We start from the raw sequence: 144,179 nt of genomic DNA, 5'->3' as shown, positions 1-144,179 counted from the left end.
GTAGACTCATCGTTGTACTGGAAGGGGACAGTTGGGTAAAGTCAGAAGATTTTTATATAAGTGTCGGAAAAAAATGTTTTTCCTTCTCCAAAGGCTCAGCTGTATGTTTGCAGGCTTATGATGTTAAAAAATCGGGGTTGGATACCCGTAGAGGTATAACAATTAACCCACAAAACTTCTGATTAAAACATAAACCTGTTAAAGTTATGATTTTAGAATTAAGTCAGCGAAGCTAGTGTTACACTGAAGAAAAAGAAATATATATAATTAGGCGCTTAATATAAGACTTTGTTTTAAGTTATATACAACACGACGTTAGCTCGGTAGAAGAAATTCTGGTTTTATTAAGTGATTATAAGTCCTTCCGTCTCTGAATTACAAATTCGTTGATCAAAAGCAGTTTTTACAAGTAAAAACATGTATTTATTTTGTCTAGATATACTTTGTTCAACATCTTAAAAGTGCTCTAGATTTGAAACGTTTTGTTTTCCAAGTGCGTGGGAATTTTTCTGATAGTCTTACCTATAATTTCGATATCTGAAAGTATTGAAGTTGTCAGTTTTACCAAATATTTCATCGCAAAGCAAATATAATCAGTTGTTAGTTCACTGGCGGGATTATGTCCTTAATCTTCATAGTAATCAGTTGTTAGTTCACTGGCGGGATTATGTCCTTAATCTTCATAGTAGAAAACACTTTTTATTCACAAAGCGTCAACATTACACAAGCTCATTGTTCTAAAGTGACATCTGTTGTGAAAGGCGTTAAGACTTTGTAGTAAGAGTGAATAAGGAATGTTATACAATCTTGAAAAAGCACCCGGAGTCTCCGAGGTTGATCATGTTGTTAGTGACTGAGGCTTTAAACTATCCACTCCATATCCATTTTATATTATCACTGCTCTAATTCGTAGGCCTAACGAGGCAAGAAAAATGCAGCTATTTTGGTGGATGATGTTCCTGAATTACGTATGTGATGAGAGTTCTCCCAAGTGTTACAGTATCAAGTCTCCCAAGTGTTACAGTATCAAGTTGTCTTTTACATTCTGTGCCCGTTAAACTGTCGTCCCTCTTCCACGTCTTCCAATTCCTTCACATTTTGTGACGCAAACGCAATATTAAACAGAAAGAAACCTTCCTTACCTCCCATGCGTTGGATCAATTAATACGTGAAATAGATCCGCACAGACGGGAAACGAAGTGACGGCTGCCAGTTCTGATTGGCGTTGACTTGGATTTCAAGCCGACACACGGCCTTTCAAAGAAAAGCGTGGTTTATGACTCGTCGAAGATCAGATGACAGCAAGCAACATTTAGAAAGAAACTTTGTTTGTTATTTCTGGATGTGAATCTCTTAGCTTAATAGGCTCTTTCATTAAAGGTCAAATATATATATATATGTATTCGTATCAACGATGTACTGTACTAGTCCGTATAGAAAAGTCTCACTACGTCATATAGAATAACGTCGATGTCAATATATATCTATCATGATGTACATGTTTACCTACAAAGAATATATATATACACAAAATTAATAGTATACTTAGACGTCCTGTAATGTTAAGATAAATACATATTAACAAATGTCACTGAAAATAACCTAACCTTCTTTATTGGCAACTTATAAGTTAATGAATCTAATTATATAAAAGAAACTGACACAATTCGAGACACAAAAACCTAAAGCCTAAGAAAGTTGAAGAGCACAGAATAATCAACTAGGTACCCTCGATGTTGTCCAGCCTGGCCAGGTGGTTAGGGCGCTCGACTCGTAATATGTGGGTCGCAGATTCGAATTGCTGTAATAATAAACATGTTCGCCCTTTCAACCCTGAGAGCGTTACAAGATGTAGGTCAATCCCACCATTCTTTGGCAAAATAATAGCCCAAGAGTTGACGGTTGGTGTTGATGACTAGCTGCCTCCTCTCTTGTCTTACAGTGCTATATTAGGGACGGCTAGCACTCTGTAACAATATTAAGGGAACTTACACTACAGAACCATGGACTGTGTTGTTACTTACAAACTTAGTCCATGTTAATATGTTTTTACTATATCTAATTTGTCTGGATTGGATTTAATCTTACATGAGAAACACGTGGTCTGAAGAAACTCTAAACGTTTTCTTCATTTTGATAAAAGTAAAGAAAGAATAATTATTTAATATATTTTAACATAAGCTGAGTTTGAAGTTAGCGAAATGTAGACTAGTTGAAATAAACCAGAATTAAAGAAAGTTTACAATAAAAAACAGTAACATCAAAAGACACATGCGAAGAATACTGGAAGTTGAATGATTTTGTAAACAGACTAGGAAAGGAAAGACTCAAATAAATCAAAACCATGGCGTGTTATTGAACGAACTTATTACTTCAGAAGAAGAAATTATGATTGTTTGTTGTTGTTTTTTTAATTTCGCGCAAAGCTACACGAGAGTTATCTACGCTAGCCCTCCTTAATTTTGCAGTGTAAGACTAGAAAGAAGGCAGCTAATCATCGCCTCCCATCGCCAACTCTTGGGCTATTTTTTTGCCAGCGAATAGGGCAATTGATCGTGACATTATAATGCCCTCACTGCTGAAAGGGCCAGCATGTTTGGTGTCACGGCGATTTGAATCTGCGACCCTCAGAATACGAGTCGAGTGCCCTAACCACCTGGCCATGTCGGGCCCAGAAATTATGAAGAATCCATTTTTAAACTCAACTTCGCATGCCCTCTTCTCAAAGTGAAGGGCCTGGCATGGCCAGGTGGTTAGGGCACTCGACTCGTATTCTGAGGGTCGCGGATTCAAATCGCCGTGACACCAAACATGCTGGCCCTTTCAGCGGTCAATTCCCCTATTCGTTGGCAAAAGAATAGCCCAAGAGTTGGTGAGAATTAGTTGCCTTCCCTCTAGTCTTACACTGCTAAATTAGGGACAACTAGCACAAATTGCCCTCGAGTAGCTTTGTGAGAAATTCAAAAAAGAAACAAACAGGAACAAAGCTTCCTAAGCCTAGTCCACTACTAGGTTTTATACTGCTAAACTAAGGACGGCTAGCGTAGATAGCCCTCGTATAGCTTTGCGCAACATTCAAAACAAACAAACAAACAAATATTAAACTGTAAGATCTTTTAAATTTTACTTTTGTAGTCTGGAGGCCAGCGTGCCGGGCTGCGGATCGAAATGTCTAAGGTTCTGACATTGTCTTTGTGAAATGCGCACCTTGTCCTCATCTATGAGTGCCGTATAAAAGTGACAGTTACTCAGGTGCTCCTTATTACTTCTACAAGATCAAATAGTTGAATGTATATGGAAAAGTGTCTTAGTGTAACTGATAATTATCAATGAAATAAATTATCAAGAAGAAACAGGAATAACTCTCAGTAGTTACATAAACAATAATATATTATTCAATTAATCATTTATTACACACACCGCTAGCAATTGAATTTCGATACCCGAGATGGGCAGAGCACGTATAGCCCATTGTGTAGCTTTGCCAATAATACCAAAAACAAAAGAAAGCCAATGGTTTATTACAAAGTTACATAACTTTCACATCATTTGTTTTTCTTGCCTTCAGTGGTTCAGTAGAAAGTCTACAGGCTTAAAACACTAAAAGTTGGATTTCGATACCCATGGTAGGCACAGTACAGATAACCCATTGTGTAGTTTTGTTGAACTACAAAGTAACAAGCAACAAAAAAATCCTGTTTATCGTAGTTATAATATTAGGTCTGGCATGCATGTCTCCATCTGATGTGGTAAGGATTTCAAGCAATTTGCTTATTCGTGTGCGATATTTTTAAAAGAACCAGTTAGCAGCGCCATTCAAACACTGTTGCATGAAAGACGTTTCAATAAAAACACGCAAAAGAGAAAACATAATCAGTAAAAAGAATATTTGTATCTATCATGCAACTGGCTCATTCTATACCTAAACAAGTGAATATTGCATACAGTTTCTTGTTTTCACAAAGAGAAATCTTTTTGCAGGGTAAAGAAAAACAATATAGTTTTATAAACTAGACGTTCTTCTCTATTGAAATGAACACAAAATAAATGGTTGTTTAATTCTAAGCTACTTAGTTAACCATATTATATGGACTATCTAAATAACTGAGGTTGTATGAAGTTAATCAGTTGATTATCAAACACATTTGTTTTTCATTATTTTTAATGAGTTTTGGGAATTTTTCCATTCTCAAATTACAGGCGTATTATAGTTGTGTTGAATAAATACTGATTATTTCTTGATCAGAAGTTAAGTACGTGACAAATGTTAGGCAGAATATTGTTGTATAGAATAAAAACTGATTACTTCTTAATCAAAAGTTAAGTACATGACAAATGTTAGGCAGAATATTGTTGTATAGAATAAATACTGATTATTTCTTGATCAAAAGTTAAGCACGTGACAACCGTTAGGCAGAATCTTGTTGTATAGAATAAAAACTGATTAGTTCTTGACCAAAACTAAAGTATATGAAAAACGTTTATCCTTGTTGAAACTACCGTGAATAAATCATTAAGTTCATGGGTAAATACAGTAAGCCCTAGAAACCTAAGAAACAAGAAAAAGTTCTGACAGTTTTGACATCTTTTCAGTCAGAATAAAAACTTAAACTGTTATTTCTGAATATGACCTCATATGTTAAAGATAGAGAGTGTTAAAATATTCGCTGACTCTTTTTAAATAATTAACGTCCCTTTATACGTACTATGGTTGACCGACGGGAAGAGGAGAGTCCTCTTATCAGTTTGGGGATTCGGGGATTTTCATGAAAAAATTTGAAAAATTAAAGCCAAAATATTGTATGCCGAGTGATTTCTGAACAAGTTTAGGCAACTGTATTCCTGACTTATAAACAATATTCTAAATTTGTCAATGTCTTCCTTGGTAAAGTCTAAGGTAATATATTAATTTGTATTAAGAATTAGAAACCTGAATCACTTCAGAATTGTTTCACTGTTCTAATAAATATCACAGAGTTCATTATTTCAGCTTTGTACACTGTTAACTGTTGCGTGCAGTACATACGTAGAGATGTGTATTGTTGAAACATATTATTTGTTTGTACATTTCTGTGTTTCAGTGAGAAAGAGTACTTTCTCCGTATTTCAAACAATTGTTGAAATCACGTACTGGAAAGGGTGTACGTTAGGATATCTCACCCAGGAATTACAAACATATTATATGATATAAATCCAAAACTCCTATCATGCCTGAGCTGAAGACAAAGTGATCAAAACTGATGTTTTACATAAAAATCTTTCCGATTCTTTAATGATTTAGATTTGACTTTAGTTTGAAGAAGAAACGACGCAACCTCGTCGCAACGTTAGTAGGTCACGGAAAATAAGAGAACATATAGTAAATTATAGCAAACAATACACTGCTATACACTGCATGGCCCAGTGATTAGGGTCAAACATGTTCGCCCTTTCAGCAGTGAAGACATTATAATGTGATGGTCAATTTCACTATCAGTTGGCAAAAGAGTAGCTCAAGAGTTGGCCGTGGGTGGTGATGACTAGCTAGCTGCCTTCCCTCTAGTCTTACACTGCTAAATTAGGGATGGCTAGCACAAATAGCCGTCGTGTAGCTTTGCGCGAAATTCAAAAACAAACGTTGCAACTGTTAATTGTTACACACGAACGGAGGTGGAGGCTGTTCATGAGCAAATGAGATCCCTCCCCACGAAGTTGATATATTCTGCTCACATCGTAGAGTAAGTACTTTTTTACCAGCAATGTGGGTAGGTTTACACGGCCTGTAAAACGAAGGTTGAAAACCAGTAACACAACCGAAATTGATAACGTTTTCCTCGTAAAAAAATAAAGATAAAAAATCATGTGGACATGGAATGTGTGCGCAAATTCTTGACAATCAATTTTTAGGCACTTGCCTGCTAGAGCTTAGACAAACAGACAGAAGACGAAATGGCGGCGTGTGCTTCTGGCTCGTTGTTCTTCCTCTGGGTTGCAGGTCAGAATTAAGGGCACCCTTATATGAACTTTAGACGCCCTGATCTACATTCATGCCCACGTGTCGTTCAGGTTGTAAAATGATACATGAAATGTGTTTAGAATTACCAGTAAAATGAAACATACATGGGAAACGTCTCTGTGTGTGACTGCCGTATGTTCTAAGAGACAGGACAGAAAATGATTTGTGGCAATAGTAAAAAACAAACGTAATTATGGGATTCATAACAACGCACGAGACCATTCAGTAAATACTTGTATCAAAGAATAATGATTCAATAACACGACCCATGAAAGTTCTAACAAACACGAAAAATATACTATTTATGTTTAAAAAAAGCAAAGCAAAAAATAAGTTCCTATACAAAGATGTGGCATCTGCATTATTTTGTTCTATCTTTAATATCATGGACCTGTATGAGGTATAATGTGACATTCTAAGACATAAAACTGTTGAAGTTTTAAGATATTAGTGAGGAAGCACGTGACATCTGCATTATTTTGTTCTATCTTTAATATCATGGACCTGTATGAGGTATAATGTGACATTCTAAGACATAAAACTGTTGAAGTTTTAAGATATTAGTGAGGAAGCACGTGACATCTGCATTATTTTGTTCTATCTTTAATATCATGGACCTGTATGAGGTATAATGTGACATTCTAAGACATAAAATTGTTGAAGTTTTAAGATATTAGTAAGGAAGCACGTGACATCTGCATTATTTTGTTCTATCTTTAATATCATGGACCTGTATAAGGTATAATGTGACATTCTAAGACATAAAACTGTTGAAGTTTTAAGATATTAGTGAGGAAATTCGTTTTTACAATTTCAAAACTTCTTTGAAAATCGAACTAAAAAACCTGATTTTCGTTTTTATATATTCTAAGTAAGAGTCGAATTCAAACTAAGGGCACTTTTGATTACTCTAGAAACAGCACCGAATGGAAGCTTTGTGAAACTAACTGACCGGAAAGAAAATTTATGTCGAGTCTGTTTACTATCAAGTACTGAAAAAATATATATATCTTTTTCATTTTCGTACAACTTTATTGGTCAATACAGCATTACATCAGGGTTGTTTTTATTTCAAAAATTAATGCCAGCAGACAGAGTGAATAAAGAAAGATATGTAATGTAATAGAAATTTAACGTAATTTCATCACATTGAAAATGGTTACAGCTAACAACTGATGCAAGAGCATCAAAAATGTGAAATTAAAATAAGATAGAATTGTTTCAAGTGAAACAAAATGTAGTTAACGTTTCGAGTTTTACGACATATTTAAATATTATAAAGATTGCAAAGGATTATTTATTTTAATGTCGTCTGTCTCTTTATTCAAGCGTACCTGGCCCGGCATGGCCAGGTGGTTAAGGCACTCGGCTCGTAATCCGAGAGTCGTGTGTTCGAATCCCTGTCACACCAAACATGCTTGACCTTTCAATCGTGGGAGCGTTATAATGTGATAATCAATCCCAATATTCGTTGGTAAAGGAGAAGCCCAAGAGTTGGCGGTGGGTGGTGATGACTAGCTGCTTCCCTCTACTCTTATACTACTAAATTATGAACAGCTAACGCAGATAGCCCTCGTGTAGCTTTGCGCGAAATTCAAAAACAAACAAACAAGCGCGCTTAGCAACAGAAGACATTAGGTATTATTGAATTTATTGGAATGTTTATGTTTCCATTACTTGCTACTTTATACAAACATACTGTTATTGATGGAGGAACTTATGCATTGTTGAATTGTATTATCAAGTATTTTGTGAATAAAGAGACGAAATACAAAGAATAGGTGTTTAGAAAAATTCTACGTTAATTGTAATTGAAAAGTATTGTAGAACATTCTGAATTCTTTTCATTCTTGTACAAATGTACTGGGCACGGCTTGGCCTGGTGGTTAAGGCACTCGACTCGTAATCTGAGTGTCGCGGGTTCGACACCTCGTCACACCAAACATGCTCTCCCTTTCAGCCGTGGGGGCATTGTAATGTTATGGTCAATCCCACTATTCGTTGGTAAAAGAGTAGCCCAAGAGTTGGCGGTGGGTGGTGATGATCAGTTGCCTTCACTCTAGTCTTACACTGCAAAATTAGGGACGGCTAGCGCAGATAGCCCTCGTGTAAGTTTGCACGAAATTGAAAAACAAACAAATGAAGTGTTAGTATTGGTATTATAGCACTTGGAACTTACCTACCTCGCTATTCAAATATACTGTTATCTTAACTAGGAACATTCCAACGAAACATTTTGTGACACTTTGTTTGAAACACTTAAAAGGCTTGTGTTCTGGTGCCACACATGACACTTTTTTATATGTTTCTCTGCTATTAAATATAATTTTTTTCGTTAAATCTGAGGTATCATACATCCACTAAAGTATGTTTTTTCACATGTATGAATTTATGTTACAACGTCATCGTTTGGGTTTGTTTATTTCTCCATATAAACACAACGTAATTCTTTATGTTATAATACTGTCATATAATTCTATTTATTTGTGTTATGATACTGTTGTATCAGTTTATTTGGTTGGACACTTACGGAAGAGGTCATATTTCCACCATTCATATGGTAATTAACTTATATATAATCACGTATATATAATTGTTAATTAGCCGCTTTTCAGTAATGGTATATTAATTACTAATTAGCTTATGTATACTGACTAGCTAGTAACTAATATGTAATTAGACACAAGGGATTGAATAGGCTACTAACCATAATAATGAACTGATTTCCTTATTGATTTATATAGTAATATTGTAATTTATAACTCGTGGTTCTGAATGTTTTCGCCACTGTAATACATATAGATGCATGCGGGCATCATGTCAACACAAGAGAATACGTGTATGTGGAGTCACTTTCTAACTGCTGTGGAAAGCTGTTTAGTGGTGTATATAGTTTCCATCTATTAATCTATGCTTAGAGCATCTGGTTTGTCCTGTCATCCTAACACCACCGGATATAAAGGTGCAGTGCCTGTTCAGACATACGCTACATATTCAGAATAGCTCTTCAGATGAGACATAATAGTTTACCAAAGGCGCCAGGCACATGTTCTGTGGAGTGTTTGTAATATATGTCTACTGCAGCTGGGTGTTATAATAGGATGTCTTCTTGATATACTAGTAATGTTCATTCTGGAATAGGAGAGGTTGAATAAAAGGGAGTTAGTTAAAATCAACCTCTAAAGTGCTTGATGCGATGATTGTTATGTTTAGTGTATAGAATATGATTAAGTTTGATGCTAGTTATGAACATTGTTTCCATTCTTCTTTGCTAAAGCGAAAACAAACAAGTTATCTGAAATAATTCGTGATGGCGAGAAACCCGCTAGAAGTAAAAATGTATTCTCAAAATGGCTGGTTTTGGTATTAAAACTTTACTTAAAATAATGTTTTAATACCCACACCAGATGTTTTGAGAATATATTAATTATCTTTCTACTGTATTATCGAACAAATAAGTTATCTTAGCGCTGTATTATTCAACAAACAAATTATATTTCTACTGTATTATGGAATAAACAAATTATCTAGGCGTTACACTACCGAACAAAGAAGTTATCTTAGCGTTGTATTACCGAAAAAACACATTATCTTGGCGTTGTTTGTTTGTTTATTTTTAATTTCGCGCAAAGCTACACGAAGGATATCTGCGCTAGATATCAGTGCAAGATTTAATGGAAGGCAGCTAGTCATCACCACCCACCGCCAACTCTTGGGCTACTCTTTTATCAACGAATAGTGGGATTGACCGTCATTTTATAACGTCTCCACGCCTGAGAAGGTGAGCGTGTTTGGTGTGACGGGGGATTCGAACCTACTACCCTCAGATTACGAGTCGAGTACCTTAATCACCTGGCCGTGCCGGGCTCTCTTGGCGTTGTATTATCAAACAACCTGATATCCATTATTTAATCTTTATAGTGCATATTGATGTATAAAAGACAGTTTAATGGTGGATACAAACGATTAAAAGAAAAATAACGAACTTTGGTGTTTTTAAGGTTAATTATTTCTAATATTCAGATTAATGAAAAAGGTACCAATTAATACCACAGCCCAGCTAAATTAATTTTTCTTTATGCTCTTACTTAAAACATTAATCATTGTTCAGAATTTTGTTCGTTTATATTATTGCATAGTTAATCTATAATTTCTTTTGCTTGCTTATATTTTTAAGATGATAGTTAAGTCGCTTCTTTTTTAATTTCTAGTATCTATAAAGGCTGAGCTAAGTAAGCCAGGTGCTTCTTATCATTATAATTCGATATTGTCCGATATGGCCAGGTGGTTAGAGCGCTTTATTAGCAGCCTGAAAGTCGCAGATTCGAATCACCGTTCCACCAAACATGCTCGCTCTTTCAGCCGTGAGAGAGTCATAAAGTAACGACTAATCCCATTGTTCGTTGGTAAAAGACTAGACCAAGAGTTGGCGGTGAGTGGTGATAACTAGTTGCCTTCTCTCTAGTAATTTCGTGCTAAATTAGAGACGGCTAGTGCAGATTGCTCTCATGTAGCTTTGCGCGAAATTCAACACATATCAAAACATAATTGATTATGATATACAAACTATAATTATTAATGTTTGATTTTGTTCTTCAAATTTTGTTTATCAATTATTTTAACAACCAAAGAACCAAAAAGAAATGAATATGTTTAACAATCGATTGAAATACAAGAGAAAATTTGTGGTTTGTGGATCTCCAGTCGGCAGTAAATATAAAGGGTAGAAAAGCTGAGGGTCGTAAACAATTAAACAGTTCTTTAGGTAGTAAATATAAAGGGTAGAAAAGCTGAGGGTCGTAAACAATTAAACAGTTCTTTAGGTAGTAAATATGAAGGGTAGGAAAAGCTGAAGGTCGTAAACAATTAAACAATTCTTTAGGTAGTAAATATAAAGGCTAGAAAAGCTGAGGGTCGTAAACAATTAAACAGTTCTTTAGGTAGTAAATCTGAAGGGTAAAAGAAGCTGAGGGTCGTAAACAATTAAACAGTTCTTTAGGTAGTAAATATGAAGGGTAGGAAAAGCTGAGGGTCGTAAACAATTAAACAATTCTTTAGGTAGTAAATATAAAGGGTAGAAAAGCTGAGGGTCGTAAACAATTAAACAGTTCTTTAGGTAGTAAATATGAAGGGTAGGAAAAGCTGAAGGTCGTAAACAATTAAACAATTCTTTAGGTAGTAAATATAAAGGCTAGAAAAGCTGAGGGTCGTAAACAATTAAACAGTTCTTTAGGTAGTAAATCTGAAGGGTAGGAAAAGCTGAGGGTCGTAAACAATTAAACAGTTCTTTCGGCAGTAAATCTGAAGGGTAAGAAAAGCTGAGGGTCGTAAATAATTAAACAATTCTTTAGGTAGTAAATATGAAGGGTAGGAAAAGCTGAGGGTCGTAAACAATTAAACAGTTCTTTAGGTAGTAAATTTGAAGGGAAGGAGAAGCTGAGAGTCGTAACCAATTAAACAGTTCTTTATATAGTAAATCTGAAGAGTAGGAGAAGCTGAGGGTCGTAAACAATTAAACAGTTCTTTAGGTAGTAAATTTGAAGGGAAGGAGAAGCTGAGAGTCGTAACCAATTAAACAGTTCTTTATATAGTAAATCTGAAGAGTAGGAGAAGCTGAGGGTCGTAAACAATTAAGCAGTTCTTTAGGTAGTAAATTTGAAGGGAAGGAGAAGCTGAGAGTCGTAAACAATTAAACAGTTCTTTAGGTAGCAAATCTGAAGGGTAGGAAAAGTTGAGGGTCGTAAACAATTAAACAAATATTTAGAACATTAGTCTGACTTAATTATTTGTAGCATTATTTTTTTTTAGAATTAGCTCCCTCGTAGAATCTTAAATTAGTATTTAACGTGATAAAATAAACGCATCATTTAAAGTATTGTTTATTTTTGAATTTTGAACAAAGCTATACGAAAGCTATCTGCGCTAGCCGTTAGTAATTTAATAGCGTAAGACTAGATGGAAGTCAGCTAGTCATCAGCACCCAAGAACAACTCTTGGACTACTCTTTTACCGAACAATAGTGGGATTGATCATCACATTACAACGCTCTCACGGCTGAAAGGGAGAGCATGTTTGGTGTGACGAGGTATCGAACCCGCGGCCCCTGATGGTGGTACGAAGCTCAAATTTTTCCACAGATTTGTTGTTGTCTGAAATGTAATTATTTTTTATTTGAACTTGAATTACTTTTAAACTGTTCTTGAAAGGAAACCTTTCTAGCTAGAACTTCCAGTCCATTATTTAGTTTTGTAATTGGAAGCTATTTTAGAGATAAAACTTTTGTGTAAAAGTCGATAAGAGAAAGTTTTTAGTATTGAAATCTGATTTCTTACTGTTTTCTTCACCTGAAAATTTGAGGCATTGCGCTATTCCATGCACAGAGTACACAACTTGATAATGCAAGATAAACCTCGCAAACGTAGTAATTTTTGAACATATTCACTTGCTTGCTCTTGGACAAAAAATATTATCTAACTGAGAAGTTCGTTGTATAAATTATTTAAATCTTAACATTGTCTTGTTAAATTCAGTCATTAGAAAACAAACGTGGTACAAACACGGAACCAAAATATATGTTAGAAACTGCCAAAGGTTTGTTTGTTTGTTTTTTGGAATTTCGCACAAAGCTACTCGAGGGCTATCTGTGCTAGCCGTACCTAATTTAGCAGTGTAAGACTAGAGGGAAGGCAGCTAGTCATCACCACCCACCGCAAACTCTTGGGCTACTCTTTTACCAACGAATAGTGGGATTGACCGTAACATTATACACCCCCACGGCTGGGAGGCGAGCATGTTTAGCGCGACTCGGGCGCGAACCCGCGACCCTCGGAGTAGGAGTCGCACGCCTTACGCGCTTGGCCATGCCAGGCCAACTGCCAAAGGGAAAGACAAATTGTTTTTTTTGTGATACGTAACTAAAAAGTAATAAAAAATAATTAATAAGGGTTAAACAAATGTAAATATTTAAAGAGAATCCACAGTTATATTATACGTTCAATGAGAATGGATTAATGTAAAATATGCATAATTAAAAAAATGTGTGTAATTAAATACACTTCTCATGAAACCTTTCGTCACCTTCAGAAAATACACGTCTCTTCCTTCATTCGCCATTCGTACAGCTTTTACCGCCAAACATATCAGATTTATTTATATAAATAAGAATTTTCATGTTACTTCACATATGAAGTAACGGTGACATCAAAAAGAGAGGTAGAAGCTTTGTTACCGAGATCAGAATGTTTTGCTGATTTCTTTAAATAAATTGCAAACTCAAAACAGGATATTTACATAATGCGTTCTATCATTGCTTTCAATGAGGTTCTACGTTAAAAAAATCAAACAACATCCTTCGAAACCAAGATAAAATAAACAACAACGTAATCTCAACATGCATATTGCTTGCAACTAATTTCCATCGTAATGAATTCATTCACGTGACACGATATCATTTCTAAGACGCCATGAATTAAACCATATTATGTATGTGTGTGTGTGTGGATATATATATATATCATTAACTTTTATGAACAGCAACCGTGAACGTGTAAACCGGATTAAGTAAGGGAATTGTAATTGTTATAAGTTACAAGTCAGATTATAGGATTAGACAATATAACACAATATTATCTATTTCTAATTTTAATACCCTTTGTTCACTGTGTAGAATTATACACAGACTTTTCTTAACGTTAAAGTAGTTTTATCTGTAAACTTTTATCCTTCTTACCGAAGTACATTGTTGACCGATTCAGGTTCAAATAAGATGGTTGGAAGCTTAAAAATAAACTCATTTTTACGTCGAGAAAAGTCCCTGTATAATTCAATATATTAATTTACCTACGTCGTGGGACTTGAGTAACAACCAATTGTTCACTTACTTTTATTTTATTTTTCTAGAACTAGCAGTCAGGTTTACTTTACCCCACGAAAACAACTGTCAAGGTGCAAACATAATTAAAAATCTTCCCAGCCGTCAGTGTGATTTTTTTTTTCAGCTCAAAGCCACACAGTTATATGTCTGAGCCTTGCTCATCGGAGGGAAAGAAAACCATGATTTTACTGTTGAAGGTCTGTAAATTTAACGTTGATCCAGCTAATCGAGGGCTATCTGCGCTAACCGTCCCTAATTTAGCAGTGTAAGGCTAGAAGGAAAGCAGCCAGTCATCACCACACACCGCTAACTCTTGGGCTACTCTTTTACCAACGAATAGTGGATTGGCCGTTGCATTATAATGCCCCCACGTTTGTTGGGCGTAACGTAGATTCGAAACCGCGCCCCTCGGATTACGAGCCGAGTACCTTAACCACCTGGTCATGCCGGGCCTTAGTAAGGATTTAGTGACAATGAAAACAAATTCATTATCACAGTTTTATAAATCACGTAGAATCGAACTTCTCCTAATATGTTTAAAAATACTTTAAAATAGATTTATTAAAATTAGTATTTTTGTTATATATATGTTTTAGAGTTTCCTTTAGAGGACTATTTTTATTTATATAAATACCACTTCATAATTTACTGTGTGTGTACACATAAACAAAAAGAAGCTGAAAGAAAATATATGAAAAACGCTGCACCAGTCGAAAGGTTTGGTTTGTTTTAAATTTCGCGTTAAGCTGCACGAGGGCTATCTGCGCTAGCCGTCCCTAATTTAGCAGTGTAAGACTATAGGGAAGGCAGCTAGTCATCACGACCCACCGCCAACTGTTGGGCTACTCTTTTACCAATGAATAGTGGGATTGATAGCCACTTTATAACGCCCACACGCCTGAGAGGGCTAGCTTGTTTGGTGTGATGGGGTATTCGAACCTGTGACTTTCGGATTACGAGCCGAACGCCTTAATCCACCCAGCCATACCGGGCCACGTTGCAAGTATTGGAAATTTTATCATTTCAATAGTATAGTATGATATTTTCCACTTTGCCATTAATTAAATACTCAAGTATATGATAATTGATTCAAGAATTTACTATATTTATTACTAGATGGCGTCGTGCAGATATGAGGTAAAAATGTTTTTAGCCCATAGTCACGAATTGAACTATTTGAGCTCTACAACAAGTTGTAATCGAGCCCCGAATTTTAGAGTTGGAAGTCTATAAATTTATTGCTGACCCAACGGGTGATCAGTTGAAAATAATAGCCATTATTTGTTATTTTGTTTATTATTTATTTGGACAGGAGAAATAATTGTTTATTTTACTTTTCTCCCATTAACATAGAATATTTTCATGTTTTACTAAAACAACGAATCAATATACAAATGTTGATAGTATTTCCAATGAGAATTCGTTGATTTCCCGTTTTACAATTACTAGCTTGAGTGAAAACAATGTTTTGTGGCATTAGGCGCAAATCGAAGATTAGGTGTTACCATATTAGCTGATAAATTGATTCAGCTGAGTCTTTGGTCACACTGGTCATTCAAATGCCTTAAGGCCCGGCATGGCCAGGTGGGTTAAGGCGTGCGACTCGTAATCTGAGGGTCGCGGGTTTGAATCCCGGCCGCACCAAACATGCTCGCCTTTTCAGCCGTAGGGGCGTTATAATGTGAGGGTCAATCCAACTATTCGTTGGTAAAAGAGTAGCCAAAGAGTTGGCGGTGGGTGGTGATTACTAGCTGCCTTCCCTCTAGTCTTACGCTATTAAATTACTAACGACTAGCGCAGATAGTTTTCGTATAGCTTTGTTCAAAACGCAAAAATAAACAATACTTTATTTATTTTATCACGTTAAATACTAATTTAAGATTCTACGTAGGAGCTAATTCTAAAAATAATAATATTGCGCGAAATTCAAAAACAAAACAAATCAAATGCCTTAATTAAACAGCTACCAACCTAATCTAGAAAAATCTATAATGCAGGTTTCGAACTAACCATATATCTTTTGTTGTTCTGAGAAAGTTCACATTACGGTAGGAAACGTTATTACCAGTATAAAGTGCGTGTGTATATTGTTTTTATGTTTCTCACCTATATAAATGTAACGACATCAAACGCTGTAGTACAAACATCATATCTAAAACATTGTCATATAACATATGAGACTACACTTGTACTTCACACATATTCAGTAGTGTCGTCCTTAAACCTATGGTTCAGGCTTTTACAATAATTCCATTTAGGCCTCAAACACAGGCACGAACCTCTTACGTCTATTGTCCCGACTCAAGTATTTCTGCGTTTACACGAAAGAGGAAACCCGATCTCGGCCTGGCCTTTCCTTCAATTTCCGGAGTAATGGGCTTGGATAACAAAGGGAGCATCAGGTTTCAGATAGCAATGTGAACAGCGGCAAACGTGGCTAGTTGTCCATTTTACCAAGACGCGCGCGTGGCTGCTGGAGCTAATCTAATGGATGGGCTTTTCCATTTGTCTCGACAATCCATGTTTCTGTACCTGAGGCGAGCAAATTTGTTCGACAAGCTTGGCAACTTCGATTGTTGATTCAGAAGCCAGTGTGCAAAGTCAGCATAAATTCTCCAGAAACGACTGGGAAAAAAAAAACAACGGATTTCTTGAAAAAAAGACAAATAGTGCATATTGTAAATATGCTTGTACATATCTTACCAGTAATAAGAATGTCGAATAACTAAGTGTAATTTGTTGTTGTTTTCTTTTTGCATTCACGTGTTTATGAGAAAGACAGATAAACAGATGTTTTAATTAAATATTAGAAACAAATGTCAACATTTTTTATATGATGTGTTAAAAGTTATTCCTCGTAAGACTGATATAGTTTATGTATGAAACACGCCAAAAGTAAGTACGATTTCTAAAGACATATTGCAAATTCTAAGAATGTATAAGTGAAAGCAAATAAAGATATGTAATAATACGTCAACCACGCTATATCTGCTATAACTGGTGCCGAAGAGGTCTTTTGCCTATTCCTAAGATTCGTTCGGTCATCTGGCACATACCGTGTGTATATATGTATATATTAAATAAAGTTCGTGACAGGTGAAATAGCGAAACGTATATCCAAGGCTCAGAAATAATCTGTGCATTCTTTATTTTGTTTCTAATCTCCCTTATCTTTGCTGGCTGACATCTTAGAGTGTTAATTATTTCAAAATCAGTTACACAGCAATAGCCGCTTTTATTCTAGATTTTTTGTTCACTTATTTAGAAGGTACAACGAGACGTAATAATTTGTATTTGCGTATTCGATTAACATTCGTGTCTGCTTTACATATATTGTTGAATTATAGTCGATATGTAATGTTGATAACGTCTATATTGTTGAATTATAGTCGATATGTAATGTTGATAACGTCTATATTGTTGAATTATAGTCGATATGTAATGTTGATAACGTCTATATTGTTGAATTATAGTCGATATGTAATGTTGATAACGTCTATATTGTTGAATTATAGTCGATATGTAATCTTGATAACGTCTATATTGTTGAATTATAGTCGATATACCACTTTTATAACGTTTATATTGTTGAATTATAGTCTATATACAATTATGGTAACGTCTATATTGTTGGATTATAGTCGATATGTAATGTTGATAACGTCTATATTGTTGAATTATAGTCGATATGTAATCTTGATAACGTCTATATTGTTGAATTATAGTCGATATGTAATGTTGATAACGTCTATATTGTTGAATTATAGTCGATATGTAATCTTGATAACGTCTATATTGTTGAATTATAGTCGATATGTAATCTTGATAACGTCTATATTGTTGAATTATTGTCGATACAATTATTTTGATAACGTCTGTATTGTTGAATTATTGTCGATACACTTATCTTGGTATGTCTACATTGTTACATTAATGTCTACATTAATGTATGTCTACATTACCGACAAAGGAAAATAAATGATTTAGAATAATACAATAATTGTGCTCAATACACATGTAGATCCTAGAAACGACTCGGCTGTATGCACAAACAACGGCTCCAGAATATACATGTTGTCAAATATAAACGAACTTGATGAAAATATTTCTGTAATCCGTTAACATTTCACGTATTCTACGTCAGTTTGCAAACCATCTTTGTCAAAATACAATAATTTCTTCGCAATTAATCACAGTATCGATTATATTATCACCTAAGTATTGAACAGTGCTGTAAAAACATCTAAATCATTATTCAAATTTATGATTTTCTTGTATTGATTTTCATTCCTTTTACGGTCCGAGAGATTTGTCATTAAGAGATTGGATTTATTTCATTCGGTCGTGTCTACACAGCGGATGAAATGCAAAGGGAAAGCGTTGGGCGTAGCCGGCTCTTTCTATAATAATCATATTCTGTAATATCAATCACAATGTTATGACATGTGGAGCAGCATAAAGAACTTCAGATTAATAATAATTCTTAATAACCTTTGGCTCGCAGTTAATCATACTGACTGAACCGGCATATATGAAAACAAAACTACCTTTTATTCCCATAATAAATGAGAGGATTACAAGGAAATCATCTGAAATTGAATGCAAGGTTATCTAAAAATGTCTATTTCTGTTTAATTAAAGCGCCTTAAAATACCTATTATGAACATGCATCTAACACTTTAAATAATACTCGAAAACACTCAAATTGCTTGTAGCTATCTAAAATGAAAATGCTTAGATCTACTACAGATGAAGTAAGATTTTCTTTAGTTTTGCCACTTAAAATTCAATTTTTTTAAAATATATTAATAACCATTTACATTTATTGTAATATGCTGATGAAACCATCCAATGGATTAAGCAATTACCTTTCATTTTTTAAAAAAAATTCTGTTGTTTAAACTTTCACAACAGTATTTTCATCTTATAACAATAGATATATTTCAGAGGCTGAGCACTCTATATTAAAATTAGTTCCAAACCTCACCACACTGTTATAGCTCATGTCGCTACGTGTTATTTTATCTGATGATTGTGCATCTTGACAGTAACTCTACAATCTAATTTCTCTTGCAAAAGCCACCTTCGTACGATTGTCTTGTCCAAAGCAGACCCCTCCTTCCTGATGCTTTCCGAAGTCTGTTTAGTATAGGATGGAGGACAATAGTTTTCACATATCTATCGCGCAGAAATTCATAAATGCTTCGTCCAGCGACGTGATGAGTTTCCCTTTGTATAGAATTGCATAAATATCCAATTTATTTCTCCAGCTTTTGAGGTATGCAACAGTTAAACAAGAAACTTTTGTATATACAAGACTTATGTCGTTTCTATAGATGGAAATCCTTCTTGATTATGCTGTATGCTATTGCCTTGAATATGCGAACAGATTTTTATACTAATCTTTATTTTTGTATGTCTAGATACTGCACTTTGTTTGCTATAGTTGTGGTACGATTTATTGTAGGTCTCTTTCTTGATGGTCCTGACGTATCAAGGTGATCCATATTCCTTTTCTTTTTTTGCAAATTCTAATAAGTAAGAGCGATATCCCCGATTTGGGAATGCAATCTGAACACATTTTTATAATTTTAGTTTATGAATACTCTGCGTCGGAAAGGACTGTTACATATCCTTTCAAAAGTGTTGGATATTTTAATAGGATCACATTAACTACGTAACGCTAAACAATGTCAAAATGTAGTTCTAATACATGCCGTTCCACTGCGATTTTATATCGGCTGTGGCTGTTACATGACTTGTTGATTTTCGCATTGAAAATGAATTTTGTATAATGTACTCAACCTTCTATATTAATAGTATATGACTGATTTAATTCGTGTTGTATTAATAGACATATTGCATGCCAAATATTATTTTTCGGTACAAAGTGAAAAGAGAATAAACGGTACAGTCCTTGATAATATGTCATAAATGAAAGGGTTTTATTATATAACAAAAAGACTGACTTGTTGGTTCCCGGCACTTCTGATTTATGAGTAAAATCAATTCAAGTAGCGTATTGCGTTATTAATTTTTACCCTATAATTCTGATCTATAAATGACTCGTAAAAATGGCTAACAAAATTACACTATAACTTAATACAGTCCACACCATAACAGTTTTTGCTTATATAACTGGCACAAAAATACAAGAGGAATATCTTTACTAGCCGTCTCTAATTTAGCAGTGAAAGGCTTGAGAGAAGGTAGCTAGTCATAGCTACCCACCGCCAACTCCTGGGGCTTCACCAACGAACAGTCAAATTATGACGCCTCTACGGCTCAAAGGACGAGCATATTTGACAGGACTGTGTTTCAAACCCGCAATCCTGAGATTACAAGTAAAGCGCCCTAACCATCTGGCTAAAGCAGGCCATATGTAACTGACAATATAAATAATTCTCCAACTACTACTGTGTTCTTGGTATCTTGATGAGTCCAGGTACTTAGCGAAATGCTTCATGCACAGTGTGTATGGCATATATAATGTAATTGGCATGTTATACATTCTTGTTTACATTTATTTATAAGTTATTATAACCTTTCCAAAACAATATATATTGTTTTTAGATGTAATGCCTCGAAAGATTACATATCATAAAATGACACACAACGTTAAACTTCAAGTAATAACAACACTTTACAAAATGCCAAATTTTGTACAATCCTTGTTGTTTCAGCGGCTGAAGCATTTCTAAGTCTAAAACTTGAACTATGTTTACATTAAACCCAGCTATTATTGTGATGCGCTTTTCCATATTTAAAACATGTCTGTCGTGATGTCATCAGCAGGAAATTCGGTGTTTTTACTAACTTGTGATTGATTGTTACTATTACGCGTGGTTATTTTATGTGTGTACTAAAATAACATGATGATCTTATATGCATTGCTAAATAGCTTTATTGGTATAACATTTTAAGTATGTACCACGGTTATAACGAGTTATATCGACTGGCTGAAATCACTACTGTTCAAACGTGACAAGTACAGTGACTGACCGTTAAGTGACAACTACTTTAGAAACTGTTGTTTGAATTAAGCACAAAGCTATACAATGGGCTATCTGTGCTCTGCCCCCCACGGGTATCTAAACCCGTTTTTTAGCGTTGTAAGCTCTCAGACATACCGCTGAGCCACTGGAGGCCTTAAGAAACTGATAAATGGTAAATTATAAAATATTACGTTTAAAAATGTAATGATATACATTTCTAATATAATTTAATTTTACTCTGTTCAGAATCAGCTGGACTACATGTAACATGAATTACACGTAACCTAAATGGAAAATATGTAAATTCATGATTAATGAAAGGTTATCTCATGACGCAAAAAGTTGCTTCTTTTATACTTAATTGTAAAAAAAAAAAAAACAACAACGTGCAAATATGCCCATAAAAACTACAAAACATAAAATGTGAAGTCGCGAACTTACATATAACTTTTCACAGGACCCACAAACCTTTCTGCCAAATCAGGTAAGGATCCATCAATAGAGGCGAAATATTGGTTAAAAGAAAAAAAAGCATGAAAATACCCATTTGTATGGATCCTTCCCAATGAACCCTTATACCAAACTTGGTGAGGATTCATCGACACTCTGCGAAGTAGTTATATGGACATACAACAGACAGTACTATTATATGTATGTTTATATAGATGTGGTGAAGAAAAAACAAAAGAAATAAGCAACATGTAAGCAGATGCATACATACAAATCCTACTATGATGCGCACAATAACCTATTTATTTAATTATATAAGGCATTAACCCAGCACGTGATCGTTCAAAAATTATATACATACCCAAATACAAACACACACATATATAGACACATACATAGACGTATATTTACATACGAATATAAGAAATAACTATAATAATAGTAACGATAATTATTACTGGTGTAATGAATACAATTAATATGCAAATAATTTCTTAAAATGCTAGAGTAGAGGCACAGATAAATCAACAAATTGTTTACAAGACGCATCAGATCAGGACATCAGTTACGTATGAAGAGGTCAAGTCGCGAATTGCTTTATGTTTTAGTTTCTTCTTTTGTTTTTCTTTATAACTTTACCGTGTCTTTTGTCCGTTGGGGCTTTTGTGTTGAGAACAATATATGGACCATGTAGCATTCCTTCTGGACATGGTTGCTCTTTTGCTTATTCATATAAATGAGCTATACAATCAAACGCATATTCAGCTTGCATGTTTGTTCTTCCTTAATTAGTTTATTTTGAGAACGTTTCTGATCTAAACTGTAATTTTCACATTTCACGTGGAAAAAAAGAAAGATAGGTTATTATCAATATTTCCTTTAGGCTTTATAGTAGAAGAAACAGCGACCGGTAACTAATATAATAAACTATTAGCTTTATCTCTAAAGCTAGCGCATGCTTGGAAAACCCTACCTTCGTGAGAAACTGTAATAAATCTGTGTATGAGGTCCATTTCGCTACTTTTAATACATCAATCGGCTATTCTTGCTCTGATCACAAAAAGACTTAAATATATTTTGTGCACTGAAAATTTAATTTATAACTTTAGTCGTTCTAAACATGTTGAAAAATCGCATCCTACACAACAGGAGTGATTACTTTAAGTTACATTAGTGTATTTTTTTTACTTTTCACGACAAGTAAATACATGAAATTATTATCGTGAAAATTTTCAGCAGTAACTGCATAAATTATTTAATAATTATTTCAACATGAATTGTTTTAACAAGAGCTGTTTAATAATTATTTTAACGTAAATCATTCAATACTTTTTAACATAAACAGTTTAATAGTTGTTTTAACATGAATTGTTTAATAATTATTTTAACTTGAACTCTTTAATAATTATTTTAGCACGAATCTTTTAATAATTAAGACCGCGGATCGATAGGTCACTGTTTCAAATATTTCAGTGAAACCAGTTCCTGACATAAATAGACTGCAAGTTCAGGAAACGAACGCCCTCTTGGACACCGATCATTATATATATATAAACTCCATATTAACGAGTTTTATTTATAGTGGGTTAATTATTTGTGTTATAAGAAAAAACAGTACGACTACCACATATCATATCTAAGTAAATATGTCAGATATTTTCTGTAGCAACCAACGACATAGATTAAGAATTACTAGTTTAGTTTCGTTATAGTAAAAAAAATTCTTTTGATAGCTGCCATCGTACATTATGTGTATGTTCGGGTTTAGCTACATATCTACTCATGTAAAAAAAATATACATCATTAAAAAGCAATAACTGTGCGAAGAATTGCTTTTCGCGTGAAATAAAATCTGAGGGTCGCAGGTTCGAATCCCCGTCACACCAAACATGCTCGCCCTTTCAGCGGTGGGGGTGTTATAAAGTGATGGTCAATTTTACTATTCGTTGGTAAAATAGTAGTCCAAGAGTTGGCGGTGGGTGGTGATGACTAGCTGCCCTCCCTCTGGTCTTACGTAAATAAATTAGGGACGGCTAACGTAGACAGCCCACGTGTAGCTTTGCGCAAAATTAACACAAACAAACATTAATATGTTGAAACCGAACATTGAAGACGTTTTATACGCAACACAATACTCTGGCCTTCACGTAGCATCATCATTGTAATTCAACAGGCAACAGTACAAACGGGACGAAGACGTCCTAGAGAACTTGATCCTCTCTGGTTTATAAGACCAAATTCCCAACAATAAGAAGAATTAATGGGTCCACTTTTCTGCGTGTCTCTCTCCTGTTTTTCTCATTCTGAACAACATCTGATTGCCATCTTCTTCGGTCACTAGAAACTGTGAATAGAATATTCAAACCAAAGAAGAGTGGGGCGTTAAACCTCAGTATTTAAAATTTAAAAAAGAATGTTTTTGTGGTAGTTGAATAATGGGTAAATAAACTTCAAACTCTTTCTTTATGTGTGTGATCTATAAAGATAAAAGTGAAGGTTGCGTGATCTATGAACTCGCTGTTGTCAGTAGCTTATATAGATCTCAAGAACTGTATCACTTATTCCTAAAGAAGGCTAGAAATTATGATTCTGACACTCTTAACTCCTGAGTAGCTGTCTTGATGTCGTTCATTTGTAGGCTTAAAAGAATGAATTACTCCCCGTTGGGCTGGAGTCAAGTAGCCACGTCTGTTTAACGGCTGGTTCAGTTTCCTTTTCTGGGACTGAGGAAGTAGGTAGATTTGTGATTCTTTTGTAAAGGAACATCCATCTCTCTCGCGCCCTTGTTCCCTGAATAACTAGCCGCCATTTTTCACGATTTCTGTCACTCACGCCACCTATATCAACGGACACCATTTGAGAGAGTTGAATAGGCACGTTGTACCAGTAATTGATCGAATTCACGTAGTTTCGTTCCGTGCTGTGCATCAGGAGTCACTTTCTTGTCAAAGCAGACAATCGACTTCACTTGAAGCACAAAGAGGGAAAATCCACAAAAACTTGAGTCAAGCGGAGGTACTCAATGATTCGGAACGGGAACAACAAGGACAGCATCTGTTGAAGCTGGAGGCGTTCCTCTCAGCAATAGAGAAACCATTGGACAAAATTCGCGTCAGTCACCCTTCACCCATCAAAATAATGGGCTGTTAGAAAGAAATAGGTGTTTATATCTATATCAGCTTTTACTGAAATATTATGTTAAAGCAAGTCTCAACCGACTATGAGATTAAGCCTAGAACTGAAATCACTTTTCACATACCCTATATCTGTACTCCCTTCGTGAGATTAGATTCGTCACAAAACCCATGGTTATAATTATATGTCACTCTATATGCCTTTTACAATGAGCACTATAGTAGGCCTAGCTTTTTTACCTTTGCTTATCTTAATGGTAAGTTACAAGGGACACACTTTTACATGCAAAATGTAACACGCCATTTTGTACATCTCTCACCATCTCTTTTGTTGTTGTTATTTCAGTAATTAAATTAACACAGTTTTTTTTTTATATCATGACCGTAGAACGAAGCTTATACAACTAGATATTAGACTACTAAATTTAAAATGTTACTTTGTTATGTTTTTTTTTTTTTTTTTTTTTTTTGTTGCTAAACGAAATTGTTTCTCTTTTAGTCATTTTAAGTTTTGGAATAGAGACAATACGTTTTGACATTGTCTATATAGGACTACTCAATGTATCTCACTCATGTATCAAAGTATACTAATAAGCATAGATCGTTATAAAGATCAAACACCAGATTTATTCATACGCCTTTGAGATAGTATAGATGAAACCGTTTTTATGAGTGAGATGTAAAATATTTAACGAGGAATTTTCAGTCAGTGCTTTTCACAGTGCGGGACCTCGTTGTAAGTTGTTTCAAATAATTGTTTGAAGTATAACAAGACACGGGATGACGTATTGTTGTAACAAACACCTGTATATACAGGTTGTATTTCCGTATCGATGTATGTCGTAAAGTTTTGTCACGTTCTGTAGAGGAAATTCTTCATTAGTGAAAATTGATTACCCATCAAAACTGATGGTTTAATTTAAAGAGAAAACCAAGTAATTTAATCATATCACGTTAGCTAGCAATGCGTTTTAGGTAGTTCTAATAATAAAATAATCATTTCTTGTTTTTTGTCATTTCCAGGATTCAACCAGCAAAACTAATTTGCACGCGTTGTTGTAAGTTAACTATTTATATAAACTCATGAAAGCACAAAAATGTTTTTATATATATATGAAGGGCATATTTAGATCGTATGCACACAACCGATAGTATTATGATAGTTACATATTTTATAATTATAATACCTGAATTTTAACTTCCTATCGCATATATATTAAGTTAATTAAATAAATTGTTTTACTTATTTTTATGACATATTTTCATATGCATGAAGTATTACAACTAGTGCTTATATTTGGTTTGTATATTTTCTTAGTTCTTGTCCGCAAAATACGGATAGGGCTCTATTTGTTTTACTATTTAGTAACGTTTCAACAATCAATTTTCTAAACGTTTATTTTCAGCTACGACCCGTATGATCTCTGGACTTCTCTCTTTATGTGTTTGAGTTGTTGTTATTTCATAAATCAGTTAAAACCTGTATACTAAAAAAATGGACAACTAAAATCAATCAAACAGAACTAAACATTACGATTTTCACATAATTTCTTCCTCAGCGCATCACATATAGTGTTGCCCATATTCTAGAAGGACGAGCATTATCCCCTCTTTCACGTATGAATAATAAGTTTTTTCTGGTTGTTTTTTTCCAAATAAATCATCTTATGTATTGAAGTGAAGTTACATAAAAGAAAAGATACACAATTTTAAACGAAATAAACCATTCACTTGTCCATCTGTTCGTCTTCAGCTTATTGGATAGAAAGTACAGAAAATGTTTAATAATGGATGGACCAACGCTTTGAGAAATCAGCGGGTATTCCAAGGTTAATATTAAATTTTCTTCTTGTTTTTTACGCTTCCTGTTAAAATGAATCTTTGAATAGTGCGGTTATATCCAGTGATACAATAATATTATATAATATCTCAAGATATAAGAGTGAAATAAGTTATTTAAAAAAAAAACATGAATAGTTTTCATTACAAAAAGCATTAACTTTTTCTTTCAACAGGTGTCGTGATCGCAATGACACAGAGGCCGTTTCCATGTAGGACCGGGTATAGCCTAGTGAATAGCATTCCGAATTGTGGATTTACGAGCCCATCGCTCGAGTTCCGTTAGCTCATTAAAAAAAGATAACAACTGTTCTCCGCAATTTGAGGTCATGCTTGCGTTATAAGTGTGACGGTCAAATTTCACTATTCCATGAGACAAAAGTAGACTGTTCAAAATTAGAAACGGCTAGCGCAGATAGCTCAAAGCAGCTTTGCGATACTTGTTTGCTTGTAATTAAGCACAAATTGGCCTATCTGTGTTCAGGTATCAAAGCCCGGCTTCTAGCGTTGCAACTCCGCACACATTCCGTTTCACGAGGGGTAAGGGTGGTGGCGCCGAAAAACAAACAACCGTTTTACTTGGCTCAACATGGCCAGGTGGTTAAGGCTCTAGACTCGTAATCCGCGGGTCGCGGGTTTAAATCTCCGTCGCACCAAACATGCTCGCCCTTTTCGCCGTGGGGTCGTTATAAAGTGACGGACAATCCCACTATTCGTAAGTAAAAGAGTAGCCCAAGAGTTGGCGGTGGGTGGTGATGACTAGTTGCCTTCCCTCTAGTCTCACGCTGCCAAATTAGGGACGGCTAGTTCAAATAGCCTTCGAGTAGCTTTGCGCGAAATTCAAAACAAACCAAATCCAGCAAAATCCTTATCTGTAAATGTCATAGCTTAGATTATCAAACTCCTAAAGAAGGATTATTTTTTTTCAAAACGTCATATCTAACTGTCTTGGATATTCTTCATCTCTGACGCTTCATGCTTTCTGTCATCTGATAAATCTTTAAAAAAATAAATAGGTTGTTTTCTCTGTGGCGGCCACGTCCGCGCTCTCTCGCCCGCCATTTGTTTCACAAGAGACAGTCGTCCACGGTTTGTTCAGGCACTCCATTCCTCACATACCTGCTGCCGGTGACCCGATGCCTCTCCGATACTTTAAAAGCCTATCTGTCGGTCTCCAGTAGGTGCTCCGCTAACGCCTTGATACGTCATTGAGAATATGGCCTGACAGTGATCAAATGGTTCGCCCGCAGTGGCACACTTTGTCCTAGCGACGTCAGATCTTGGCTACCCATTGTAGGTGAAGCCGTCCCTCTGGTGAACCTGAAATACCAGAAAACCATCTTGAGAAAACTAATAATAATTTGAACACAATATTTCACGACATTTGGTGCGTTAAAATACAATCACTAATATACGGTACATTTAGGATCATATCTATGTTTGTATGCTTTTAACTGCATGTTACCTTCATCGTACAAGTTTACAAGTCAGATAATAAAATGTATTTACGTACATAAGTGAAAACATAAGTATAGATATCTATGTATTTATTCATTTATAACCTTGGTAGATTTACGTGTTTCAAAAATCGAATAATTAACCTTTTTTATATATGTTAGGTTTAAATAACTGTTGTAATGTAATGATAAAGCGCAGATAACATTAAAGAGTTAAGTCGTTATTTATATATTTATGTACAGAAACTTAAGCACTTTTAACTAGCCAGGTCAGGGCGGTATTAGGAACCACAGTTAGGTGAGTGATTAATTAATCTGTTTTATACCATAATAGCTGTTGTTCATGCAATTCATGGTACAGTTTATTTGGAATTTCGCGCAAAGCTACATGAGGACATCTGCGATAGCCATCCCTAACTTAGCCGTGGAAGACCCACCGCCTACGAATTATCAACAGGCGTTCTACTGCTTTATTTAATTGTCGGGTTAGACACATCTTGCAGTGATGATAACGTCCGTCTTCTAACATCTGAAGTTTTATCTTACACATTTTCCATTCTTGACACGAGGCATTTGGTCCGTTTGATAGGAAAAATACAATAGGAATAATCAGATATAGGAGCTTCCCGGTGGCTCAGCGGTATGTCTGCGGACTTAGAACGCTAAAAACCGGGTTTCGATACTCGTGGTGAGCAGAGCACAGATAGCCCATTGAGGAGCTTTGTGCTTAATTCAAAAACAAATTATAGGAGTCCCAACGTCAGATCAACTCGTGAGACCTGTCACAGGAGACAGCTGTAGGATGATGGTGATTTATTAATGGTTCCCTATAGGCAGGATCTATCAGCAGAAGGTAAATAGGACTAATTCCACACAGAATGTTTCTGTTCTTCGCGCCTCAACAAACAGATACTTGAATATAAGCAAGAAATACGGTTCGTCATCCTGGTAGAAAATGTAATGTAAGTTAGGGACAACACAGCTTGTTTCACATCCACGAATCAGGATACGATATCTATCTCAGACGTTGTTCATTCTATTCACTCACACCAACTCGACTTAGCACGATAAAATCGCGTTTCCTGCTACGCCTCCTTAAAGGTTCCGTGAAGATATGCGGTTATGTAAAACTTGGTCATTAGCCTGTTGTTACTTGACATATCACATTTCACTTCCTCCATAAATCAAACTCTTGAAAAACAAGTGAAGGAACATTTAGTTCAAAATGTTTATTAGTGCTTCATAATAGTGAATTTATCACAATGTCGTTGTTGTTTCATGTGTATTACAGAATAAGACAGTAAAAACACACGTTTTCTTATAAGTTCTGAGTACATTCCTAATGTTGTTGTTGATAATCGGCCTTGTGTATTACTACATGTTAAACTAAATTAGGTAAAAGACATCGTTTATTTACACACAGTTTGAACACTTTTGTTTAAATTTGTACGTGGTTTGACATGATTGTTACGTTATCTCAATGAGTTAGGAAAAAAATTTGATTTTTAAATAACAACGATCCAGCAATTACTAAGTTACTTAAAAAAAAATTAATATATTTGTAGAAAGATCGAGCAAATGATGAGAAGGGATTTGTTATCCCTGTAAAAGGTTAACTGAGAAATCTTATGTGGAAAGGCCATTTATAATAATCCTCTCAACAAGAGCAGCATTCTACGGTACGTGCTACTCTGTAAAAAACTGTGATGCAACGTAACACAAATATTGTGTTATTTCACAACATAAACTGCATTCCCGAAATACATACTTGTGTGAACTACAACACAACTGATTGTTGTACAGATAGAAAAGTATAATATTTGTGTTTTCTAACAATACAGGTAATATTTCCGAAATACACACTTGTATGAACTGCAGCAGAATTAACTGTTGTAGAGGTATAAATGTACAACTTATGTATGTTTTCTATAAACACCAATAATGGGTAGAGTTTATTCAGAATCGTGTTTATTTGAATGCATTGTTATATTGTGAAACTACATTTGTATTTTATTTATATAGACTGTATAAAATTCAACAGACAGATTGTACATTAACTCAGTTGCGTTGTGTTTTTAACTGTATGATAAATAAACTTAGTATTCCGAAATTTGATTGGTCTTGAACTCTACGTTCAAGGAAGGGGTTTCTCCTAGCAAAGCCACATCAGGCTTCTACTGAGTTCACCGAAGGGAATCGAACGCCTGATTTTAGCGTTGTAAATTCGTAGACTTACCGTTGTACTATCGGGGGACTTCAAAGAAGGTACAGATCAACTTACATATTGATCAACGTGTGTTATTGGGTTATACTAGTTTCGGAGATTCCACCCCTCATTAGTAACCCTGAACACAGGTTAATTAACCAAAGAGAGATAAGCTAGTCCTATATCATACTGAAAAACATCACACTTTTGGTGAGAACGTTCTTTGTAGACACTATGTGAGATCAAATTTTGAAATTCTAAGTTTATCTATAGCTTTTATGCAGCTATACTGTGTGAAGAACTGAATAGTGGACAATGACACACCCTTTATTCACTTCACCTGTCCAGTGTGTAGGTTTTTCTCGTAGTGACTATAAAGCACGTTCACACCAGAAATATGTTTAAAGTCTGTGATTATTTAACACAAGCGTGCGTTTATTTACAGTACAAATAAATAGATATTTGGTTTATATCTTAAGTTGTGTCAACGCGTCATGATGTATGATTACTGTTTCTTATTGGAATCAATGTAATATATCTGTTATTTGATGTACTCGCTTCAGTATATGCGACTACGATGTGTATTGTATTTGTTTTAGGTTACACTGTTACAGTTACTGTTCTAAGGATGCTAGTATGTATAATAACTGTAACTAGTTCGGTATGTGATTCGTGCTTGATGTTGCGACGGTTTCTTTAAACGTATTATTTGAAGCTACAGCAGTAGTTGATTGTTGTTGTCGGGTTTTATTTACAGTGTGTAGTCAAAATAGGGGTCCCTCAAGCTCTATGACGGCTCCAGAATTGATGAAGACACTACACTCCACCTCCAGTAGCTCCAGAATTGATGAAGATATTATACTCCACCTTTAGTAACTCCAGAATTGATGAAGACACTCCACTCCAATTTTGATAGCTCCAGAATTGATGAAGATATTACATTCTATCTCTAGTAGTTTCACAACTGATGAAGACCCTAAACTCCACCTCTAGTAGCTCCAGAATTGGACCTGACAAGGCCAAGCGCGTAAGGCGTGCGACTCGTAATCCGAGGGTCGCGGGTTCGCGCCCGCGTCGCGCTAAACATGCTCGCCCTTCCAGCCGTGGGGGTGTTATAATGTGACAGTCAATACCACTATTCGTTGGTACAAGAGTAGCCCAAGTGTTGGCGGTGGGTGGTGATGACTAGCTGCCTTCCCTCTAGTCTTACACTGCTAAATTAGGGACGGCTAGCCCTCGAGTAGCTTTGTGCGAAATTCCAAAAAAACAGAATTGACGAAGATACTATGCTACACTTTACCTCTAGTAGGTCCAGATCCGAGGCTGTTTCTGGTTATCACCCGATTTATTTTTCTAAATCACTCGATCAGATTAATTACGTTTGTTTTTAGTTAAAAGAGAGAAAAAATGTTAAATCTGATTTCAAAATTTTATTTGTCATTTTCCTTCAACTTCCAACAACTGTTCATAAATCTGACAGATTATTAATAAGTTGACGACCTAATGTGTAAAGTATTGTTTCTATATCATTATTATAGATATTAATATTGATTCCTTACTTATATTCGGTTCTTCATAAATGCTCACAGCATGTTCACGAATGAAAGTTTTTAAAGAAATATTCCCATTGTGTACACAAACATGTTACATTAATGCACAATAGCAATTTCAATTTTTTTATCGACCAGTGACAAATTCTTTTTTCTAAAAATAAAGAAGTTAAATTTGGCTAAGTCCACATATTTCTTACGGGTTTCCCTTAAGCAATGCTTTGGTTTAGTGATACACAAACGTCTTTGTTTTAGGCCGTTTCGGAGGGGCAGAAAATCTCAAGGACCACCTACCGGTTCTACCCACATTTCCCGATCCCTTGTGTGGCCTCGGCCGTAACGTCGTTCTGCGCGTTTTGGACTAGACTTTGTTGAGGTTTTGCTAAAGTGAAAAAAGAATATATCATATATAAAAACCATTCTCTCTTATACAAAAAACTCGGTTCCATCTGCACATTTTAGCAAATACATCGTAATGATAATCATCGTAATATTTAACTTTTAATTTTAATTTTTCATGTGTAGTTGTGACCAGTTTTTCTTAAAACTATATTTTTCAATACTTTAGTTGTTCTTAAGTGTGTACAATATTTTATTTATAAAAAAAAATATGTGTTTTATGATTAAAACAAAACTCTCAGTTGTTGTTGTTTTGAATTAAGCACAAAGCTACACAATGGGCTATTTGTGCTCTGCCCGCCACAGGTATCGAAACCCGGTTTTTGGCGTTGTAAGTCATGTCAGACATGTCACTGAGCCACTGGGGAAGGGGGTAAAACTCAGAGACATTAAAGAACGTATTAATAAGGGGGTTAACACGGTATATTGGTCTGGAATAAAGAAAATTAAAGTCAGTGTGCTATATATATATATAGCACACTGATTTTCAACCTCTATTATAAAATGCCGTATGCTGCTGTGTTGTGATTTATTACATATGTACAGTGCAATTATGAACGTTTTTCTAAGAAAGAGAAGTCAACTGTAAATACAATTTTCTGAAAGGATCTTCAAAAGATAAATAATACTGAATCTTATTTCGTGATGGTTTTTATGCTCTTAAGTAAATAATAAGTTTGCAGGCCATAAGCACATTGTTTTATAAGTAAAGTTGTATTTGAAAATTAATGTTAACAGTAATATGGACCTTCTACATAACTTAAGCTTTTATCTCTACCTATGGCTTGTTTGTGAGAAAGTAGAGCACGTGTCTGAGAAGATAAAAGAAGACAGTGTTTTATTGAAATGCATTTAAAGACCCAATTCTGATCTTAATAAAATTTAAGCGACTCCACAACACGAAATGGTCAAAGATCCATTGTCCTCCACTTAATTATGCTATCGTTAATATCTTATTGTTTCTCTGTTGGAACATAGGAACTCCCAGATAGTCTGGTGGGGCAGGGAAACTACAATACATAATGGTGGGGTTTGTGAACTGCCAGACAGTCTGGTGGGATTTGGGAACTTCCAACTGGTATGGTGAGATTTTGGAACTCTCAGATGGTATTCTAAATCTCACCATAGCGTTTGAGAGTTCCCAAATCCTATCATCTAATCATATCATAGTAGATGTTTGTTCAGTATTGCTCCTTCAATACTCTATTTTGCATTGTTATGTTCAGTATTGCTCCTTCAATACACTGTTTTGTATTGTTATGTGATGCCTTCCCAACTGCCTTTTATGGCTGAACACTCTATTACAATGCTTGGCATGGCACAATGTATGTCGCGCTTACACTGTTATACAAATTTCAAACAACATGGCAACATATTTGTAACACTTCTCAACTGTGTGACACTGAAGCTCAACTATGCTGATATCAAAACGTAACTGTTTTAAAATGATTTGGATAGGAAATCTTGACTGCACAACGACAGACTCCTGATGTTAAATTTGGGAGTGATCACTAAAAACAAGTTACATAGATTACCTTATGTAGACAATTAGGTTGACCACAAGATCTTGGAGTAAAAAAAAAAAAGATATACCACAAAATGAGCTTGCATTGATCATGTACCTCGAAAATGATGTATGTAATTCTAAATGGAAAAGATCATATCTGAAGGACCAAATCTTAAATCATGATCGGTATCAAATTTCCCTAATTTAGCAGTGTAATACTAGAGGGAAAGCAGCTAGTCACCACCACCCACCGCCAACTTTTGGGCTACTCTTTTACCAACAAATAGTCAGATTGACCGTCATATTATAACACCCCCACGTCTGAAAGGGCAAGCATGTTTGGTGCGACGGAGATTCGAACCCTTGACCCTCAGATTACGAGTCGAACGCCTTAACCCACCTGGCCATGCCGGGCCAGAGAAAAGAAATATCCCAGCATTCATTTTATATTTTTTTATTTAAACTTTTTCTTCTTCTTCTGGCTGTTCCAAAATACAAGTTTCTAATTGCGCTTGCTGAGAAGATACTATGTCTTGTTTAACGTAATTTAATTACTAAAGCACACGCTTCACTACCATCCCTTATGATGTCACAGCGCGTGGTCTGAAAAATTACTAATAAAGTTCAGCTTTGCAAATAACTAGAATAAATGGCTAAAACAGTTGGATATAAATGATTAGCCACGACAATATAGTGTAAATAGTGGTAATCTGTGGTTTGTTGACATATTAGCTACCCAGATCTCCCGTGGAGATGAACAGAAATACATATTTCTAAATATTTAAAATGAAAGACAGGAAGAAGTGGAGTTACACAGCACTCCAGTTCCGAATGTATATTCCAATATCTCCAGTCTTCTGCTAGGTAGCAAACCCAGGAAAAAATGGAACTCTTCCTAAACTTTAGCTCGGGAGCCGACTTTAGGTTCAAGAGCAAATAGCTCAAAACTCAGAATCAAAATTCAAAGTGAAGGTGATTTGTAATAATAAAATATCTATTATGTAATTACAGTCTTAATCAAAATGAGATTCATACCATAATAGTAACCACATACCTAACATAAGTACACAAATAACACTATGCAACACAAATTTTGTTCCTGGATAGTATGTGTTATTTCTTAATTGCTTATGTTGTAAAAGTACAGAAAATGGCCATTTTTCCCTTCAAACTTTGCTTTTGTGACCTGGATAATGAAATTTAGAAATTAACCTATTTTATATGTAAAAACGGGCAAATTTGCACATTTTCATTTACATAAGGTCTGAATAAAACAACATATGAATTAAGATTTACATGTATTTATACTAAATTTATACAAATATGTTTAGACCTGAGTAGTTTTTTTAGATTTGCGACTGTAATGTATATCACTTTCACATATCAGCCACCAAGTATAGTCTCCTATCATGTTTTCGTTATACGCTTTCAGGTTACAAAAGCAAAGTTTGAAGAGAAAAATAGGTCTTTTGCATTTACTTTAGGCATAAGTAATTGATAAATAACACATTCTGCCCAGGGACAAGATAAAGTTAAAATTGTGTTACACAGTGTTATAATTTTTTTTCTTGTAACTCATTCTCTTCGTCTTCATCATTTTTCCATATTTTTCTCCACACACTTTACTTTCCCTGTTTGTAGTTCCTTTTATCATCTTCCAAATCCATTCTTGATGTTTCTTTAACCTACTCATAACAGTTGTTATTTTACACATCTCTCGTGTGTTCCAAACTCTCTTGTTTATTATTTCATGTGTCTTCTAGTTTGTTTTTCCATTTCATTTGCGGTTACTGTCAATCACATCCTAATTTGTTCAGTACGTTTTCTTATTCTTCTATCTTTCTAATTATTGGTTTTAATTATATAAGTAAGTCGCGTGAACCACGTGCATTTAGAACATATATCTCTCATATACTTGAATTATAATCAGTAAGAAACCTATCTTTGTTTTAAAAATTATTTTACGTTAGAACCATTGTCAGAATTATATTCCAGTAAGTTACATAAATCTGACAAGAGCATACAGATTTGAGAAAACAATAAGCATAAACTTGTGGGTTCTAAGAATTATGTTTCACCCGCATTATTTATGTTTCCATTCTAATCAGTAATAAAATCTAACATCTTCATTAATCTATACCAATATAATTGTTTGTTTGTTTTTGAATTTCGCACAAAGCTAGCCGTCCATAATTTAGCAGTGTAAGACTAGAGGGAAGGCAGCTAGTCATCACCACCCACCGCCAACTCTTGGGCTACTCTTTTACCAACGAATAGTGGGATTGACCGTAACATTATAACGCCCTCACGGCTGAAAGGGCGAGCATGTTTGGTGCGACGGGGATGCGAATCCGCGACTCTCAGGTTACGAGTCGCACGCCTTAACACGCTTGGCCATGCCGGTCCCGCCAATATTTCAACACTGTGTGTTGAAAGTCCTTGTTACTACATCTATATAAATATATTTGTATTGTCTAATGTTACTCCTTGTAACTTGATTGCATAGTGTATACGGACCTTCACCAAATTTTGTATGGAGGTTCATTGGATCAATGAATGGGGGGGGGGAGTACATACAAACCTTCAGTTTTGCATTTTGCATTTTTTTACCGCTACTTCACCCGTGTTGATGAATCTTCACCAAATTTGGCATGAAGGCGTTGGGTACATGCGGAAATACATGTATATTTGTGATTTTACATTTTGTGTTTCGTAGTTTTTATGGGCGTATTTTTACACTTACACATAAGGGAAGCAAATTTTCGTGTCCTGAGATAACCTTTCATTAATTATGAGTTTATAACATTTCATTCCACGGGACGGGTACTTCAGCTAATTATACAGTAAATATCTTTAGCACACCAATTGTTCTGAATATGCAACCGGAAAACATTTTCCTTGAAATTCATTTAATTTTCGAATTTAAAAAAACATATATTCCGCTTAAGTAACACTGTGATCCCAGTTGTCTGAAAATAAAGTTCATTTGAAAATTGTAAGTATTGGATATTAAAATAACAGTATTGTTCATACTGCATTATCACCAAACACAGTTGTTTTATATTTTCAATTTAAACCACAAAATGCAGTTATGTATACTATAAATAATATTGGTCGAAGTATAAAAGTGTGTGGTGGACCACTATACTCCAGCTCGTATATTTGTGCAGATACTTGTATAGTAACATATAAGAACATTTATTAAAGCTGGAATAGCTCTTTATTTATACATATAAAGAAAGAGGGTTAATCGAGTTTAAACTAACGTTCTTATAAAAGCTGGAGATAATACATATGTTTTTAAGGTTAAACATAAAAAGTAATATTAGTTCCTATTATCAAAGGCCGGGCATGGCCAGGTGGGTTAAGGCATACGACTCGTAATCTGAGGGTCGCGAGATCGCATCCCGGTCGCACCAAACATGCTCACCTTTTCACCCGTGGGAGGTGGGTGTCGTTATAATGTTACGGTCAATCCCACTATTCGTTGGTATAAGATGATGATGACTAGCTGCCTTCCCTCTAGTCTTACACTGCTAAATTTGGGACGGCTAGCGCAGATAGCCCTCGAGTAGCTTTGGGCGAAATTCAAAAATACAAAAAAAAACAAACCTTATTATCAAATAATCCATTTTAATTTATATTTACAAAGAAAAGAACATAACAAAGAAAATTGTTAGCGCGCATACAAAAATAAATTGGTTTCCACAAAAATACACTAAACAAGTACTTAAACGCAAATAATTATGGTAGGCATGCACAACAAACGCCCTCTATGCACATTATCAATAGGGACACATCAAAAAGTGTCATTAAAAACATTAAAATAGAGTTAATATATCCCATAATAAAGTATCTGTTCGTCTGAGGTTTAGAATTCTCTTTGCTTGTAGTTCTTATCAGTTTTCTATTACGTCTGGAGTTGGAAGTGGATATGCGCCCCATTTATTACAACAACTTGCCATACAAAAAAATCACTTTGGATCAGTCATGTACTGTTAAATATTCTATTACAACTGTCCTTGTACAACAGTAAGTCCACGGATTTACAACACTCAAATCACAGATTCGATTCTCCTCGGTGGACTCAGCAGATAGCCCGATGTGGCTTTGCTGTAAGAAAACACATACAACTGTCCAAAGGTTGGCAGTGGGCACTGTTGTATATACTGCCGCTCTCTCTCTAATATATCAGTTCAAAATTAGGATGACAAGCTCATTTTGTGCAGCTTTGCGAGAATATTGGAAGCAAACAACCAAACCAATCTTTCTATTAAGGTTAACCAGCTATTCTTGTGTTGAGTGTGTGACACACTTGATGAATGACCTTAATTTGTAGAGTTTCAGGCTGAGTAAGAAACGACAGCATCTGACAACAGTGTATTACATGAAAGTTTTGATTTACAATATTCGGCTACTTAGAACACGCCCTAACTACTTAAAATGTGCACAGTGTTATCAAATTTCGTTAATGCGTTTCTCTCTCTAACGTTCATTTTACTGTACGCGTTAAACCTCGTCTAAAAAATTACATTATTCAAAAACACTCAACAGATCGATTGTAGGTAAAATGGTGGCATGTAATTTGAAATAATTATACATAACTGGACATTCATTTGTACGTTTACTTAAACGGGAAAGCACAGCATAGAGTTGTAACTGCGTGGAAAAATAAAAGGTAATGTGAACAATTACACAGAAATTAGTGTTCATACTTTATTTACTGTTTAAAACAAAGTTAATACAGTAAATAATTCGATTGAATTGAGGGTCGAATTAACCAGCAACCAGAGTAGGCAGTTACCTTTAAGTTCATGCTGTCAAGAGGTTTACAGTGGTTACGTTTCCTTCTTCTTTTTAATTGGTCCCGGCATGGTCAGGTAGTTAAGGCACTCGGCTCGTAATCCGAGGTTGCTGGTTCGAATCCCCGTCACTCAAAACATGCTCGCCCTTTCAGCCGTGAGGGCGTTATAAAGTGACGGTCAATCTTACTATTCGTTGGTAAAAGAATAGTCCAAGAGTTGGCGGTGAATGGTGATGAATAGCTGCCTTCCCTCTAGTCTTACACTGCTAAATTAAAGACAGTGAGCGCAGATAGCCCTAGTGTACCTTTGTGCGGAATTCAAACCTAACAATCTTTTCAATTGTCTTCAGATAATTTTTTTTTTAAGTGTGAAAAGTTAAGTGTTTTCAAGGTATTTTGTTGGTAACGGTTTATCCTCATGGGAAAATTTCGATACAAAAATGAAGAGAGAGAGAGAGAGCTGGCGAGATAAAATGGAAGAGTACATGGAGCCAAAACTGCCTATAGTCCTAATCCAACCCTTGGTATAGTGACCCTTGTAAGGTATTTCAGTAGGCTTTTAACAGTTTGAAATAAATCATTTTTAATTACAATAGGCGCGAGGCGCCCAGAGGATTGGCGTCTCTATAGGTTGTAACTACTGTTGACAAATATAAATATTACGGTGTGAAACAAAATCGAAATGCGCACGGAGCTGGGCGTGGTCTTGTGGTTAGTGTGCCTGAATCTTAGGATCTATATGTTACTACAACATTTCTCTCCCCGTTTTGGGGTCGTGGACTGTAAAATTCTCGCTTTGCTGTTAGAGTGGCCCAAAAGTTGGAGGTTAGTGCTTTAGACTAGCTGCCTTCCGTCTAGTTCATCATTTTAAAATCAGCGACGAATAGAACAGTTAGTGATAGTGTAGCTTTGTTAAACAAGTCGAAGAAAACATGTTAAGAATGTTTAACCTCTTTCCACATACTAATAAAACAACAATAATTTACATTGCGTATTATGGTAAGAAATGTGATTAGAACTACTTAACCCTTGAACTACTGAAACCTTGACGTTTGAAAACAAAATAGCTGTTAAAACAGCTGGTATGTATAACATATGGTTCTCTACAGCCAAGGAAATCCTATGAGAAACATTCCAGAGTGAGCTGATTAAGCTTAATCTAATTTATTTCTTGAGAAATTTGAACATTGAAGGTACCAGTTTCATTTGTAGTCCCACTGTTCTGGTACCATAAACAATAAGGACCGGTTTTATTGGTAATCCCATTCTTCTGTAGACTTTAAACAATATGGGTATCGGTTTCATTTGTAATCCCACTCTCTTGTAGAATTTAAACAATAAGTGTACCGGTTTTATTGGTAATCCAACCATTCTGCGAAATTTGTACAATAAAGGTAATGGTTGTTTTTGTAATCCCACTCTTCTAACAAATAAACGATAATATACTGATATTCACTCAACTCTTGAGATTTATTAGGATAAGTTGAGTGAGTTTCAACAAAACCAGCACCTTTATTGTTTACATTCAACAGTAAATAAATGAAGTGATGACTTAAGCTCACTTCAGAATGTTTTATACACGTATTTTCATTTATTTGTTCCTTGGTCAGATAAAGATATACTTTTGTTGTTTTTAGAGCAAAGATAGACAATTGGCTATCCTTATTCACTGCGATGAATCTTACCCTGGAGTTTTGTGCTCTTCGTCTATAGTCTTACCATTTACCCACCAGGAAGAATAAGGAAATGTTTGCATATAATGATTTTTTGAACTACACCAAGAAAAACAAAATAAAAATATTGTATTCGTACATAGACCTGGATAATTCATGCAAACAAACACTTTCGCTGATACATTTTTACATCATTATAAACTAGTTGTTTTACCAAAGTTGTAAGTACCATGATACACAGTGAGCAAAATATTAAATTTCTGACTCTTTATGAATACAATTGCGTTGATGGCACATAAGTAATTTGAATGAAATAAATGTACTGCGTATAGTAGTATATTATATTTTACTGAACTAAAATATGACAATAGTTTTTTTTTAATAAGACATGAAATTATCATTTGAGTAAATATAATCTAGTTATCTAATTTTGATTTAACTCTCATAAATTACGCCCAGTGATGTATTCAGATTTAAAATCCAGTAACAACTCGATATCCTTTATTCGGATTAACTAGAATAAATCATACCTAAATTATGTTATGTTTTGATTAACTGGAATAAATCATACCTAAGTCATATTATGTTTTGATTAACTAGAATAAATCATACCTAAGTCATATTATGTTTTGATTAACTAGAATAAATCATACCTAAGTCATGTTATGTTTTGATTAACTAGAATAAATCATACCTAAGTCATATTATGTTTTGATTAACTAGAATAAATCATACCTAAGTCACGTTATGTTTTAATTAACTAGAATAAATCATACCTAAGTCATATTATGTTTTGATTAACTGGAATAAATCATACCTAAGTCATGTTATGTTTTGATTAACTGGAATAAATCATACCTAAGTGATATTATGTTTTGATTAACTAGAATAAATCATACCTAAGTCATGTTATGTTTTGATTAACTGGAATAAATCATACCTAAGTCATGTTATGTTTTGATTAACTAGATTCAATGGTTTCTAAAAAAATCCATGACATCACCTAGTTGAACAGAAGCCACTGATTTCAGTTCACCTTCCCTACAATATGTCCACATTTACAGTAACATCATTTACGTGATGTTTCTGTATGTGGGTGATACACAATGTCCTTAATATAACCCCAGAAGTAGTGATGTCTGGCGATTGCAGAGGCTACGGAATTGGCCCACACTAACCAATCCATCGTATGGAGTCTTTTCTTGCACGGTTGCCATTTCAATGGGTAACATTATCCACTGGAGTGAAAAAAACAAGACATCACAATAAAAACCTTTTGAGTTTGGTTACAAGACATTGAAAACAGCATGGTTGTATTTCTTTAATTAAGTTTAAATCTGAGAAGATCATTTTTGGCCACTCTTTATTATCTACATGAGTATGAACCATTAATATATATTATCCGTTTAGTTGAAAGGAACCAGGAGCAGTAATATCTGTGCTATTATACCCTTCAGGTAAATAGCAATCAGGGATATCTACACCAAAATATCACTCAGATCAATAATATTCGATGATATCTAATCCTTAGCGCATTCAGGTTAATTAGATTCAGTGATATATGTATTCAATAATATTGTTGATAAAAGTCAGAAACAGTGGCATTTTATCTATTTTATGATTCAGACTCAAACTCAGTGATGTCTACTAACCTGTTTCTGTTATTTTTAATCCATAACATCCTACAATTAACTTGATTTAGTGACATCTATTCGACATCATTATTAAGTTAACATAACGAACAGTGATATCTAACCATCACGTTTATTTTGGTGAGACTAAATTAGAAATATCTAATTAATACAAACAGTTAGATGAGCCACAACCAGTGAAATAACTTTCTATTCAGACCAGTAAGACCCAGTAATATTTATACGACGCTATTATTGAGATAAGTAAAAGCCAGTAATATGCTGTCATTTAGTACAATAAGACCCAGTAATATGCGTACGATACTATAATTCATAGGAATCACAACCAGTAATATTTAATCTATCACCCCTACGCATGTGAACCAATAAAATCAAACACGGTGTAGGAAAATATTCTCAGAGGATATAGTCAATATTTCAAGATTTTTCAAACCTATAAGAAAAAAAAGTCTTATTTCATTTTGTGTTTTATTTGTGTTATTTCAACGAACACTACATCGTCACCCAAGAACTGTTGACGCGAAAACAGAATTATCGTACATGTTTATATTGACCATAAAATAATTGCTAAACATCTTATGGATTTGAAATTATCAGAAATACATTTCACAGTAAAAATGTTCATTTGTGAAGAGTTAGAAGTCGATATATTATCAACCGCTCAGAAACTGCAAATATAAATATTGCATAAAATTACTTTTACATTAAAACCTCATTTGAGAACAGAGGAGATATTTCTTGATTTAGTCTTATTATGATTTATGATCATTTTTATTAATAACTACTTTTGTTGTTTTGCTTTATATAATAAGGCTTAAACTAATTTCACTTCACTAGAGATTTCATCATTTTCACACTCATAACCAACAAATTTGCTACTTTAACAATTTATAGCATCAGGTCGTATTCACAAGTAAAAGCAACTGTATACAGATGTAAACACTCTTTTTCTACACACTGTTTACTTTGACAGAAAAGTTAGTTTACTAAAAATGTTGATTAAAATACACTGAATACCATTTCAAAACAGCCAACTACCTAAAATATTACAAGATGACTATGTGAACATTTGGATTAAATTCAATAGTGTTGTTTGTGACATTGGAAATTTATATTATGTGCTCAAACTCAATATTAACATTAGCTTTAGAGGACTCATTTTGTAACAAGAAGTACCGAGCTTTATACTGTGTTATATGTTATTGTAAACTATGTTTTATCATTATTAAAAGCTGTATTATTGGTCTAGAGATAATGTGTTTGTAAACGTGTAAATGCAAAGGTTATTAGGAAAATACATTATTAGTTTACTTTGTTCATCATTATTAAAAGATGTAAATACATTATTAGTTTACTTTGTTCATCATTATTAAAAGATGTAAATACATTATTAGTTTACTTTGTTCATCATTATTAAAAGATGTAAATACATTATTAGTTTACTTTGTTCATCATTATTAAAAGATGTAAATACATTATTAATTTACTTTGTTCATCATTATTAAAAGATGTAAATACATTATTAGTTTACTTTGTTCATCATTATTAAAAGATGTAAATACATTATTAGTTTACTTTGTTCATCATTATTAAAAGATGTAAATACATTATTAGTTTACTTTGTTCATCATTATTAAAAGATGTAAATACATTATTAGTTTACTTTGTTCATCATTATTAAAAGATGTAAATACATTATTAGTTTACTTTGTTCATCATTATTAAAAGATGTAAATACATTATTAGTTTACTTTGTTCATCATTATTAAAGATGTAAATACATTATTAGTTTACTTTGTTCATCATTATTAAAGATGTAAATACATTATTAGTTTACTTTGTTCAACATTATTAAAAGATGTAAAGACATTATTAGTTTACTTTGTTCATCATTATTAAAAGATGTAAATACATTATTAGCATCGTAGTTAACGTTCTGTAACATTATGCATACACTGAGTTTATCCTTTATAAAAATAATAATAAAGCAACCTTTCCTAAGCATTTTTTAAACTTTATGACAAAATATATACAGAATTATTAACATTTCCATGTAGAATAATTCTATCCCAAATTACGTGTAGTGTGTTTAATATTGGCTTTCGTTAATTAGCAGTTCGCTTCTTCCAAAAACTGTTTAGCCACATACATATATGGACTTTACAAACTGTAATATAGTTTATAAAGTTTCAAAGCACTTTGAATGTTTTTTTGTTTTTTATGTTACAACAGGGAATTTTGTTAGTTAGCTTATGATTGGACATTATTCATTAAAAGCACCTGTACACTGTTGTGAGACCCGTATGATTCAAGGAACCATATAACAAGAAAAACACAGTTTGTGCTTACAATATGCCATCATAATCAAATCATTCCTTTTCCTTAAAATACGTTCGATAAAGTCTGAAGGACTTCTTCAAAAACTGATGCATACTATCCCTCAAGTCATCCACAATCAGCAATAAATGCTTCGAATTCAGTGATATATGTATATATTGTATATTCTATACTATCGTTGACTGAGTCATAAACAATGACATAAAATACATTTTATTATTCAAGTTAGTGAAACCTATTGTTATCTAATCCTTCATATATAATTAGGTTTAATGAGATTTATAAAACACATCTAATTCATACCATGTTTAGATTAGCGTTATTTACTAATGACTCTCATTATTTTTTTCAGCTGAAGTAGTTACATCAGATTAACATTATTATTCATGTGAGAACTGATTAGTGATATTCCATAACACACTTTCACTGAACCGAATTAGAAATAGAATAGAACTAGCCCATTCTATCATTAAAGTGAAACTTTGTGATATTTAATTCTTATTATAAATCCTAGAAAGCTGTATCTAATCAACATATAATAAATAAATATATATATATAATTCAAAGGAGCCAGACATGTCGATAACTAAACCATAATATAAATGTAGAATAACCAGCTGCGGTGAAATATATAATCTCCAATGCATTGATATTAACGAGGGTTTTTTGTTTGTCTGTTCTTAAGCGACGAAGCAAAACAACTGGTTATCCATGTTCTTTTCGCGCAGGTATTAAAACCATATTTTTTAACGTTTTAAGTCCTCAAACTTAACGTTGAGTTACGGGGGATTAACTAAACCTCGTGATATGTGTTCTATCCTTTCATTAATATGAGTCAGAAGCAATTATATCCCATCTGTTTCATCGTTCAGATCGCATTCAGAATGAAAATATTCAGTGACATTAAATCTCTGACAGTACATGAACTTAACAGCTAGATTTCTGTGCTTCATAAGTAAGGTATAATTTGTCATTTCTTTAGTGTTACTTTCGTTAACAGTATTACTTATAATTCTTATTGCGTAATTTTATTATTATTACAGGGATTACATTGCGTTACTAACTAAATATAAAGATTTAGGATTAACCTAAAAATTCTAAGGTGGCTAAACCTATTGAGATATTATTATGTTTACGGACGAAAATACAATTAACAACTAGGGTACCTAATTGACGAAACAATGCATTCTAATCTTTATAAGTACGAACACAAGAAAAATATATTTAATTAGGTATGCTCACACCAAGTTGATATTTGAATTTGCTCTAAGTAGGTAGCTCGCGCTGACTGGAAGTTAATATCAAGTTACTTTACATTATCATTCATATGAAAGGTCCTTTAGTAAAGGAGGGACCAGTTGATGGCACATTGTTCAGAGCTGTTGAGAATAAAATCCAAAACACCATGAAATAACTTGTTCCCTTTAATGGCTAACTAACGTTCAAATAAGAAAACCAAATGATAGTAATAAGAGATAGAATGTCCAGAGCATAATCTCTGTACGACGTGACCATCGAAATAATTTTTTCAGGACATGATCATGTAAAGCCATCATTAAGAACCTCATCACTTTGGGAATGTATCACTGTATGGATATAAGTTAAATTCGCCTTCCCGTGTGTCAGTTTCTCCTCTCTTTAACACTCGCAAGTAAAGCCGGAACTAGTCTTACACATCGACAAGGAGATAAGAAATTTAAACTAGCAAATAACTTTTTAGAGAAAGCTATCTAATCCATTGACCAAAAGGGCAATACATGGCAGCGTGTGGGCGGGGCACTCGAGCCAACAGTGAATGAAATGGTGGATAGAGCAATTAGAGTTTCTTGCGTGCGAGAAGCTAATGGAAATTTCGAATTGGAGAGGCAGCGTCTGTACCTTGGGCAGGTGGGTTCGGAATCCAACTGCCCGTTTGCCTGCTAGCTTCAGAGGTAGCAAGAGGTCTCTGTTCAAGGCAAAAGAAACGAAAAACGAGAAACATGAGGCACGAAATGTTGCCGTGACCGATGATGACTGTCAGTATTGACTTTCAATGGTGGATGACGTATGTGAGAAAAGCCGTAAGGGCGGGAAATGGACAAACCCTCCATTTCCCAATCTTCTATAACGAACATGCTTCTACGACCTTGTACAAAAGAGTTCCAAGATAGGAAGGCGGTTCACTAGTCGTTATGTAATGTCTGAATGTTCCCTCTCTACAATAGTTGTTTGATGAGGTTGTAAACAATGCATTACAGTTTGTTCAGAAATTTCACAATTTTTCATATAATATTCTAGGAACTAAAACAAGGGAGGAGGGAATAGAACATTTTTATTTTTACCCGGAGATTGCACGTTTAAAAGTATGCGAGTTCGAAAAATTTATTATTATGACAGCTTAATAGTCATTCTAAACTTAAAAACATTAATACATACAAGTAAAATTGCCTAATCATAAGATAAATATTTTTCAATCAGTTGACATGGAAACCTAAGCGTATTACTGATACGTTAAAGTCATAAATATCCTCCGCCGGTACAGCGGTAAGTCTACGGATTTACAACGATAAACTCGGGGATTCGATCTCCCTCGATGGAGTCAACAGATAACCCGAAGTGGCTTTACTATAAGAAAACATACACACACACACGTACAAAGCTACAAAAGGACTATCTGCGCTAGCCGTCCCTAATTTAGCACTGTAAGACCATGGGAAAGGCAGCTAGTCATCACCACCTAACGCCAACCTTTGGGTTACTCTTTTACCAACGAATAGTGGGATTGACTATAACATTGTAACGCCCTCACGGCTGAAAGGGCGAGCATATTTGGTGTGACGGGGTTCGAACCCCGCAACCCTCAGATAGGAGTCGAGCAGGGCTCATTGTGAAGCAATAGTATTGTATCTTAGAAATATAATTTGATATCGATTTCTGGCTAGTGACTTCAAAATCTAAGAGGTTCGAATGCCTGTCTTTATTAAAATGCTTGTTAACCTCAAATCTGGTGGAATACGACTAGCAAAATAAACAGTCATAATCTACCAAAAAATCACTGCGATGTTAAATTTTGATGAATAGTTTTAAAGAAATGTTTAAAACAATCGTTTTGGAGAGTTTCAGTTTTTCTAATTAAAGATCACACAAACTTCGATGTGGACATATTTCTAAGAATATTTATGTGAACATTGGATGTTCGATGTGTTAATATTCCAAATTATACACTCTTCTTTCACTCTTTGTAACTCTAAAAAACCTAGTGGCATGTCTGTGGGCTTGCAATGAAAAAAAAAGGGTTTGATACCTTTAATGGCATCGTACAAATAGCCCATTGTATAGTTTTGTGTAACAACAAACAAATAATGTTTCGCTGTGTTAACGTAAAGCAAAAATGTTGAAATACAGCACACGGGCGGAAAAATATCTCTCAGCTGTATTGTGATGGGAAACGTGTAATGATTGTATCAGGTTCACATGATTGTATCAGGTTCCATTTTGCATGTAAAACACATAACATTCTAGATGTTTGGTAACAGCTCTTTTAATCTTTAATTTTAAGCCAGTGTTTAAATCATAAACATACAAAACTAATAATAATTCACTTTCGTAGTTTGATTCACACCTCAACAGCTGTTTTTCATGAAAACTGATGATATATATAGCGCTTAATTAAGCGAAACGTCTCGTCGGCACTGAATATGGCAGTTGTAGTGTGGTTGATATATTATAACATCTTCTCTTTCAACCGTGGATCTTAGTTCTTAGAATTACTAATGTTGTTTTCTTACATTGATGCTGTGGTTGTTTGACCCTCTTTCGGAACTGGTGCGCCAATTCTTATGAGTGATAATGAAGTTAAATCTAATAAAATAATAAGAAATAAGTAAGAAGTGTTCAAATAAAATATATAATATTGGTTACGAATTTTTACCTAAAAACATGACTGGCTTACAAATTACTAAACAAAATTTATAATAGTTAAAGTTCACTTACGTAATCTAATTCACTCGCTAACAGTTGTTGTTAATGAAAAGTGATGATAGATATAAGATACATACACTACTACCACATCTGTCATATCCATGTCCGTATGATGAATTGTGATGTCGGACGAAAGGCCTCATCAGCACTAGCTTTAGTAAGTGTAGTTTAGTTGATATATCATATTCGCCTTTGCTCTCACTCATGGGTTCTCAGAATAGAGCTTTGTTTTAAAGGGTGAGAAGGAGTCTAAGTTTAGATCAATCAGTTGTGACAACTTGTAAAACATCCTCTTTGATTTTAGGTGACTTAAAACGTCTTGAAGCAACAACTGTAGAGACTTCACAATAATAATAATTATATAATTGCTGTTTTGTAAAATTTACTGAAGACATAGTGAATATAGTGAATAACCAATATTCCCGATCAAAACAGAAATGAAGGGACATTGTGACTATCCTGATCAAAACAGAAATGAAGGAACATTGTGACTATACTAATCAAAACAGAAATGAAGGAACATTGTGACCGTACTGATCAAAACAGAAATGAAGGGGAATTGTGACTATCCTGATCAAAACAGCAATAAAGGGTCATTGTGACTATCCTGATCAAAACAGAAATGAAGGAACATTGTGACTATCCTGATCAAAACAGAAATGACGGAACATTGTGACTATCCTGATCAAACCAAAAATGAAGGAACATTGTGACCATCCTGATCAAAACAGAATTGAAGGAACATTGTGACTATCCTGATCAAAACAGAAATGAAGAAATATTGTGAGCATCCTGATCAAAATAAAAATGAAGAAACATTGTGACCATCCTGACCAAAACAGAAATTATCAGATATTGTAGGGGTCCTAATCAAAACAAAAATGAAGGAACACTGTGACCATTCTAGTCGAAACAGAAATAATAGGACATTATGACTACCCTGATCAAAACAGAAATGATGAAACACTGTAATCATTCTGATCAGAAGAGAAACGAAAGAACTTTGTGACCATCATGACCAACACAAAAAAAGTGTTAATAATTATTTGTTGTTCAAATCGCTTTGGTAAAAATATAATTATCAGTTGGTCCAATTAATCTAAAATTATTTTTTCCTTTTATTTCTTACTTTTATTGGTAGCTAACTCTACGAAAAAAAATGCACATTTCGGTTTGTTTTCTGTAGCTTTTTAAATGTAAGGAACGCTAACTCCTTATGTAAATATATCTGAATTGGTGTAAAAACTCGCACTACCTGATAAGAAACGCTGTTCCTAGATAACTACACGTGTGTTGTACCCCATGATATAGGTCTATACTTCGGAGCTGGCAAGTTGGGTTCTAATCTGCTTTATAAAAGTAACAGACAATTGTTTAGCTTGGACGGCAGGTAGTAGGGTTCTGCTGACTGTTTGCCTTCCCTCGGGTCAGTATTTCAGACCTAGGGACGGTAGCATATAGACTTGATAGGTTTGTCGTAAATGTAACGATACTAACAAACGACTTTTTTAGTAGTTTACTATTTTCTTGTCCACCCTGCAAACTACATATAATTTCTGCGACTATTTTGAGGCTAAAAAAAAAACAGAATGTACAGGTGTTCTTTTAATGCGTTTTCTGTATTAGTCATTCAAATACTTAATCAGTTATATTCTCTAGATTATTATTGACATGTAATAAATGTACGCATGCGCTAATTCTACTGTTTGAGGCGAATCTTGATATTAACTCACAAAATTAAGATAATTTTATCTTTTTACGTAAAAACATGTTACAGGGGCTCAGCGTAAGAAATTCATATTTCAATTTTAAACTTTTAAGTAACAAAAGTATAGTTCATTTCCCTTTGAAACAACAACAAAGAAGGTAACATTCTTTTCAATGAAGGTTAAGGACTATTTTCTACAAATTTTTTTGTCATTTGAAGGACTCCACAAAGTAATTGATGCATGGAACTTAAAAGTTGTGTCAAAAAATAATATAAAACAACAGAAATCCACAAAAAAGACACTTTCCAAAAGAGAGATAACACGATATTTGTTTAAAGTTTGGAAATATGATTTGACAGTGAGTTATTAAAACAACTAGTATTATCGAAAATTGTTTTACTGTGAATATTACTGGCAATTGATCAGCCTACGCTAATTTTGATGGACAATAACTGTTTATTACCAAAAAAAATTAAAAACTCTGTTCATATAAGTGGTATCGACTGTAAGTGGCAATCATCTTCTGGTAATGAAAACAAGAGAAAAAAAGGCATCTATCTTTTTCTCGGATCATTAATAAGATAGATGTTTCTCATATTTAAAATATTGTGTATCCTCTCATTACAGTGAAATAACAATCGGAGATAGAATGAAACGTTTTGATGTAAACAAAGTGACAGAGATGTATGACAATGAAAGCCTAGTAAGGTTATCCAGAAAGTTTAATCCAACAAAAAACCAAAATATATGATAAGTCACTCATAATTAATTTGTATACTCAAGTAAAGATAATATTATATTTTAATTTTTGTAAATATAAATAATTAAAAAGAATGTTTTATAAATATCGCCAAAAATAACCAAATGATGAAAGTACGCGAAAAGGTTGGCTTGAATTTCGCGCAAAGCTACACGAGCTAACGCTGGCCCTAATTTAGAGGTGTAAGACTAGAGGGAAAGCAGTTAGTCATCATAACCCGCCACCAACTCTTGGGCTACTGTTTTATTAACGAATAAGGAGATTGACAGTCACATTATAACGCCCTCACGACTGAAAGGGCGACTATGTTTGGTACGACATGGATTCGAAGCTACGACAGTTCGATTACGAGTCGATTGTCTTATCCATTTAGTCATGCCGGGCTGCGCATAAATAACGTAAGATGAATAAAAAATAAACTGATGCTTTTGTGATCATTAAAAAATAAAATTAATTGTTAAAAAAACCACTGGAAGTCACACGTTATTAAATAAAAAGTAACCATTAAAACTCATGTAAAGTTGTCTTGTACATTAGTAAACAAAAAAACTAAAGTAATGAAAATTCGTTTAACTTTGTTTTCAGCATTAGGCAAATAGAAATAATCTAATAAAAATGTCAATTAATATATATTAGCATGTCCAAGCAAACATTATCACTTCGTTAAAGTCGTCTCATGAACATAAGAGAGAAAAAAACATTTTTTAAAGAAAATTGAGTAAAACTAGATGGCAGAAAAAAGAACAAAGCAGTTTAAAATTATTGTTCTTAAGTTTTGAACGTTAGTAATCTATTATTTTAATTTAGTAAAAACAAATATTTATCATAAAATATACATAACAAGTGGTTGTTTAACCATCTTAAAAGCTACCGCACAGTCCCCACTGACGTTGCTGAAAACCAGGTTTCGATACCAGTGGTTGGCAGAGCACAGATAGCCCATTGTGTAGCTTGGTGCTAAATTCTGGAAATAAATAAACAAAACTGTCTTAAAGTAAATTAAAAATTAGCATTACAGAAGTACAACACTTTGAAATACTGAACATAAAGTGGCAAGTGTATTTTGGGAGCTTGCAACAAAACCCTACACTCTTTGAATTGTGGAAGCTTCAGCTGTGGCAGTAAGTTATATTATTCAGTTAAGAATAGCTGTTTAATCCTTTGTATCTGATTATCCACCACAACTAATGAGATGTGGTATTGACGAAAGGCCTGTTTGACAATACCTTGTGGGAGACAGGACAAGTGATAGGTTCTGAAGTGTTATTTTTACACGTCTCTCATTTTGAATCTGAAATGGACAGTTAAGAAGATTATAAAACTCCACTGTCTCTTACATTGATATTTGTCACAACCTTAAGATCTTTTGGTTACGTAAACAAAGTAGTTGTTCACAATGCAAATACACACAGCTCAAAAATACATAAAACGTGAATATTTATTTACTGTTTCATGTGTTTACAGCTGCATACCTAAAATAACTCAATAAAGGTGTTATGTAAAACAAAATAAGAGAACACCACAGAAAAGAGAAGTGAAAGGTCTTGCTAGTCAAGATTGTCAAATATTATAATTAACAGATGAAATTATAGATTCAGTTGCCAGATCAAGGTGTTGCCAGCCCTACTCAATTAGAACAATTTACTTAGAAACGTTTTCTCTTTAGCCTGACTACAAAAGTAATTGTTCAATGGTAGGACTAGCTGAACCAATCATCATCAGAGTAACTTGGATACCACTATATTTTTCCACGTGACTGTTAAATCAGAAACTTCACAAGGTTACGTACTACTTACCGCGATCGATTGACCATTCAAATAACATAGACAGTCTATATTGGCAACAGCTGTAGACATGGTTAAGGTCCTGTTTGCAGGTGGCCTGTGACATATTTTTTGTCTTTAACCAAACCTAGAAAAACATACAGATTTTAATCTACAGAAGGGCATTAATCAGTATAAGAGAAAACTACAATGCTTCAGTCATCCCCCTGTAGTTCATCCTTAATATTAATCAATATTAAACTTTACTAACCAATAATAGTTTAGCACAAACAACTGTAGCCAACTTACAATCTAGTCTCAGACAAATTAACAAGACTGAAATGAACATAATCAAACTTGAACACACAATTAAAACTGCAGAAATATTCAAAAGAATCACACAAAACATGTCCTTTAATTCAAATCCAGTTATATAAATAAATTATTCAGCTCTTACATTAATCTATTGAGCCATGTAAATGAAACAGAAATACGATTTGTAAATAATATTGAACTAATATAAATTTGAAAGCTAAACAAAGTTGACAATATTAAAAATATTAGCATTAATATCATTAAAAATTAGAAGAAAAAGTTTGTTGGTTTTGAATTTCGCACAAACTACACGAGGGCTATCTGAGATAGCCGTCCCCAATTTAGCAGTGTAAGAGTAGAAGGAAGACAGCTAGTCATCATCACCTACCGCCAACTCGTGGGCTACTCTTTTACCAACGAATAGTTGGATTTACCGTCACATTATAACGCCCTCACGGCTGAAAGAACAAGCATGTTTGGTGCGACGAGGATTCGAACCCGCGACCCTCAGATTACGAGTCAAACGCTTTAACCCACCTGGCCTAGCTTAAAAAAAAAACATGTTAAAGCAATACATAATTTAAATGGGCTATATAATTATTTAATCGCAAAAGCAGCTTTAGTATGCACAAGCCAATATTTAAGAATATACATAGGTCAAATGAAGAGAAGAGAAAACATGGCAATTCCATAAGATAAAGTGAAGAGCACTTCTGAATCAATGTTGAAACAATGATGTCGAACGTCATATCAAACAACAGTAAACATAACTTTTAATGAAATTAACGTATAAATACGCAATTTAACTAAACGCTCACCACAACATTGCATTTAAATACAAAAAGTGTATAAAATAAAAAAAAATCAGCTGAAAATTTTGATATACAAAATAAAACCTGATACATATAGAAACGAGCAAACACAGATAACTGTATGGAATGTTTATAGTTCGTAACCACTACCTTCCCAGACAGACAGTTTATATAGTGTTCATTGCCTTTGGTAGGTCTCAATGAACCTCCACTAGTTCCTCCCTTCTATGGCATAGTTTCTTACTGGTCTTGTCTTCTAGCATGACTTTGATAATAGTCATTCTCTTGTAGATCCAGTGCCTAGAACTCTGATAAATGGAGAAACTGGGCTCAAATGAGAAGCAACAATTGTTCCAACGATCCTAATCTATGTTTATAATAATGTTCTTCAGTGATGATATCAGGAGTTCTTGTAACGTTCTGAATTAAACAATAGGAAATGTTTAGTCATGGTTTCACTTATATTACTGGTGGATCTTCCTCATTTCTACTGGATTTCCTAAACACTTCGTATACCTTTAAGTATGATGACATTTTGGCATGTCTATGTCATGGAAATGCACTACATATGGGTACAATATGTATCCTTTAGCTAAGTATTTCACATTAATATTGTATAACTTCCTCCCAGCACATTCTTTAACTAGGTACTTCACACATTACTAGGTTTGACTCCATGACTTTGTCACTGGGCCCACATTAGTGTTGATAGTATTAGCGGTTCCATTAATGGTGGCACAATTCTCAAGAAGCTAGAACCTGTGGTCCGATAGTTCATTAGTCTCTCCATGCTATGTCAAAAATTGCTGACCTATACTTTCCTCCTGTGAGATCAGAACTTGAGGGTCTGTCACCATATTCTGAATTGTAGGTTTATCGGAAAGCATATAAACTTCCACAACTTCACACCGACCGTAGTGTTGATAACTCCCTCTATTTGTATTGCTGTTATTTTAGTTGAAGTGAATAAAAAACCGGATTCAAAGTAAGTGACCATATAATTGTGAAGTCTAAAGTCATACAGGAAAATGTAAATGGATTGTAAAGCTTAGTGACTGTGACTTTTCGTTGTCCAAAAATCCAGACTACAACTTATTATCATCTGGTGTTTAATAAACCACCCCGTTTTACTTGAAGAGTAAAATAGGTGTTTTACATTTACTTTGGGCATAAGTAATTGAGAAATAACACTTTCTGCCCAGGAACAAGAAAAAGTAAAAATTTTGATTGCATAGTGTTATTGGTCACAGTGAACGTACTAAAAGATAAATGCACTTTATTTTGTCTGTGACAGCGAACTACATCCATATGTAGTACAATATAAAGGTAAATGTAAAACAATAAATACAAGTCTGTTTACACATACGTGATTTACTTTTTGGAATCCAGTTTCGTAAGTTCAATTTTACAGGCTTATAGTGTGAGCTAAAAATTCTACTAGCAGGAATAAATTGTGATCAAGATGTTCACTTCTTTGATACGTGTTGATTTCAGTTTTAACGAAAGAAAAGTGATCAATCGGTCTTCTCTAAACTATGAGGCCAAAATAATTATTCATAGAATGCTCTGTTTTTTTTTAACACTTACAAATTTTATTTTACTTCTGAGTATAAAGCATTCAACAACAATCTCCGTAAACAAATGGCCCAGCATGGCCAGGTGGATTAAGTCGTTTGAGTCGTAATCTGAGGGTCACGGGTTCGAATCCCCGTCGCACTCCAAACATACTCAACCTTTCAGCTGTAGGGGCCTTATGATGTGACGGTCAATCCCACCATTCGTTGGTAAAAGAGTAACCCAAGAGTTGGCGGTGGGTGTTGATAACTAGCTGCCTTTCTTCTAGTCTTACACTGTTAAATTAGGGACGGTTAGTGCAGATAGCCCTCGTGTAGCTTTGCGCGAAATTCAAAAAAACAAACAAACAAACCATATCTGCTCTCGTTATTTTTTGTCGTTTGTAATGTTTGTTAATAAAGATTAAATCTAATAGATGATGCATAATCTATCACGATATGGGTCTTACATCTCTTTTATTAAAATACAGTTTACTTTTCCCACATTCTAGTTGTACAACTGTTTTACTTATTTGTCTTTTAAGTGGTTCAACTTAAGAGTCATTCTCTTCCTCATATACATGAAATACACATAACATGTAAAACTATTTCGTGTGATTTGTGTGATTAAAGTTATTAACAAAAATAACCGAAGGCTTTAAAGCTAGAAGCTATTACTAGAACATCTTATTTATTTTGTGATTGTTGCTACTGCCCTCTGTACAGTCCCAGACATCGCAGATTGGTGGTGCGTTGCTACATCTAGGTCACTCTTCCAGGCCATATAATTGATTACACATCAACTCTTCTGCCATTGGCTCCTGGTCCTTTTAGTGGTTGAGTAGTGCCTTCATAACATACAGTTCTAACTAGCCTACAAGGCACCACACAATGTGCATGGTTTTAATGTCATATTGGGTTACCTGCTGTGGCCAAAAAAGTGTGTCTTGTCACTTCTAATTTGAATACTCAACTATCATAAGCTATTTATATATGAAGCTATCATCGTAGGTCGTGAAAAGTGAGAGGCGAACCCTTGAAGCATCCGTTTAACTAAACCTTCGCCACTCCCTAAACACACATCACCACTTACCCAAAAAAACAGAATGTTGAGTTTACTTCCTAGTCCATATGGATCTTTTCTGGAGTAACAAAATGGCTAATACACTTTTTGGATAAAAGCAGAAACAATATGAACTATATTAATGATGAAAAAATCGCACTCTGGCCAAGTTACTCTTCTAACTTTGCAAGATGGAATGAATATGTCCAGAACCGTTCTTAAAAGTGATTATCTTGTTACTTGTTGCCAGAGTTGGTCCTGGTAGAGCAAGTGTTTACCTTGGAACATGCACATACACAGAGTATAATATTAGCACTATGCATTCATGTGTTAATAAAGATGCAACTAGAAAACATTTAGCATTCCTTACTTCTTACCTTTAGGGTTAACAAGAGTTTTAACTACCACAGATGGCCATAACATAAACATCATTTCTGGTAAAATGAGGTCAATGAATGATGCTAGGGAAAGCTTGATGAAACCCTAGTGAGCACCAAACATCCAAGAGTGGATTTTTCCCGACCTATTTGATATCCTGTACTTTAAGTGAAATAGGTCATAGTTTGTCAACTTCGCACCTTCAATAGATCCTTTTGAATGTAATATGCAGCTATAATCTAGGTACAGAAAAAAAGGGAATTAGAAAGGGTAAGATGAATAAAATAAAAGTGTAGAAATTAGAAATTTGTTACTCAGTTGTAATTCTGATTAAGCATTGGACCAAAATTGACTTCTAATTCATTTTTCATTAACACGACAGATAAAACCACGATAACAAATGGTTTATGAATTTTGGTCAATTTGCGTTTGTGGCATTGAAGCGAAAGAATAATAAAAAGAAAAAATAATTGATTCATTACTGGGTGTGTTGACATGTTTTTTCTCCTAACAGTGACACCAACTAAGCTTCTTACAAAAATGTGTTATTGCTTTGTAGAAATGTCACTTTAATCCCACGATTCAATCACATTCAAACCATTCTGGTTTGAGGCAGTTCTATATCAACTCATGCACAACATACAAACATAAGAAAACTTAAACCTGCAGTGTGGACACACTATATCACTCCTTCTGGTCCATAACATCAGAACAAATCATATAATGAAGAGAACCAAGTTAGATCACTCATGTAATTACATAAACTAGAACCAAGTTAGATCACTCATGTAATTACATAAACTAGAACCAAGTTAGATCACTCATGTAATTACATAAACTACGAGTGTATTTTCTACTTGTGTTGAGGAAGTGAAAACTACTGTACGGTGGTCCACTCGGCTCTATACTTGGACCAGTATTATTTATAATATAATTATATTTTCTGATTTAAATGGAAAATGTAAAACAACTACGCTTTCTGACAATGTAGCATTAACATTTCGCTTTTACAATATCAAATAATTACAATGTTCAAATTAACACTGCGTTACTTCGAGAAGAAAACTTTATTTTCAAATAAATTGTATATCTGTACCACTTAAGCAAAATATATGTCTTTTTTTTTTAAATTCGAAAATTAAATGAATTTCAAGGAAAATGTTTTCCGGTTGCATATTCATAAAAATGGGTTGCCAAAGATACTTATTGTATAATTAGCTGAAGTACCCGTCCTGTAAACTGAAGTGTTATAAACTCATGATTAATGAAAGGATATATTAGGACACGAAAAGTTGTTTCCCTCATATGCAATTGTAAAAAAACGCCCATAAAAACTACGAAACACAAAATGTAAAATCACAAATATACACGCATTTCCGCATGGACCCAACACCATCATGCCAAATTTGGTGAAGATTCATCAACAGTGGTGAAGTAATGATAAAAAATGCAAAACTGTAAATTTGTATGGACTCAATGAACTTCCATACCAATTTTGGTGAAGACCCATAAACACCTTGCGTTACACAGACATTCAACATACAACGGGCAGTACTATTATATTTATATAGATACTCACAGATTGAAAGATGGGATATTATACAATATTGAGGTTTACAATCCACTAGAGATTTAAGTTGGAAACAACAAGTAAAAACCTGGTTAATGCACTATGATTAATACGGATAACATTTGTTATTTTAAAATGTTTTTAAATTTCCAGATATTAATAAACATTTTAAGTCCATTTTTCAGTATGAAATTTTGCCCACTGGTACAGCGGAATGTCTGGGGATTTAGAAAGCTAAATACCGGGTTTGATCCCATTATGAACAAATTTCCCATTTGCTAGTTCTGTGCGTAGCTTCAAACACACTTTTGAGAACTAAGACAGTTTGTGTATAAGATACAATTAAATAAAATCTTGCACCTAAGTACAACTTGTGGCATGTCAAATAAAGGACCATGCATGACTCAGTGGTCAGTATTTCCAGAATGCGTATCTTAGGGACCTATGTTCGCATCTTGTTGTCGCAAAAATAAATAAAATAGCTCTCCACTTTAGGGTCATTGTTGCACTGTAAGAATAGTGGTCAAACCACACTGGTCAGATGAGAGAAGCCGAAGAGTATACGCTCTCCTGATGAGTTGCTCTAGTCTATCAGTTTATAATAAGTGACAGATAGAGGCAGATAATCTTTTGTGCAGCGCCACATGAAAATTTAAAACAAGTATCAGGTAGAAGTAAAGAAAATCCCTTAATGATCAAGATAAATATGTGGTTTATTTCAGCAAATTAAAAAAAAAGGTGCAAATAAATCAATCACGTAACGAACTACTCAAAACATGTGGTATATATGATTTAAAAATAAAGACGAAAAAAAACAATCATATAATGACCTACTCAAAACATGTAATATATATGATTAAAAAGACGAAAAAAAATCAATCTTGTAATGACCTACTCAAAATATGTGGTATATATGACTAAAAAAACAGAAAAGAAATCAATCTTGTAATGACCGACTCAAAACGTGTGGTATATATGATCAAAAAAAGAGAAAAGAAATCAATCTTGTAATGACCTACTCAAAGCATGTAGTATATATGATTAAAAAAAGAGAAAAGAAATGAATCTTGTTATAACCGACTCAAAGCATGTAGTATATATGATTAAAAAAAGACGAAAAGAAATGAATCATGTAATGACCTACTTAAAAATGTGTTATATATGATTAAAAAGAAATCAATCTTCTAGTGAACTATTCATAACATGTGGTATATATGATTAAAAAACAAAAAGAAATTAATCACATAATAACCTACTCAAAACATGTCGAATATATCATTAAATAAAAAGACGGAAAGAAATCAATCTTGTAATGAGCAACTCAAAACATGTATATATATGAATTAAAAATAGACGAAAAGAAATCAATCTTGCAATGACCTACTCAAAACATGTGGTATTTATGATTAAAAAAAAGACGAAAAGAAATCAATCACCTAATGACCTACTTAAAACACGTGGATTATATGATTAAAAAAGACGGAAAGAAATCAATCACGTAATGACCTACTCAAACCATGAGATATACAAGATTAAAAAAAGACAAAAAGAAATCAATCTTGTAATGACCTACTCAAAACGAGTGGTACATATCATTTAAACAAAGACGACAAGAAATCAATCTTGTAATGAACTACTTAAAACATGCGGTATATATGATTAAAAAAGAAAAAAAAATTAATCACATAATGAACTACTCAAAACATGTCGTATATATCATTAAGTAAAAAGACGGAAAGAATTCAATCTTCTAATGACTTATATAGAACATGTAATAAATACAAGTATGATTTAAAAAAGACGAAAAGAAATCAATCTTGTAATGACCTATTCACAACATGTGGTAAATATGATTAAAAAAAGACGAAAAGAAATCAATCTTGTAAGGACATACTCAAAACGTGTGATATATATAAATAAAAATCGACGAAAAGAAATCAATCACGTAAAGATATACCAAAAACATGTGGTGTAAATGATTAAAAAAGACGAAAAGAAATCAATCACGTGATAATCTACTCAAAACGTGTGGTATATATGATTAAAAAAAAGAAAAGAAATCAATCACGTAATGATTTACATAAACCATATGATATATATGATTTCAAACAAACGAGAAAAATCAGTCTTGTACCTACTCAAAACATATGATATATATATGAATAACAAAAAAGAAATCAATCAAGGAAAGGCCTACCATAAACGTGTGGTAAATAAAATTAAAAAAAGAAAAAAATCAATCTTGTAAGGACGTATTCAAAACGTGTGGTACATATGATTTAAAAAAACACGAAAAAAAATCAATCTTGTAATGGCCTACTCAAAACGTGTTGTAAAAATGATTTAAAAAATGAAGAAAAGAAATTAATTTTATGATAACCTACTCAAAATATGTGGTATATACGATTAAAAAACGACGAAAAGAAATCAATCTTGTAATCACCTACTTAAAATATGAGTTAAAAATGATTAATAAAGCGAAAAGAAATTAATCACATAATGACCTACTCAAAACATGTGGTATATATGATTAGGTAAAGACGAAAACAAATCAATCACGTAATGAACAACTTAGAACATGTGGTAAATATGATTTAAAAAAGAGAAAAAGAAATCAAGCACATAATGACCTACTCAAAACATGAAGTATATATTATTAAAAAAAGAAAAAATCAATCACGTAATGACCTGCTTAAAACACGTGGTATATATGATGAAAAAAGAAAAAGAAATCAATCACGTAATGAGCTACTTAAAACATGTGGTATATGTGATAAAAAGGAAAAGAAATCAATCACGTAATGACCTACTCAAAACATGTGGTATATATGATTAGATAAAGACGAAAACAAATCAATCCTACAATGACCTGCTCAAAACATGTGGTATGTATGATTAAAAAAAAGACGAAAAGAAATCAATAACATAATGAATGACTTACTTAAAACATGTGGAATATATGATTAAAGAAACAGACGAAAATAAAACAATGTCGTAATGAAATACTCAAAACGCGTCGTATATATGATTAAAAAAAGACGAAAAGAAATATATCTTGTAATGACCTAGTCAAAACATGTGGTACATATGATTAACAAAATCGAAAACAAATCCATCTCGTAATTACCAACTTAAAACATGTGGTACAGATAATTAAAGAACAAAAAGAAGTCAATCACATAATGACCTAGTCAAAACATGTGGTATATATAATTAACAAAAGACGAAAAGAAATCAATCACGCAATGACTTACCTAAAACAAGTGGTATATATGATTAAATAAAAAGAAGAAAAGAAATCAATCACGTAATGATCAACTCAAAACGTGTGGTATATATGATTTAAAAAATGAAGAACAGAAATTAATCTTGTGATGACCTACATAAAACATGTGGTACAGATGATTAAAAAACAAAGAGAAGTTAATCACATAATGACCTACTCAAAACATGTCGTATATATCATTAAATGAAAAGACGGAAAGAAATGAATCTTCTAATGACCAACTCAAAACGTGTGTAAAAATGATTAAAAAAAAGAAGAAAAGAAATCAATCCTGTAATGACCTACTCAAAACGAAAGGTATATATAATTTACACACAAAAAAAATCAATCTTCTAATGACCTACTTAAAATATGTGGTGTTCATAATTATAAAACGAAAAGAAATTAATCACGTAATGAACTACTCAAAACATGTCGTATATATCATTAAATAAAAAGACGGAAAGAAATCAATCACGTAATGACCTACTCAAACCATGTGGTATATAGGATTAAAAAAAAGGAAGAGAAATTCATCTTCTAAAGATCTATTCACAACACGTGGTATATATGATTGAAAAACGACGAAAAGAAATCAATCACGTTAAGACCTACCATAAACATGTGGTATACATGATTAAAAAAGACGAAAAGAAATCAATCACGTGATGATCTACTCAAAACGTGTGAAATATATGATTTAAAAAAGACAAAAAGAAATCAAACAAGTTATGACCAACATAAAACGTGTGGTATATATCATTAAAAAAAAAGAAAATAAATCAATCACGTAATGATTTAAATAAACCATATGATATATATGATTTAAAAAAGACGAAAAAATCAGTCTTGTAATGACCTACTCAAAACATATGACATACATGAATAAAAAAAATCAATCACAGAAAGACCTACCATAAACATGTGGTAAATATAATTAAAAAAGACGAAAAAAATCAATCTTGTAATGACCTACTCAAAACGTGTTGTATAAATTATTTAAGAAATGAAGAAAAGAAATAAAGTTCGTGATAACCTACTCAAAACATTGGTATATATGACTAGATAAAGACGAAAACAAATCAATCACGTAATGAACAACTTAGAACATGTGGTAAATATGATTTAAAAAAGAGAAAAAGAAATAAAGCACATAATGACCTACTCAAAACATGTAGTATATATTATTAAAAAAAGAAAAAATCAATCATGTAACGACCTGCTTAAAACATGTGGTATATGTGATAAAAAGAAAAAGAAGTTAATCACATAATGACCTACTCAAAACATATCATATATATCATTAAATAAAAAGACGGAAAGAAATCAATCTTCTAATGACCAACTCAAAACATCTGGTATATAAGACTAAAAAAACACGAAAAGAAATCAATCTCGCAATGACCGACTCAAAACGTGTGGTATATAAGATAAAAAAAAGACGAAAAGAAATCAATCTTGTAAGGAGATACTCAAAACGTGTGATATATATAAAAAAAATATAATTTACACAAAAAAAATCAATCTTCTAATGACCTACTTAAAATATGTGGTGTACATAATTATAAAACGAAAAGAAATTAATCACGTAATGAACTACTCAAAACATGTCGTATATATCATTAAATAAAAAGACGAAAAGAAATCAATCACGTAAAGATATACCATAAACATGTGGTATAAATGATTAAAAAAGACGAAAAGATATCAATCACGTAAAGACCTATTCAAAACGTGTGGTAAATATGATTAAAAAAAGACGTAAAGAAAAACAATCTCGTAATAACCTATTTAAAACATTTGGTATAGATTATTAAAAAAAGCGAAAGGGAATTTCATCTTGTAAGGACCTATTTAAGACATCTGGTATATATGTTTAAATAAAGACGAAAAGAAATCAATCTTGTAATGACCTACTCAAAACGAGTGGTATATATGATCTAAACAAAGACGAAAAGAAATCAATCATGTAAGACCAATTAAAAATATGAGGTAAAATGATTAAAAAAACGAAAAAAAATTAATCACATAATGACCTACTGAAAATATGTGGTATGTATCATTAAATAAAACGACGGAAAGAAATCAATCTTCTAATCACCTACTGAAAAGATGTGATATATATGATTAAAGAAAGACGAAAAGAAATCAATCACGTGATGATCTACTCAAAACGTGTGGAATATATGATTTAAAAAAGACAAAAAGAAATCAAACTTGTAATGACCAACATAAAACGTGTGGTATATGTGATTAAAAATACAAAAGAAATCAATCACGTAATGATTTACATCAACCATATGATATATATGATTTCAAACAAACGAGAAAAATCAGTCTTGTACCTACTCAAAACATATGATATATATGAATAACAAAAAAGAAATCAATCATGGAAAGACCTACCATAAACGTGTGGTAAATAAAATTAAAAAAAGACGAAAAAATCAATCTTGTAAGGACGTATTCAAAACGTGTGGTACATATAATTTAAAAAAAAAAGACGAAAAAATCAATCTTGTAAGGACGTATTCAAAACGTGTGGTACATATAATTTAAAAAAAAAACACGAAAAGAAATCAATCTTGTAATGACCTACTCAAAGCGTGTTGTATAAATGATTTAAAAAATGAAGAAAAGAAATTAATTTTATGATAACCTACTCAAAACATGTAATATATATGATTAAAAAAGACGAAAAGAAATGAATCTTGTAATGACCTATTCACAACATGTGGTAAATATGATAAAAATAAAAGACGAAAAGAAATTAATCTTGTGATGAACGACTCAAAACGTGTGAAATATATCATAAAAATTGACGAAAAGAAATCAATCACGTAAAAATCTGCCATAAACTGGTGGTATATATGATTAAAAGAGACGAAAAGAAATCAATCTTGTAATCACATACTAAAAACATATGGTATATATGATTAAAAAAAGACGAAAAGAAATTAATCACGTAATTACCTATTCAAAACGTGTGGTACACATAATTTAAAAAAAGACGAGAAGAAATCAATCATGTAATGAACTACTCAAAACATGTGGTATATATGATTAAGAAAAAGGAAAAAAAATCAATCTTTTAATGACCTACTCAAAACATTTGGTATATATGATTAAAAGAAAAGACAAAAAGAAATCAATTACGTAAAGTCTTTTTTAAAACATGTGGTATATACGATTAAAAAAAGACGAAACGAAATCAATCACGTAATAACCTACCATAAACATGTGGTATATATGATTAAAAAAGACGAAAAGAAATCAATCACGTAATCACCTACATGGGTGATATATTGGGTATATATGATTAAAAAAAGACGAAAAGAAATCAATCTTGTAATGACCTACTCAAAACATGTGGTATTTATGATTAAAAAAAGACGAAAAGAAATCAATCATCTAATGACCTACTTAAAACACGTGGTATATATGATAAAAAAGAAGAAAAGAAATGAATCTTGTAATCACCTACTCAAAACATGTGGTATATATGATTTAAAAAAGACGAAAAGAAATCAATCATGTAATGACCTACTCAAAACATGTGGTATTTATGATTAAAAAAAGACGAAAAGAAATCAGTCATCTAATGACCTACTTAAAACACGTGGTATATATGATAAAAAAGAAGAAAAGAAATGAATCTTGTAATCACCTACTCAAAACGTGTGGTACACATAATTTAAAAAAAGACGAAAAGAAATCAATCATGTAATGACCTACTCAAAACATGTGTTATATATAATTAGAAAAAAAGACGAAAAGAATTTAATCATGTAATGACTTACTTAAAACATGTGGTATAAATGATTAAAAAAAGACGAAAAGAAATCAATCTTCTAATTTTCTACTCAAAATATGTGGAATGTATGAGTAAAAAAAAGAGGAATAGATATCAATCACGCAATGACTCACTCAAAACATGTGGTATATATGATTAAATAAAAGGAGGAAAAGAAATCAATGTTCGAATGACGTTTTCAAAACGTGTGGTATATATGATTAAAAAAAAGACGAAAAGAAATCAATCTTGTAATGATCTACTCAAAACGTTTGGTATATGCGATATAAAAAAGACGAAAAATTTAATCTTGTAATGACTTACGTAAAGCATCTCGTATATATGATTGGAAAAAAAAGAAAAGAAATCAATCTTAAATTGACTTACACAAAACATATGGTTTAAGTGATTAAAGAGACGAAAAGAAATCAATCACGTGATGACCTACTCAAAATGTGTTGTATATGATTTAAAAAAAGACGAAAAGAAACCAATCTTGTAATGACCTACTCAAAACGTGTTGTATAAATTATTTAAGAAATGAAGAAAAGAAATAAAGTTCGTGATAACCTACTCAAAACATTGGTATATATGACTAGATAAAGACGAAAACAAATCAATCACGTAATGAACAACTTAGAACATGTGGTAAATATGATTTAAAAAAGAGAAAAAGAAATAAAGCACATAATGACCTACTCAAAACATGTAGTATATATTATTAAAAAAAGAAAAAATCAATCATGTAACGACCTGCTTAAAACATGTGGTATATGTGATAAAAAAGAAAAAGAAGTTAATCACATAATGACCTACTCAAAACATATCATATATATCATTAAATAAAAAGACGGAAAGAAATCAATCTTCTAATGACCAACTCAAAACATCTGGTATATCAGACTAAAAAAACACGAAAAGAAATCAATCTCGCAATGACCGACTCAAAACGTGTGGTATATAAGATAAAAAAAAAGACGAAAAGAAATCAATCTTGTAAGGAGATACTCAAAACGTGTGATATATATAAAAAAAATATAATTTACACAAAAAAAATCAATCTTCTAATGACCTACTTAAAATATGTGGTGTACATAATTATAAAACGAAAAGAAATTAATCACGTAATGAACTACTCAAAACATGTCGTATATATCATTAAATAAAAAGACGAAAAGAAATCAATCACGTAAAGATATACCATAAACATGTGGTATAAATGATTAAAAAAGACGAAAAGATATCAATCACGTAAAGACCTATTCAAAACGTGTGGTAAATATGATTAAAAAAAGACGTAAAGAAAAACAATCTCGTAATAACCTATTTAAAACATTTGGTATAGATTATTAAAAAAAGCGAAAGGGAATTTCATCTTGTAAGGACCTATTTAAGACATCTGGTATATATGTTTAAATAAAGACGAAAAGAAATCAATCTTGTAATGACCTACTCAAAACGAGTGGTATATATGATCTAAACAAAGACGAAAAGAAATCAATCATGTAAGACCAATTAAAAATATGAGGTAAAATGATTAAAAAAACGAAAAAAAAATTAATCACATAATGACCTACTGAAAATATGTGGTATGTATCATTAAATAAAACGACGGAAAGAAATCAATCTTCTAATCACCTACTGAAAAGATGTGATATATATGATTAAAGAAAGACGAAAAGAAATCAATCACGTGATGATCTACTCAAAACGTGTGGAATATATGATTTAAAAAGACAAAAGAAATCAAACTTGTAATGACCAACATAAAACGTGTGGTATATGTGATTAAAAATACAAAAGAAATCAATCACGTAATGATTTACATCAACCATATGATATATATGATTTCAAACAAACGAGAAAAATCAGTCTTGTACCTACTCAAAACATATGATATATATGAATAACAAAAAAGAAATCAATCATGGAAAGACCTACCATAAACGTGTGGTAAATAAAATTAAAAAAAGACGAAAAATCAATCTTGTAAGGACGTATTCAAAACGTGTGGTACATATAATTTAAAAAAAAAAGACGAAAAAATCAATCTTGTAAGGACGTATTCAAAACGTGTGGTACATATAATTTAAAAAAAAAAACACGAAAAGAAATCAATCTTGTAATGACCTACTCAAAGCGTGTTGTATAAATGATTTAAAAAATGAAGAAAAGAAATTAATTTTATGATAACCTACTCAAAACATGTAATATATATGATTAAAAAAGACGAAAAGAAATGAATCTTGTAATGACCTATTCACAACATGTGGTAAATATGATAAAAATAAAAGACGAAAAGAAATTAATCTTGTGATGAACGACTCAAAACGTGTGAAATATATCATAAAAATTGACGAAAAGAAATCAATCACGTAAAAATCTGCCATAAACTGGTGGTATATATGATTAAAAGAGACGAAAAGAAATCAATCTTGTAATCACATACTAAAAACATATGGTATATATGATTAAAAAAAGACGAAAAGAAATTAATCACGTAATTACCTATTCAAAACGTGTGGTACACATAATTTAAAAAAAGACGAGAAGAAATCAATCATGTAATGAACTACTCAAAACATGTGGTATATATGATTAAGAAAAAGGAAAAAAAATCAATCTTTTAATGACCTACTCAAAACATTTGGTATATATGATTAAAAGAAAAGACAAAAAGAAATCAATTACGTAAAGTCTTTTTTAAAACATGTGGTATATACGATTAAAAAAAGACGAAACGAAATCAATCACGTAATAACCTACCATAAACATGTGGTATATATGATTAAAAAAGACGAAAAGAAATCAATCACGTAATCACCTACATGGGTGATATATTGGGTATATATGATTAAAAAAAGACGAAAAGAAATCAATCTTGTAATGACCTACTCAAAACATGTGGTATTTATGATTAAAAAAAGACGAAAAGAAATCAATCATCTAATGACCTACTTAAAACACGTGGTATATATGATAAAAAAGAAGAAAAGAAATGAATCTTGTAATCACCTACTCAAAACATGTGGTATATATGATTTAAAAAAGACGAAAAGAAATCAATCATGTAATGACCTACTCAAAACATGTGGTATTTATGATTAAAAAAAGACGAAAAGAAATCAGTCATCTAATGACCTACTTAAAACACGTGGTATATATGATAAAAAAGAAGAAAAGAAATGAATCTTGTAATCACCTACTCAAAACGTGTGGTATATATGATTTAAAAAAGACGAAAAGAAATCAATCATGTAATGACCTACTCAAAACATGTGTTATATATAATTAGAAAAAAAGACGAAAAGAATTTAATCATGTAATGACTTACTTAAAACATGTGGTATAAATGATTAAAAAAAGACGAAAAGAAATCAATCTTCTAATTTTCTACTCAAAATATGTGGAATGTATGAGTAAAAAAAAAGAGGAATAGATATCAATCACGCAATGACTCACTCAAAACATGTGGTATATATGATTAAATAAAAGGAGGAAAAGAAATCAATGTTCGAATGACGTTTTCAAAACGTGTGGTATATATGATTAAAAAAAAGACGAAAAGAAATCAATCTTGTAATGATCTACTCAAAACGTTTGGTATATGCGATATAAAAAAGACGAAAAATTTAATCTTGTAATGACTTACGTAAAGCATCTCGTATATATGATTGGAAAAAAAGAAAAGAAATCAATCTTAAATTGACTTACACAAAACATATGGTTTAAGTGATTAAAGAGACGAAAAGAAATCAATCACGTGATGACCTACTCAAAATGTGTTGTATATGATTTAAAAAAAGACGAAAAGAAACCAATCTTGTAATGACCTACTGAAAACGTGAGGTATATATGATTAAAAAAAGACGAAAAAAAATCAATCACGTAATGACCTACTCAAAACGTGTGTTATATATCATTAAAAAAAGATGAAAAGAAATGAATCTTGTAATGACGTATTCACAACGTGTGGTAAATATGTTTAAAAAATACGAAAAGAAATCAATCACGTAAAGACCTACAATAAACATGTGGTATATATGATTAAAATAGACGAAAAAATCAATCTTGTAATGATCTACTCAAAACGTGTGGTATATATGATTAAAGAAGACGAAAAGAGATCAATCACGTAATGACCTGCTTAAAACACGTTGTATATATGATGAAAAAAGAAAAAGAAATCAATCACGTAATCACCTACTAAAAACATGTAGTATATGTTATTTAAAAAAGAGAAGAAGAAATCAATCACGTAATGAGCTACTCAAAACATGTGGTATATATGATTAAATAAAGACGAAAACAAATCAATCTTACAATGACCTGCTCAAAACACGAGATATGTATGATTAAAAAAAGACGGAAAGAAATCAATAACCAAATGACTTACTTAAAACATGTGGTATATATGATTAAATAAAAAGACAAAAATAAAACAATGTCGAAATGAAATACTCAAAACGTGTCGTATATATAATTAAAAAAGACGAAAAGAAATATGTCTTGTAATGACCTAGTCAAAACATGTGGTATATATGATTAACAAAAGACGAAAAGAAATCAATCTCGTAATTACCAACTTAAAACATGTGGTATAGATGATTAAAAAACAAAAAGAAGTTAATCACATAATGACCTACTGAAAACATATCGTATATATCATTAAATAAAAAGACGGAAAGAAATCAATCTTCTAATGACCAACTCAAAACATGTGGTACATAAGACTAAAAAAACACGAAAAGAAATCAATCTCGCAATGACCGACTCAAAACGTGTGGTATATAAGATAAATAAAAGACGAAAAGAAATCAATCACGTAAAGAACTACCATAAACATGTGGTATACATGATTAAAAAAGACGGAAAGAAATCAATCACGTAATGACCAACTCAAACCATGAGATATACAGGATTAAAAAAAGACGAAAAGAAATGAATCTTGTAATTACCTACTCAAAACGAGTGGTACATAAGACTAAAAAAACACGAAAAAAAATCAATCTCGCAATGACCGACTCAAAACGTGTGGTATATAAGATTAAAAAAGACGGAAAGAAATCAATCACGTAATGACCAACTCAAACCATGAGATATACAGAATTAAAAAAAGACGGAAAGAAATAAATCACGTAATGACCAACTCAAACCATGAGATATACAGGATTAAAAAAAGACGGAAAGAAATGAATCACGTAATGACCAACTCAAACCATGAGATATACAGGATTAAAAAAAGACGAAAAGAATAGAATCTTGTAATTACCTACTCAAAACGAGTGGTATACATGATAAAAAAGAAAAAGAAATTAATCACATAATGAACTACTCAAAACATGTTGTATATATCATTAAATAAAAAGACGGAAAGAAATCAATCTTCTAATGACTTACATAGAACATGTAATAAATACGAGTATGATTTAAAAAAGACGAAAAGAAATCAATCTTGTAATGACCTACTCAAAACATGTGGTATATATGATTTAAAAAACATGAAAAAACTCAGTCTTGTAATGACCTATTTAAAACATGCGGTATATATGATTAAAAAAGAAAAAGAAATTAATCACATAATGAACTACTCAAAACATGTCGTACATATCATTAAATAAAAAGACGGAAAAAATCAATCTTCTAATAACATGTAATAAATACGAGAATGATTTAAAAAAGACGAAAAGAAATCAATCTTGTAATGATTTACTCAAAATATGAGGTATATTTGATTTAAAAAAGATGAAAAAAAATCAGTTTTGTAATACCTATTCACAACATGTGGTAAATATGATTAAAAAAAAGACGAAAATAAATCAATCTTGTAAGGAGATACTCAAAATGTGTGATATATATAAATAAAAATCGACGAAAAGAAATCAATCTCATAAAGATATACCATAAACATGTGGTATAAATGATTAAAAAAGACGAAAAGATATCAATCACGTAAAGACCTATGCAAAACGTGTGGTAAATATGATTAAAAAAAAGACGAAAAGAAAAACAATCACGTAATAACCTATTTAAAACATTTGGTATAGATGATTAAAAAAAAGCGAAAGGGAATTTCATCTTGTAAGAACCTATTTAAGACATCTGGTGTATATGTTTAAATAAAGACGAAAAGAAATCAATCTTGTAATGACCTACTCAAAACGTGTTGTATATATGATTTAAGAAATGACAAAAAAAATGAATCTTGTGATGACCTACTCAAAACATGTGGTATATATATGATTAAAAAAACGACGAAAAGAAATCAATCTAGTAATGACCTATTTAAAACATTTTAGATAGATGATTAAGTAAAGCGAAAGGGAATTTCATCTTGTAAGGACCTATTTAAGACATCTGGTATATATGTTTAAATAAAGACGAAAAGAAATCAATCTTGTAATGACCTACTCAAAACGAGTGGTATATATGATTTAAACAAAGACGAAAAGAAATCAATCATGTAATGACCTATTTGAAATATGAGGTAAAATGATTAAAAAACGAAAGGAAATTAATCACATAAAGACCTACTGAAAATATGTGGTATATATCATTCAATAAAACGACGGAAAGAAATCAATCTTCTAATGACCTACTCAAAAGATGTGGTATATATGATTAAAGAAAGACGAAAAAAAATCAATCACGTGATGATCTACTCAAAACGAGTAAAATATATGATTTAAAAAAGACAAAAAGAAATCAAACTTGTAATGACCAAAATAAAACGTGTGGTATATATGATTAAAAAAAGAAAAGAAATCAATCACGTAATGATTTACATAAACCATATGATATATATGATTTAAAACAGACGAGAAAAATCAGTCTTGTAATTACCTACTCAAAACATACGATATATATGAAGAACAAAAAAGAAATCAATCAAGAAAAGACCTACCATAAACGTGTGGTAAATATAATTAAAAAAAGACGAAAAAAATCAGTCTTTTAAGGACGTATTCAAAACGTGTGGTACATATGATTTAAAAAAAACACGAAAAGAAATCAATCTTGTAATGACCTACGGAAAACATGTGGTATGTATTGATAAAAAATAGAAGAAAAGAAATCAATCACGCAATGACTCTCTTAAAACGTTTGGTATATATGATTAAAAAAGACGAAAAGAAATCAATCTTTTTATGACCTACTCAAAACATGTAATATATATGATTAAAAAAGACGAGAAAAAATCAATCCCGTAATAACCTACTTAAAACATCTGGTATATATGATTGAATAAAAGAACGAAAAGAAATCCATGTTGTAATGACGTACTCAAAACGTGTGGTATATATGATTAAAGAAAAGACGAGAAAAAATCAATCTTGTAATGATTTACTCAAAACGTTTGGTATATACGATATAAAAATGACGAAAAAATTAATCTTGTAATGACCTACTCAAAACATCTAGCATATATGATTAAAAAAAGACGAAAAAATCAACCACATAATGACTTACATAAAACATCTGGTATATATCATTAAAGAAAGAAGAAAAGAAATCAATCTTAAATTGACTTACACAAAACATATGGATTAAATGATTAAAGAAATGAAAAGAAATTAATCACGTGATGACCTACTCAAAATGTGTGGTATATGATTTAAAAAAGACGAAAAGAAATCAATCATGTAATAACCTACTCAAAACGTGTGGTAAATATGATTAAAAAAAGACGAAAAAAAATCAATTTTGTTATAACCTACCCAAAATGTGTGGTATGTATGGGTAAACAAAAGAGGAAAAGAATTCAATCATGTAATGACTCACTTAAAACGTTTGGTATATATGATAAATAAGAACAAAAGAAATCAATCTTGTAATAACCTACTCAAAACGTGTGGTATATATGATTATAAAAAAGACGAAAAGAAATCAATCCCGTAATGACCTACTTAAAACATGTGGTACATATGATTAAAAAAGACGAAAAGAAATCAATTACGTATTGACCAACTTCGAACATGTGGTATATATGATTAAAAAATACGAAAAAAAATCAATCATGTAATAACGTACCATCAACATCTGGTATATATGATTAAAAAAAGACTAAAAGAAATCAATCTTCTAATCACCTTCTCAAAACGTTTGGTATATATGATTAAAAGAAAAGACAAAAAGAACTCAATTACGTAAAGACATATTTAAAACATGTGGTATCTATGATTAAAAAAAGCGAAACGAAATCAATCACGTAATGACCAACCAAAAACATGTGGTATATATGATTAAAAAAGACGAAAAGAAATGAATCTTGTAATGACCTACTGAAAACATGTGGTATTTATGATTTAAAAAAGACGAAAAGAAATCAATCACGTAATGACCTACTTAAAATACGTGGTATATATTATAAAAAAGAAGAAAAGAAATCAATCTTGTAATGACCTACTCAAAACGTGTGGTATATGTGATTTAAAAAAGCCGAAAAGAAATCAATCCCGTAATGACCTACTTAAAACATGTGGTATATATGATTAAAAAATAGACGAAAGGAAATGAGTCTTGTAATGACCTATTCCAAACATGTTCTATATATGATTAAAAAAAGACGAAAAGAAACAATCTTGTAATGATCTACTTAAAACATTTGTTATATATGATTAAATAAAGACGAAAAGAAATGAAGCACGTAATGACCTACTGAAAACATGTGGTATATATGATTAAATAAAGACGAAAAATGAATCACGTGATGACTTACTTAAAATATCTAATATATATGAATAAAAAAGAAAAAAGAAATCAATCACCTAAAAACTTACTTCGAACATGTGGTATATATGATTAAAAAAGACGAAAAGAAATCAATCTTACAATGACGTACTCAAAACGAGTGGTATATATGATTAAAAAAAAGACGAGAAAAATTAATCCCGTAATGACCTATTTAAAACATGTGGTATATATGATTGAATAAAAGAACGAAAAGAAATCAATGTTGTACTGACGTACTAAAAACGTGTGGTTAATATGATTAAAAAAATACGAAAAGAAATCAATCACGTAAAGACCTACCATAAACATGTGCTTTATATGATTAAAAAAAGACGAAAAGAAATCAATTTTGTTATGACCTACTCAAAACATGTGGTATATATGATTTAAACAAATACTAAAATAAATAAATTTTGTAATGAGCTATTTAAAGTATGAAATAAATCATTAAAAAACGAAAGGAAATTAATCACATAATGACCTACTCAAAATATGTGATATATATCATTAAATAAAAAGACGGAAAGAAATCATCTTGCAATGACCTACTCAAAACGTGTGGTATATATTATTTAGAAAAGACGAAAAAAATCAGTCTTGTAATAAACAACTCAAAACACGTGGTATATATGATAAAAAAGAAGAAAAAATCAATCTTGTAATGACCTACTCAAAACGTGTGGTATATGTGATTTAAAAAAGACGAAAAGAAATCAATCTTGTAATGTCCTACTCAAAAGAAGTGGTATATATCGTCAAGATATGACGAAAAGTAATAAATCTTGTAATGACCTACTCAAAAGATGTGTTATATATAATTTAAAAAAACGAAAAAAATTTAATCACGTTATTACTTACTTAAAACATGTGGTATAAATCATTAAAAAATGAGGAACAGGAATCAATCTTCTAATTTTTTACACAAAATATGTGGTATGTACGAGTAAAAAAAGAGGAAAAGAAATCAATCACGCAATGACTTACTTAAAACATGTGGTTTATATGATTAAATAAAAGGAGGAAAAAAATCAATGTTGTAATGACGTACTCAAAACGTGTGATATATATGATTAAAGAAAACACGAAAAGAAATCAATCTTGTAATGATCTACTCAAAACGTTTGGAAAATAAAATATAAAAAAGACGAAAAAGTAAACTTGTAATGACCTACTCAAAATGTGTTGTATATGATTTAAAAAAAGACGAAAAGAAATCAATCATGTAATAACCTACTGAAAACGAGAGGTATATATGATTAAAAAAAGACGAAAAAATCAATCTTGTAATGATCTACTCAAAACGTGTGGTATATATTATTTAAAAAAGAGAAGAAGAAATCAATCACGTAATGAGCTACTCAAAACATGTGGTATATATGATTAAATAAAGACGAAAACAAATCAATCTTACAATGACCTGCTCAAAACACGAGATATGTATGATTAAAAAAAGACGGAAAGAAATCAATAACCAAATGACTTACTTAAAACATGCGGTATATATGATTAAAGAAAAAGACAAAAATAAAACAATGTCGAAATGAAATACTCAAAACGTGTCGTATATATAATTAAAAAAGACGAAAAGAAATATGTCTTGTAATGACCTAGTCAAAACATGTGGTATATATGATTAACAAAAGACGAAAAGAAATCAATCTCGTAACTACCAACTTAAAACATGTGGTATAGATGATTAAAAAACAAAAAGAAGTTAATCACATAATGACCTACTGAAAACATATCGTATATATCATTAAATAAAAAGACGGAAAGAAATCAATCTTCTAATGACCAACTCAAAACATGTGGTACATAAGACTAAAAAAACACGAAAAGAAATCAATCTCGCAATGACCGACTCAAAACGTATGGTATATAAGATAAATAAAAGACGAAAAGAAATCAATCACGTAAAGAACTACCATAAACATGTGGTATACATGATTAAAAAAGACGGAAAGAAATCAATCACGTAATGACCAACTCAAACCATGAGATATACAGGATTAAAAAAAGACGAAAAGAAATGAATCTTGTAATTACCTACTCAAAACGAGTGGTACATAAGACTAAAAAAACACGAAAAAAAATCAATCTCGCAATGACCGACTCAAAACGTGTGGTATATAAGATAAAAAAAAAGACGAAAAGAAATCAATCACGTAAAGAACTACCATAAACATGTGGTATATATGATTAAAAAAGACGGAAAGAAATCAATCACGTAATGACCAACTCAAACCATGAGATATACAGGATTAAAAAAAGACGGAAAGAAATCAATCACGTAATGACCAACTCAAACCATGAGATATACAGGATTAAAAAAAGACGAAAAGAAATCAAACTTGTAATTACCTACTCAAAACGAGTGGTATACATGATAAAAAAGAAAAAGAAATTAATCACATAATGAACTACTCAAAACATGTCGTATATATCATTAAATAAAAAGACGGAAAGAAATCAATCTTCTAATGACTTACATAGAACATGTAATAAATACAAGTATCATTTAAAAAAGACGAAAAGAAATCAATCTTGTAATGACCTACTCATAACATGTGGTATATATGATTTAAAAAACATGAAAAAACTCAGTCTTGTAATGACCTACTTAAAACATGCGGTATATATGATTAAAGAAAAAGACAAAAATAAAACAATGTCGAAATGAAATACTCAAAACGTGTCGTATATATAATTAAAAAAGACGAAAAGAAATATGTCTTGTAATGACCTAGTCAAAACATGTGGTATATATGATTAACAAAAGACGAAAAGAAATCAATCTCGTAACTACCAACTTAAAACATGTGGTATAGATGATTAAAAACCAAAAAGAAGTTAATCACATAATGACCTACTGAAAATATGTGGTATATATCATTCAATAAAACGACGGAAAGAAATCAATCTTCTAATGACCTACTCAAAAGATGTGGTATATATGATTAAAGAAAGACGAAAAAAAATCAATCACGTGATGATCTACTCAAAACGAGTAAAATATATGATTTAAAAAAGACAAAAAGAAATCAAACTTGTAATGACCAAAATAAAACGTGTGGTATATATGATTAAAAAAAGAAAAGAAATCAATCACGTAATGATTTACATAAACCATATGATATATATGATTTAAAACAGACGAGAAAAATCAGTCTTGTAATTACCTACTCAAAACATACGATATATATGAAGAACAAAAAGAAATCAATCAAGAAAAGACCTACCATAAACGTGTGGTAAATATAATTAAAAAAAAGACGAAAAAATCAGTCTTTTAAGGACGTATTCAAAACGTGTGGTACATATGATTTAAAAAAAACACGAAAAGAAATCAATCTTGTAATGACCTACGGAAAACATGTGGTATGTATTGATAAAAAATAGAAGAAAAGAAATCAATCACGCAATGACTCTCTTAAAACGTTTGGTATATATGATTAAAAAAGACGAAAAGAAATCAATCTTTTTATGACCTACTCAAAACATGTAATATATATGATTAAAAAAGACGAGAAAAATCAATCCCGTAATAACCTACTTAAAACATCTGGTATATATGATTGAATAAAAGAACGAAAAGAAATCCATGTTGTAATGACGTACTCAAAACGTGTGGTATATATGATTAAAGAAAAGACGAGAAAAATCAATCTTGTAATGATCTACTCAAAACATTGGGTATATACGATATAAAAAAGACGAAAAAATTAATCTTGTAATGACCTACTCAAAACATCTAGCATATATGATTAAAAAAGACGAAAAAATCAACCACATAATGACTTACATAAAACATCTGGTATATATCATTAAAGAAAGAAGAAAAGAAATCAATCTTAAATTGACTTACACAAAACATATGGATTAAATGATTAAAGAAATGAAAAGAAATTAATCACGTGATGACCTACTCAAAATGTGTGGTATATGATTTAAAAAAGACGAAAAGAAATCAATCATGTAATAACCTACTCAAAACGTGTGGTAAATATGATTAAAAAAAGACGAAAAAAAATCAATTTTGTTATAACCTACCCAAAATGTGTGGTATGTATGGGTAAACAAAAGAGGAAAAGAATTCAATCATGTAATGACTCACTTAAAACGTTTGGTATATATGATAAATAAGAACAAAAAGAAATCAATCTTGTAATAACCTACTCAAAACGTGTGGTATATATGATTATAAAAAAGACGAAAAGAAATCAATCCCGTAATGACCTACTTAAAACATGTGGTACATATGATTAAAAAAGACGAAAAGAAATCAATTACGTATTGACCAACTTCGAACATGTGGTATATATGATTAAAAAATACGAAAAAAAAATCAATCATGTAATAACGTACCATCAACATCTGGTATATATGATTAAAAAAACTAAAAGAAATCAATCTTCTAATCACCTTCTCAAAACGTTTGGTATATATGATTAAAAGAAAAGACAAAAAGAACTCAATTACGTAAAGACATATTTAAAACATGTGGTATCTATGATTAAAAAAAGCGAAACGAAATCAATCACGTAATGACCAACCAAAAACATGTGGTATATATGATTAAAAAAGACGAAAAGAAATGAATCTTGTAATGACCTACTGAAAACATGTGGTATTTATGATTTAAAAAAGACGAAAAGAAATCAATCACGTAATGACCTACTTAAAATACGTGGTATATATTATAAAAAAGAAGAAAAGAAATCAATCTTGTAATGACCTACTCAAAACGTGTGGTATATGTGATTTAAAAAAGCCGAAAAGAAATCAATCCCGTAATGACCTACTTAAAACATGTGGTATATATGATTAAAAAATAGACGAAAGGAAATGAGTCTTGTAATGACCTATTCCAAACATGTTCTATATATGATTAAAAAAAGACGAAAAGAAACAATCTTGTAATGATCTACTTAAAACATTTGTTATATATGATTAAATAAAGACGAAAAGAAATGAAGCACGTAATGACCTACTGAAAACATGTGGTATATATGATTAAATAAAGACGAAAAATGAATCACGTGATGACTTACTTAAAATATCTAATATATATGAATAAAAAAAAAAAGAAATCAATCACCTAAAAACTTACTTCGAACATGTGGTATATATGATTAAAAAAGACGAAAAGAAATCAATCTTACAATGACGTACTCAAAACGAGTGGTATATATGATTAAAAAAAAGACGAGAAAAATTAATCCCGTAATGACCTATTTAAAACATGTGGTATATATGATTGAATAAAAGAACGAAAAGAAATCAATGTTGTACTGACGTACTAAAAACGTGTGGTTAATATGATTAAAAAAATACGAAAAGAAATCAATCACGTAAAGACCTACCATAAACATGTGCTTTATATGATTAAAAAAAGACGAAAAGAAATCAATTTTGTTATGACCTACTCAAAACATGTGGTATATATGATTTAAACAAATACTAAAATAAATAAATTTTGTAATGAGCTATTTAAAGTATGAAATAAATCATTAAAAAAACGAAAGGAAATTAATCACATAATGACCTACTCAAAATATGTGATATATATCATTAAATAAAAAGACGGAAAGAAATCATCTTGCAATGACCTACTCAAAACGTGTGGTATATATTATTTAGAAAAGACGAAAAAAATCAGTCTTGTAATAAACAACTCAAAACACGTGGTATATATGATAAAAAAGAAGAAAAAATCAATCTTGTAATGACCTACTCAAAACGTGTGGTATATGTGATTTAAAAAAGACGAAAAGAAATCAATCTTGTAATGTCCTACTCAAAAGAAGTGGTATATATCGTCAAGATATGACGAAAAGTAATAAATCTTGTAATGACCTACTCAAAAGATGTGTTATATATAATTTAAAAAAACGAAAAAAATTTAATCACGTTATTACTTACTTAAAACATGTGGTATAAATCATTAAAAAATGAGGAACAGGAATCAATCTTCTAATTTCTTACTCAAAATATGTGGTATGTACGAGTAAAAAAGAGGAAAGAAATCAATCACGCAATGACTTACTTAAAACATGTGGTTTATATGATTAAATAAAAGGAGGAAAAAATCAATGTTGTAATGACGTACTCAAAACGTGTGATATATATGATTAAAGAAAACACGAAAAGAAATCAATCTTGTAATGATCTACTCAAAACGTTTGGAAAATAAAATATAAAAAAGACGAAAAAGTAAACTTGTAATGACCTACTCAAAATGTGTTGTATATGATTTAAAAAAGACGAAAAGAAATCAATCATGTAATAACCTACTGAAAACGAGAGGTATATATGATTAAAAAAAAGACGAAAAATCAATCTTGTAATGATCTACTCAAAACGTGTGGTACATATTATTTAAAAAAGAGAAGAAGAAATCAATCACGTAATGAGCTACTCAAAACATGTGGTATATATGATTAAATAAAGACGAAAACAAATCAATCTTACAATGACCTGCTCAAAACACGAGATATGTATGATTAAAAAAGACGGAAAGAAATCAATAACCAAATGACTTACTTAAAACATGCGGTATATATGATTAAAGAAAAGACAAAAATAAAACAATGTCGAAATGAAATACTCAAAACGTGTCGTATATATAATTAAAAAGACGAAAAGAAATATGTCTTGTAATGACCTAGTCAAAACATGTGGTATATATGATTAACAAAAGACGAAAAGAAATCAATCTCGTAACTACCAACTTAAAACATGTGGTATAGATGATTAAAAAAAAAAAAAAGAAGTTAATCACATAATGACCTACTGAAAACATATCGTATATATCATTAAATAAAAAGACGGAAAGAAATCAATCTTCTAATGACCAACTCAAAACATGTGGTACATAAGACTAAAAAAACACGAAAAGAAATCAATCTCGCAATGACCGACTCAAAACGTATGGTATATAAGATAAATAAAAGACGAAAAGAAATCAATCACGTAAAGAACTACCATAAACATGTGGTATACATGATTAAAAAAGACGGAAAGAAATCAATCACGTAATGACCAACTCAAACCATGAGATATACAGGATTAAAAAAAGACGAAAAGAAATGAATCTTGTAATTACCTACTCAAAACGAGTGGTACATAAGACTAAAAAAACACGAAAAAAAATCAATCTCGCAATGACCGACTCAAAACGTGTGGTATATAAGATAAAAAAAAAGACGAAAAGAAATCAATCACGTAAAGAACTACCATAAACATGTGGTATATATGATTAAAAAAGACGGAAAGAAATCAATCACGTAATGACCAACTCAAACCATGAGATATACAGGATTAAAAAAAGACGGAAAGAAATCAATCACGTAATGACCAACTCAAACCATGAGATATACAGGATTAAAAAAAGACGAAAAGAAATCAAACTTGTAATTACCTACTCAAAACGAGTGGTATACATGATAAAAAAGAAAAAGAAATTAATCACATAATGAACTACTCAAAACATGTCGTATATATCATTAAATAAAAAGACGGAAAGAAATCAATCTTCTAATGACTTACATAGAACATGTAATAAATACAAGTATCATTTAAAAAAGACGAAAAGAAATCAATCTTGTAATGACCTACTCATAACATGTGGTATATATGATTTAAAAAACATGAAAAAACTCAGTCTTGTAATGACCTACTTAAAACATGCGGTATATATGATTAAAGAAAAAGACAAAAATAAAACAATGTCGAAATGAAATACTCAAAACGTGTCGTATATATAATTAAAAAAGACGAAAAGAAATATGTCTTGTAATGACCTAGTCAAAACATGTGGTATATATGATTAACAAAAGACGAAAAGAAATCAATCTCGTAACTACCAACTTAAAACATGTGGTATAGATGATTAAAAAACAAAAAGAAGTTAATCACATAATGACCTACTGAAAACATATCGTATATATCATTAAATAAAAAGACGGAAAGAAATCAATCTTCTAATGACCAACTCAAAACATGTGGTACATAAGACTAAAAAAACACGAAAAGAAATCAATCTCGCAATGACCGACTCAAAACGTGTGGTATATAAGATAAATAAAAGACGAAAAGAAATCAATCACGTAAAGAACTACCATAAACATGTGGTATACATGATTAAAAAAGACGGAAAGAAATCAATCACGTAATGACCAACTCAAACCATGAGATATACAGGATTAAAAAAAGACGAAAAGAAATGAATCTTGTAATTACCTACTCAAAACGAGTGGTACATAAGACTAAAAAAACACGAAAAAAAATCAATCTCGCAATGACCGACTCAAAACGTGTGGTATATAAGATTAAAAAAGACGGAAAGAAATCAATCACGTAATGACCAACTCAAACCATGAGATATACAGGATTAAAAAAAGACGGAAAGAAATAAATCACGTAATGACCAACTCAAACCATGAGATATACAGGATTAAAAAAAGACGGAAAGAAATGAATCACGTAATGACCAACTCAAACCATGAGATATACAGGATTAAAAAAAGACGAAAAGAAATCAAACTTGTAATTACCTACTCAAAACGAGTGGTATACATGATAAAAAAGAAAAAGAAATTAATCACATAATGAACTACTCAAAACATGTCGTATATATCATTAAATAAAAAGACGGAAAGAAATCAATCTTCTAATGACTTACATAGAACATGTAATAAATACGAGTATGATTTAAAAAAGACGAAAAGAAATCAATCTTGTAATGACCTACTCAAAACATGTGGTATATATGATTTAAAAAACATGAAAAAACTCAGTCTTGTAATGACCTACTTAAAACATGCGGTATATATGATTAAAAAAGAAAAAGAAATTAATCACATAATGAACTACTCAAAACATGTCGTACATATCATTAAATAAAAAGACGGAAAAAATCAATCTTCTAATAACATGTAATAAATACGAGAATGATTTAAAAAGGACGAAAAGAAATCAATCTTGTAATGATTTACTCAAAATATGTGGTATATTTGATTTAAAAAAGATGAAAAAAATCAGTTTTGTAATACCTATTCACAACATGTGGTAAATATGATTAAAAAAAAGACGAAAAGAAATCAATCTTGTAAGGAGATACTCAAAATGTGTGATATATATAAATAAAAATCGACGAAAAGAAATCAATCTCATAAAGATATACCATAAACATGTGGTATAAATGATTAAAAAAGACGAAAAGATATCAATCACGTAAAGACCTATGCAAAACGTGTGGTAAATATGATTAAAAAAAAGACGAAAAGAAAAACAATCACGTAATAACCTATTTAAAACATTTGGTATAGATGATTAAAAAAAAGCGAAAGGGAATTTCATCTTGTAAGAACCTATTTAAGACATCTGGTATATATGTTTAAATAAAGACGAAAAGAAATCAATCTTGTAATGACCTACTCAAAACGTGTTGTATATATGATTTAAGAAATGGCAAAAAAAATGAATCTTGTGATGACCTACTCAAAATATGTGGTATATATGATTACAAAAAGACTAAAAGAAATGAATCACGTAAGGACCTATTTAAAACATGTAGTATATAGATTACAAAAAACACGAAAAGAAATGAATAACGTAATGACCTACTTCAAACATGTGGTATATATGATTAAAAAAATACGAAAAGAAATCAATCACGTAAAGACCTACCATAAACACGTGCTATATATGATTATAAAAAAGACGAAAAGAAATCAATCCCGTAATGACCTACTTAAAACATATGGTATACATGATTAAAAAAAATGGAAAAGAAATCAATCTCGTAATGACCTATTTAAAACATGTGGTATAGATGATTAAAGAAAAGAAAGGGAATTTGATCTTGTAAGGACCTATTTAAGACATCTGGTATATATGTTTATATAAAGACGAAAAGAAATCAATTACCTAATGACCTACTTAAAACGTGTGGTATTTTAAATCAGACTAAAGAAAAAAAGTGAAACGAGAACTAAGTGAGAACATGAAATATGCTGACAAAATATTTAGATAATAACAAATGCTAATTAAAATGAGTTAATAATTAAACTGAGAGAAAAATTCATGTAACGACGAAAGTAAAGTAAAAGCGCTTGGTATATAATAACAACCACACCAAATTAAGATATATAATCAAAACTACTTGACATATTCAGTCAAACAAGAGTTTTGTAAAATATTATGGGACAAACGAAGAAATAAAAACGAGAAGTTATTTAATGTCACTTGCTGCAAGCGTAAGATAAAGATGAAGACAAATTAAAATTATCTTCCCTATCCAACCTCAAAAAGTATTTCGTTCTAGAAGTCCGTCTCCCAGCAAAGCAACAGAATTTGCTTCAATACGTGTAAAGTTTATGAAACCTTTCCACACTGTCGTGGTGTGGCTAGAGTATAAAAATTAGAAGTATTCCAAAAATATTAGGATAAATAATATAAATAGACTACATTAAACATCGTGCAACATTGCTCGAGAGTTATTTATTCAACTGATATTTCTAACGAGACAAAGATGTTTAGACCTCCGACATAAGGGAAAAGGTGAGAACCTAATCTCCAAGTTTTAACCTTCTTTAGAATTTGAAAATGTTTATGAATAGTCCATGCAAAGAAACATCATTGTTAATTAAGAACGATAAAAACAAGATGTCGTCATCACCGTCGTATCTTCTATTTTTCCAACAGTCCATGAAATCTTCTGTGATGGAACTGTGCGTGTGGCACGCATCTGATGCTGAGATAAAGGAGACACTTGGCATTCAGCCAGTAACATCCACACAGAAAATATAAGAATATTCATGCGCCAAGAGTTTCTTTCTTACTTATTTTTTCTTGTTAAATTCATCCAAAAAAGTAATACACAACTATCAAAAACGAAGCAACACGATCTGTACTTGCTGATTTACGATACTTCCAGCTGTGATGCAGTCTCTTGTGTGAAATAGACCAAATGTGACTTCAAAGTGTTGTGACCTCCGACTTTGGGGTCTCCTTTTAAGGAACATTAGTCTTGGCTTTGTACTTCTAATTAATTGGTTCTCATCTTAATAACAGCCTTTATCTTAGTTGCTTAATGAAATCAAATATCTATTACGACATGATAAAAGCTCTGTTACATAAGCGCCTAGCCTTATAACATAAAGAAATCCAGGTGGTCTGTTAAGCGTCATTTGTTGCAATTGCGCGAAAAAACTAATAACTTCGATTCCAACAAAATTGTGTTTTAACGAGTACACGAGAAGGATTCTGATAGTTTTTAATAAATCTTGTATAAATGAGCCTTGGGATTATTAACAAACCCTTTCTTTGCAAGCTACCAATCATAAAAATAATTGACTCGTAGAGAATTAATTTGTTTCAAACGTTTTTGCACGAAGGGCTATCTCTGCATAGCCGTCACTATTTTTGGAATATTCAACTCTAGGGAAAATAACTAGTGAATAGTACCCACCGCCAATTCCTGGGTTACTCTTGTCTAGAGGTATATTTGGAATTGTACATCACGCTTATGCAGTACACCCACAGCCCCAAAGGCATTAAGGTGTTTCTGGGAATTGGAGAGTGAACGACGAATCCTTTAGTTTTCAGCACACTACGCTAACCATTAGTTACGTCCAAACTACTTTGGTTATTAGAAATGATGATTTTGAACTTACTTTTCTGAATCTGTTTGAAGTTAAGCACATAGCTACAAACTGGGCTAGCTGTGCTCTGCCCACCACGAGTATGGAAACCCGATTTATATTGTTGTAGGTGGCACTTTTCTGAATTTCGAAGCTGTTAAGAAAAACAACTAGTTGACGTAGAACAAACTGTATTCTGTCGTCTACCCCCAGTGGCACAATACAACGGATTTACAACGCTAAAATTCGGATTTCGATACCCGTGAGGGACAGATAGCAGATAGCCCATTGTGTAGCTTTGTGATTAATTATAAACAAACGAACTCATTCATCCCTCGTCTCTCGTTTCTGTTGTATCCAACTCGCTCTGAACAACCACAGTTTAAAGATATCTACAAACATTTAAAACATGAGGCAAAGAATTGTAAGAAGCGTAACACAATATAAAAACTTCGTAAATCCACAACAATTAAGTAAGAAGTTCTTGAAGGTAGTAGATCCTTTCTCATCAGTGTTACAGTACGCGATTTATTTTGGTATTCAGTTATTCACTACTGTCATGTGTGAAATAATTTTTTGACAGCAAGTGTTTTAGCCTGACCCAGTGGTTAACATGTGCGATGCTGTGGATCTGATGATCTGCAGTTATTGTCCCGTCACTACAAATATAACAAAAATTATATTAGCCATCAATTAATAATAGCGCTTCATATCCTGAGGCCATGAGTGTGTTATTACGTAGGTGACGAATAAATTCCACTATTCGGTAAGGCAAGACTGACCAAAGAGATGGCCACAATCAGCTGACGTTGCTGATTAGCAGACTTCCCCCTAGTCCATCAGCCTCAAATTAGCGATGGTTATCGTAGTTAGTTTTGGATTAGTCTTGCGCGAATTCTCGAGAACAAACAAATACTACATCAGTCATGAAATACACACTTTCTTGTGTATATCCGGAGTGTCAAAAGTCTTGGTGTTTCCTGTTGTTTTTAAGAAGGTGTGAAAAATCAAAATCCTGCTGACACAGTGTTTAGGGACATTGAGGATCCTAATATCATGATATCAAAATCAAATCACGTAATTAAAATTCTATATCTGAAACTATCAGTCTGAGGCACAAAAGTTGCAGACTACAAGAATGTTATCTCAGAAACACTGTTTACTTGTTGAACTTTGTTTTCCTAAATTCATAAGAAAATAATAAACAAAATGCAGTGTACGTATGTATCTGCAAAATCAATTTAACTTTAAAAAATTGAATGTTGAAGTTTAGCAAAGGATTACTTTGGAAGTTCTATACATGCCACACGAATTCTTTATTGTAGAATTGTTGTGAAAATGAAGTATACCCATTATTTGATATAATAAGTTATAATCTCCTATTCTAAAGGCATTGTCAGGTGGTTAAGACACTCGACTCGTAATCTTAGGGTCGCAGGTTCGAATCCCCGTCGCACTAAATATGCTCGCCCTTTCAGCAGTGGGGCATTATAATGTTTGGTCAATCCCACTATTCGTTGGTAAAAGAGTAGCCCAAGAGTTGGCAGTGGGTGGTGATGACAAGCTGTCTTCCCTCTAGTCTTGCATTGCTAAATTAGGGACGGCTAGCGCAGATAGCCTTCGTGTAGCTTTGCGCGAAATTCTAAACAAACTAAAAACCAAAACTATTCTGAAATTTCATATAACCCTTTGCACAACAAAATGAGTTAATTCAACATCTGGCTGGAACCTCATCCTCCATTAAGAGGATAGGGATAAATCATTAACAAATTTAGTCACAATGTCTTATGGGATCAGATCCACATAAGGATTCTCTTTTGATTTCATGTTATAGAATACCAGTCTAATTATGTGATGAAAACAAATGCCACACTACACGTTAGTATGCCATCTTACTTGTCTCTCGTGTTTCTGCAGCCAGTGTAAACTGTTAGATGCCCAGTAGTACCCGTAAGGGGTATTGACCAGAACTGTTGCTCATCGGACCATATAATGCGCAATAGAAATCTGGCTGCTGTTGTAGTTTGTTCGAGCCTATTTCTTGAAGCTGGTGAACAGTGTGTACAATTTTGGATGAGTACAGGTGTCGCTGACCAGGAAATCGTGTTGCGCACATTTTGGCTGCTGCTAATAGTTTCATGAAAGGAATTTGACACTCACGTTGATTTGATTTTTATATTAGTTAACGAATATAACAAATAACCCAATAATATCAGAACTGTTTACTCACCCTGTGCATGTACTATTAGTGCAATGAATTAGGTTTTCAGTGAAAATTTACCTCTACTACCTATGTGGCCCGATATGGTCAGGTGGTTAGGGCGTTCGACTTGTAATCTGAGAGTCGCGGGTTCGAATCCCCATCCACCAAATATGCTCACCTTTTCAGTCATGAGGGCATTATAATGTGACGGTGAATCCTACTATTCGTTAGTAAAATAGAAGCCCAAAAGTTGGCGGTGGGTGATGATGATTAGCTGCTTTCTCTTGCACACTGTTAAATCAGGGACAGTTGGCTCATGTAGCCCTCGTGTGGCTTTTCACGAAGTTCAAAACAAACAAACAAAAGTTATTTCCTACACAAACTTTCGCAGCAATAAATATGGTCATCGTTGAATGCAAATATGATTTATTTTACCAATTCAATTAAGCTTAGGATACAAACATATGTCTTAAACAAATTGACTTTTTTTAATAATATAGCAAATAATGCTTACGTTTGGTTATTCAAAAAAATATCTATTTTGTAAGGTTGAATTTTATAATGGACCTGTCTTTCCTTGCTTCTTGAGTGGGGCTGATATTTCAATCTTCGGCCGTATTTTAACGTCTGTGCATTTTATCAGTTTCCATTTGCATAAATACGCGCATAAACTATTGAAAAATACGTGATAAGCCCTTATATTATTGTTGTTATATTGTTGTTGTTATATTATTGTTACGATTTTACAGTTTTAATCCTTCCTCTTGAGTATTCTGTTAAATTCAACAATCACATAATACTTCTTCTGTTGAATACAATAAGAAGCAACATGTACATTGTAAGCTGTCTTGTAGCTAGTATTATCACATCCATTCGTAGTGACACTTCATGTAATACATGGAGAGTATCCGAGTTTATTTATCATTTTAAGTTCTTTGATTCATCTTAAAACTAAACTAATTCTCATATGATAAATGATAAGAAAAGCGAACTTGAAATGACGTATGGCATAGCACACGCATGCGGAATAACTGTGATGTGAAAGTTAAAGCAGATGTAGCGACGACTGAAATCGTGGGTTGCCTGTAAACTTTGATGTTTGTTATATATGTATATGTATATATATATGTATGTACACTTAACATTTACAAAGTTAAAGAACACAGAAACTTCTCTTCTTTGTCGTGGGGTCGTTCTACAAGTGTTGTCACAAACAGGAACACCTCTTGAAACGTCAAGTAAGCCGTTCAACTGTGTTCTTACACATGATGAATCCCCCTGGTGTCAAGTTTCTGAGAGAAGAACCCTTGCGACAAGGGCCGAGAGTTCACGAAATCCAGTATTCCGCAGACGAAAAAAAAACTAAAAGTGGAAAAAAAAGGTAGCACTTTGAATCTTTTAACGCCAACGTACACACACACAAACACACCCTTGGAGTGAGAGGGCAAACGCGTGTAGGGAAACTATTTAAAAAACGAGTCCATAAACACTGCAAGACTATAGGGTGTGTACATTTGTCGCTTCCGTAAAACTAAGAGTGAAATACATTATTAATTATATATATAATTATGCTACTAGGAATTAAATTTCATTAGACGATAAAATCCTAAATTAATATCTTAATCTCCGAGACATAAAGAGAGTGATTTCAGTTTTAATTCAACAATAAAAGAAACTCATTTTAGCAATGATTCTGTCACTAATATTGTCACGTCTTCACATATTTTATGTATTCAGATAACCTTGGCTTAACCCTGAAGACAATATTTTTGTTTTGTGACATCACTGCAAAAGTATGACATTTTTCCAGTTTTCTTTCACGTACTCTTGTATGACATTTTCTTGTATTTCACTTGACCTCGGTAGCTCAGCCGTAAGATCGGAGTGCTTATAACTCTAAAATTCGATGTTCCAGCTTGTCAGTGGTCGTTAATCAGCTTTGCGTGTGAGTACCCGAGATACAGCTAAAAATGTTATTCTCATATAACAGGCACGAGTAGGGTGCATTTACTTTAGACGCGCACCTTTAAAACCAACACGAAGACAGCAATTACTTACCACCTTGATTGAGCATTAGATATTACAAATTGAATTATCTTAGTATTATTTTCCCCTGGTAGGTCAGCGGTGAGTCTATGGATTTACAATGCTAGATCAAGGGCTCCATTTCCTTCGGTGGGGGCCCGGCATGGCCAGGCGGATAAGGGTCGAGGGTTCGAATCCCTGTCACACCAAGCATGCTCGCCATTTCAGCCGTGGGGTCGTTATAAATGTGACGGTCAATCCCACTATTCGTTGGTAAAAGAGTACCCCCAAGAGTTGGCAGTGGGTGGTGATGACTAGCTGCCTTCCCTCTAGTCTTACACTGCTAAATTAGGGACGGCTAGCGCAGAGAGCCCTCTAGTAGCGGAATTAAAAAACAACAACCACAACTTGTATCTTTAAATTCAAAGCCAAAACTATATGAAAAGAGGAAATGTGGACTATTTTTTATCTACCTTCTCAAGCAAAAACCTAAAACAAAATATTCCATGAAATATATAATTCTTATAGAATCTAAAGTTAAAAAATAATAATGACATGTGACAAGATTGTAATATGATAGGTGTGTTTTCTGATAGTTTTTTTTTTAAGCATATTGTAGACATTTCAGTTTTAACATCTTGTTTATAATTAAGGAAAAGAAGGCGAGACGATAATTATCTGGCTATTTTCAAGTTTTTGAAACTATTCACCTGTGTGATAAGTATTAGTAAATATATTAAGCAGTACCACGAGGATTCTGAATAGGACTGGCTCTGAAAACAGCTGAGAACGTTCATGAGCATCGGGACACAAACTTCAGGCCTTCAGCTTTACAGCCGGCAAAGAAAAGTCGTGTAAATATTAAGAGAAAATCAGTTAGAAAGTTTTATTCATTTCAATATTAGAAGAAAAATGTGTGAATTGTAGTTAACCATGCCATAAGAAAGCAGGTAATAGTGGTTGATTTTAGGAAGTAATTCTTAATGAGTAATTGTAGAAATCAACATGAACCCAAATATAAATTAAAAATAGCAACGGGTATTAACGAAGGACAAATTAAAAGTTGTAAGTTTTGAATTTCGCTCAAGGATACATGAGGGCTATCTGTGCTGGCCGTCCCTAATTTGGTAGTGAAAGACTAGAGGGAAGGCAGCTAATCATCACGTGCAAAGATAGACCATGGCTATCTGCACTAGCCGTTCCTAATTTGGTAGAGAAATAATAGAAGGGAGGCAGCTAGTGATAACCACCCAACGCCAACTCTCGGACTACTTTTATACCATCGAAAGGTGGGATTGATAGTCACATTATAATGTTCCAGCTGAAAGGATTGGCATGTTTGGTGTGACTGGGATTGGAAGTTGCGATCCTCAGATATACAGCAGTGTTGTATAGTAAACTAATGAAAGACTTCATTTCACCCCAAAGTTTCTTATTAACGTTTTTTTTGTTTTGTTCTAAGGGGACTATTCCAAATTGAAAAGAAAGAGAAAAATAACGCCCTTCTGTTGGGTTGTCTCAGGGCTGTATACGAGTTTTGAACACCTTGAGAGGTTTATCCTCGCATTGAAGTTTTCAACTCTACAATCACAGTGTTATTTTTAATTTTCTTTTCAGGTCAGCTTTTAAAAACACTTATATTTCTGTTGTCTACATGACTTACTCATGTTAACAATCATTAGCCATTTCATTCATCCCATTCAAAGCTGACTAATCACAGATCCTTTAATTCAGCCATAAATTTATAAATTGTTTATTTTCAACTACATTTAAGATTTCAACTTGAATTTACATAAAGTTGTTCATCATTCACCTGTTAAACTTTGTATACCAAAACTCATAACCACAACAAGCCACTTGCATAGATCACAGCTAACATTTAACCTATGAATATGTAATGCCACGAGAACCAAAACGTGCTGTTGTTTTGAAATAAGCACAAAGCTACATAATGGGCTATCTGTACTCTGCCCACCACGGGTATCGAAACCCGGATTTTAGAGTTGTAAGTCCGCAAACATACCGCTGAGCCACTGGGAGGCGAACCAAAACTTCTAAAGATTCGTCATTTGAGCATTGTTGTTTTAATAGCATTTGCGGCTGTAATTTCAATAACTCACTTACTTAAGAAATTTAGATTAGTCCTAACACTGTTAAGTAATCCATGTAGTTAAAAATACATAAAATAAGTGAATAAAAATAATAAAGATGAGTATATTATATACATTAAAATATTTTTAACCAGTACTGTTAATAAAATTACCGCTAAAAAACAAGGAACTGACAATATACAAAAAGAACTAATTGTTTGATTCATGCACCAAGAGTCTTTATGTTCCGAAAAAAAAATCTTAATCGACAGATGTTCAATATCGTTGAAAACAATTTTGTTGTATAAGGCTTACAGTAAATGTAATTTCATTAAATTACCAAATATATAATAGCCAGTTGCCGGGAACTCTTTTATAAACAAATACAAGCACTAGTCGTGTTAAAGTTCGTATTTTACTACAGTCATTATCAGACTTGACAATAATTGATTTATTTTTGGCTTCATAGGTGTATAAAGACCGATTGATAGAATTATTCGGAACATACCAGGGTTTGTATCTGATATTGATGTCAGTATCACATACAATGAAATGGACCCATCTCTGGCTAAACTCCAGTCGAGCCGAGACAAGCTGGTAACCAATATTTATTGCTCACAAGTGGCTGCCAACTAAAGAGCCAAACACTTTCATGTATCTCCTTCGTTGCTTCTCAAGTTCGGTTCCTGAGGTTTGCCAACGTGTTTCTTTGATTAGTAGACATCTGATACCGTATTTGTCATTCCTGGCCAAGTTCGGTTGCAGCATGCGCAACTTGGACCGCCACTGTTACCAGGCGCTACATGGAGCGTACGTTACAGCATTGCTGCTTATGGGAAATGTGCCAGTAAACACTCCCGCAGATAAAAAAAAGTTAGAAAAACTTGATGAAATTCTAAGACTATAAAGCTCACATGAGGAGGTAAAACAGTAAAATTCAATATACATGGGAAAATACCAAATACCAAACATTCTCTCAGTTTTGGCATTTTTTGCGATAATCAATACTCGTGAGAAAATACGAAAATGAAACGTTTATTTTCAATGTTTGGCAGACTTGCTTCGTTGTTTCAATGAATAACTTTATTGTTCAGCCAAAGGATAAACATTATTATTATTGATGTTATATTTCGTAACAATTTTGTGCATATGAACGGAACCAAACTGCTTATCATAATACACACGTGTTATAATCTAGCCTTTCGGAGCAACTTATCTCTTATCTTGCATTAAGTCAGTATACATGGTTGCTTTTTCAAAATCACAAGTATTGTCCCAGTGAAGATACGGCCCTTTATACCCACCGAAGAAGTATCACTCAGTGAAACACAAAATCATAGGGTTAGAAGGTTCACGTTCGTGCACTGGCAATTCTCACAATTAGAAGATTCAGTGATATAAGATTTTGTGATAAAAGGTAATATCGGTCACTACGGAAGAAAACCTGGATTCATGTTTACTTTTATGCATGAAATTGCCCATTTTTTAAATAGAACTTGCGAAAAAGATTGCCCAAGAGAAACATAATTAAACCGTTACAATTACCGGCTATATTTCTAATATAGCATACAAAGTGAATTTTTGTAACCACTACCGTGAAAAATTAAATCAATGAACACGTGTGTATATTACATTTTATATCGTACATTTATGAATAGTGAAAATGTAAGCGCTATTACGTGTAACAAAAATGTACAAAGAAGACCAAAGGTAAGAATAACATTTCACTTCCACGTTAATATATGTAGTATTCCTAATAAAGTAAAATGTAACGAACTCAGTTTTGACTTATATATTAAACGACACAAAAAGTTACGTTTTATCAAATTATTACGTAATTCGTTTCCTCTGTTGCTACCAATATAAAAGGTTTCCTTTAAAGAATAAACGTAATCCAGTACAAACCGCGAAGAATCTTCAATACTAAGATGTGTTTTTTTATTATATTCCATACGTTTCAACACAAATCACAAGAAGATGCAGAAGTGTGGAAAACTGCCAGTAACAGTATCCAAGGAACAAATGTGTTTTACTGCAGTCAGCATTATTTAGCCTGAAAAGATAAAAACATTTATTCACGCCTTTGTACTGCCTAGTGATCTGTGTTTTCAACAAGTCATTCTTTTCAACCTAAACGATATCTTACGTAACGCTTGAGATAAATGGTTAGGTCAGGAATTCCTATCTTCAAGTACAGCCACACTTAATTTACAGCTGTTAATTAGAAGGTGGCCAATCAGTAAACAGTAACCACTGCTATATGGTTACTTCTGTTTAACTGTTACAGCTTACTTTATTATTAATATGAGAATAAACACTTAATTTACAGCTTCTAATTAGAAGTTGGGCAATCAGTAAACAGTAACCACTGCTATATGGTTACTTCTGTTTAACTGTTACAGCTTACTTTATTATTAATCTGAGATTAAACATTTAATTTGCAGCTTTTAATTAGAAGGTAGGCAATCGGTAAACAGTCACTACTGCTATATGGTTACTTTTGTTTTACCATTACAGCTTACTTTATTATTAATTTGGTATTAAACACTTAATTTACAGCTTCTAATTAGAAAGTGGCCAATCAGTAAACAGTAACCACTGCTATATGGTTGCTTCTGTTTAACTGTTACAGCTTACTTTATTATTAATCTGATATTAAACACTTAATTTACAGCTTTTAATTAGAAGGTGGACAATCAGGAAAAAGTAACCACTGCTATATGAGTACTTCTGTTTAATGTTACAGTTTACTTTATTATTAATCTGAGGATAAACACTTAATTTACAGCTTTTAATTAGAAGGTGGCCAATCAGTAAACAGTAACCACTGCTATATGGTTACTTCTGTTTAACTGTTACAGTTTACTTTATTATTAATCTGAGGATAAACACTTAATTTACAGCTTCTAATTAGAAGGTAGGCAATCAGTAAACAGTAACCACTGCTATATGGTTACTTCTGTTTAACTGTTACAGTTTACTTTATTATTAATCTGAGGATAAACACTTAATTTACAGCTTTTAATTAGAAGGAGGGCAATCAGTAAACAGTAACCACTGCTATATGGTTACTTCTGTTTAACTGTTACAGTTTACTTTATTATTAATCTGAGGATAAACACTTAATTTACAGCTTCTAATTAGAAGGTAGGCAATCAGTAAACAGTAACCACTGCTATATGGTTACTTCTGTTTAACTGTTACAGTTTACTTTATTATTAATCTGAGGATAAACACTTAATTTACAGCTTTTAATTAGAAGGTAGGCAATCAGTAAACAGTAACCACTGCTATATGGTTACTTCTGTTTAACTGTTACAGTTTACTTTATTATTAATCTGAGGATAAACACTTAATTTACAGCTTCTAATTAGAAGGTAGGCAATCAGTAAACAGTAACCACTGCTATATGGTTACTTCTGTTTAACTGTTACAGTTTACTTTATTATTAATCTGAGGATAAACACTTAATTTACAGCTTCTAATTAGAAGGTAGGCAATCAGTAAACAGTAACCACTGCTATATGGTTACTTCTGTTTAACTGTTACAGTTTACTTTATTATTAATCTGAGGATAAACACTTAATTTACAGCTTTTAATTAGAAGGAGGGCAATCAGTAAACAGTAACCACTGCTATATGGTTACTTCTGTTTAACTGTTACAGTTTACTTTATTATTAATCTGAGGATAAACACTTAATTTACAGCTTCTAATTAGAAGGTAGGCAATCAGTAAACAGTAACCACTGCTATATGGTTACTTCTGTTTAACTGTTACAGTTTACTTTATTATTAATCTGAGGATAAACACTTAATTTACAGCTTTTAATTAGAAGGTAGGCAATCAGTAAACAGTAACCACTGCTATATGGTTACTTCTGTTTAACTGTTACAGTTTACTTTATTATTAATCTGAGGATAAACACTTAATTTACAGCTTCTAATTAGAAGGTAGGCAATCAGTAAACAGTAACCACTGCTATATGGTTACTTCTGTTTAACTGTTACAGTTTACTTTATTATTAATCTGAGGATAAACACTTAATTTACAGCTTTTAATTAGAAGGAGGGCAATCAGTAAACAGTAACCACTGCTATATGGTTACTTCTGTTTAACAGCAAGATTAACAAGAGCAATTCGAGTGATTGTATACCCTCGCCATCAATGCTCCTTTTTAAACCTGCGTGCGTTTATATTGGAATAACAACAGTTTTCACATTCGGAAACTCATAAAATCCTTCTCAGATTCGGAGTGATCAACGATTTGGATCATTTTTTGTAGTGTGATGACGAATCTCACCCTCAGTGTGCTCCTAAAATAAGATTACACTTTACAGAATTATTAACCCAAAACCGCGAAAATACTTCAAAATAATCCAGATCCGGAATCAGATTCAGACCGAGTTTGGAGAGGCATGTTCCATGCTGACTTCCCATCTTGTGGAAACTTTTCGTGTCCATTGTTCTATTAATTTTCAAGATACACGTAAATAAACGCATACATACATACGGACCCGATTGCAATACCTTTGCAATACCAACCCCTCAAGGACGAGAATAACAAACCACACCTGAGAGTTCAGAACATTTTCAGCAATATATCGGGACTCGAACCATAGACAGCCCAATGCAAACAACACACATTTAAAATAATATTCGTCTTATTTTTATTAACATGATAAATCATTTTAAATAAATCTTTTGTACTACATAAGTAACTCCATTTTCTAATGTATGTACCTTCCTTCATCTTCATCCGGAATTGTTTACACCTTAGATCATTACCCTCATTCTCTTACCAGGTAAAAAACCTCTTTTTCTTGTTTCCTAATCATGACAATGAACCAAAAGGATTCATGAACGCTCATTAAATAACTTAACTCACATATTATTAGCTCACTTTTGACAATCTTCACTTCAAAATCAAAAGAAGCAAATTATTACTTTATTACATTCTCGCCCTTTTTAGTTGGGAGGGCGTTATAATGTGATGGTCAATCCCACTAATCGTTGGTAAAAGACTATCCCAAGAGTTGGCGGTGGGTGGTGGCCTTCCCTCTAATCATGCACTGCAAAATTAAGGACGGCTAGCGCAGATAGCCCTCGTGTAGCTTTACGTGAAATTCAAAACAATACAAACTTTACTAGGAGTTCTGATCTTGTAATCTGAAACACTGGCCAATGGCATGACTTGTGTGTTACCTTTTGAATAGCACAGACCAAATATACATTAACAGAATTTGAAATAAAAGCAAGTTTTCTACAGACCGCATGAAATAACTGTAGATAATTAATACATATATAGGAAACAGTTACCTATTTCACGTCACATGGACAGTAGTCTAATGCAGCTCTTACATATTGATTGTGATAATGGTTAGGAAATGGACTAAGTTATTGTTTTAAAGCTCAGATCCTTGTTTTGTAATCGATCTCTAAACTGTTTGAAACTTCAGGAGAATATAGCATGATAATAGTGTCTGAAATGACGTTGTTGTATTAGACAAAACACGCCTGTCCCCCAGTGACAGAGCGGTATGTTTGCGAACTTACAACGCTAGGATCCTGGTTTCGATACCCACAGTCGGCAGAGCACAGATAGCCCATTCTGTAGCTTAGTGTTTAATTACAAACAAATAAAACACACCAAACTTTCATATTTTTCAAAAGGTAATAAAAATGAAATATTAAACGGATTATCTTTCTGTGTCGGGGAATTTAGGCGAAGCAATGTAAACTCCAGTTAGTTTCGTTTTGCAACTAAACGACAGCGTAATTATGATAACATTAGACGTTTGAGCACTTGTGAAGGCGGGGAAAGATATAAACCATTTGCAACCGTCCTATTTCACTGTCAAATAGCAATATTGGCCACACTGAAAATAAATAATTTAAAACAGGAAGAGAGTGAAATTATCTCGAATGATATAAAAGAGGCCCCTGCATGGCCAGGTGGTTAAGACATTCGACTCGTAATCCGAAGGTCGCGGGTTCGAATTCACGTCACACCTAACGTGCTCGCCCTTTCAGGCGTGGGAGCGCTATAATGTAACAGCCAATCCTACTATTCGTTGGTAAAAGAGTAGCCCAAGAGTTGGCGGTGGGTGGTGATGACTAGCTGCCTTCCCTCTAGTCTTACATTGCTAAATTAAGGATGGCTAGCGCAGGTAACCCTCGTGTAGCTTTGCGCGAAATTCAAAACAAACAAACATAGCTATAGAAGAAAATTAATTAATTAGACCTACGCAGCTCAAACTTATTTGGAATCAATGCCAATGAAGATGAGAAATTGCAGTTTCTGAATGATCGTGTGCATCTTCGATCGGTATGAAAAATTTGCTCCGATTTGCTCTTGTTTCATTTTTGCTCTTTTGCTTAAGTCTTATAATGAGAATAATCTTAAATAATTACCATGTTCTTTATAAGTCTAATTCAAGTTAAATCTCGTTTTTAAATTTGAATAAAAAAGTCTAAGTTAAATGATGGTTTTTTATTAAAGCTCAGTATCACTTTGCTTCAAGAACTGTCTCTGAAGTTAAATTACCTCATGGTTTGTGTCTAGAGAAAATAATAAAAAGTTGACACATATTTCCTGCTCTCAGTTCTGTTACTGCTGTTTCAGCGTAAAGATATACAACCTCCAAACCCACGTGAGTGGCATCGTATACCGAACCCCACAGCTCTGCAGAATGTAGGTGTTTATGACATTTTCGCGGTTCCACAAAAGACTGTCACACCTCAGGGAAACCAACGTATTCCAAGTTGTTATTTTTTAAGCTTACGTGACCTACCGAGCCAGAAGTCAGTGGTAATGACAGTGTATTGAAGCCAATGTCTTTTAGGTCTCACATATCTTTGCTGCAGTCTTGAAAAGTCTTTTCCAAAACAGCAGCAGGAATGGTAATGTTAGCAACTGGAAACTGCATTCTCAAATATTACTCTATTAACAGCCTACCAGAAACATGATGTTCACCACCAAAACCTTTTGTGTAAAGTTCTTTGAAAGGTATGAACGAGCCAGTGTAGATATACGTGTGCATAGGTATAGTACAAGCGGTCCCCTCCTCTGTTTACCTTACACAAAAAGCCTGAGTGCACAGACAAGCCGTGGTGGGAGAAAGGCATCAGGAGACTGAGATGGCTAAATATTTGTACTTACTAGCTGATGGTCAGTAAACGTAAGGCGGAAGCTCATTCTTCACCACAGTTTACACTCGTGCTCACGTGACAGTGTTGGGGACTGTGCAAAGACAAGGGGGAAGGAAGTACCATTAAGATGTGAAAGAGGGCTGAGCATTTACACACACACAAAGACACTGTAATAGATGCATAAATCACAATGTATACATATATACTGTACGGTTAGGGTATTAAAACAATATTTACCACAGAAATAGCTACGAGTAAATGATTTAAACTGTTCGCTTCTGTGGTAGCGATGTAGTGTGAAAACCAATATAAGCAATGCATTATTAAACGAGCCTTAAAACTACTGTGTACGTACCAAATTAATAGCTCTGAGTAACTGGTTTAAAATATCGGCTTGTGTAGAAGTCACGTGCTGCGAAAAACCAATAAAAGCAATGCATTATTGAAAAGCATTGTTGCGTTTAGAATTTAAATACTACTTAACATTAGTTAATTTTCAAATTCCCGATTTGTTTTTATATTGTTCACTCCCGGGAGGATTCAAGTATTGTTTGTTTGTTTAGACTTTGCGCAAAGTTACAGGCAGGGTATCTGCACTAGTCCTCTCTAATTTATCAGTGAAAGAAAGGGAAGACAGCTAGTCATCACCACCCACTTCCAACTCTTAGCGCGTAAGGCGTGCGACTCGTAATCCGAGGGTCGCGGGTTCGCGCCCGCGTCGCGCTAAACATGCTCGCCCTCCCAGCCGTGGGGGTGTATAATGTGACGGTCAATCCCACTATTCGTTGGTAAAAGAGTAGCCCAAGAGTTGGCGGTGGGTGGTGATGACTAGCTGCCTTCCCTCTAGTCTTACACTGCTAAATTAGGGACGGCTAGCACAGATAGCCCTCGAGTAGCTTTGTGCGAAATTCCAAAACAAACAAACAAACAAACCAACTCTTAGACTACTCGTTTCATAACACACCCACGGTTGAAAGGTTGAACATGTACGGTGGGACGGGGATTCGCACCCTTGGCCCTCAGATTGCGACTCAAGCGCCTCAGCCAGCTGGCCATACCACGTATTGCATCATAATATTATAGTTTTAAGGAATTAGTCAAAACACTTAGGCTACATCGTTCATTTTCATGTAAAATACATAGAAAATCTCGCCAGTAAACAGAATGATTTATTGCAATATTTATAGTATTTTTGTTTATATTTTACGTGATTCATATAGCGATTCTATACGAAACAAGGTCAAGGGCCCATAATCAATTTGGTCCATAAATAATTTAGAAAAATCTGCTCAAAAATCAGCCTGTATTTCTAAAAGTCAGTTGAAACCAATCCGAATTAATTCAGTCGAGGTCCGTCTGCCAAAACAAAATTCTTTCATGACAATCCCGCTAGTTGATGAAAATAGAATAAATTAGAAATAGATTTGTTGGGAAATTTCCTTTACACGTTTATAAACAAACAAAATCATGTTCACCACGCGTACGGCAAAGATTAACTACAAAAGAGAAACAAAACAATTACACGTCATGCAAATTTGATACAACTTATTAATTTGTATTAAAATACTGAACTTTCAGCGAGTTCTGAGCTTTCTATTCAATTTTAGCTCGTGTAATATCCTCGAGTTTTGATGCCATTAAAAACGTTTCATAGTAATCGTCGTCTTAGGCATGTTTCACACTTGTGGAGGCAATTTTAGTGAGTATAAGATCACAAGACTTCCCCACTTTGACATTATTTTCAGCGAGTGTGATCTTAGGGCCGTTCCATACTTTTGATAGTATCTGTATGTTAACCGAAACAAGTTTTCCTGTACTACGTAAATAGCGTTTCATTTTTCTTCCTACTTGTGAATGTATCAGTAATCTTCTCACAACTGTCAGTTGATTTACTGGTGTAAATTTTGTTAACTTTTAGTATCATGTGCTTCAGTTAATACTATAAATACAAGAAATACCTTGGTGGAGAAAGGGCGTCAACTGGCATACAATGTCTGGTTGTGACACAACAAGACACATTTTTGAAAGTAGGTTTGTATGTTTGTTTTTTAATTTCGCGCAAAGCTACAAGAGGGCTATCTGCGCTGGTCGTCCCTAATTTTGCAGCGTAATATTAGAGAGAAGGCAGCTAGTCATCGCCACCCACCGCCAACTCGTGGGCTACTCTTTTACCAACGAAAGTTGAATTGACCGTTACCTTATAATGTCCCCACGGCTGAAAGGGCGAGCACGTTTGGTGTGACGTGAATTCGAACCAACGACCCTCGGATTACGAGTCGAACGCCTTAACCCACTTGGCCATGCCAAGCCTTGGAAATGGGGCGAGAGGCTGTTTCTTTGCCTAGGTTAATGCAAACAGATCTGTCATCCACGTGATACCAGGCCTTGGCGTAGAAGACGAATCTTCCAAAGAGGTATGACACCATTTTTGTCCTAAAACTGCAGATTTGTAAAAGGAAATGGTTTGTTATGGAACTATTCAAAAAATGAAAGCCAACCAAGAAATGAAAAAGAAATTGCCACCAGCTCCAAGAGTCTGGCTGCAACATATCTGCAGTGCACATATTTTCTACCCAGAAGATTATGTGAAATTGGGATGGCAACAATAAGACGATGACTTTCCAGTTTTATCAAATAACTTTCCAGCTGTGGATTATGTGACACAGAATATTTACCACATTCTTGCCTACAAAATTAATACAATTGTACAATAAATTTGATTAATAAATGTTTTTTCTTGTTAATAATCTAAGTAACCATTAAAAATTATTCATGTTGACCCCTAAGCTTTATTTTTCTCAACATAATAACGACAGATATGTAACTTACATGCATAAATATTCAACTTTCATTACTTCACTTTGTTTCACACTGTATCTAAAGCAGAACAGCTTGTTGATGTAAGTTACACTGCACATGTAAGCAACTCAACGTTCATAATACACATAGAGCAAATAACATAGGTGTCTCAAGCAAAAATATGTTCGAATTTGCAAAAAAAAGGGACAAAGTTGTCAGTGAATGTAGTTCGTTAGAAGTGCACCTTCTGTGAAAATTTTTAGGACTTCGATATCATATTCCTTTAAGAAACTTTTACAGACTAACAATTTGGATCTATATTAATACACTGGAGAGGAAGGAATATGTGATGTAAATCGTGAAGAATAAACATATAAAATTAATATGAAAACAAGGACTTTACTGACTAATGTGCAATACCTTATTTTTAACACATCAATCAGTTTATCGTACCATTTTGACTCGTTACTGCAAAATACATTTTAGAATCATTTCGCTATGTAACACAGTTTTTACTTTTTCTTGTACCTGGGCAGAATGTGTTATTTCCCAATTGCTTATGCCTAAAGTAAATGTAAAACACCTATTTTTCTCTTCAAACTTTCCTTTTGTAACCTGGGAGCGTATAACAAAAACATGATTGGAGACAATATTTGGGAACCGATACGTGAAAGTGATTTACATTACAGCTGCAAATCTCGAAAAACTACTCACTTCTAAACATATTTGTATAACTTTAGTATAAATACATGTAAATCTTGATTCATATGCTGTTTTATTCCGACCTTATGTAAATGAAAATGTGCAAATTTGCCCGTTTTATATATAAAATAGGTTAATTTCTAAATTTCATTATCCAGGTCACAAAAGCAAAGTTTGAAGGGAATAATAGCCATTTTCTCTGTACTTTTACAACATAAGCAGTAAAGAAATAACACATACTATCCAGGAAGAAAATTTGTGTTGCATAGTGTTATTTGTGTACTTATGTTAGGTATGAGGTTACTATTATGGTATGAATCTCATTTTGATTAAGACTGTAATTACATATTAGATATATTATTATTACAAATCACCTTCACTTTGAATTTTGATTCTGAGTTTTGAGCTATTTGCTCTTGAACCTGAAGTCGGCTCCCGAGCTAAAGTTTAGGAAGAGTTCCATTTTTTCCTGGGTTTGCTACGTAGCAAAAGACTGGAGATATTGGAGTATACAGCCGGAACTGGAGTGCTGTGTAACTCCACTTTTTCCTGTCTTTCATTTTAAATATTTAGAAATATGTATATATTTCTGTTCATCTCCACGGGAGATCTGGGTAGCTAATATGTCAACAAACTACAGATTACCACTAATACCACTTTATTTACACTATATTGGCGTGGCTAATCTCCACTATCCAGGAACATAATTTGTTTTACATAGTGTTATCTCTCCATAGTGAGTCATTATTTTCGACCATAGACTCATTTAAAGTTATGAAATTATTAAGCTTTCCAAAGATAAAAAAAAAGTGCTGACCGTTTTTCTCCCCCGCCCAACGCCTATCCCTACAAATAAACATATTTCATGAATTAGATATTTGAGCACTGTGAAGCTCATCCGTGATTTTGAATTATCAGCTATTTTAGTAGAGCAAGAGCTTTTAGTTTTCTAATTCTGCCATTTGAATATTAGAATCGCTTTCGCGCAAATAGCTTTTTTTGCGCAAAGCTACACGTGAGTTACCTGCGCTGACCGTCCCTAATTTAAAAATAAAAGCCTAGAGGGAAGAAGGCTAGTCATCACCACCTAGCGCCAAGCGTTGGGGTGTTCTTTTACCAACGAAGAGTGGGATTAACTGTAACATTATAACGCCCCCTCACAGCTGAACGGTAGAGTATATTTGGAGGTACGAAGATTCAAACTCGTGACCCTCATATTAAGAGTCAAGTACCCTAATCACCTGGCCATGTTGAGCCTAACGTAAAAGAAAATAATATTCCAAAGAAGAACTTATTATCGCGAATATTGCCGTGAAAACATAAAATTCTTTTAATTCTGTCTTTTAGCAAGTTGTTCGGAAACAGTCACTAGTTTCTAACTTTTAACTCCTATAACATTCGTACAGTTTTCAAGCAGTAGTTTACTTCGTATAATCCCTCAGTATCGAAACACTAAAAGCGATATCATTGTAAAGTAATGGATCAGAATCGCTTAACCTTTTTTTCCAGCCTCACGCAGTACGATATATATATGTATACATTTCCAAATCTTTTTATAGGTCTTTGGTTTACCATTGTTTTTATTTAAATACTGACTTTATAGAAGTGTTCGCATGCAATCGTGTCTCAAACTTTGGAACGGATGTGACGAAATCAGTAAACGTAAACAAGACGGCTGTTTAAAGTGGCTCGTTATGGGTTTATGTCAGAGGTTTTCTGCCCAAACACAGACGTCAAATCAGTATTATAAGAAGGCCGTTAGTGCTATTCGCTACAAAGACGTAGCGGAGCAGATGGGGCTACAGGCAGATCCCACTAGTGATAGGAATCAAGAACAATTCAACCACAAATCTCCAACCAAAGTAGTTCTTTTTACACTGTCTGTACGCATCTGCGTTCGTGTATATTTCTGAAAGAGCAATTTCTCTGGCCTTTTCACAGAGGTTTGTTACTGTACCATTATATAGGAGAGGAAGAATGCTAAGAAACGTCTTTGTTACAGCAATATCACAAGGACGAACATGATTATCTGCATGCCATTATCAACAGGTTTTTTTCATCTTTCAAACGCGGTTGGTTGATGTATACACAAACACTAGACCGAACACAACGAGGCATCAACAGCAAACGTTCTTCAAAAATGACATTCATACGAACATGGGTGTGTGTTTGTGTATGTGTTTTCTTGCAGCAAAGCCACATCGGGTTATCTGCTGAATCCACCGAGGGGAATAGAACCCCTGATTTTAGCGTTGTAAATCCGTAAACTGTACCAGCTGTACCAGGGAGGGACAGAAACATGGGACCTTCATTTGCTAAAAAAACAGCAATAAACGTAATGTGGTTTGTTTGTGTTTTTCTTCTCTCTCTGTCTATGTGTAAAGCTGTATAATAGAGCGTTTATGTTGTACCCACCGTAGGAGCTGAACCTTCAATTTTAACGTTATAAGTCATTAAGCCATCGAGAAGGAAATATATTTCTTAAGCATAATCTTTGTTTTACTTTTGACTCGTGAAATGTTTAATAATTCTTTACAACTATCTCTGTGAAGTAATTAAATATTTTACGTGTTAAAATTAAAAACTGATATCCATTTGACGTCAGTAACACAACAGCACACAAACGACAAAGAGATATTCCAGTACGATAAAATATGTTTATCATCATCATTTACATTGTCAATATAAATAACAATAACCATAGTAAGACTTTAGTTTCAAATATTACAAAATTAAAAGATTAATGGAAAATGGTGACGTAATCGAGTTTACTGATGTAAAACATTTAGTTTTAACTGTGTGTAAAATAACTGGAACGAACAAACTACAAAGACCACTCACTATCTTACATACATTTCTAAAACACTTTAAACCTTTTATAAATATATATATTACTTGTTTTACAATTAAAGAATCTAAATAACTACAGTATTAGGAGCTTTAATGTACTACGTTAAAAGCTGGTTTTGGTTTTGTTTGTTTTAAATTTCGCGCAAAGCTACTCGAGGGCTATCTGCGCTAGCCGTCCCTAATTTAGCAGTGTAAGACTAGAGGGAAGGCAGCTAGTCATCACCACCCACCGCCAACTCTTGGGCTACTCTTTTACCAACGAATAGTTGGATTGACCGTAACATTATAACGCCCCCATGGTTGCGAGGGCGAGCATGTTTTGTGTGACGGGGATTCGAAACCGCGACCTTCATATTACGAGTCGAGTGCCCTAACCACCTGCCTTGCCAGGCCAGCTGGTTTTGAAACTGAAGTTTTGCTTGCTTATTGAAATCATAGATTTATAGTTTATTTTAGACATCTGATTGCAGATTTACAAGTTAACACACTCATATATATAAAGTAGGTTTCATTTATGTATAATCCCCAGTAGTATAGGGGTATGTCCGTGGACTTACAACGCCGGAAACCGAATTTCTATACCCGTGGTTGGTTTAGCACAGAAAGTCAACTGTATACCCTTGTACTTGATTACAAATAATCAACCAACTTATATATATATATAGGTTTCAAGTATTATATGACTTACAATTTTTTATCATTTACACTTTTAATTTTCAAGAGATAGAGATAAATGTTTGAACACCAATGTAAAGGTCCTTAATCTTCCGGTTGGACAGCGATAAGTCTACAGACTTAGAACAATAAGATCCGGCTCTCGATTCCTCACGATGTATAGAGCAGATAGCTCTATGTACAAACAAACATCGTTGCTTTATATTGTGGCCCTCAAAAGGTATTCGTCATAGTTTGTTTCAACCATCTCTGCTTTATGTTCTGGCCCATAAAATATTAGTGTTCATGCACCTGTTTCAGCCATCTTCGCTGTGTTTTCTGACCCGCAAAGTGTCAGTGTTCACACATTTACGTTTTCGTGGATAACTACCATTCCTTACCAGCAGGTTATCTCATATTACATTATCTCAACTAAAAGTTACACCGTAATCGGGTTAGCTAATGGTAATTTTGTTGTCGTCTTATTTTCTAATGGATACAAGGGTATTCTTGATAAGGTGTTTGTTTAGTTGTTTGGAGGTAATGGTTACAATATTGTCTCTTGTAGCTGGTTTTGTCCACAATGTGCTCGGGTATTTTTATAGGTGTCCAGGAGAATTTTGGTGACAACTCAAGTAACCTCCTAGTATCTTTTCCTAAGTCCTAGTTGACTTTTCCTAGTATGTTATTAACATTGAAAAGCAACTGTCCAAAAAAGTCTAATATAACTTTAAAACAGTACTATCTGTCTCAACGGTATATCATGGTAATATATATATAAAATGAACAACTAGCCGGGTGAGCCTTATGACTCCATGATCTGTGAAGGTAGTTGATAAAGCAATGGTACAAGTCTGTACATGTCAATATTCCTTATTAAAAACTACTACAAATTTGAATAGTATTATATATAGAACTAATAAGCAACGCCACAGGTCAATAACGGTAAATTACTCAATAAAGACAAATAATAGGCCCGGCATGGCTAGGTAGGTTAAGGCGTTCGACTCGTAATCCGACGGTCGCGGGTTCGAAATACCGTCACACCAAATATGCTCGCCCTTTCAGCCGTGGGAGCGTTATAATGTGACAGTCAATCCCACTATTCGTTGATAAAAGAGCAGCCCATAGGTTGGCGGTGGGTGATGATGACTAGCTGCCTTCCCTCTTTTCTTACACTGCTAAATTAGAGACGGCTATCGCAGATAGCCCTCGTGTAGCTTTGCACGAAATTCAAAAATAAATTCACCTGATATTACCTTTAAAATACTGGTTTATATCGTGTGTGTGTTTTCGTATTGCAAATCCACATCGAGGTATCTGCTGAGCCCACCGAGGGGAATCGAACCGCTGATTTTAGCGATGTAAATCCGTAGACTTACCGCTGTACTTGCGGGGGACTCTGATCTATCTTACCTAACAAGAAAACTTTACACCAGAAAGTCGATGCTAATATAATTTTGGGGCATTATAATGTGATGGTCAATCCCACTATTCGTTGGTAAAAGAGTAGCCCAAGAGTTGGCGGTGGGTGGTGATAACTAGCTATCTTCCCTCTAGTCTTACACTGCTAAATTAGGGACTGCTAGCGCAGATAGCCCTCGTGTAGCTTTGTGTAGTATCATTAGAACGTCTTCAAAGCTTTGAAATGTTATGTTTGATGTCTCACAATTAGAAAAAAATACAACTTTTCTTGGAGGGGAAGGTGAATTGTAGTCGTTTACCCTTAGATATCCTGTAGTGTAACTACTCTAACGATTACAAAATGTGTTTTGTCAACCACACATTTAAATCAAACTTGTTTGTTAGGATAAAGCGTTAGTAAAGATACTTGTTTCGTTTAAACAGTGTGCAGTATAATCCAGCAAATTTATCGCAAGGGAACAGTTTTGGAGAAATAAGGTTTCAAAACAAAACAAAAGTTCACTGCACATGCGTGGTTTTCACACGTTGACTACAGTTATGATGATAGAATTACTGATTTTACTTATTCTTCAAAGTATTATTAGTTTTATAGAAAATACTGTAATTACACACAAAAAACAGTAACTTTGCACAACTTTAGAAACACGTGGCTAATTTATAAATTCAAAGGATCACCAACTCCAGTTATGTACGATTATATTATCAGTTACAATAATTAGAGTTATTCATCACGCTTTGAGTAAATATAAACTTCATGACGAAGTAGCTATTAATAATGTCAAAGATATCAGATAAGATGTGCAAGTTGGCGCCCAAAGCTCTGAATTTGTTCATGTTTGTTCATGTCAGTTCATTCAATACGTTCATTCTTTTCATTGAATGACTCATTATCAACTTTTTAAACTATTCTCAGAAATTATAAGTGTAAGACCCTTTTAAAGAGAAGTGAACACTTTAGATGAACAGCTAAAAATATACTTATTAACTTTCGACATAAATAACATTAAATGATCTGTGCTTATTAGCAGCAAGAAACAAGCTGAGCAGTAATAGCTCGTGAATGTCTGACGTCATTATCAGCTTTGATTAACAAAGTGCCGTTATCACCGTACGTCAGAATACTGCATGTATATTATATATAATGAGTACTACACTGCATTTTCTTCATCGGCTTCGTAAAGTTAGTTATAGGAAAGTACATTTGATCTACTCATAAAACTTTTTCTCCTGGTGGGCGAATTGAATCACTGATTTCTCCTTTGAATCTTGATTTCTCATAGACTGGCTTTATTACTCATTTCAGGAGGTCTCCTTTTGTTTTGTTTTTATTTTGTACTTCAGAAAGTGACAAGAGAAGTAGTATACAAGTTTAAAATTCATCTGATTAGAACAGTTAATCAAATAGGTGCGGAATACAAACCATGAGGATTTTGACCTTATATAAAACTGTGTGTGTGTGAAACTGTTGATATCTTTTCATAGTGGTATATATATTTTCCCTCTTATTTTAAATCGCCAGCTTTCTTGTTTGGACTGAGTAAATTGCAGCAAACAACTAGTGAGGTACAAATATAGACCAAATTACTCTGCAAATTCCAACTGAGGAATAGATAAAAGAAAATCAAGCAGCGATAAAAGAGCCCATGAGGAAACTCATCTGCATATTATGAAACAAAAACGTAAGGTTTGATGTTACGGTTTAAGGAACATTTTGCCGTTAAACTTCTAGTTTTGGGAATAAGAAAAATAAGAAAAAGGAACTTTAAATCCACGTGATCGTATGGTGTCAACATAACTAAATGAAGCAATAGAACATTTCAATAGCGATCATAAGAAAGTGGCATAATGGTAGGCTTACTGACAAATGACTGATTTTTCACATATAAACGTAAAAGCTCTAGACACATTACAAAGAAAAATGGAATTTGATAATGGACGGAAGAGACGAATTTTGACGTTTATAAGAGACTCAAAGAAAGTTCTTTTGCAGCGACAAGCAAACAGTGAACATAGTGTGCTGATGTTCTTCTGCAACAGGAACAATAACTTGTGTTCTCAGATGATGGTATAATAAAATGATAGAATGACGCAGAATAATAACACTATATCTATGTAGTTCGTCACGCACTACACATTACGAGACGTTTATTGGTCCATTCGATAGTGATTAAATAGAAAATATATTGAGAAGGAAGGAGCAGATGATATAACAATGATAACTTGACAAAAAACGGTGTACAAGTATAAAGAAATGGTTTATTTTGGTAAAGCATATTACAGGTTCCGATAGAAAATTGGTTTACCTTCTCAGAGACACAGACCAGTGTTCTGTTAAAATGGGCCCGACATGGCCAGGTGTTTAAGGCACTCGACTTGTATTCCGAAGGTCGCGCGTTCGAATCCCAGTCACACCAAACATGCTCACCCTTTCAGCCGTGCGGGTATTGTAACGTGACGGTAAATCCCACTATTTGTTGGTAAAAGAATTGGAGTGAGTGGTGATGACTAGCTGCCTTCCCTCTAGTCTTACACTGCTAAATTAGGGACGGTTAGCGCAGATAGTCCTCGTGTAGCTTTGCGCGAAATTAAAAAATAATAATAATAATTTGTCAAAATATAATATTTTCCTCAAACACAAACCACTTTATTATGTTTACAAATCGTTTTGTGTTAAGTTAGTATTATATAAGAATAATGATCCTCCATATACACAAAATGATATAAATAGTTATGGAATGGTAAGCTCAAAACTCCAGATGCTAAGTGAATTAAAAATGCGTGCACTGGTTGCAAGGGAATGATGCAAATCAGAAGCTAACTAATGTAAAACAATGTTTGGGAAATTATCTTCAAAAAATGTAAGGAAGTACCAGTGGTAATATGACTGGTATATGAAGTTATATACTTAAGACTTATAAAACCGTTAGGGTACACACTAATTAGCGTAGAAAAGTAAAATGCACATTAGCTAGAAACATATATGAAGAAAGAGAAGTCACACATTAGTAGAAACATGTTGTCTATAATTTAAAAACTTACACTTTGAAGCAAAAACTAAGTAAGTGAAATAAAATGGGTGATAACGTCCCTCACCTAATTCATTCCAAGCCTACAACACTCAAAGTCCTTTACTTAAGCTTATAACGCAAAACATCTCTTATCTAATTCATGCCAAGCCTATAACACATAACGTCCCTCATCTACTTCACTCAAAACCTGGAACTCACAACGTTCTTTACTTAATTTCCTCCAAGCCTAGTATAACACATAACGTCCCTCATCTACTTCACTCAAAACCTGGAACTCACAACGTTCTTTACTTAATTTCCTCCAAGCCTAGTATAACACATAACGTCCCTCATCTACTTCACTCAAAACCTGGAACTCACAACGTTCTTTAAATTTCCTCCAAGCCTAGTATAACACATAACATCCCTCATCTACTTCACTCAAAACCTGTCACAACGTTCTTTACTTAATTTCCTCCAAGCCTAGTATAACATATAACATCCCTCATCTACTTCACTCAAAACCTGGAACTCACAACGTTCTTTACTTAATTTCCTCCAAGCCTAGTATAACACATAACATCCCTCATCTACTTCACTCAAAACCTGGAACTCACAACGTTCTTTACTTAATTTCCTCCAAGCCTATAACACACAACGTCCCTCACATAATTCAATCAAAACATAGAAGCTACAAAGTTACTTGCCTAATTCACTCTCTACAGCTAATTGGAAAATATACTTAATGGTGTCACAAATTGTTTTCGATTTCAGGAAAGTAATAACTACTTCGGTGGTAAATTTGTATTATTTAATTTAGTTGAAGCAAAATTAACATGGAAGTGGTAAGCTAACAAAAAACACCATGCTAACTTATATATTTAACAATATAACTGTTAGACAGAGAGAGTCTAAAGTGCGTAAGTTATACAGTTATATCAAATGAATTTGACACACATACATCTATTGTGTAGGCTATTTTAGTTTCACAGACCTCAGACATGGGTTTTATCAAAATACAATTTTTATCCTTCGGTTAACACTGGCTGAATGGATGTTAAGTGGCTAGAGTTACCATTTCAGTGCACAGGATCACTTGTGCAATTTGAGAGCTGATTTAAGCATGTTAATGACTAGATCGAGTCTCTTGAAATAAAAACACGTGAGTAACACGAGCCTATCTTCGGGAATGTTATATGTGAGTTACAGGAGTGTTGAACACAGCTGTTCTGATGACGACATGGCATCTACGTGGGGGCGGGCGAGAGAGATGTCTAGATTCCGCTTCAAGATGGACCCGAGTCTGCGCGGGGCAAATTCTGGAATGGGAGGGTTCGGAGGAAGCATCAGCGGAAGTGGGAAGGTGGTCCAGATGTAATATTATCAAGTTTCACTCTCCCTTAGCAACAATAACCAAACCCAATCCCCCACGGACAAGTCATCTCGAGAGAGAAATCAGTGCCATACTTGACATCACGTGGAGAAGCATACTTCACTATCAGATGCTCGTTGCTCGTGAAATGAAATTGAGGACCCTGGACAAGCGTATTTTAGCTAACAGACTCTAACAAAAACTTTTTTTTTAATTATGTTTCAGTGCCTTAAAATGTTACTTTAGATATTTTATGAGGCCTGGCATGGCCAGCGTTTTGGCCGCTCGACTCATAATTTGAGGGTAGTTCGAATTCTCGTCACATCAAACATGCTTATCCTTTTTGCCGTCAGGACGATATAATGTAACGGTCAATCCCACTATCCGTTGGTAAAAGAATAACTCAAGAGTTGGCGGTGGGTGGTGATAACTAGCTGCATTCCCTCTAGCCTTACACTGTTAAATTAGGGACGGCTAGCGCAGATAGCTCTCGCGTAGCTTTGCGCGAAATTCAAAAGAAAGTAAACCAATAATACGCTGTATAAACACGTGGAGCCTATTCATGCATACGCAATAGGACTAATACAAAAGCTTTGCGCGAAATTTAAAAAATATATATCAAGACATTTTGTGTTTAGTAAGTGAAATATATTTATCTTTCATAACTAACGAGATATTGATTAGCGATTTAGTCATCCACCGACAGAATAAATAACTATAAGCTATCGTGGTGCTCTGCTTTAAATATTATTACTCTATTACAGAGTTTCTAAAACATATCTGTAGAAAAATCCTAAAACACTTTTTGTAAAACAATTTACTTTAAAACTATACCCAACCAACTTTTTTGTAACCTGTAAAACTGCGACAGATATCCTAAAAGACTGTGGTAAAATTTCCTCTACAATATCTGCTTTATATCGGTTTCTGTAACTGGTAATTCAGCAGAAAATATCGTACTAAACTACTGTTTATGTGACAGTTTACTCTATAAAATTTGCCTCAGATCAGTTTCTGTAACCAGCAAGTCTCCGAGAAATGACCTGAAATAACTTATTTTAAAAACCCAACTTTGCCTCAGCTTCTGTAACTCATAACTCTGCATAAGAAATCATAAAACATACTTATAAAACTTACTAATGTCTATGTAGTATGACTCTACATACATAAGAGTTCCCCGCATTATTTATCTATCATGTTTTTTCCGCATACATATATATATATATACATAATTATCTCTGGTAATGTTTCTTTAGCATGTTTCTCGTAACCTTTCTTACACTCCCGTTTGTCTAATGTGTGAAAATCCAAACGCAGAAGAAGTATAAATTTCTTTCTACAGAGGTTTCCAATACCACATGTTCCTTTGGTGATATAACTGCTCAAATACACAACTATGTACCGATCAGCAGGTGATGGGTCTCTACTACTTTTAAACTGTTTTTTATTCGTGCTTAGCAATGTGGAATAAAATTCTATCAGATACACCTTTTATACTGTCTGCCTTCCTTCAAAGAAGCAAATTTTGGGCCCGGCTTGGCCAGGTGGTCAGGGCGTTCAACTCGCAATCTGTGACTTGCGGGCTCAAATCCCAGCCACACCAAACATGCTCGCCCTTTCAGCCGTGAGGGCTTTACAATATTACGGTTAATCCAATATTCGTAAGTAAAAGAGTAACCCAAGAGCCAGCGGAAGATTATGATGTTTATCTGCCTTACCTTTAGCCTTACACTGCTAAATTAGGGACGACTAGCACAGATAGCTCTCGTGTAGCCTTTTGCGAATTTTAAAACAAACAAACTAATCCACTGAGCTTCTATAATGCTTTTACCACACGTTGATATATATAAACCCGCAGTATGTCTGCGGGCTTATAACGCTAGAAATCGAGTTTTGATACCTGTAGTGAGCAAAGCACAGATAGCCCATTGTGTATCTTTGTGCTGAATTACAAACAACCAATTATAACAATCCATAAATGAGTATTATGGTGTATAAATTAAAATAAAATAAGTTAGATAAAAATAAATGTTGGGAAGAAAAGAACGAAAGGCAAAGTTTCTTCTAAAGTTGACTCTGATGTCATAAGTCGACTTCCTTTTTATATCGTTTTTTTTTCTTCTCTTTCTCCCTAACGTCCTGTTACAACCTTTGTTGAAATTGCTATCATAAGTGACGGTGATTCCAATATCGATTTGGAAAAAAAGTGGAGCAGCAGTGGTAAATAAGAGCAGTTATTTATTCAACAAAATAACTTAACAAGTTTGAGGTGTAAAAACCCTGTATACTTCGACAGATATAAGAACGTTTTGGCTGGTTACTCAAACAGTAGAAACCAACTGAAAGTAACTTGACAAATGTTTATCGTCAGTTTAGAACCTGCCATTAAACAGAATGATGTGACGTAGAGTTTATTTTAAGTTTGTTTTTGTTTGAATATCGCGCAAAGCTACACGAGGGCTATCTGAGCGTAAGATCAGAGGGAAGACAGCTAGTAATCACCACCTACCGCCAACTCTTGGGCTACTCTTTTACCAACGAATAGTGGGATTGACCGTGCATAATAACGCCCTCACGGCTGAAAGGACGATAGTGTGCAAGGAATTAGAAACCGGGACCGTCAGATTTCGAGTCGAGCGCCCTAACCACGTGACCATGCTTGGCGGTCACATTGTAATGAAAGAAAAACTAAGTTTCAACAGTACATGGAAAAATACATCAAAATTTCCTAGAACACCAATTGACCTTTATGACGTCACTCAACCCCTTTTATACATATTTCTGGTTCAATTATATTATCATTCCGAGTTCGCCTCGGAAGAAGAAAGTTCCACCTTTCGTAAGCACTCGGATTATGGGGTTATTATCACTTTAAAAAGCTAGTTAACATTTCGAAAACAAGATAAACTGCGTGTATAGAGACAAGTAATTGAATAATTCTGAGGTTGCATGTATCAAGATCTTAAAAAAATTATTTTTAATAAAATGTAAAAAAAAGAAATATTCTTGCTCTAAGTTATTATTTTATAACATGATTTTTTTTTGTTTCACTTCGCCAAAAGTAGAATATCACATTCACGTGTTTTAGTTGGTTCTATGTTTGTATATCACGTGTCAAGATGACAGTGTAGATAGAAACAACTCTACAAAGTTAATAATAGTACGTTTGTCAGGGAAGAGATAGAAGAACTTGAGAAATAAACATCCCAGCACGTGGAAAGGATACGTGATAATTCTATTTTAGACATTTCATGATATATTTTGGACCGCTTAGATAAATTCCATTTTATAGCATGCTACAACCTCTTGCATAAAAAATAAAACGTCTTTCTCTTTCAGCTGCTTACAAAACTATATATTTGTGCCCGCCATGCACGTGTCCTAAATGAGAATTATGTGCCGTGCCACATGCACGTTAACCTACACGAAATGTTTCATCGGAAAAGTAGTACAAAAATGATTTAAAGAAACGGCCAAGTATGAAAAGATTTACACGCGTAATGTATATTATTCATAACGTTTTTTTTTGTTCTTCACACCTGTATTTCACTTATGTTAGGTGTCAAAACCAATGTATACTAGATATGAATACAAAAAAAATCTGTGTCCAGCACGGCCAGGTGGTGAAGGCACTCGACTCGTAATCCGAGGGTCGCGGGTTCAAATCCCCCCCCCTCACACTACATATGCTCGTCCTTTTAGCCGTAAGGGCGTTAAAATGTTACTTTCAATCCCACTATTCGTTGGTAAAAGAGTAACCCAAGAGTTGGCGGTGGGTGGTGATGACTAGTTGCCTTCCCTCTAGTCTTACACTGATAAATTAGGGACGGCTAGCGCAAATAGCCCTCGTGTGGCTTTGAGCGAAATTAAAAACAAACAAACAAAAGAATATATTTAAATGAACATGCGTGTAAGTACGAAACTTTATACCAAACAACCCACTGTTACAGAGTAAGTTTTAACCATCTTACGGTAAAGACATAAAAGTGAGTTACACAAACAACGCAAGACCTTCTGCGATGATTAAGACTGGAATGTTATTTACACTTTTAGAATTCCACCCTTAATCCATCAATTCGTTTAAACATTTTTAAACTGTTTTTGCACCAAGTTATTTGTAGCGCTATAACTTAGCAAGGTGAAAAGTCTTCAATAACTTATGTGTCACACAGAACCTAATAACAAATACTGTCGCTACTGCACCTAATACCACGTTTTTACTACCGGCTTTTCCTATGTATTTTAAATAGAAATTGATCGATTGTATCCAGTTTTTAGTAGTTCTTGACATTAAGTGTTGAAAGAAGAAAACGATAGAATTATTTAATATCGTGTAATATGTTGTGTACACGTGAATGGTATAAACTTCAAGTCGGTGAAACGGATAGCATGTTCAAACTGCTGTGGTCTGATAGGTTGACATACTTACCTAATCTTACCACAGTTTATTCCAAAATATGTACCTACTGTAGTTCTTTTTTCCTCAGGTCTTATCCACAGGTGTTTGTAATTAATTTATCCAACTATTCTACATTTAATTCCTGCCTGAACTCTCTGTCTTAAGCCTAACTTATTTTGTTTTATTCGTGTTTCCTTGGCAACGAATTGGGTTTGCACTGAATACCTTGTTTGGTTTATTTATTTCAAAACCTTTCTGGTTGGAGAGTGTTACACAGACACATAGTTATATACGACTTAAATTTAAAATAGAATTGAAAATATTACTTCTTTGTCACAAATTATAACACTGAAACTTGCTCTTATATTAATGCGTTTTTGTTTTTTTTGTATCCTTTTTGCAAAGTTTTGAAAGAAGTGCAGTTGTTTGTTTAGGGTTACCGAAGGTAACTGATTCTGTAACGAAACGACGTTTGCTCAAGGTTACATGACGTACTAATGTTGCAAAGAACTGACGTTTGTTCAGGGTTAACTATGGTAACTAATCTTGTAAGGAAATGATGTTTGTCCTTGGTTAACTAAGATAACTAATGTTGTAACGAAATGATGTTTGTCCTTGGTTAACTAAGGTAACTTATGTTGTAACGAAATGATGTTTGTCCTTGGTTAACTGAGGTAACTTATGTTGTAACGAAATGACGTTTGTTCAAGGTTACATGAGGTAACCAATATTGCAAAGAACCGATGCTGGTTAAGGGCTAACTAAGGTTGCACATTCTGGGTTAACGAAAATAATTTAAGATGTTGTATTGTGAAGTTTGTTCTGTGGTAACTACAGACGTGGCTATGTAATGGTAAAAAAGTAGTTACTTAGTTTTCATTTCGTTCTGCAGTGTGTCGCGTATTATATTTCTGTATGTACATATCACGTAATCCCAGACATATGAATCTATGTTCCTTATACCTTTAGTGTTTCTCTAAATAATACTATATAGAAAGAGGAATAGAGAGCTCATAAATTATGCAAGTTTATATTGATGGTGCACCTGTTGTTTTTTATTGGAAGTTCCAAAGAGAATTACATTCTTTGAGCGATATTTAATAAGAAAACGAAAGAAGCATTAATAGCATCTTAAACGGATAAACAGCAGAGATTCTTGGTTTAAACACTGTAAACTAATTTACGCGGGGCACGTTAATCAACCAACACATACGCTCGCGCATATACGACGTTTAAAATTAGTGTAGGATAGAAATGCATATGTATTTTTCCTTACCCTTTGAAAGGGCCCGTCTTTTCACTTTGATGTTCCTGTTAATTCGAATTTGGAGATTTTCTTTATATACCTGATATCATTTCTAATAATCTAAGGCAAATTGTTAATTAGATTTCCAACTGTTTGTCATAAAAAAGATGTTTAAGTAAGGCCACGAGATTTCTCATAAAGTGCAAGACTTTTAGGTATGACCAAGCGTGTTAAGGCGTTCGACTCATCTCCGAGGGTGGCGGGTTCGAATCCCGGTCGCACCAAGCATGCTCGCTATCCCAGCCGTGGGGGCATTATAATGTGACGGTGAATCCCACTATTCGTTGGTAAAAGAGGAGCCCAAGAGTTGGCGGTGGGTCGTGATGACTAGCTGTCCTTCCTTCTAGTCTTACACTGCTAAATTAGGCACGGCTAGCGCAGATAGCCCTCGAGTAGCTTTGCGCGAAATTCAAAAACAAACAAAAAAAGCAAGACTTTAAGCGAAAGAAAAATAAGTGTGATTCAGAAACTTATATTAATGACTTAAAATTATAATTACAGCTTTGTTACGAGAAATGTTTCATTGACAAATTTAGGTGTAAATTCGTATCGAGCTAATATATGAGGAACTGACTTCATCGGAACTTGTCAACTGAATCATTTATTTCTCGTTTTGTGATTTATTTTTATTTCGGTTTTATACGTTTTATTTTAAATTCGATTAACTTATAATTATTTATATCTTCATTAGAGCATCTGACTTTTGGTTTAAAATGTATTCAGGTTTATCATCTGACGAAAACATTTGAGATCGAAAACAGATAAAAACTGCAGTATCGCTATTTTAAAAATATATATAAAAAAAATGAAAATGTGGCGCAACCTGTCGACTTTTTCGTGTTGTATCAATGTCTCTAGAATATTTTAAAAATAATTTGAATTAAAAGTATGCTTTAATATATAAAAATTGTATAGCTTTTGTAGTTTCATTATTGTATTGTAAATAACCAAATAAAGCAACATGAAACATAGACGCACAGATAAAAAAATTAACTACGACGAGATAACATTGGAAAATAAATTATTTAAAATTGTATATTATTTATACATAAACGTATATTTAAATCGCGAATATATATACGGTGGCCTAAAAGTAATAAATAAACTAAATCTATTTCCCAACAACGACCACTGTCCGAAATAAAACAAAATATGAATTAAAATGGATTAGTTCATTCAAAACGTCTGTTCTATCATAGAAATTACTGCTGCCGTTTCTCTTGCACTGACTGAAAGAAAAGACGAAAATATACATTTACGAACAGTCAAAATCCTTTCATTCTAAGGTCAGTCTGTGCATTATATCCTGACCCGGCATGGCCAGGTGGGTTAAGGCGTTCGACTCGTAATCTGAGGGTCCCGGGTTCGAATCCCGGTCGCACCAAACATGCTCACCCTTTCAGCCGTGGGGCGTTATAATGTGACGGTCAATCCAACAATTCGTTGGTAAAAGAGTAGCCCAAGAGTTGGTCCTGGGTGGTGATGACTAGCTGCCTTCCTCTAGTCTTACACTGTTAAATTAGGGACGGCTAGCACAGATAGCCCTCGAGTAGCTGTGTGCGAAATTCAAAAACAAACAAGCATTATATCCGTGTTGTTGTTTTTTCAAACATGTCGTTTTCTAATGTACGTGGAATGGTATTTTATAAACTGTGGCTTTGCTTTATAAAGCTATGAAATGTGGCTCAGGTAATTTAATTATACTATTTAATTAATTTCAACTCTAGTATATAAAATCACTGACAAATTTGGTTTTAACAATCTTTTGTTATAAAATTTACGACAGGTAATGCTACTCTTTGCTGTTTGCTTATTATGCTTACACGGTTAAGGAATACATAAATAAATTATAGTTGCGTAATACGCTACATTATTTATTAGTAACACGTTACAATTATTTTTGCGCAAGTGGTAACGTATCAACAATGGCACATTAAATTTTTTTCACATAGTTTACGTACAATAATATTCAGTTTGTCTATGCTTTAATTACTGTTTTTGCTTAACGCCTTTATTTGTTCTTAACTTGGTAATATTATGGCTTTTGTTTATTAATAGTTACTACTAAAATGAAAAGGAAACTGGTTTATATGAGACGTCAGTTATATTATGGAAGGACACTGCCCTCTGTATAAAATACACGAGACTCACCCACTAAGAGTCAGTCCCTCCCCATGGCTTTGTCATATATTTCTAGTCTGTCGAAGCCACTAACAGCTCCTCATATGTCCTCATGCTCTTGCATTTTCATTAGTACAATTGCCTAGTTTGTAGTGTCAACACTTCTCCAGTATTGGCCTCTTGAGAAACCAAATTAGACGGTGGGATTCAATCATGAATTGTGATTCAATTTATCCTTTTGTTCTGCAACGTCCGTACGTACGAGCCAGCGTGATGCGCGCGAGATTTCGCGCTCTGGGCTGGCCACTCCTGAACGAAAAGGTGGTAGGAGGGGTTAATTCGTATGATTGACACAGTTACCATGGCAACACAAGCCATCGGCTCACTTTGATGTTGACTAAGCGGAGGGCCTTCGATGAGAGCCAATCACGAGCGTGAAAACGGTCATTGCCGGCGCCTAGAACATGATAATGTCAAGATGAATCACCTAGAGAGTGGCGTGTTTTCAAGAGTCCGTGTTGCCTGTAAATATAGATTTGGAACAGAAGACGGTGGGTGCCTTGAGATCTCGAGTCGGGCATACTTGAATTTGCTCAGCTGACGAAACGCACGCGCCTGATTGAAGAATCCTTGAGCACTAGTGGTTGTAGAATAGTTTAGACAACTTCATTTTGGAAAGATCTCCGGCGACCAACTAATGTTAAATTAGATAGTTTTGTTTTATCCCAACCAACATTTCACCACTCACGAGTAAGCCCATGAAGCACTCGTAACTCATGATTGTAGGCCACATGAACGACAGTGTGGCGGGTCCCCACCTCTCTGTAGTTTCGAACATGCTGTCTCAGGGTTCATGCCCCAGCGTCAACCCGTCATCCCCCAGCCCCATGCTTCCATCGTTTGGATTCACACAAGAGCAAGTAGCCTGTGTTTGTGAAGTGCTCCAACAATCCGGTAATATCGAAAGGCTCGGCCGGTTCCTTTGGTCATTACCGGCCTGCGAGCATCTTCAGAAGAATGAAAGTGTGCTGAAGGCTAAAGCTCTGGTGGCCTTTCATCGGGGAAACTTCAAGGAACTGTATCGTATTCTGGAGAGTCACAATTTCTCGCCAGCCTCCCACTCAAAACTCCAAGGGCTTTGGCTCCAAGCCCATTACACCGAAGCCGAGAGGATCCGTGGCCGGCCTCTGGGAGCGGTCGGCAAGTACCGGATCCGCCGAAAGTTTCCGTTACCTCGAACGATCTGGGACGGGGAAGAAACGAGCTATTGCTTCAAAGAGAAGTCACGAAACATACTCCGAGACTGGTACTCGCACAATCCCTACCCCTCACCACGTGAGAAGCGTGAGCTAGCCGAGGCCACTGGACTGACGACCACTCAAGTCAGCAACTGGTTCAAAAACAGAAGGCAAAGAGATAGAGCGGCAGAAACAAAGGACAGGTAAGGATATTTCCTTGTACGGTGTGTGTGTATTCAATACAAAGACGCTTGAAGACAGACATAAACTGTGAAGGCAAATTATAACCAGAACTAGCTAACGTCAAGGACAAATTAATCATCTGTGTTCGTTAATATAAACAAGTACTATAAGTGCGAAGATTGTCGTATACTGCAGCCAAAGGAAAAAGAAAAACATATTTATACAAGGCTATGCTGTTCGTTGCTTATGCATATAAATAAGGTCCTGTAAACAGAAGAAATAAAATATTACAGACTCTCTTTAGAATCTCAACTAAAAGTAAAACGAATAAACAGTGGTATAGGCACAAGTTGTTGCGTAAGAACAAAAGATATTTCACAAATTATATTTTTCAAAACTTTCATAACTTCGTAAGTCAGATAGACTCTATTATTGCTTTAATATTACTTTAATTAATAGTATTTATTTTAAATTATGTATTATTATTCTTTTAATGTACATATTGTCTGGCATTGATTGCTTAGTACAGGGATAGAGGAATAACTTAGCTGGCAGGTCTTTGTGATATATCACTAGGTTTACAGCCAAAAATATCATTAACGGTGAGGGTACCCATTGAGACACTGCGTTCTGATCTTTATAGGCAAAAAAAAAGACAGAAAGAAAAGTATATTTAATTAGCTATATTCCTTCTCAGATTGATTCTCACTTATGCTCTAAGTGGATAACTTTCTCAAATTGGACGTTAATATAATTTTTATGGTTTATTTTCTACTTTTTTTATTATATTCAGAGGTAGCAATGTTACTAAAATTCATTAAATATTGTTAATATTTTGCCTCGGAAATTATTGTTTCTTTACTCGTTTTATTAAAAAATATATTCTAAATCAATTTTACTTGTGTATTACGCATGTGCAGATATTTCTGTATGTATACGTACTGATAACGAATGTTATTTACTCAGTACGAGTTCTTTAAACTTTAAGATCTTTAAAACACTTTTTGTCGTATACGTTTTAGTTGTTCTTACATTTATTCTTATATTGGTTTTTACACATAAAAAAAGGCTTAGCATTATGAGTGAAATTATATTGTATAGTTATAAAATCTCCCATCATGCAATGTCAAAAAAGGACAAAGTTACACAGATCAATTTTGGGTAGAGTCATTTATTCTATTAATATAACAAGACCGTTCCACTATCGAGTCCACTGTTAAGTCATGTACGTGTGAATAGAAAATGTAAACTATTTTATCATATCAAGATCTAAGAGAATGTATTAATGTATTTTGTATGGAAATAAAGAAAACCGAAGTTTTGTGGCAAAACAAAAAGAGGGAGAGAGAATATTTCCTGATGACGAGAGTTGAAGTAAAAATGTATCTGAAGACGAGAGTCAGTTCTAAACTCTCTCTGTTAACATGAAGATGACCTGAGAAGGTCGAAATGTTGTTTTCTACTTTATTTTAATAAAGCCGTGGAGAGAGACAATGTGAATAGAGTTAAAGTGTCTCCTAATCTTTTAAGTTATTAGGAGTATATTGCTAAGTATTAACTAGGGTGTATCATCAGATATTTACTAGGGTATGTTATCAAGTATTTACTAGGATATATTATCAAATATTTTTTAGGGTATATTGTCAAATATTTACTAGGGTGTGTTATCAAGTATTTACTAGGATATATTATCAAATATTTCCTAGGGTATATTGTCAAATATTTTCTAGGGTATATTGTCAAATATTTACTAGGGTATGTTATCAAGTATTTACTAGGATATATTATCAAATATTTACTAGGGTATATTGTCAAATACTTACTAGGGAATGTTATCAAGTATTTACTAGGGTATATTATAAAATATTTACTAGGGTATGTTATCAAGTATTTACCAGGGTATATTATTAAATATTTACTATGGTATATTATCAAGTATTTACTAGGGTATATTATAAAATATTTACTAGGGTATGTTATCAAGTATTTACTAGGGTATATTATAAAATATTTACTAGGGCATATTATCAAGTATTTACTAGGGTATATTATAAAATATTTACTAGGGTATATTATCAAATATTACATTAAACGTTTACACACACACACATTAACAAACCTAAAATCCCCCAGTTTTGTTTGTTTGTTTTTGGAATTTCGCACAAAGCTACTCGAGGGCTATCTGTGCTAGCCGTCCCTAATTTAGCAGTGTAAGACTAAAAGGAAGGCAGCTATTCATCACCACCCACCGTCACCTCTTGAGCTACTCTTTTACCAACGAATAGTGGGATTGACCGACACATTATAACGCCTCCACAGCTGAAAGAGCGAGCATGTTTGGCGCGATGGTGATGCGAACCCGCGACCCTCAGATTACGAGTCGCACGCCTTAACACGCTTGGTCATGCCAGGCCCCCCACTTTTGTATACAAGTATAAATAATGCTATGAGCCACAGTTGTACAATATAGAGTCGTTCCAAAAATACATACACAAAAATTAGTTGAAGTAATAGAAACGACTTTTTCATTGTTAAGATAGAACTCGTATGATTGTTGTGTATTGGAGGTTAGAGGACATGTGAATAATATATTGTCAAAGAACAAATTGCAAATACAGATAAATAGAAATGGTCATATCAGTATGTTATACAGTATTACACTTTTATTTGTGATAGCAGTGACATCACTGAAATGAGAAATACGTATATGTAAACTGTGTAGAAAAATAAATCTTAATATGTTTTCAGTACGCAATTATTGTTTAACCTATGTTTTAAAGCTTATATTTGTAAGATGGCATCATATGATATGCTTTTAGTCTGTATTTAGTAAATTTCACAAAATTTCTCGTATGGCCTTAATTAACCATAGCTACGTAACTTTCAGTAGTTATAATTAAGTTTCAGGTATCATTTTATGTGACATGAAATCTGTATGACAAGCACTCATGTAATGTTATATATAAAGTAAGTCTGCATTGTAACTGACGCGAAACATGTTATTATGGTAGGAATTTCAAATACATATATATGCTGCTAGGCTTAGCATTTGAATAAGAAATATCTCTCAGAAACACGTAAAGTGGGTGGGTTCAAAATTCAATAGTCATGCCTTCTAACGTTTTCAGACTTTGTTTTTAACTCACAAATTACCGGCTTCTTTCAGCGTCGCTCGATTCCAGTGAGGCCAACGTATTGCGTCACGTTGAGTGATTTTATGTTTCACTCTCTGTGTTAAATACTGGGCGAAATAAAACTGGAGAAATCACTCATTTTATATTGTTTGTTTGTGTGTTTTGAATTTCGCGCAAAGCTACTCGAGGGCTATCTGCGCTAGCCAGCCCTAAATTAGCAGTGTGAGACTAGAGGGAAGGCAGCTAATCATCACCATCCACCGCCAACGCTTGGGCTACTCTTTTACCAACGAATAGTGGGTATTGACCGTAAGATTATAACGCCCCCACGGCTAAAGGGGCGAGCATGTTTGGTGCGACGTAGATTCGAACCCGCGACCCTCGCATTACGAGTCGAACGCCTTAACACACTTGGCCATGTCGGGCCACTCATTTTGTCTGTCAAATAAATTGAAGAAGTGTAAAAATAGTTGGTGAGATTAATTAGCTGGGATACTTATGGTATCTCTGTTTACAGTTTTTATATGTCACAAGCTAATTGTAGCATAAATAACATAGACAAATTAGCTTTAAAATCTTGTAAGATCTTCTATTTGTACTTGAAATGTTAAAAACCCACGACTAATTAAAATATTATCAATAACTGATTCTATTAAGTTTTCCTGTGATCAATATAACGTTATAATACGCGTTATATGTTAACGTAAAGCGATGTTTGCCTTTTTTTTTACCGCAAAGCCACACAGTGGACCATCCGAATTCTGTTAATCACACGTAATCGAACCTCGAATTCCAGTGTTGTAAGTCCGAAAACATACCGCTGATTTAACGAAGTGAAGATTTAGTTTGCGAAGTTGTCGTTAATTTATAAAAATTGTAGATGTTTTCTTTAAGCAACACGTTTCCTACCAACGCTTCTAATAATATATTAAATATTTTTTTTCTAGTTTTCAGCAAACAGTATTGTACTATAAACATTATTTTTAGGGTTATTTTTTATAACTTGTTGTTATTCGATGACAGAATGTATTTGTAGAAGTTGTTATTGAGGTACATTCGAAACAGTTCAATATTCTCAACCCTAATCTTAACGAGTTAGAATTAAGAGCATCTCTAAGAATCCCTGACTGAAATAAGGGTATATAACGATATATCAACCACACTATATTTATTATCCCGGCATGGCCAGGTGGTTAAGGCGCTCGACTCGTAATCTGAGGGTCGCGAGTTCGAATCTCCGTCGCACCAAACATGCTCGCACTTTCAGGTGTATGGGCATTATAATGTGACGATCAATCCAACTATTAGTTGGTAAAAGATTAGCCCAAGAGGTGGCGGTGAGTGGTGACGACTAGTTTCCTTCCCTCTAGTCTCATGCTACTAAATTAGTAACGGCTAGCGCAGAGAGCCTTCGTATAGCTTTGCGCAAAATTCAAATCGGAGTAAAGAGCTTTCTTATTAAATATGGCCACATTACAAGTAAGAAACCTCAGCGCTTATTAACTTTGAACAAACATCAAAGATAATAGTTAAGGATAACATGAAAAATTAGTTTGGCACACCAAGAATTTCCCGACTACGTGTTTGATTCCTTCGATAAAAAGTTTGAAAATTTCAGGTTAAAGGCTCTGAGGAAAAAAATAAATAAAAAAACAAATAAAGCATTTATGTAAATAAGAGAAGGTCCCGTGATTTAATAAGGATCTTGTAAACTACATCTGTTTACCTGTCTGTTACAACTAGAACTTTATCAGAAAATATTTTTTTATAATTATATAAAAATTCTATCTCTTTTATTTTATGCAGACAAACTACTGACACCAAAAGTCGATTATTAGAATCTCCACGTAAGTGCGTGTGCACGTGAATATGCTTCAACTTAATCTGTTTTTACTCACGAATCCATAATTAACTTCTTTTTTATCACTTTTAGTCATCCTTAATTTTTGATTTTTTTTAACTTACTAGTCGTGTCATAACATATTTACGTAGCAAAAACACAAATGGTACAATTCTAAATCATGCCTTTTCACTCGATTAAGTTTCCTCGTCTTAATAGCGCTTTCCATTATTTGAAATCAGGAACTAAACTACTTTTTTGTGGCGTAAAAATATACTTTTTAGTTTTTAAATTTCCTTAAACTTCCAAAGTTTTAAACCCCCTTAGTGTTTGCACGAGGCACGTGAACAACACGGAGATAGATCCATGCTCAGTCAACTCATAACAAAACATTATTGTAAACAACGATCACAATCAAACTTGAGGTTCATTTAGCTGATACATAAACATCTTTCCTAAATCTTAATATTGTGTTTTATATGCTCCATCCTAAATAAGTGCAGTATTTACGGTAAAGTTGTAGCAATCCGATATTATTCGTTGCCTATTAACTTGTACCCATTGTTTCGGTTGCTATTTCGCTGCTGTTTATACAAGACTAGATCTGTTGGCAAGAAACAGGAGGCAAGTCTGAGTCTGAGCTTTATAAGTCAGAACGTAAAAAAAATATCACTAGGTTAATTTATAGGATAACTCTAAGTAGATGTCTTGTTCTAATCGGAAGTTAATATTAATTCTTGTTAAAAAGATAAGTGAGTTATCCAGTCGTCCGTATTTTTATCCGTATCTAATTATAGCAATACAATTACTGACTGTTTAGAAATTAATAATAATAATAAAGGTGACTACTGAATAATTAGATTGAAGTGATCTAGGCCTACTTGCAATGAGAACAGAATATATATGTATTATGTTCAATACAATCCATAGTTAACCACAAACACATATAACTCTGCGTCAGAGTTCTACGCATCCCTAAATATCATTGTTTGTTCCGTACCTCACTATTCTTCGGGAGTTGTGGATCATTCATTAGCTTGTGCACGTGAGCCCTGTCTGAAACCTTCCTCGTTTTTCATCCTTAGTTCAACCTTGCTTCTTGATACCGCAAGTAAACAGTTCAACATGTTAAATCAACCAACACAGACTCAAATGTGACTTCCGAACCAAGCCTAAACTCTTCAATATCTCTACTGAACCGTCACTAATAAAAACTTAAGTTTGATGGAGGATGAAACTGTTCATTTTATTTAATGGACTATCATTGACTTAAATTTCGACGTGTACTAAAGTGTTTAATATGTTTACCTATTGCTCCCTAATTCAAATTTACAGCTCAGTCATTCACAGGGTAGGTTGTTCGTTTGTTTACGTGACTGTCCTATATGTTCTTTGAATTTCACAGTTTTGTTGAATTAAACACTTGTGTGTTTAAAACGTTTAATGGCTGTCAAAATGTATTTCAAACGTGTGCTTGCTTACTTTCAGTATTCTTTCAACGCCAGTCAAAACGTTCTGAAGTTAAGATATTGGATGACGAACTGTTATATGTTGTTTTCTTTACACACCAATCACAAAAAACACATATAAAATGTTCTGTTGAATGTTTTTTTTCAACACTAATTAGGACGTATTGTGTACTAAAAGGTATTATCATTTAGATATTATGCAACGTTTCAGTTATATTATTGCGTTTGTTCTATTATTAACACCACGTCTCAAGTGATGTAAAAAATCCACAACGTCTATAGAATGTTCATATAATTCGTTTTGATGACGTCATTCTATTTTCTTTTAGATATGTTCATTATAACTTTTAATATTCAGTTACTTAACACAAAAAACACACGCGTATAACGTATATTTGACAAATTTTCAACCTGTAAATAAACATTCATTTTTGTGAAGACCATCCACGTGTAAATATAGTTAGTTTTATTTGTTTTTTGAATTTCTCGCAAAGCTACATGAGGGCTATCTGCGCTAGCCGTCCCTAATTTAGCAGTGTAAGACTAGAGGGAAGGCAGCTAGTCATCACCACCCACCGCCAACTCTTGGGCCACCCTTTTACCAACGAATAGTGGGATTGACCGTCACATTATAATGCCCCAACAGCTGAAAGGGCGAACATGTTTGGTGCGACGGGGGTTCGAATTCGCGACCCTCAGATTAAGAGTCGAGTGCCTTAGCCACGTGGCCATGCCGGGCCTGTTAGACATATATTTATATAATTCTTAACTAGAGTGGCAGTTTACTAGAAGGAGTGGTCGACTAGTAATCTGAGGGTCGCAGGTTCGAAACCCTATTGCACCAAACATGCTCGCCCTTTCAGCACATTTTCTTTGATCCGATAGTTAATTTTTTTTAAATCGTATTTCGTATTATTTCATTCTTTGCACAAATTGTTTGGTAATATATTATACATGTGCTTTGTGATCATTTGTTAAGAGTTTATATTTGGTTAAACGCTTTCAATTCAGCGACAGCATTAAATATCCCACATAAATTAGATGATTTTCATATATGTTACGCCATTCAGTAATAAGTGTATACTTTAACTTGTACTTGTATCAACTGAATTGTAAAAAAAAAAAATTATAATATTTCAATTTTATTTTTATGGGAAACCTTCGTTACACCAACAACACAACGTTGCCTCATACTAACAATTAAAACCCAACATGATAATGTCTTCTAATACATAGACCCAAGAAAAATGAAAAAACGCACAAGTGAATGAATTATTTCCCTACATTACTAAATGGATATATCCCCCATTGAACAGGGCTATGTCTGTGACTTACATCACTAGAAACCGAGTTTGATATCCGTCACTGGCAGAGCACAGAAAGTTCACTATGTAGCTTTATATTCAACTTTAAAGAAACAAAATGGTTTCTTTGTTTGATTTTGAATTTCGCGCAAAACTAAACGAGGAATATCTGCGCTAGCTCTCCCTAATCTACAGTGTAAGACTAGAGAGAAGGCAGCTAGTCCTCATCTCCCACCGCCAGCTCTTCGGCTACTCTTTTACTAACGAATAGTGGGATTCACCATCACTTTATAAAGCCCCCACCGCCAAAAGGGCGAACATGTTTGGTGTAACCGGAATTCGAGCAACTCAAATTACGAGTCGAGCGTCCTAACCACCTGGCCATGCAAACTAAATGGATCAAAGAAACTGTGAATAAGGAACTCAGATTAACGATATGCATAAACTAAATGGATCAAAGAAACTGTGAATAAGGAACTCAGATTAACAATATGCATAAACTAAATGAATCAAAGAAACTGTGAATAAGGAATTCAGATTAACGATATGCATAAACTAAATGGATCAAAGAAACTGTGAATAAGGAACTCAGATTAACGATATGCATAAACAAAATGGATCAAAGAAACTGTGAATAAGGAACTCCGATTAACGATATACATAGCACAGAGTAAATAGCATTTTTATTTTAGAAAACGTTTTCAATAAAACAGCTGAAAGTAAAGTAGAACTACATATTTTGTAAATATAATTGACATGACTTATCGTTAATATCACTGTAAACGCTTAAGAGTGTTTTATTTTGTTCATTATGTGTGTATTTCATCATACTTAAGTGTACTGATTCCAGACAGCTCCGAGACACAATTCTTCTCTCTTGGTGTCTTCTTTATCTATCCATAAACCTTTCGTCTTGTTGTTCTCCCAAGGAATCTTCTCTCAGTCCCTTCCTTTTGCAGCCCATTCCCTCTCAACACGTGCCCAATCCATATTTTCTTTCTTTTCATAACTGTTGGGACAAGTATGCGTTCTTCTTTTGCCTGACGCAGGACCTCTTCTCGTGTCTTAATTTTCACACGTCTTCGACAGACCCGTACTTCAAAAACCTTTCAGAATTTTTGTGGTGTTTATTAAACGATTACGCAATGCACGTATAAATTTACGTTTTTCTTTAAGCGTTTCGTAAACTTTATCACCGATCTTTGGTAACACCATGAAAACAGTTGCACCTTATGTTGTTTGTGTGACATGTCATAAACTGTTTCGAGTTAAAACGTTTGAATACGATTAACGCTTGAAATAGTTTGGTTGGTAGTGATTATTTGAGTGTTAGTGTCGTATGTGATAGTCTTCTGACATACCTGATCTAAAGCTTAACTTGTTTGTTTTGTTTAATTTCGCGCAAAGCTACACGAGGGCTATCTCCGCTAGCCGGCCCTAATTTAGCAGTGTAAGACTAGAGAGAAGACAGCTAGTCATCACCACCCACCGCCAACTCTTAAGCTACTCTTTTACCAACGAATAGTGAGATTCACCGTCACATTACAACGCCCCCACAGCTGAAAGGAAGAGCTTGTTTGGTGTGACGGGGATTCGAACCCGCGATCCTCGGATTACGAGTCGAGCGTCTCAATCACCTGGCCATGCCGGGCCTAAAGCTTAACTTATAACACCAGTATATGTAATGCTTATTTAGTTAATGATATTTGAAAACATAGCACAAAATTTGTCCTCGAAAAACTAAAATCAGAAATGGAATGACATACAGCGACCCCTGCTTCTGAAGTATTGCACACTTTTACGACCATGATGGTAGAAAGTATGGAGATAGTAATCAAACGCATACTTTATTTTGAATGTTTCTTTCTATTCTTCGAAATGTTAAAGGTATGTACAACCCAAAATAATCTATTGAGTGAAAGCCATAACAGAAGTCATCTTCAAGATGAGAAGCTGAAAAAAAAAGAAAAGAAGAGAATAGAGAGCACGTATTATGGCACAAAGTATTCATTATATTTGATTCAAAAATGTCAATCAGTAATTTTAAGGAAAGGTCAGAAGGGATAAATGTATGTTGCCCCACCTTACACAGAAGACTAATCCAGATATATATATATAAAAGACTCATATAAATAATTTTCGGTCTCACCGGTTTAGTTTTAGCGTATTTATTTTGTGAGTTCCACTGTTTGTATAGTATTAACTACAGTATTGTCTTTGGAAGTTTAATACTTACATAATATTCTGAGAGAAAAATCAAATATTTCGTAAGAACTCGACTTATGACGAAGTGAGTCACCTATTAAAACATAAAGACACACATTCACATATATGTAATTTTCATAAGCTATATTGCACTTATCTTCGACTTCGTTCCCCAGTGGTACAGCGGTATGTCTGCGGATTTGCAACGCTATAAGCCAGGTTTCGATACTTGTGGTGGACAGAGCACATTGTTAAACTTCATACTTAACTGCATACAAACAATTTTCGACATGCTCCCCCCATCCGTGGCTCAGCGGAAAGTGTGGAAGCTCACACAGCTAACAACTGGTTTTCGATACTCGAGGCCCGGCATGACGAGGTGGGTGAAGGCGTTCGACTCGTTATTTGAGGATCACGGGTTCGAATCCCCGTCGCACCAAACATGCTAGCCCTTACAGCCGTTGGGACATTATAACGTGACGGTCAATCACGTAATAAGTTAGTAAAAGAGTAGCCCAAGAGTTGGCGGTGGGTTGTGATGACTAGCTGCCTTACCTCTAGTCTTACACTGTTAAATTAGGGACGGCTAGCGCAGATAGTCCTCGAGTCGATTTGCCCAAAATTAAAAAAAGAAACAAAACAAATCCTTACCCGTAGTGAGCACAGCGCAGATAACCCATCGTGTAGCTTTGTGCTTAACAACAAACAATCGCGTTGCCCGAGTCTGACCAAATTTTAAAGATCTCTGGCTCTGATAGTTTCAATCCGGACGACGCCTTCGCTTAAAACCTTTTAACTATCTTCTACATATGGCTACTCACCATTAGTGCTTTGCTCTTATAAAAAGTTTCCACAATTATATTCCTTGCAAGAAATGTCTTCTTTATAGAACCATGTGGTTATTTCATTTAGAAAAAAAAACACATTTTTTTACTATTTTACTTAAAAAAAACTACATGACCTTAGAAATGTTACACGTGTAAATATGTTTGAATAACTTTAATTACAGAGATTTCTAGATCAGAAAGTTAATATTAACACGTTGTGTCATTTAGACTACGCATGTTGCATGACTTATTTGTTTGTTGTTGCATTATCTGTGCTGTGTCTACCACGGGTATTGAAACCCGGTTTTTATCGTTGTAAGCCCTCAGACTTGTCGCTAAGCCACAATGAAGAACACATGTGCTGGAATTGAATGAACACGTTGTTCTCTGACCCTTCTCATGTGGTGTCTCATAAGGAAACATGAACATGCCAACCGAGGCTAACATGGTATTAGCTTAAAGGTGGAAACTTCACAGCTTTAGGCAGTTCAAAAATATTTAGCCTATTTGGTCCGCAATTCACGAATATGAACTAAGTTGACACGAAAGCATAATATTATATTTCTCACAATCGTCCTAGAATGGCCAGGTGGCTCTTGACTCTTAGTCTGAGGGTCGCGAGTTCGAATCCCCGTCTCATAAAACATGCTCGCCCTTTCAGCTTTAAGGACATTATAATGTTTCTATCAATTTCACTATTTATTGGCAAAATAGTAGCCCAAGAGTTAACGGTGGGTGGTGATGACTAGCTGCCTTCCCTCTTGTCTTACACTGCTAGATGATGGATAGCTAGCGCAGATATCCTTTTTGTAGCATTGCACGAAATTTTTAATTTACAATCAAGAGTAAATGCGCTTTATATTAAGTATCCGTTTGATGGCGATTAGATACTTGAAAAAAAATCCACTCATAAAATAGCAGCATTGATACCAAACACGTTTCTCTATTCCCTCAACAGCGCTGTCACACTCCTATAAACAAATCATCGACGTATTGTGTTTTATTACTTCAAAGTTAGATGCTACCAATAAATGTTTATGCAAAACTGAAATAAATACGATCTGTAACCTGAGAGGATTAATGACAGAATAGCATGGCTAAGTTTGATCTGCAAAAGTATCGGACGTAATTAGATTCATGATTTCTGTTTATCTTCATATTAAATAATCAACCCAATTTACAGGTTTACCAAGAATACGTATGGCCTGCTTGGGAAACAAGGTTAGGTTTAGTTGGGTTTGAATTTTGCGCAAAGCTATACGAGGGCTATCTGCGCTAGCCATCCCTAAATTAGCCTATCGTGTAAAGAATTGTTGTGTATATATTTGACTTGTTTTTAATGTATATATATTTTTTTAGAACGGCTTACGACATCGACTGTAAAAGAATCCAAACTCATTTATACTACAGATGGCCAGAAAACAGAACCTCTTATGTAGATTTGCGTTTAACAATAAAACAAAAAAAATATATACTGGTGTTTAAATTAAAATTTAACTGTTTCATTATCTCAGTTTAAAATGCTTATGTGTAAAGTTGGCCTAAAGAGAATGAAACTGAAACAGTTTTGACAACATGTGATAATACATATTTTTAGGCTCATACGGCCAACGGTTGTTTTCAACGTATATTCTCATCCACGCTGTTGGAATATAAAACAATTTACCTAAAGTAAAGTACAATCACTTAGGTTAAATTGACTTACAAGGTTATTTATCTGAGATAAGCATTTTGTATTTACCTCATACATGAGTACACTTGTAGCCACGTGTCTCACACATGGTTTAGTAAACATACACGAGTATGAGTGATACATACAAATTAAGGTTCTTTGGAAACGTATGCAAACTTACACCTGAAACTGAAAATAACTATACTGACATGAACATTGAAGCCCCGGTTAATATTTGCATGGATATTGGAAGTTCCAGTTCAGATTTACAAAAGAACTTGAAACCAAAGAAACGATTGAAAGCACTGTATGAGGAAAAAATATCACGTGGTTAATGTTTCGACCAATCGACCTTACAAAAGAACAAAACGCTGTTCGCAGCTATTATTCACTGATACTTTTCCTAATCCTCTTTATAGTTTTATATATTTTTCTACTTATTTCAAGTCAGGTGTCATGTACGTCTCATTTGCCATATTCTTCACTTTAAACACATTAACTACATTGGTTATTATAAGGAATGCATGCATACGACCTCAGTTGCCTTGCGTGTTTAGACTGTTTTCTGCTACTCATCTTAGTAAACATTTGATTGATCCATCATTCTTCTCCATTTATACAGAGATTACCCTGATTTTTTGTTGGAGATGGAATTCTTTGAGAAGCGTTCTTCTCTCATATGTTTTGCGAATCATTACTGTCCGATTCTCGAACATAGTGACATTCAGTAATCATTTGTTTGTGTGAAATACATTAGTTTATATTTCAGGCATTAGCTGTTGATGAATAAACCGTTTAGGCTATGGATAGTGCGAATTATGAATGGGGCTAAATTAGGGTTAATTAAAAATGGGCTTTTTATTAAATACCAAAACAGGAAGTGATATATATTTATGTCATATTTCTATCACTTCATCTGTTTTTCTCACATGAATTAGTAAAATTATTCAGTTCGTAATTTCAGTATTGAAACTGGTGTGAGTTCCACTGAAAAATTCCGTCCAGTTAATTCTTAATTCCAGATAGGTCAAATGTACAACCTATGCCCCCCGCTAGTACAGAGGTATGTCTCCGGATTTACAATGCTAAAATCAGCGGTTCGATTCCCCTCGGTGGGCTCAGCAGATAGCCTGATGTGGGTTTGCTACAAGAAAACACACATACATACAACCTATATGGTTCAGTACGAAACATTTCGGAGGGAAGACATTAATAATCCTGTCACTTTACTTGTCTGTCGAGTTACTTGTTCGAACACTTTGAAACACTTTTTATAATATTTTCTTAGATCAAAAGTAATTAATGAATAAGTTTCGCGCTGCAATTTCCTTACGAGTAAATCTATTATGTTGTAACTTACATTTAAAATGGGTCCGGCATGGCCAGGTGGTTAAGGCACTCGACTCGTAATTTGAAGGTCGTGGGTTCCACTTCCCGTCACACCAAATGTGCTTGCTCTTTCAGCCGTAGGGGCGTTATAATGTAACAGTCAATCCCCCTATTCGTTGGCAAAAGAATAGCCCAAGAGTTGGCGGTGGGTGGCCTTGACTAGCTGCCTTCCCTCTAGTCTTACACTGCTAAATTAGGAATGGCTAGTGCAAATAGTCCTCGTGCAGCTCTGCGCGAAATTCAAACATTTAAAATGACCAAAATTCTCGTAAATTTCTATACTTTTATCAGTTTAAACTCCACTCTTAACGTTCACAAATCTGTCGAATCTTTCTAGATCATAAACACGTTGCATAATTTGTTTCTGATTCTTTTATATGAAATATAACAATCCGTTAGGTAGCCTTTTCGTGCTTGCTGGTCCCACGTGGTCATTAGTTTGTCGTAAAGTACAAAGCTACACAATGGGCTCTTTCTTCTGCGCACATCATGGATATATAAACGCAGTTTTTAGCGTTATAATCCCTCAGGTTCCAATGGGAAGACAAAGCATTCAGCAAATTTCATCTGGTTTCCTATTGATGCAACTAGAAAGGAAGTTTTCATTCTGACGTTCTGTTTGACGTGGTTAAAGTTCTAGTTCTCGAAAAGACGTGGGGTGAGGTTGAATTTTCCACATCTTTTGTGTATAAACTTGACCTACTTGTAAAAGTAACTTTTACCTCTCATGAAAAAGTTGACAAAACTACCTACAGAATTCAACAAGTACACTTTTGTCTGTTTTCTTTGTGATCTTTGCCTTCTTGGCGTTTATTTACTTATCATGTTTGCCAACTGTGTCCCGCTACTTTCACAGATGCGGCGGCCTTTCGTGTATCTGCCAGCTAAACCCCTCCTCAATCCTCTTCTGCGTTTACTTGTTAGACAGTTATACCACTACTTTAAATATGAAAAGAATGTCTCACTGTTTTTCCTCATTATAATGAAGGCACTATAACAAGGAATCATTTCTTAATTTGTTATATATTTACTCTGTTTTATCTCATTCTAATGAAGGCAGTTTGAAGAGGAATAATGTCTTAATTTGTTATATCTTTACTCTGTTTTATCTCATTCTAATGAAGGCAGTTTGAAGAGGAATAATTTCTTAATTTGTTATATCTTTACTCTGTTTTATCTCATTCTAATGAAGGTAATTTGAAGAGGAATAATGTCTTAATTTGTTAAGTTGAAAGAATAGACAGTGTCAAAAATGAACTTTTGTTTTGTTTCGTAAGAAAACAGGGCTGAATATACTTTTAAATTAGGTGTTTGAATTAAAAAGATACGTCCATCTGTTTTGCATAGAACTGAATAATAAATTAAATAACTGCTATACATTTTTATATTCTATTGTAAACGCTGTTTCTTTCAACGTGTACTAATCGGTCCATTTATTTGAGATAAACAGACATGGATTTAGAAACTACCTAGCGGCCAGTAAATAATGCTTATATCTTATAAAAGCTCTTTATGTGTGAAACCAAAAACTCTAAACTGTACACTAAGGAATACTGAGTTTATTACCAATAATAAACATGATTGTTAAAGACGTACTTATGGAAATGTTGTAACAATCGGATATCACTCGTTGTGTTGTAGCCTATAAGATCCCCTGGTATAATTATGTGTGTGTGTGTTTTTTTATAGCAAAGCCACATCGAACAATCTGCTAAGTTCACCGAGGAGAATCGAGCCCCTGATTTTAGCGTTGTAAATCCGTAAACTTACCGCTGTACCAGAGGGGGAGGCCTTGGTCTAATTACAATTTATAATAATTAACAATGTTGCTAAAATCATTAAACGCAACACACTTCATAATCCGTTCATCATATAACAGGTTTAATCATCATAAATATTAACATTTTGGTTTGGGGTTAGAAGAAGAGTGGCCACACTTTTCATGATGACCACACTTTGCCAAATGCATTAACATTAACACTAAAAAATAGATATTTTAGAAATAAAGTCTGAAGAAAAAATGTTGACTCTCATCACCTGAAAACTGGAATAAGATTAAAAAATGCTAATTTGTTTTCACACCAAAAAAGAATACGAAGTTTTTTGTTGTTGTTTTTTTAATTCATCAAATAGCTATATGAGGGCTATCTGGGCTGGTTACCCCTAACGTATCAGAAGGAAGGCAGTTGGTCATCACCACCCATCGTCAACTCTTGGACTACACTTTTTCTAATGTAAAATCCTCGTACTATAGAACGCCTCCACGGCTGAAAGGGCAAACATGTTTGGCCTGACGGGGATTCGAATCCGCGGCCCTCAGATTACGAGTCGGGCGCCCTCACCATTGGCCATGCAGGGCCTTTCGTGTTTATAGTGGAGTAAATGAATTAGATGAACAAGTTAAGGCATGTTTATATTAGAGAAGTGTACAGAAAAAGCAGTAGTGATAAATCACTTCTATCACACAGACACATATATATATATATATATATAAATAGAGTCTGTTTAAACACGAGCTTCTCATATGAATACCTTCACCAACTGGTATTCAGCTAGTATTAGACTACTCATCAGAAACTTTAACTTTTCCTTCTTTCAACTTTTATTTTAGCGCACATGGCCGTACTGGAAATGAATATTAATTTCTGTGATAATACTGATAAGGTTAAATATGGATAAGAACGTAGGAAGTTACAATAATTGCATATAAACTTCAACACTGACTTCAGTCAGGGGCTGCTAACTAGAAAGTTACGAAAGATTCACTTGGCGGATCAAGGTAACGTGGAGTGTGTTTATTATGAACTAAAGGATATTAGTTCATAAAGTGCTAAAAGAATTTTAAAAGGGAATCGACTAAAATTATCTCAAAATTTAGAGTTTCTTTGTAAGTTTCTGTGCCATAGACTTGTAGTTAGTTTTTATTAATTATTAAATTTTAAAGAAACGAATATAATGAGACAAAGTTTGCTTCTATTTTAGGGACGTTGGTGAGAAGGGGAAGAATTCCGATTCGACCAAAGACACAGAAGCAGAATGTTCTGAAAAAAACGACCACCAAACGGGAACAGACCATCGGCAAAACTCTGACTCCGAGCCAGCTTGTAGTTCGGATGGCATCTTCTCCAGGGAGCTGAAGTCAACAAGCACGAATGTTGCAGCTCCTAGTCCGATATTACACCATCACCCCGTCGCCACCATCTCGCCAGCTTCGTCGGTTGGTATCCCTCAAACTGTCGCCCTAGGTGGCGCTTTCCGTCTTAACCACCCGCCGGAGTTTTCGACAACGATGCACGGAACGCTATTACACCCGCAGCTTGGAGATTTCGGATTAGGCTTACCCACAGATTATCATGCTTTATGACGGTCAGTGGCGGGGACTGTCCGATTGTAAAGCTAAGGTGTCCGGTCAGGACCCGCCGCCATCCAGTACTATAAGCTACTCTGTGCTTTTTTATTCCCTCATTAGAATCCGCAGTGTGGGCTGATGCTTTGTACTTTTCGATTATTTATGAAATAGACAACGTGTCGCTAGCAGCTGCCATGTTTGTACATGTGATGTAAAGTTCCGACACTTGTGGTATTGCTTTTTACATATACTTGTAAAAAAAGAAAAAGTCATTTCACAAGTTTCTGAAGATATCGAATAAATAGTGTAGAGATATTTGCCTTCACATATCTTTCATGTGCATATGCTCCGTATTTAGAAGATATGAAAAGTTTTGAACCGTGGAAAATTATATCGATCACCGACAGCTAATCTGCTTAAATGGACAGGAAAAAAACAAAATATATATATATATAAATTTTCCTGTAAAACAGTAACTAATTTACATGCTGATTTCTATTAGTTTATTCCTGATTTCCGTAGACTAATTAGCAGAAAATATGTTTCAGAGTTCTGTTCATTGTTAAAAAACAAACAAACCATGTGATAGCTACATGTAAAACAAATAGTTTTAATACTATGGTTTGTGCAAAGTTCCATAAGTTTTTTCTCTGAATTATACAATTAATATTATACAATTCTGAATTAATCACAACGAGTAGAATTTGGTATTTAAACATAAGTTAAACATAAGTTTGTATTCACGCTCAGCTCGTTAAATTTTCTCCTCTTTTTTTCGCGACTCGTATTCAGCTCTTTAAGTTGTATTTTTTTCTTGTTGAAATTGAAAATTTTCGAGGTCATCGTCAAACAAGATTGAGAGTGTATGTAGAATAGAAAGTAAGCACCTTGTTGGCTTATACATTATTAGCATCAACAATCAATCAAATTAATATACTATAGTCACGTTTGACAAAATACTATTTTCTTCCGAGCACTACCGTGATATAGGTGAACACTTTTGTATGTAATTTTTCATGTAAAAGCTCCTCAGTAACATTTGTGTCTCGTGCTGGTTAAGAACGAACTGAAATCGTTAGGACAACTTGGTGTGTCTTTTTTTCTTCCCTTAGCGACAGGCCATTAACGCTAATAATTTGTAAATATGATAAATTATCTCACCTAGCGACTAATAGTTTTAGTGCACGATAAAGAGAGTATATTCTGACATTTTGTATGGTTGTCAACACTTTAGGTCATTTTAACTCTGGGCTTTATCTTCTTAACCCTATACCTACTATTGTTAGGCCTTAATTAGCTATATAGATATCTTTTTAAAATAAACAATTTGAAACTTAGAAATAAAAAAAACCAGTCAAAATGTAGATTAAGTCGAAATGAAATCAACTAGATTTTATCTTCAGACTAGGTATATTTATTAAATATATTCATTTATTAAATTATAAATTTATCCAGACTCACTTTCCAGGTTGCTTCATTTTCCTTTGTGTTGAAACCTATTTCAATATTTATTTTCCCAAACTTTTAGAAAATACTTGAAATTCCCGGTACTGTCATCATGGTTTCATATAGTCTAAGTCTAAGCAAAAATGTTTTAACCCTACATAAATATAATAATTAATTAATTTTTATATGCCATGATTATACTAATAATTTATCAAAAACAAAAAACGGATAAAAGGATTACTTTGTGTGAATAATCTTTGTAAATAAAAACGGCACAGTTATAAGAAAGAAATAAAAACGTTTTCTGGTTTTATTTCTTACCTTATACCATGAGTAACCCAGAGTAAGTTTATCCAATATTTTCATAATTTTTAGGCAATTAACAAACTATTAAAATAAAATTTGTTCCTCATAAATGTTCCTATTTCAGGCACGATTTTACTTCGCTTAAGGATAAAATTATTCTAATCATTTTAATCGTAGCTTCCAATGTTGATCTTTTTTACAAGAAACAAATATAATCGACATTATAACTGCATAATAATGTTATACGACTATTAAAAAATGCATTCTATGTACTCGATTCTCTAAATTCCAGGTTAATGTGCACTTTTTAACATCATTCCTCAATTAAATACATCACGTGTAAAGGTTTAATTATTTCTTAATAGGTAAAAAAATTTAAGCACTGCATTGCTGCTTCTTGCACTACATATGGTATCCAATTAAACCTTTTCTTCATTAAATATAACGCTTTAGTCGTGTTTCGTTACGTCAACTCTGCCAAATATTTGTCTCTGTTTGTATGGGTGTGAATAGTGATGCTCATATATTACCTGGTGTGCATATTATATGTAATTCAGCACAAAGTGTTATGTAAATAAATATTAAAAAGTTCTTGAAACTTACTCAGTTTAGATTTATTTATGTATGTATTCCTATGCACTTAATTTCCACATATCTGTATTAATGAATTATTTCATTTCTTTAACTTTTTTAATGGAAAGCGTTAACTCTTGTATCACACAAATCTTTAAACCTTAAACAATCAGCAGTAAATACTTCAAAAATCACATGAAAACAATAAGGTAAATTATTTCCATGTACTACCTCTAGCTGACGCCATGTTAGGCTTAGCGAAAACACTGTTAGGCTTAACCAAACGCCATTCACTCATTATGTTTCTTTCTCACAGTTACTCTCAACATTTTAACTGAAATTTAGCAAATGTTAATTTAGTCAAACGAAATAACAATGAGTTATTAATTTAGATAGTATAGAATGATATTTTATGTAGTTATTTTAACCAAAGGAAATAAAAGTCTTTACTATGCTCTTTAAACTCTCTAAGAGTAAAAGAAAGCTATTATATTGAATAATAAAACGTAGTTCAGATGAGTCTGACACTGTTTATTAACATAAACGCACATCGAACTTATTCTTTAGTTGAAAATAATAGCGACATGAAATTTATTCTGTTATAAATACACTTACTAGAAACAAAGAGAAAAATCAACATCAATTTCATTGATTGAATATAAATAAAACTCGTCTTACAATTACAGAACTTCCTCAGTTTAGGGTTAATTTAGAGAACTTTGAAATATTTCATAGAGGACTTAGAGATGGGTAATATTCTTTTGACTAATCATAATCGGGTTCGAATCCCCGTCACACCAAACATGTTCGCCGTTTCGGCCATGGAGGCGTCATAATGTGACAGTTAACCCCACTATTCTTTGTTAAAAGAGTAGCCCAAGAGTTAGCGGTGGGTGGTGATGACTAGCTGCCTTCCCTCTAGCCTTGCACTGCTACATTAGGAACGTTTAAGGCAGATAGCCGTTGTGTAGCTTTGCGCGATATTCAAAACAAACCCAAACCAAATTAATCATAATATATTAGCGGGTATACTTATAAAATAGAGAAACACTTTAATTGATAGTCTGCAAAGAAAACTTCAACATTCACTGAACCCCTGAGACAAGTGGTTTCCACGAGCTCATGGTAAACTTGAGAGCTTATAACGCTAAAGATAGAGGTTTGATCCCTATGGTGGGCTTAGCGCTGATAGGACACTGTAAAGCTTTATGATTCGGAACAAAGGTGTGTAAACTATCTACAATAAAAATAGAAATAAACATTCATTGTTCAATTAACAAATAGAAATTAGTTTAAGAGGTGCAGTTTAAGAGGTTAAGGAATAATGACAACCACTTGCAATGTCAAGATGACATCGGGCGAGGCTTAATGAACCTGAAGTTTTATAATCTAAGTCCTGTTTCTTCAAAAGTGCCTTTGCACTGAGAGTTCTTGGATGCACAAAAAGAATGAGGGTCAAATCCCATTATTGGTTCAAATAAGAGCAGTTGAAGAGTTAATGATGGGTGTTATTAACTAGCTGCTTCCTCTTTGGTCTATTAGATCAAAATTAGGGTCTGTTATATGCAAATAGTACTTTTGTGACACTGCCCAAAAATTCTAAACTAACAAACAAAAAGTTTCTTTACCTACCACTATAAAGAATGTGTCGCAGCAGCTGCTAAAATTCATATTTGATGGAATTAGAAGTCAATTCAAATTTGCTTTTGATTTATGAAGTTTTATACACATATCTGTTTGTTAGTTAGTTTTTTAATTTTGCACAAAGCTACAGGAGGGCTATCTGCGCTAGCCATCTCTAACTTAGCAGTGAAGGCAGCTGGTCATATACCACCGACCGTCAACTCTTGGGCTACTATTTTAGCAACGAATAGGGAATTGGTTGAAACATTATAATGCCCCCACGGCTGAAAGGATGAGGATGTTTGGTGTTACTGGGACTCGAACCTGCAACCCTCAGGTTACGAGTCAAGTGCTCTAACTACCTAGCTATGTCAATGAAATGACTACCAATCAGTTGTCCCTAACGATATACAAAATGACAGCCGTGCTCCTATCTACGAAAGCAACAACGAACATATCAATTGTTCAAAATGTCGACTTCGAAAAAGGTTTTAGAAATAATGATGTGTTTGGAGAAATGAACATTATGTAGTAGCAACAATGAATGTCGTTATTATTCGCACACAAATCGTTAATTGTTTGTTTGTTTGTTTGTTTGAATTTCGCACAAAGCTAGTCAAGGGCTCTCTGTGCTAGCCGTCCCTAATTTAGCAGTGTAAGACTAGAGAGAAGGCAGCTAGACATCACCACCCACCGCCAACTCTTAGGCTACTCTTTTACCAACGAATAGTGGGATTGACCGTAACATTATAACGCCCCCACGGCTGGGAGGGCGAGCATGTTTGTCGCGACTCGGGCGCGAACCCGCGACCCTCAGATTACGAAGCGCACGCCTTAACGCGCTAGGCCCAAATCATTAATAGCAACAAGTGTGTTTGCATGTGTTTTTTTTTTTTTGTTATAGCAAATCCACATCGGGCTCTCTGCTGTCTCCGCCGATATCAACAAGAGTAATGTAGTTTATTTCAACACGTTTATTTTAAGTATCAAACATAAAGTCAAATTCGTATTAGAAGAAATTTTTCCCCAATTCGCTGATTTCAAATCTGTTGCGGCTGATGAATAATCGTGTATAGTTAAGTATATATCCACTACTAGAAGGTTTATCTATGTAAAATAACAGGCCCAGTGCTTTATGTTGTTCGTCATGGAATAAATGCAATTGAGAATAGTCTTCCCTCATCACGCATACGACCCTGGTCTACTGTTTTATTACTTCTTTTTCTATATTATAGGTACCTTCCTTGGAATATTGCATGTGATGACAGTACTCATAGATAACTTATAACTGCTATAAGCACTTAAATTCATAATAAAATACGTGCATTTTACCGAATTGGCATGTTAAATCCTACGGAACTACACAAGAAAAGCATTGCTTCTAACCAGTATTGTGCCGGATAGTGATGTCTGGTTGCTCACAGCCCTATCACCATTTGTTTACTTTGTAACTTAATACGGTTAGTTCACATGAAATAAAATCCCATTTCTTCCTGAACACCCCTCGTAACAAACAAAAAAAAACTTAGAGTTGACGTTTTAAGAAACAGGTCACGTGAACAACTCTGGAATTAGCCAGAACAGACTGATGTACTTTCAACTACTGAATCTGAGTATGAAAAATGTGAATGTAAGAAAAGGGAAGCTTGAAGGAAGAGCCAGAAATAGAGAACATTAAAAAATACGTTGGATTCAGCAACAACGAAGGTTTTTGTTACCGTGTGTGTATACGTACTCACACTATTGTTTAACATTCCACAGCATAGCACTATTTAGAAACCTAGTTTCATATTCGCTTTTATTTCAATGTATGTATTCAGTGTTGTTTAGCATTCCACAGTATAGCGCTATGTATAAAATAGTTTCATATTCGCTTTTATTTCAATGCATGTATTCAAACTGTTGTTTAACATTCCACAGTATAGCGCTATATATAAAACTCGTTTTATATTCGCTTTTATTTCAATGTATGTATTCACACTGTTATTTAACATTCCACAGCACAGCACTATATATAAAACTAGTTTTATATTCATTTTTATTTCAATGTATGTATTCACAGTGTTGTTTAACATTCCATAGTATTGAAAACCAGTTTCACATTCTATTACCCCCAGGGGCTCAGCGGTATGTCTGCGGATATAATACGCTAGAAACTGGGTTTTAATACACGTGATGGGCAGAACACAGATAGCCCACTGTGTAACTCTGTACTTAATTACAAACAAACATACTCGTTTCTGTTTCAATGCATTTAAATTGTTGTTTAACTTCCACAGTATGGCAGAATTTAGAAAACTAACTTCATATATGCTTTTCCTTAATT

At 33.6% G+C, this 144,179-nt stretch overlaps 1 protein-coding gene and 2 long non-coding RNA genes across 10 annotated transcripts; 1 reads left to right on the top strand and 2 right to left on the bottom strand.

Annotated features, from left to right (window-relative positions):
• Window positions 1–25,827: 25,827 nt before the first annotated feature.
• Window positions 25,828–119,540, bottom strand: LOC143228592 (uncharacterized). Of its 8 annotated transcripts, none has more exons than XR_013015364.1 (7): window positions 119,326–119,501; window positions 56,184–56,423; window positions 52,097–52,211; window positions 51,172–51,264; window positions 40,823–41,120; window positions 31,794–31,881; window positions 25,828–27,606 (listed from the first exon to the last, which is right to left on the bottom strand). It is a non-coding gene; the product is annotated as an uncharacterized LOC143228592 (long non-coding RNA). The 8 variants fall into 8 exon arrangements; XR_013015356.1 differs by having other exon boundaries at window positions 40,886–41,120; XR_013015358.1 differs by lacking the exon at window positions 56,184–56,423 and having other exon boundaries at window positions 40,886–41,120; window positions 119,326–119,540.
• Window positions 119,364–140,259, top strand: LOC143228585 (homeobox protein six1-like). Its single transcript, XM_076459816.1, has 2 exons — window positions 119,364–120,736; window positions 137,539–140,259. The coding sequence occupies exons 1-2, from the start codon at window positions 120,072–120,074 to the stop codon at window positions 137,918–137,920; spliced, it is 1,047 nt and encodes a 348-aa protein (XP_076315931.1). The 5' UTR covers window positions 119,364–120,071; the 3' UTR covers window positions 137,921–140,259.
• LOC143228654 (uncharacterized) lies at window positions 129,128–135,317 on the bottom strand. Its single transcript, XR_013015381.1, has 2 exons — window positions 134,528–135,317; window positions 129,128–130,416 (listed from the first exon to the last, which is right to left on the bottom strand). It is a non-coding gene; the product is annotated as an uncharacterized LOC143228654 (long non-coding RNA).
• Window positions 140,260–144,179: the final 3,920 nt, after the last annotated feature.

The sequence above is a fragment of the Tachypleus tridentatus genome, chromosome 1, assembly GCF_004210375.1.
Source record: "Tachypleus tridentatus isolate NWPU-2018 chromosome 1, ASM421037v1, whole genome shotgun sequence".
Taxonomy (NCBI): Eukaryota; Metazoa; Arthropoda; class Merostomata; order Xiphosura; family Limulidae; genus Tachypleus; species Tachypleus tridentatus.
The sequence above is the reverse complement of the archived record's forward strand: the minus strand, read 5'-3'. Positions and strand labels throughout refer to the sequence as shown.

What these genes read in the sequence shown, in the direction of transcription:
- LOC143228585 (XM_076459816.1), top strand. Translation starts at nt 120,072, where the DNA reads ATGATTGTAGGCCACATGAACGACAGTGTGGCGGGTCCCCACCTCTCT. An exon ending in GCGGCAGAAACAAAGGACAG is followed by an intron (nt 120,737 to 137,538) that starts GTAAGGATATTT and finishes CTTCTATTTTAG; the next exon opens with GGACGTTGGTGAGAAGGGGA.